This window comes from Lontra canadensis, unplaced genomic scaffold (assembly GCF_010015895.1).
Source record: "Lontra canadensis isolate GAN:19392208 unplaced genomic scaffold, GSC_riverotter_1.0 scaffold22, whole genome shotgun sequence".
Classification (NCBI taxonomy): domain Eukaryota; kingdom Metazoa; phylum Chordata; class Mammalia; order Carnivora; family Mustelidae; genus Lontra; species Lontra canadensis.
This window is the reverse complement of record NW_022631016.1, coordinates 14,473,327-14,617,505: the sequence shown is the minus strand read 5'-3', so window position 1 is coordinate 14,617,505 and position 144,179 is coordinate 14,473,327. Positions and strand designations below refer to the sequence as shown.

At 34.0% G+C, this 144,179-nt stretch overlaps 1 protein-coding gene across 1 annotated transcript; it reads left to right on the top strand.

The window, feature by feature from the left end:
• Positions 1-104,890: 104,890 nt before the first annotated feature.
• LOC116870269 (nucleophosmin-like) lies at positions 104,891-106,128 on the top strand. Its single transcript, XM_032861900.1, has one exon. It carries the CDS (start codon positions 104,928-104,930, stop codon positions 105,810-105,812), a length of 885 nt encoding a protein of 294 aa, XP_032717791.1. The 5' UTR covers positions 104,891-104,927; the 3' UTR covers positions 105,813-106,128.
• The last annotated feature ends 38,051 nt before the right edge of the window (positions 106,129-144,179 follow it).

Genomic DNA, 144,179 nt, shown 5'->3' with positions numbered 1-144,179 from the left:
TTTCTAGAGAGACAGAGAGTGCACGTGATGCGGGGAGGGCCAGAGGGAGACAGGGAGAGAGAATCTTAAGCAGACTCCATGTCCATTGTGGAGCCTGACATGGGACTCTAGACCCCAGACAATGGTCCTGAGATCATGACTTGAGCCAAAATCAAAACTCAGACGCTTAACTGGCTGAGCTACCCACACCCCCCTGGAGTTTGTGTTTTGTCAATCAATTTCAGCCCCACACAGCATCTCTGCCAGTGTATCTCATCCACAGACATCTCATTCTCTACTGGCCAAAGATGGAAAAGATAAAAGGACCCTTGGTGGCAGCTTATTGACAATTGAGTGGCATTTGTAAAAATCCTCAAGATTAAGGCATCCCTGCAATATCTCATTTGGGGGCAGAGCTGGGGAAGAACAAGGTTAGGCTTTTCATAATTTCATTTCTGATTTTCATTTCCTTCTTCTAAAATTTAAAATATGACATTGTGGCAGTCTCTGTTTGTCAGATTTTATTTTTTGTTTATTTTCCTATTTGCTAGATTTTAAATACTAAATTGTACATTATTGACTTTGTCAGTTAGATAATCTTATCAAGGACTAGGGGACTAGCAAATAAATAAATTTCAGTAAATAAACTCCATTTTAAATCTCCAACTGAAAATAAAAACTATTTCTCTTTTTTTAGTGCATTCATTTTCTCATGAATACATATGTAGTTGAACATTTAAATGACATAATATAATGTACTTTTTTAAAATTTAAAATAGGTCTTCATGATCTTTCTAGAATAACATATATAGATACACTTTATTCTTTCTAATGACTTAAGTAGTTTTCTACTTATTGAAGTTACTATCCCCTTGGTAGTCATTTAGGTCATTTCAATTTTTAATAATTGCAAATTAATCATTTTATATTTTTATAAACATTCAATTATTTTTAAAGAACATATGAAAACTTTGGTCAAACATAAACACATTGTAAAACATCATAACTACTATGCAGTTACCTTACAATAATGTTCTTCTAATTTTCATTTTCAGCATAAATAAGTGAATATCCATTTTTCACAACTTTTTCAGAATTATATATTATCCATCTTTATCTTTTGATCATGCAATGGATAAAAAATGGTATCTTCTGTTTTAGTGTCCTTTTACGATTTGCACGAGATTTAAAATAATTTCATATGTTCATTGAAGATTTATATTTTTATTATAAGAACTGCCTGCCCACAATATATTATTAAAACTGGTTATTTTTCTTTTATTGGTTGATCTTTAGGAGATAATTTAAATCTTAAAATAATAAACATTAGACTCTTTTGTATATATTGAGTTTTATCCAATATATTTAATGATATATTAAAATTCAATGTAATCAAATCAAAATCCCAATCTTAAGAATCAACTGCAAATGTTTTAAAAACATGTTGTTTTTTTTTTCATAATATTCTATATGGTAAGATCACACAACGAATATTTAACCTGATTATAACACTCAAAATAGGCTACTATAAATTGAGCACCAAAGATTGATATAATAATGTATGGCAACATTGTCATCACTTTATAGAATTCACATAGATGACTATGCAATTCTAGTTTTTCCTTTTGTAGAGGATATAGATTAGGACATATCACTTAAACTTACTAGGTGCAGTGTAGCTTTGCATTCTATGAAATATCTTTTTTTTGTGTTCTGTAGTGTACTAATCTGCTTATATCAAAAAAATACTACAGACTGAGGGGCTTAAACAACAGACACTTATTTTCTCACAGTTCTGGAGGCTAGACGTATACAGTCAAGGTGCTGGTAAATTCTGTTTCTGAGAGTCTCTTCCTGATTGCTGATGCCTACCTTCTCATCATGTGATCCCATGGCTTTTCTTCTATATCCCTGTAGAGATAGAGAAAGAGGGTTCTCTGGTATCTCTTCTTACAAGGACACTAATCTTACTGGATTAGGGCCCCACCCTTAAATCTTCATTTAACCTTAATTACTTCCTTAAAGGCCTGTTTTCAGATACAGCCTTTGGAGCTTCAACATACAAATTTGGAGGAATAGATAATGAGATCATAATAGAAAGTCTAAGCTAACGTTCAAATGTAATCATAACCTTTTAAGTACAAATTAGTTTTAGATGGTACATACAAAAAATGATCTCTGCCACATCATCCTAGTAACATGAAATGAAAATGACAGACACAAATGGAGAACTGTAGAGGGAAATATCAACATTATGGCTACTCAGAAAAATTTTAAAATACAAAATGTTACCCGAGTCTTTAGTAAACTAACAAAATGTACAAAGAAAAATTAGCTCGAATTTCACGTGTGTATGCTCATTATATTTGTTGCTTTTTACTAAACAGAATCATTTCATACAAAAACAAAAACATTCTTTATTTGTTAAAAATAATTCTTAATCAGATATGTTGAGATATGCATAGTATCCCTGAAGCTTAAGCATGTCTTGCTGTATACAAGGAAGGACTGAACATTTGCAGTAGAGTCAGGACTAGAGAAAACAAGAGATTCTTTTTCTACTTGTTTTTTTTTTTTTTTCTTTTCACAGATGAAAGGAATTTGTCAGACTCTTCTTTCATGCTAGTTTTTAAACTATCAACAAGATCTTCACATATAAGCTGAAGCAAATATGAAGAAGAGACTACACAAGAGGAAATTTTTTTGTTTAAAACTACCTTGTTATTCATTCTGCAATCACTATTCCTTGTAAAGTAGAAGGTGAGAGGAGAGAAGCTATGTGTTTTACCAAGGATATAGGGAGAATGGATACAGAAATATCAAATGACATATTACAAAGCAGATTGCAACCCTCGCAAGATTTGTTTCCATTTTAAAGAAATAGAAGGAAATCATTGCTCAATGACAAAGTAGGCAGTCTACACTAAGAATAAATTCTGAAAAAATAAGAATTCCTGAGAAAACACCAATCCATATTACTACTCGGTTGTGTTTACCATTAGAAAAATATTTAGTGACATGACCTTGAATTTAATTAGTTTCACAAAGAAACCTAGAAGCCCTAGTAGATATTTCACATACAATAATGGATTAAAATCCCTTGAAAATTACTTTGTAGTTAGTAATTTTTTTTACTCAGGTACCTATTGTCTTTCTCCTTCGGTTTCATCTTTATACTCTGCTCTGAGATGCTGGGATTGTTTCCTTGCAAAGTACATTTCTCAGTTCCTGCCCCCATCACAATATCAATAGAAGGCGCTGATGAGAAGGATGAAGAAGGGGAAAAGAAATGACCTCTTCTTTATTATTTGTCCTCCTTTTTCTTTTCTTTCTAGTCAGCGTTGCTCCAAAAGAGAAAGCTGGTTCCAGCCTGCAGTTTCTTTTGCCAGTCCTAGCATCAGTCTCATCACCCTCATAACGCATCAACAACAACAAGAGCTCCATCTTCTTCAGAGATATAAGCACCAACCCCCGGCCCCCGTCAGGCGCTTCTTGTAGGACTCACAGCTTCTTCCATTACCACTTCTTCTATCATGTCTATTTGCTTTTGTTATTGTCTCTAGTTTAGCTTAGTTCTTCCTGTTGTTTTTTTTTTTTCTTTTAGTTCTCCCATTTGTGTAAAACCATTTTGCTCCATGAAATCCCCCCTCTGTAAAACACCTAGTATGATTTCCGCCCTGCATGCATCACGGCTGCCACAGAATCTTCCTGATGAAGGTTGAACGGACCCAGCAGCACATTTTCCCAGACACACACAGACCCAACAATCAGTCAGAGCTAAAGGTGAGATTAGGCACCATATTACCCATGGGAATCCAGGCAAACCTCTTGCTCTGAATGGGAAATTATCAGTGATTTATTCATTTCCAAGTTACTATATGAGCTGAGTAGATGGATTATTTTCTCATTTAGAAATAATATAAAACACTGCAAAAACAATGCAGTATAAAATCTTTATCTAATATTTAGAACTGACAGTTTTCAACACAGGAAGCTGTTCATTGTTATTTGTCAGAAGGTGATTCTCTGTGTCTTACTACCACCTCAGATTATCTTTTCAACAAGGCTTGCATAGCAAACATTCTTGAAAGTTAGAGATAGTGTATCCCTTCTGACGGAGCAGATTTCTTTCCTGACTAGCATCATAAACAAAGATAATGTTTTTCTCCTCAGAGATATTCTCCAATAATAAAATCTTTCTGGAGGAGAAGATGGGCAGTTTTGTTAGCAATCCTCTTATAAAATCAAGGTTTTGTAAGCTCAGGGTTCCTCCAATGTGGCACAAACCCCTGTGTGTGCAGTATTCATCTAAGCCTACATCATGTCAGTCCCATGGAACTAGGGGCAACGGACACACACATGAAGCTCATGTTGCCTATAATGTGATGAATTATAAACTAAGTCCTTATGGATTCATTGTCTCCTTAATGAATTTATGGAAGACTCGCCAGCCAACCTCACAATTCTAACTGCTACTCGTGCTTAATATATATAAGCACTATACACACACACACATACACACACACTCTCACACACGTATATGTTTAAATTTATATAAACACCTTAATATTTGCATCTGTATCTATTTATATATCTCTCCATTTTTAAGAAAGATATTAAAAAAAAAAGATCTCTATTTAAGAGAGAGAGAGGGAGAGTGAGAGAGAGAACCAGCCTCCCTGCTGAGCAGGGAGCCTGATGTGGGACTCGATCCCAGGACTCTAGGATCATGACTTGAACTGAAGGCAGATGCTTAAACCACTGAGCCACCCAGGTGTCCTTATATCTCTCCATTTTTAACTAAAACAAGATACACTTTGGATACATTTCATAAAGTAATACTATTTTGACTAAATATACATTACAAACCTTAGGGGATAATTATTTTATCATGACTAAAGATAATTCTAGTGTTTTATTCCTTTAGTTGTTTTTTGGTTTTTTTTTTTATCTTTTAAGTAGCATCCTTGTCACTTTCACTAAAACGACAAAATTTTTTAAAGGAGGAGATAATCCACTGGGATAGAGTTGAAGATAACAAGATTTTATATGATTTATATGATCATGACCTTCCTTTGGCTTAATCCACATTTAGATATGTAAGGTTATTCTTGGAGGATAGAGGATATTCCAGAATATCTGATGTGAACTTTGTTATGCAAATTGGTGTCTTTTGATTGTGTCCTCTGATAATTTTTTCATCCTTTGAGAAGGTCCCCATTCTGGTATTGCTGTTGTGTATCTTTGTTGTGTTGGCCTTTTTATGTATCTCTAGAATCTTCCTTGGTTTACCAAGGTCTGTTTTCACTATCAATATGAAACAATTGTCAGAATTAATAAAATGTTTGCAAATTTCCATTGTACTTATATTTCTCAGTATATTCTGCCTAATTTGTATTTTTCTGTTAGATACTCTTTCAACATACTTTTTGTTTCTAATTTATGAATTTACCTCTTCTTATAACTTTGATTAGCATTGTCTTAATGACATTGACTTTTAATACATAAAATATGTTCACTAGCCTATTTTCAGTTCTTGGTCCATTTATACTAATATCTGACTCCTGGAAATTTCCCTTTCTATTGAGGTAGAATCCGTTGTATTATTATCTTTATAATAGCCCAGTATATCTGTAAGTTAGAGAAAGAAGAGAGAGTCCTCAAATCTGCTGTTTTCTCTATACTGACATTGAATTTTCTAGTCTGAAATTCTTTGTCTAATACTCTAAGTATCATTCACACATCACTGTATCAGATGCTGCTAGTTCTTTATATCCTTACTTTATATGTAAAGTAAATCATTTTTTTAAAGATTTTATTTATTTATTTGACAGATAGAGATCACAAGTAGGCAGAGAGGCAGGCAGAGAGAGAGAGAGGAGGAAGCAGGCTCCCCGCTGAGCAGACAGCCTGATGCGGGGCTCGATCCCAGGAACCTGGGACCATGATCTGAGCTGAAGGCAGAGGCTTAACCCACTGAGCCACCCAGGTGCCCCCAGAGTAAAGTAAATCTTGTGTCATGTAGCTCAGTATGGATACCTGTTATCACAACAAATGCACTCAGTTTCTAAAAATACATATTTTCTGCTTCTTCAGTTACTATAATTCTCCTTTGCTTCCAAATCACCTTGATTTATTCCTTGCATTAGTTCTTGCATTGATTCTTTGTGTAATCTCTGGATTGATGCATTTTTATGGCATGTTTATTTCTATCTTATTTTATTTTTAATTTTTTTCATATTTACTTCTTTTACTGTACTAATGTTCACATATCTACCTCACTGTGGATTCCATTTATATTTAGAGTGGCCTAATACGTAGACAAGGAGGTGTATTGAAAGAAATAGATTACCTAAAATCAAAACCATTGGCATATTACTCTTGACTTCACACTATGTATTTCAACATGTTTTATTCTCTTTTTTCTTCCTTTAGTCTCATTTTTATAATCTAAGACATTTTAGTATTGACCGAGTTGATATTAAATGATTCTGCATATAGCTATTATATTTGTGTTTCCTTTTCTTTCTAAACTTTTCCTGTCCTCACTTATTTGTTCTATAACTATTACTTTAAAGTTGTGCATTTCTCAGTCTTTTCTTGTCCAGCTTGTAGATTTTCAAACAGAGCTATAGATGCCTGATGTCTGCTCTTATACAAAGGCAGGTATGGTGAGAATTCATCTACAGAAAATTGATATTTTGTCTTAAGGTAACATATTTTAGAAACATAAAATCATACTTTTTAAAGCAGTTTGCTTGATTTTCTGAAATAAAATTGAGAAATTTAAACCAAACCTGAGCCAGCTGGGTCAAGGAGTTAAATTCATCTCTAAAATAAAAAATAGCAAAGCTATAGAAAATGAATGAGTAGAAAAAAGAGTCTATTGATTTAAAAGTCAGAGATTAGAAATTCACTTTAAAATATCTGAAAATAGTTAAACATACAGAAATTAATCCACAAATATGTTTCATAGACTAGAAGCCTGAACAAAGAAGGGCCCTAAAATTCTGAGAAATAGTTTGAAACTCACCTGCAGAAAGTCTCATGTTTAAAGGGTTGTGAGAAATAAAATGTTCATCAAAAGATAAAGAGCGATAATGCATTTTCTTTATATATCCATAAAAATGACAGGAAACATAAAATTTTAAATAGGATATGAAAGTCAAAAAGCTGTTTACAGTATAACAATGCCTATAAAATATTTAAACAAAATATTTCAAGGATGAGTTCTATATACATTTTAAGGGGCAAATAAAAAGTTTGGGGTACCAGAAATGTCTTTAGAAATACTAGTAAAATATTTTAGGATAATAGTAAGATCTTGGACAGAGGCCAACTATGCCAACTTCACTTGCCAAGAGGGTTTTCCAAAACTTTTCTATAGATCATGTTATCTCTACCTACTTAGGGTAATCTAAACCATTTGCAGTAAAATTTTAAGATCCTGCATTATTAGCTGGTTTAAACAAATAATAAGTGAAAAAAATTTCTACTTTGACCATTTTAAATTTCTTCAAATGATGTGTTGTACTGCAGCAATTTTTGATTATTTCTGTAGTTGCTGGTAGTTCTCCTGATATTGACCTTTTGAAATTATTGAAAAATAAAGCAAAATAAATCTTCCTCCTGGAAATTCTAAACAGTCTTCTATTTTCAAGTGACCTTATTCAATGCTTGATCCTCTCACCTTTCCTGCGACCAGAAGTCAGGGCTTTCTACTCAGCAGAAAGCAGATCATTTATTTTCTTAGCAGGAGACCTCCCCCATGTTATTAATGATTCATATAGGTCATATTTACAAGGGGCAAGTGTTTCCAAGTTTGTTCTATCATAAAGCAGTAACTTCCATTTTATATAACTATTGTGCTAGAACTTTTTATCTAAAGCAATCAAGAATAAAAATTTAAGTTCTATTACTTTATTTACTGGATGACAAAGGAACGAAGGAAGAAAACAAAGAAAAACAAAAGAAATAGAATCCTGAAAACAATGTGTGGAAGTCAAGAATCGATGAAGTTCTCACAGAAAATCAGGGAAGATTTTTTTTCGGCTTTATTGATTTATAATTGACAAATAAAATTGTAAGATATTTAAAGTACACATTGTGATGGTTTGATAATAATATACATTATGAAAGGCTTTCCACTATTGAATTAATTAGCACATTTGTCACTTCACATGTTTACTTTTCATGTTGTTTTGTGTGTGAGAGAGAAAGAGAACACTGAGGTTACACATTTACACATTTCAGTTATATAATAGTGTTAACTCTATTTGCCACAGACCTTATTTATCTCATAACTGAAAGTTTGGACCCTTTCATCAATATTTTCTTATTTTCACTCTCCCCCACAAAGTCCCTGATAACTGTATTTTTTGTTTTTCCTGATAACTGTTTTTATACAGTATTTCTAGGAATTTGACTTACTTACATGCTTACATACTTATCTATAACAGATAAGTGATACCATGCAATATCTGTCTTTGTCTTGTTTATTTCACTTAGCAAAATGCCTTCCAGGCTCATTCATATTGTCATGAATAACAGGACTTCCTTCTTTTTTAAAGCTGATGGATATTGAATTGTGTGTATATATACATCTGATATATGTATTTCACATTTTCTTCATCCATTCATTCATCCAAGACACAGAGTTTGCTTCCATACCTGGGCTATTGTGAATTAATCCTGTAATGAATATTGGAATGCATGTATCTCTTTAAAATAGCCTCATTATTTATTTATTTATTTAGGATATGTACTTCAAGTGGAATTGCTGGAACATATTGTCGTTCCAATTTAATTTCTTGAGTAATCTCCAAGCTGTTCACCGTAACAGCTATACAAATTTACATTCCCACCAGCAAGGAAAAGCCCCTTTTCTCCACATTTCTCCAACATTGGTTACCTCTTTTCTTTTTGAAGGTAATCATTCTAACAGGTATGAAGAGATATCTCATTGTGGTTATAGTTTGCATTTCCTTCATGATTAGAAGATGTTAACTATCTCTTATGCATATGTTGGTGTCTTCTTTGGGAAAAAAAATGTGTGTATTCTGTTCTTTTCCCCATTTTTTAGTCAGGTTTTTTTTGTTGTTCTTGTTATTTGTTTTGTTTTGTTCATTTGTTTGCTATTGAGTTGTAGGAGTTCTTTATATATTTTGGATATTAACTATAATCAGATATGCGGTTTGCAAATATTTTCTTCCATTACATAGGTTTTCTTTCCATTTTGTTGACGGTTTCCTTTGATGAGATTTTAGTTTGATATAGTCACGTTTGTTTTGTTTTGTTACCTTTGGTTTTGGTGTCAAATCCAAAAAATTTTTGCCAAGACTGATACAAGGAGTTTTTCTCTTTTCTTCTAGGAGTTTTATTGTTTGGATCTTGTATTGATTTTAAGTTGATTTTTGTCTATGGTAAAGGAGAGGGGTTGAATTTCATTCTTCTGCATGTGGCTGTCCAGTTTTCCCAGCACCATTCACTCAAGAGACTATCTTTTCTCCTTTTCATATTCTTGGCTCCTTTGTTATAAATCTATTGAACATATAAGCATAGGTACATTTCTGACCTCACTATTCTGTTCGATTGATCTATGTTTTTATGTCATTACCATGTTGTTTTGATTACTATAGCTTTGTAACGTAATTTGAAATCAGAAAGTATTAAGCCTCCTGTTTTGTTCTTTCTCAAAATTGCTTTGGATATTTGAAGACTTTGTAATTCCATAAAGATTTTATGATTGTTTTATTCTAATTGCCATGGATTTTGGCAGAAATTACAGTGAATCTACAGAACTTTTTAGGTAGAATGGTCATGTAATAATATTAATTCTTACAATCTGTAATTGCATGCAACCTTTCCATTTTTTTGTATCTCCTTCAATTTCTTTCATTAATGTCTTACAATTTTCAGTGTGTAGGTTTTTCACATCCTTGGATAAATATATTCAGAAGTATTTTATTATTTTTAATGCTACTGTAAATGGGATTTTTAAAAATTTATCTTTCTGGTAGTATATTTTCACTGTATAGAAACACAGCTGATTTTTGTATTTTAATTTTGAATCCTATAGCTTTACTAAATTCATTGATGAGTTCTAACAGGTGTTTCGTTCACTTCGCAGGAAACATCTAGAAGTTATGAGTTTCAACCCATATGTATGGAGTTTAGCTATGGTGAGGTTTATGGAGAGAATGTGTTTCAGTATTTTCTAATCCATTTTGATGTGGGTATTTTCTCATTTACCCAAAATGTAGCAATCATTCAGCTGGTTTCTGTATTTCTTCCAGAAGCAGTTGCTCTGTGTATAGATGTACATTGTGTGCTCTGTAGCAGGAAGGGAGTTCAGGACCTCCTGTATTACCTTCATGGTCAATGCCCTCAATATAACTTAGGAAGATTTTAACATGCTTGACCAATCAGATTAAAGATTCAAAGTTGGTATCAACCATTACAAAGAGCAATATGACTACATACATCAATAATTTCTTATTTTTTTCTTTAATTTGTATCATTTCTTCCCTTTCTGGCATGTTAAAGACATTTAATTCAACCACTAATATGTATATTTCCAAAGATTTTTCATTACTGATTAGACTTTAGTTTCACTTAGTGTGCACATTACTTAAAATAAAATTAATTTCCCATTGCATACTTCATTTTCAAAAATATTTTTTTTCTTTTTTTTACTTTTCTTTTCTTTTCTTTTCTCAGTGTTCCAAGATTCATTGTTTATGCATCACACCCAGTGCTCCATGGAATAGGTGCCCTCCTTAATACCCACCACCAAGCTCACCTAACCCCCAACCCACCTCCCCTCCAAAACCCTCAGTTTGTAAACTCTTTATAAATGTTTTATATTTCTTTCACTTTTTTCTAACTTCTTTTGCCTAAGGTAAGCAAATTGCGTAAACAAGTATGAATGTGTCAACAGCTATTGTAATGCTCAGAATTTTACACAAATTAAAAATATGGATTTTAATCATTCTGCTTATTCCAAATTCCTGGGAATTCTAAGTAATGCTGTACTATCTATGCTTGTATTATAGATTTCATATTGTTGCATTTATTTAGGGACTCTTGATTCTCAAAACTCTCTTTGTTAAGTAAATCATATATGTATCCTTAATTTTAATATATAGTGACAAATTAAGTAAAGACTACAGTAATTATATTTGTCAGTGTTTTCACTGGTCAGCAAATGTAGACCATTGCTTTTTTGTATTGATTTGTTTTTTTTTTTTTTTTGGAGTGGTAGCCTTTCTGAGGTTCATCTACCTACTCTGTTCTTCATTGTTTTTGCTCTTATTTGGCCATAGCAGACTCCTAACTAGCAGGCATTCTTCCTGAGAGAACATTTGACTACTACTATAGCTTGTTATTTTCTGGTTTTGGATTTACTGTTCCTGTGTCTCCCACCTTTGTCAGACCAACATCTATCAATGTCTTATAGCAAACATTTTATCATAAACCATGATAGTATTCTACACATTTTTCTGTCCACAGAATTTTTGTTATAGGGAACTAATTAATTCTATGGAAAAATGCTCATGGGATCCATTGAATTTGTTGTGTACTCTGTCATAGAGAAGCAGTAGCTTTTACATTATATAGAAATAACCTCTAGAAAATGGAAGATAATACCTTATAAGTTTGGGTGCTGTCTAATGGGATGCAATGTATGCTGCAAACCAATAAAAAATATGATGTGTCTTTTGCAATAGCTGTAATACATACACCTGGGGATTAATTAGAAATAAGCCAATGTTGAAGGAAATTTTTTAATTCTAAAAATAGAGCAATATTAAATCATATTTTTAAAAAAATATTCAAAATTATTAAGTTGCATCAGTAAGCTTGCAAATACTGTTAGTGGTTTAAAGAGTATATAGGATCTGCTTTAGTATTTGTACAGAAATATTTAAAATAGTATTTTCTATTTTACTGATATTAAAAGGAACCACCTGATCTTAAAAGGAACCTCCTGATTGAGAAAGCTGAGACAAAAAAGGAATTACATAGAGTAAAATAAAATACTCAAAGATACAGTGGTATAACAGACAATTATATATATATAATTTACATATATATATATAATTCAACTGAGAGACCCTTTATGAGTTAAATAATATATATTTTTTAAAGATTTTATTTGTTTATTTGACAGACAGAGATCACAAGTAGGCAGAGAGGCAGGCAGAGAGAGGGGGAAGCAGGCTCCCTGCTGAGTAGAGAGCCGGATGCGGGGCTCGATCCCAGAACCCTGAGATCATGACCTGAGCCGAAGGCAGAGGCCTAACACACTGAGCCACCCAAGTGCCCCTAAATAATACATTTTAATGTATTCTAATATCATAAGTTTTAAAACATTTCATGTGCATACATTATTTTAATACTAAACCTAAAAATTTTATCATTTTTTGACAGATTACTTATGCATTTACACTTTATAAATATCATTTATTTTCTATAACAGTGTAACTGACAGTTTAAAAACTCTTTTCTTGAGATAAATTAGTTAATTAAAACAATAGAGGGGCACCTGGGTGGCTCAGTGGGTTAAAGCCTCTGCCTTCGGCTCAGGTCATGATCCCAGGGTCCTGGGATCGAGCCCCGCATTGGACTCTCTGCTCAGCAGGGAGCCTGCTTCCTCCTCTCTCTCTGCCTGCCTCTCTGCCTAGTTGTGATTTCTCTCTGTCAAATAAATAAAAATATTTAAAAAAAGAAAAACAATAGGGATATTCCATGTGAAAGAACCCAGATACGTTTTCAGCTAATTTTGTGTTGTTATTGTTGTCACAAAAATACTTTAGACTTTCAGTCCAAGAAGGTATAATTCGTGATTCTATATGCGATGTGTATTTCAAATGAGAATACAACAAGCTGTGACCCTTCACACTGCAGAACAACCAGTTTATAGCATGTTTGTCTAATAATTAATCTATTTTATCACCTAATCCTTTTGTAAACAATACTGTTTTGTCATAATCCGTTAACTCAAATGGTTCTTCTTAAGAGGGTGGTGGGTATTATTATTTTGTTAATTGCCAGACTGTCACAGCAATAAGACCTTTTGGCTCGGGCTATTAATTACGGAGACAATTTTTTGTTTCCTTAAAAATATCTTTATGAACATAACTTTTTTTTTAAAAATGGATATGATATGCTCAAAATAGTATTGCAATGTTCTCTATGTGCGTATATCCTAACCAGTGAACATACGTGAAGAACATCCTGACATGTTAACTATTGCTGCTAGCAGATCATTAGAGAATGTAATCACAGAGACAGAACTTGCCAGGGTATGTGGTGATGTTCAAGTCTATATAAGCTCAATTATTGACTGTAATTGAGCACCTGCCAAAGGCTTGATAATTCTATCCAATATTTGAGAATGACTGTGTAAAGGACAAATCAGGTCTCCATTCTCTTAGCATCCCCAAGTATTAAATCTCTCTATTAGATCATCTAAAGGAAAAGCACCTGCACAAATAATTTCATTCTCCAGAAAAAATGTCTTCACTGGGTTTCAATTTAACTTTGTTCGTTCAGTCATTATTGAATCCATGAGAGTCAGTCATTTTTAACAGTATATCTGTGTCAATTTAAGAACTAAATTTGAGGATAATACTATGTCATCCAGAGACCAATACATAAAACTCACAATCTCATTAATGTTTCTTTGAAAGATTCAGGGAAAAATTGTGTTTTCAGATAGATTGTATGTTTTATTTTGTCAGATCATGAAAATTTCTTATAGCTATGTGATGTTCTATGGTTTACAAAGTGTATTCAAAACACATTTTCATTTATTCTCCACTATAACCTAGTGAGGTAGAAAGGTCAGATATCGCTATCCCGATTTACATAAAAGCAAAATACGAGCAAATAAAAAAGTGAGACACCGAGAGTTAATGTGACTTTCTCTGTTATAAGTATCTGAATTAGAATTAGATTTCAAATATTTTATTATGCCATATTTCCACTTTCAGATATATTTTCTATCTTTTATAACTGTGAGGTAAGGCAAACTTACTACCAAAATTACTTAACTTACTACAAATAGCTAAATATGTATCTTCTACATATAATTTATGTGTTCCATTTTTAACATCAACCATTAAATTTTAAGTTACTTTAAATTATCAAATATTCAATATGTTTATAAACATACTGGATTTAGAAATCTGATCAAAGAGAGAAAAACTAAGTATACAAATATGTGTATCATAGCTTAATTTAACCAACACTTTTCTTAAATGCATATCATTGGTAATCACTTCTTATGAAACCCCCTTGGTTTCTTCCCAATTACAAATTGAAGAGTATGAGTAAAATATATCTGCACAAAGAATATTTTTGTAATTGAGGCAGAAAAGGTAAACAAAATCATTTTCTGTAACATATAACAAGGCTTTCCAGACTTCTTTAAAAACAAACTTTGAATGTGATTACAAATTTAATTGATATTACACCTTGAATGTCTCATTCAAGTTCACTGAATATATAAATTATATTTTAATATATAATTATATAAACCCAGAGTTTCATTAAATATATAAATTATAAGGTCTCGCCTGCAGGATCCAGCTTAAGCAATGTGGGAGGTCCTAACTGACAAGTCCTCTATAGTTGGAAAGTCCTAGTTAAGTTCCTCAGTGATTCTTATTATCTAGGAAGTTAGTATATTGTGCTGAGTTATGGCAAGTACAGTGAGGGCCAGACCAGCATTACCACTGTAAGCAGCCACAGTTTGCTTGCCTGCTTTCTAGGGTTTCTTTCCAACCACAAGACAAATGAAGAGAGAAAGCAAAAACAGACACACCCACAATTATATATGGCCACATGAATTATTAAGAACACTGAATCTTGGGGCTCCCGGGTGGCTCAGTTGGTTAAACATCTACCTTCGGCTCAGGTTGTGATCCCAGAGTCCTGGGGATTGAGCCCCATGTGGGGCGCCTGGCTCAGTGGGGAGCCTTGCTTTTTTCTCTCCCTTCCATGCTTGTGCTCACTCTCTCTCTTTCAAATAAATAAATAAATAAAATCTTAAAAAAAAAAAACAAAAAAACCCTCTGAATCTTACTAGAGTCTACAAGAGAATGCAAGAAGCTGAAAATTCTTTCTTTCCTCTCAAGTATATAGACTTATTTCACATGGATAGACAAATGATTGCTAGATAAATAAATAGATGTATATATAGAAAATCTTATTTCCCTATACTATTCATAGAGACAAAAATCCTTTCAAACATATCTTCTTATTATCCTTCATATAGAGCTAAAAATACCACATTTGATACTCCCACCTCCCAACCTTGTGAACATTTCCTTCTTTTGCATATGGTTTTTCTCAAGATGTCTTTAGCCATAAGGATGATATCCTATCTCCATAGCAACAGGAAGTAAAGTATTTACAGTATAGATTTGACCTGATACTAGTCCTACCTTATCTGATTCCCATAATTTTGATAACATTTACTATTGTTATTTTGGTGTATGGGGAGATGAGGGGAAATAAGGTTATCCTTTCTTCCTCCAAATGCTTTTCCCCTCATGGACTTTTTCTTTCTTTCTTTCTTTCTTGGAGAGTTTTACCTGAATTTAAAGATTTAATTTTATTTTAGTTCTCAAACTTAGTGTTTTTTTTTTTTTTTTCCCCTGCCTTACTATTGATTTCTCATCTAAGCAATACTTTGCACTCCACAAATGCAAAGACATGAGCTGTGAAACAGAGCAGGAAACAGAATAATATGGAGGTGCCAGGGAAGTGGAAAACTCTGTGCCTGGGTCTCACTCAGGCAAGCTTTGTGTTACTAGCTGGTGAAAATATTAAATTCCCTTAGGGTCGTGCCTAGAATCTGGGTATAAACTAGTTCTGTTTCATTATCCCTGTATTTCTAGTTGCTTTTAGAAACAACAAAACAAAACAATGAAAAGGAAAGCTGTGAGATTACGTCAGGGTGCTAATGGAAGCACAAAAGCTTATTGCCAAAATCCTAAGAAAAGTAGGTAAGGGTCTGATCCAATAAAATGTTAGCAAATGAAAAGAAATAAGAAGGACTGTAAATGATTGAAAACAAATCTGATTTTACTTGTGGCTTGGTAAAGGAGAGCCAAGTTACTTTGAAGTGAGTTTAGCAAATATCAACCAACAGAATGTCAAGGACTATATACATACAGAGCTCTAGTAGGGCAGATTGTAATTTTTTTTTGATAAGTGATTAATTACAGGCTTTACATTACTCTGAACAGTTCAAAAGAGTCTGTGATTGTTTATGTAAATTTCTAGTACATGTGGAGTCATTTACCATACAAGCATGTACGCTGCATATTTAGGAAGATTTTACTTTAAAACTCATTTGATACAACCTGATGGGATTTAGAAATCAAATCTACAAGCAACAGTCCAGGGCTTTAAAGCCTTTGCAGAGCCAGAGAAACTTAAAGGAGGGCAAACACCAAAATCCCTAAGATGATCCTCTAGTCACAGGACTGAAACAATAAGGAAGAGTTTAACTAAAAACAGATAATTTTAAATAGGAATCACTTAGAACATGTCTATGTAATGTTTCCACAGAAGACAATAGGGGGTGACCAAATTTCCAACTGAAATCTTTGTGTTTGGAATCTAAATCAGAACCAAAGGTCATCAGGTTGCCTTCCTAAGGAATTAGAGTATAATTTATCTTCTGCATTTGTGTCATTTTTTACTGCTTCAGTATTTTTCATGATTTCTTTTTTCTTTCCACATTATATATGGTGTGTGTGTGTGTGTGTGTGTGTGTATATATACATATATATATGTATATATTTTTTTAATTTTCAATTAGGTTTATAAGCTGGCACGTCAAAAACAGCAGCATTTCCGTGCTGAGGAAAGAAACTAGCCTGGACTTTAGCTGAATTTCACAAATGCACATGATTCTCCTTTTTTTACTCTGGGAAATACATGAGAAGGAAAGACACATTATTTAAAGTGTAGCAATTGTGGATTTTGTATTAGATTTCTTGGGCTGCCGTAACAAATCACCACAAACAGTCTGACTTAAAACAAGAGAAATGTATTGTCTCATAGTTCTAGAGGCTAGAAATACAAAATCAAGATATTGGCAGGGTCATACTTTTTCCAAAGGCTTTGGGGAGGATTCTTCCTTGTCTCTTGCTGGCTTCTGGTAGTTGTCGGCAATCTTTGGCATTATTTAGCTTACAGATAATCAATCTGTACCTCAATCTTGACATGCTCCCCCTCTGTGTCTGTGTCTTTACACGCAAATATTTCTTTTTTTATAAGGACACCAATCATTGGATTAGAGCTCACCCTAAAGTAATCCTCTTAACTTGATTATGTTTGCAAAGACGCCATTTCCAGATAAGGGCAAATTCACAGGAATGTGGTGTTAGAACTTCAAGTTATCTTTTTGGCGGTGGAGTGTACAACTCACAACCAGCAGTATAGATTGAAAAACATGATGTGAGGTGGCAAGAAATACAATATAATGGGAGTTTCATGTTTTGTTCTATTTTAGTCACTATCCTCTCTTAAATACAGCCTACTAGAATCCTTAGTCACCTGAATCTGTATGGTTGTCCATTTCCCAACTGCCTGACACAGAATTAGTCATAAATTTCATTCAGATCAATCCAACTTTTGTGTAATGGTAAAAACAATAAACAATCAAGATGATTTAGAGTATCTTTTCTTCAGTTTTCAGCCTATAAATAAAATATTTCACAGTGTTGGAAGAGAAACATGTAAGCGAAAGTGTTTGAGGTCATTGGTAGGGTCCGTGATCAAAGGAACGAGACTGATATAAAGCAAAAATCAAACAAAGCTTTATTTTACGCCAAGCATCAAAAATCAAACTGACCAGTCAGGGCTGTCTCTTACGAAAAGATGACGACGATTCTGACAAGGTCACTCCCAAGAAGGCCGCTCGAGATGAGGCTGCTCCGCAGATGAGGCCGCTCCCCGGTCGGAGCCGCTCCCAAGAAGAGGCCACTCCCAAGAAGGCCGCTGCTGGTGAGGCCGCTCCCCGGACAGGGCCGCTCCCAACGACAAAGAGGCGATGACGACAGTGACGATGACGAGGACGACAACACCGATGACACAGACTCTGCTCCCCATGACGCCACTCTGACAAGGCTGCTCCAGTGAGGACGCTCTGGAGGAACCTTTTTCCTGACGGTGCTGCTCCCGCAGGGCCGCTCACCGAGGAGCCCTCTTCCCAGATGAAGCCGCTCCCCTAATGACACAGCTCCCGCGAGGCAGAGGCTCAGGGTTCCCGGTGAGGCTGCTGCCATCTAGGCCGTTCCCCACGGCGCCGCTGCCGAGGGTCACGCTGTGTGGGTGGGGCAGCTGGCGTCGGGGCTGCTGGTGTCTCGGTGCCACAGGCGTCAGGGTGCTGACAGCGCGGGACCGCTGGCGGCTCGGGGCCGCTGGCGTCAGGGCAGCCGGCAGCGCTTATAGCTCTTACAAGAGCTGTTACAGCTCTTCTTTTGCTCCCGCTGACTCTTCTCTCTGCTGCTGCTTCTTCTTCCTTCTTCTCCCTTCGACAGCCTCGCAGACCAAACTTTATGGGGGTGGTTGAGCCCCGCCCCTACACAGGCGGCCAATTGAATCCCAATTAACCCCAGTGGATATAAACACGCCCCATTGATTGGACGTCTCCACTTGGCCTGCCCCGCCCCTACATCCGGGGTCCACAAGCCAGTTCCTCTGGGAGGGACAGGCCCTTACAGTCATATTCTCAAAACAAGCAAAAACCTCTGTCGACATTAAGGGAGAATGGGACAAGAGGCAATTCTATAATGGCGACGTAAGTAACTCTGAAAATATATCCATCCAAAAAAGCCATAAGACTACTGGCAAAATATATCAAAATATATCAAAATCAACTTTTTTTTCAGAATCTGGAAGCTAATTTTCTTTCTGTTAATTTTCTGTTTGCAAAAATTCAATAAGTATGTATTTAAGAAAAATGAGTGAATTCCTCTCCAGTGAGAGTCCTATTAACTTACCTTATCCCATACCCTTTCCCCAGCTTCACAATAACTTTGGAAACAGTGGCCTGCATAGGCTACTGCACACCAGTATCCTATAGCCATTGGTGGAAGTAAAGCAGGTTTAGAGCTCCTCAAGACTCATCTCCGAGATTTAATATTTGACTCATGAGTGAGTTCCCTGGATGCACCATTCACAGAGCTTGTCCTCATTTGACTATACCTAGAGATTTTTCAGTTGGCAAAGTCCTATCTCCAAGGCAGTAGTTGAAAACTATGAAAGACATTTGTATACTATCAAGTTGTTAGAGGCGTAAATACCAAAGAAGCTAGATAGAGACTTTAAAAGGAAAATGTAGGGAATGAGATATTCATGGGGGGTGGGGTGGGGCATGAAAAGTTCTGTATATTAATAGAAACTGGAAAGGCCAGGTACATACATGGGGCCAAACAACTGGTTAGGAAAGATCTTAAAATGTTCCAGTTGGCCTGAAGACTCTTCATGAGGATAAGAAATAATTGTATACTACAGACCATTAAGGCACGACCCAACAAATACACAGGGAACCTCTGGAAAACAGGGTTCAAGACATTAAAGGAAGTCTCTGTTCAATCAGTTATGGAACACTAAGCTGAACACTGACTTCAGTGGCTGCAAATGTCAAAAATACAGATTTTAGGAGGGGGGAGTCAAGATGGCGGAGAAGTAGCAGGCTGAGACTACTTCAGGTAGCGGGAGATCAGCTAGATAGCTTATCTAAAGATTGCAAACACCTACAAATCCAACGGGAGATCGAAGAGAAGAAGAACAGCAATTCTAGAAACAGAAAATCAACCACTTTCTGAAAGGTAGGACGGGTGGAGAAGTGAATCCAAAGCGATGGGAAGATAGACCGCGGGGGGAGGGGCCGGCTCCCAGCAAGTGGCGGAGCCACAGAGCACAAAATCAGGACTTTTAAAAGTCTGTTCCACTGAGGGACATCGCTCCAGAGGCTTAACTGGGGTGAAGCCCACGCGGGGTCAGCGTGGCCTCACGTCCCGCAGGGTCACAGAAGGATGGGGGTGTCTGAGTGTCACAGAGCTTACAGGTATTAGAACGGGGAAACCGGCTACAGAGACAGAGCTGAGGAGTGAGCTCTCAGCTCAGGGTTACCTTGAACCGGTCGCAGGCTGGGTGAGCTCGGAGCACGGCCAGAGGCCAGGGTGATGGGAGTAATTGGGCACTGTTCTCTGAGGGCGCACTGAGGAGTGGGGCCCCGGGCTCTCGGTTCCTCCGGGCCGGAGACTGGGCGGCCGCCATCTTCATTCCCATCCACTGGACTCTACGGAAAGCGCTCAGGGAACAAAAGCTCCCGAAAGCAAACCTGAGCGGATTACTCAGCCTGGTCCCTGGTAAGGGCGGTGCAACTCCGCCTGGGGCAAAGACACTTGAGAATCACTACAACAGGCCCCTCCCCCAGAAAATCAACAAGAAATCCAGCCAGGACCAAGTTCACCTACCAAGGAGTGCAGCTTCAATACCAAGGAGAGCAGCGGAATTCCAGAGGAGGAGAAAGCAAAGCACAGAACTCATGGCTTTCTCCCCATGATTCATTAGCCTTGCAGTTAATTTAATTTTTTTTCCTTTTTCAATATTTTTTCTCTTCTTCTGCTAAACTTTTTTACCTTTTACACTTTTATTTTTTAACGTTTTTTAACTAGTTTATCTAATATATATATATATATATGTATATATATATATACATATATATAAATATATATTCCTTTTTATATTTTTTTCTTTATTGGTTTTCTATTTTTTTTTTCTTTCTGAACCTTTTTATCCCCTTTCTCCCCCCCTCACAATTTGGGATCTCTTCTGATTTGGCTAAAGCATATTTTCCTGGGGTTGTTGCCACCCTTTTAGTATTTTACTTGCTCCTTCATATACTCTTATCTGGACAAAATGACAAGGCAGAAAAATTCACTACAAAAAAAAAGAACAAGAGGCATACCAAAGGCTAGGGACCTAATCAATACAGACATTGGTAATATGTCAGATCTAGAGTTCAGAATGATGATTCTCAAGGTTCTAGCCGGGCTCGAAAAAGGCATGGAAGATATTAGAGAAACCCTCTCAGGAGATATAAAAGCCCTTTCTGGAGAAATAAAAGAACTACAATCTAACCAAGTTGAAATCAAAAAAGCTATTAATGTGGTGCAATCAAAATTGGAGGCTCTCACTGCTAGGACAAATGAGGCAGAAGAAAGAATTAGCGATATAGAAGACCAAATGACAGAGAATAAAGAAGCTGAGCAAAAGAGGGAGAGACAGCTACTGGACCATGAGGGGAGAATTCGAGAGATAAGTGACACCATAAGACGAAACAACATTAGAATAATTGGGATTCCAGAAGAAGAAGAAAGAGAGAGGGGAACAGAAGGTATATTGGAGAGAATTATTGGAGAGAATTTCCCCAATATGGCAAAGGGAACAAAGAAAATCCAGGAGGTTCAGAGAAACCCCCTCAAGATCAATAAGAATAGATCCACACCCCATCACCAAATAGTCAAATTTACAAGTCTTAGTGACAAAGAGAAAATCCTGAAAGCAGCCTGGGAAAAGAAGTCTGTCACATACAATGGTAAAAATATTAGATTGGCAGCAGACTTATCCACAGAGACCTGGCAGGCCAGAAAGAGCTGGCATGATATATTCAGAGCACTAAATGAGAAAAACATGCAGCCGAGAATATTATATCCAGCTAGGCTATCACTGAAAATAGAAGGAGAGATTAAAAGCTTCCAGGACAAACAAAAACTGAAAGAATTTGCAAACACCAAACCAGCTCTACAGGAAATATTGAAAGGGGTCCTCTAAGCAAAGAGAGACCCTAAAACTAGTAGATCAGAAAGAAACAGAGACAATATACAATAACAGACACCTTACAGGCAATACAATGGCACTAAAATCATATCTCTCAATGCTTACCCTGAATGTTAATGGGCTAAATGCCCCAATCAAAAGACACAGGGTATCAGAATGGATAAAAAAACAAAACCCATCTATATGTTGCCTACAAGAAACTCATCTTAAGCCCAAAGACACCTCCAGATTTAAAGTGAGGGGGTGGAAAAGAATTTACCATGCTAATGGACATCAGAAGAAAGCAGGAGTGGCAATCCTTATATCAGATCAATTAGATTTTAAGCCAAAGACTATAGTAAGAGATGAGGAAGGACACTATATCATACTCAAAGGATCTGTCCAATAAGAAGATCTAACAATTTTAAATATCTATGCCCCTAATGTGGGAGCAGCCAAATATATAAACCAATTAATAACACAATCAACAAAACACATCAACAATAATACAATAATAGTAAGGGACGTTAACACTACCCTCACTGAAATGGACAGATCATTCAAGCAAAAGATCAACAAGGGAATAAAGGCCTTAAATGACACACTGGACCAGATGGACATCACAGATAAATTCAGAACATTTCATCCCAAAGCAACAGAATACACATTCTTCTCTAATGCACATGGAACATTCTCCAGAATAGATCACATTATCGGTCCTAAATCAGGTCTCAACCGTTATCAAAAGATTGGAATCATTCCCTGCAAATTTTCAGACCACAATGCTCTGAAGCTAGAACTCAATCACAAGAGGAAATTTGGAAAGAACCCAGATACATGGAGACTAAACAGCATCCTTCTAAAGAATGAATGGGTCAACCAGGGAATTAAAGAAGAATTGAAAAATTCATGGAAACAAATGATAATGAAAACACAACGGTTCAAAATCTGTGGGACACAACAAAGGCAGTCCTGAGAGGAAAATATATAGCGGTACAGCCTTTCTCAAGAAACAAGAAAGGTCTCAGGTACACAACCTAACCCTACACCTAAAGGAGCTGGAGAAAGAACAAGAAAGAAACCCTAAACCCAGCAGGAGAAGAGAAATCATAAAGATCAGAGCAGAAATCAGTGAAATTGAAACCAAAAAAACAATAGAACAAATCAACGAAACTAGGAGCTGGTTCTTTGAAAGAATTAATCAGATTGATAAACCCCTGGCCAGACTTATCAAAAAGAAAAGAGAAAGGACCCAAATAAATAAAATCATGAATGAAAGAGGAGAGATCACAACTAACACCAAAGAAATACAGACAATTATAAGAACATACTATGAGCAACTCTACGCCAACAAACTTGACAATCTGGAAGAAATGGATGCATTCCTAGAGACATATAAACTACCGCAACTGAACCAGGAAGAAATAGAAAGCCTGAACAGAACCATAATCAGTAAGGAGATTGAAACAGTCATCAAAAATCTCCAAACAAACAAAAGCCCAGGGCCAGACGGCTTCCCGGGGGAATTCTACTAAACATTTAAAGAAGAACTAATTCCTATTCTCCTGAAACTGTTCCAAAAAATAGAAATGGAAGGAAAACTTCCCAACTCCTATTATGAGGCCAGCATTACCTTGATCCCAAAACCAGACAAGGATCCCATCAAAAAAGAGAACTACAGACCAATATCCTTGACGAACACAGATGCAAAAATTCTCACCAAAATACTAGCCAATAGGATTCAACAGTACATGAAAAGGATTATTCACCACGACCAAGTGGGATTTATTCCAGGGCTGCAAGGTTGGTTCAACATCCGCAAATCAATCAATGTGATACAACACATTAATAAAAGAAAGAACAAGAACCTTATGATACTCTCAATAGATGCTGAAAAAGCATTTGACAAAGTACAGCATCCCTTCCTGATCAAAACTCTTCAAAGTGTAAGGATAGAGGGCACATTCCTCAATATTATCAAAGCCATCTATGAAAAACCCACCGCAAATATAATTCTCAATGGAGAAAAACTGAAAGCTTTTCCGCTAAGGTCAGGAACATGGCAGGGATGTCCATTATCACCACTGCTATTCAACATAGTACTAGAAGTCCTAGCCTCAGCAATCAGACAACAAAAGGAAATTAAAGGCATCCAAATCGGCAAAGAAGAAGTCAAACTATCACTCTTCGCAGATGATATGATACTATATGTGGAAAACCCAAAAGACTCCACTCCAAAACTGCTAGATCTTGTACAGGTATTCAGTAAAGTATCAGGATATAAAATCAATGCACAGAAATCAGTTGCATTTCTCTACACCAACAACAAGACAGAAGAAAGAGAAATTAAGGAGTCCATCCCATTTACAATTGCACCCAAAACTATAAGATACCTAGGAATAAACCTAACCAAAGAGACTAAGAATCTATACACAGAAAACTATAAAGTACTCATGAAAGAAATTGAGGAAGACACAAAGAAATGGAAAAATGTTCCATGCTCCTGGATAGGAAGAATAAATATCGTGAAAATGTCTATGCTACCTAAAGCAATCTACACATTTAATGCAATTCCTATCAAAGTACCATCCATTTTTTTTTCAAAGAAATGGAACAAATAGTCCTAAAATTTATATGGAACCAGAAAAGACCTCGAATAGCCAAAGGAATATTGAAAAAGAAAGCCAAAGTTGGTGGCATCACAATTCCGGACTTCAATCTCTATTACAAAGCTGTCATCATCAAGACAACATGGTACTGGCACAAAAACAGACACATAGATTAATGGAACAGAATAGAGAGCCCAGAAATAGACCCTCAACTCTATGGTCAACTAATCTTCGACAAAGCAGGAAAGAATGTCCAATGGAAAAAAGACAGCCTCTCCAATAAATGGTGTTGGGAAAATTGGACAGCCACATGCAGAAAAATGAAATTGGATCATTTCCTTACACCACACACGAAAATAGACTCAAAATGGATGAAGGACCTCAATGTGAGAAAGGAATCCATCAAAATCCTTGAGGAGAACACAGGCAGCAACCTCTTCAACCTCAGCCACAGCAACATCTTCCTAGGAACATCGCCAAAGGCAAGGGAAGCAAGGGCAAAAGTGAACTATTGGGATTTCATCAAGATCAAAAGCTTTTTCACAGCAAAGGAAACAGTTAACAAAACCAAAAGACAACTGACAGAATGGGAGAAGATATTTGCAAACGACATATCAGATAAAGGCCTGTGTCCAAAATCTATAAAGAACTTAGCAAACTCAACACTCAAAGAACAAATAATCCAGTCAAGAAATGGGCAGAAGACATGAACAGACATTTCTGCAAAGAAGACATCCAGATGGCCAACAGACACATGAAAAAGTGCTCCATATCATTTAGCATCAGGGAAATACAAGTCAAAACCACAATGTGATACCACCTCACACCAGTCAGAATGGCTAAAATTAACAAGTCAGGAAATGACAGATGCTGGCGAGGATGCAGAGAAAGGGGAACCCTCCTACACTGTTGGTGGGAATGCAAACTGGTGCAACCACTCCGGAAAACAGCATGGAGGTTCCTCAAAATGTTGAAAATAGAGCTACCCTATGACCGAGCAATTGCACTGCTGGGTATTTACCCTAAAGATACAAACGTAGTGATCCGAAGGGGCACGTGCACCCGAATGTTTATAGCAGCAATGTCTACAATAGCCAAACTATGGAAAGAACCTAGATGTCCTTCAACAGACGAATGGATAAAGAAGATGTGGTATATATACACAATGGAATACTATGCAGCCATTAAAAGAAATGAAATCTTGCCATTTGCAACGACGTGGATGGAACTAGAGGGAATCATGCTTAGCGAAATAAGTGAATCGGAGAAAGATAGCTACCATATGATCTCCCTAATATGAGAGAGTGGAGATGCAACATGGGGGGTTAAGGGGGTAGGAGAAGAGTAAATGAAACAAGATGGGATTGGGAGGGAGACAAACCATAAGTGACTCTTAATCTCACAAAACAAACTGAGGGTTGCTGGGGGGAGGGGAGTTGGGAGGGGGGTGGGGTTATGGTCATTGAGGAGGGTATGTGCTATGGTGAGTGCTGTGAAGTGTGTAAACCTTATGATTCACAGACCTGTACCCCTGGGGAGAAAAATATATGTTTATAAAAAATAAAAAATTTAAAATTAAAAAAAAGTACAGATTTTAGAGAATTAGTCTAACAAAGTCACTAAACAAACACAAAGCAAAACAGCTAACTTCAAAGAGGAGAATATATTTCCCTAATTTATTTATAATGTTTGATTTTCGGTTTTAAAAAACAAGACACAAAAAAGAAACAGGGAAGTATAACAATACATAGGAAAAAAAAAGGCAGTTAGCAACTGACCCTCAGGGAACCCAGAATTTGAACTAATTCTACAAGGACATTAAAGCAACAATTATAAATATTTCAAATTTCTAAACAAAATCATGTCTCATCAAATGAAAAAGCAACATCTCACCAAATGAAGAATATCAATAAATATCTATCACGTAAAAATAAGCACATAGATCTCTGGAAGGTGAAAAACATAACAACAAGTGGAAAATTCAACATATGGTCTCAATACCAAATTTGAATTGACAGAAGAAAGAATCCATAAAGTTGAAGATGTTTCAAGTGAAAGATCTAGTATGAGGAACACAACAAAAAGTGAATAGAGTGTTAGATACCTGTGGACCACCACCAAATAGGCCAACATACACCCAGAGGAACTCTCTAAATTAACGAGAGAAAACACACACACACACACACACACACACACACACACACACACACACACAGAAATATTTGAGAAAGTAATGGCTAAAAATTGTCCATATTTAAATTAAAAAAAAAATAAGCCCACAAGAATTTCAATAAACTTAAAGTAGGAAAAACTCAAAAGATTCACAACTAAACATGTCTTATCCAAACTGTCAAAAATAAGTGCAAATAGAGAATCTTGAAAAAGCAACAAAAGTCACTCATCATGTACAAAGGATCCTCAGTAAGATTAGTACTTGATAGCTCATCAGAAATCATAAGGGCCAGAAAACAGTGGGATGTCATAAAGTACTAAAAGAAAAGGCGGTCAACAAAGAATTCCATATCCATTAAAATATCTTTCAAAAATAGAATATAAATTAAGACATTCCAAGGTAAGTAAGAACAGAGAGGATTTGTTGCTGCCGGGCCTTCCATACAAGAAATAGTAAAGGGAATTATTCAAGTGAATATGAAAGAACATTAGATGTTGACTTTGTTCCACACAAAGAAATAAAGATGATCAGGAACAGTAACTCAGTAAATAGATATGTAAATATACAGTATAAGTGGCATTGTTTGTAATTCTTTCTTCTCCTGACTTACAAACAACTGAATACAGGAATGATTATACATATTGTTGATGGGCTTACTGTCTATAAAAATGTAATTTGCATGACACTAACACAATGGGGGAGGGAAGGAGCTCTATCGGAATAAAAATTGTGTATACTAGAGAAATTAAATGTTACGATTTCAAACTAAAACACTTTATGTTATGATGTTAATTGAACTTCCCCAGCCAGGGACATCATCAAGAGAACTATGATTAATATATTACAAAAAAACAAAAAATTGAATTTTCTACAAACATTAGCTATGTAGCACAATTCACCAGTGGGGGAGTAGATGAGCAAAAAAAGACCTAAGTCCAAAGACAGGCTTCCTCTGAAGCCTCTTGATGGTGATCATTCCCTTCCTCTTCCACCTATGGGTAGCCCAAGATACTTGTTGGGTTTTAGCAGCATAATTCTATACCCTGCTTCCATTTTAACATAACCATCTTCCCTCTGATTCTGTGTGTCTGCTGTCTTCACATGGACTTCTCCTCTCTGGATCTTCATTTTCTCTTGTTTTCATGACAATAGTCATATTGGACTAGGGCTCTCAACCAAATAAAATATGACCTCATCTTAACCAATTATGTCTGCAAAGCCTTATTTCCAAATAAAGTCATATTTATACCTGTGATAGTACTTCAACATGCCTTTTTGGAGGGCAGAACTAAATCCACAAGGATAGCCAAAATAATCTTAGAAAAAGAAAAAGAAAGTTGGAATCCTTACACTTTCAGATTTCAGTTGTGACTACTAAATGATACAAGTCAGAATAGTTTGGCATCAGCCTATGTATATATATATAAAAAAGATCTGAAAGTCTCAAAATAAAGCCTTGCATTTATGAATTGCTTTTTGTTAAGGGTGCCAAAGAATATAATGGCAGAAAGAATCAAGTGTTTTGTTTGTTTGTTTGTTTGTTTTCCACAAATAGTGCTGGGAAAATTGCATACCCACATGCAAAAAGCACTGTTAACAATAGCTAAAATGAAAAATATCCACGTATCAGTCAACTAAAAGTTAATTAAAAACGTGGCTTAGCCATATGGTAGAATCACTTAGTAATAAAAAAGGAATGAAGTTCTGGCTCTCACTACATGTATAAAGCCTGAGAATTTTATGCTAAGTGAAAAAGAGCTAGGTACAAAAAAAAAAACAAATATTGTATGACTCCACTTACATGAAATGTCTAGACTAGATAAAATAAAGAAGTCCTTGACAGAAACTGGGTGGAGGAGGGAATTAGGAAAGAATGCTAATGAATGCGGGATTTCTTTTTGTGATGAAAAGTCAATCATTTTACCAATAGAAAAATAATCTTTGTTGGTTTTCATATATATACACACACACACATACACACACACACACACACAACACACACATCTGTATATATATGTATATATATATATACATATATATACCTTTTAAATACTTGATGTTTAAAGTTGGTATTTGAATTGAAATTGCAGTGATTGCTGTGATTTTGATAAATGCTTTTGTTTATCCCATCAATGAGCAGGCACTTGTACTTTTACCGTAATTATATTATTTTGTTACTGCATTTTCATCTTAAATTTTGCATTAAAATTAATAGTGTACTATGGCAAACTTTGTATGTGAAAAGTTATTGTGAGCCTTTGCTCTGAAATATAATTATGTTATCAAGTTGAAAGAAACCCTTGGAACCAAAGTAACAACCATTTTGTTAGTTAATATAACTGTTTTTGTTTTTGTTTTTGTTTTTGTTTTTTAAGATTTCTTATTTGTTTGAGAGAGAGAGAGAAGAGTGGATGAGCTGGAGGGAGGGGCAGAGGGAGAGGGAGAGGGAGAAGCAGGCTGCTTGCTAAGTGTGGAGCCCCATGTGGGTCTCGATCCCAAGACCCTGAGATCATGGCCTGAGTGGAAGGCAGACCCTTAACAAATTGAACCACCGAGATGCCCCTAGTTAATATAACTTTAATTCTTAAAGAAATGTTAATCAGATATAACTTGGAATTTTATTTTCTATATGTCCGAAAATGTAATAGGGATAACATATTGATATGCAATAATTAAAAACAAGTGAATTCTCAATTTATTGTCATAATTCTATCAAATGGGTTGTAAAATCATTATTCATTTATTTGAAGTTTCTTTCTTACTACTATCTTTAAACAAGTTTATTAGATACATAAAATTAATTGTTTGTGTTCAATGGCAGTAGTAATTTTTAAACACTTATTTTTATTTATTTATCTTACATTAAGGAGCCATATGACTAATTTCACAGTCCTTCTCATAGAAATATGTCTGTTTTGCTTTGCAAAATAAAGCAGATGTCATGGGTGTCAAAACTCCTTATCACAGAAAGGCATTGTCGTAAGCAGCTTTTGTTACAGGTATTTAAAGAACAGCACATAGAACACAAAAATAATAATATAAATTGTTACATAATTTACATCAAATATAATTTAATGTGGAGGTTTGGCTAAATGTCTTATAGGGGATTCTGGTAAGCAATGAATTCATAAATTACAAAGAATAATTTATTTCTAAATTAATTAAAAAATTAAAAATAATAAAAATAAATATAAATAAAATAAAAAAGAATTAAAAAATTATTTCTAAAGATCTTAAATATATGGACCTATTTATGAACAACAGCTTTAGTTCAGAGAAACATGTAATTTTCACTGGCCTTCTCTTGTTCTACTCAGACTTTTCCCAAAATGTTAGATTGGTCCCATGACTTATGTGCCATTAGCATTAGGTGAATATACTTTTAATACGAATCCATGACAGAGATGTGAAAATAATACAAAATGTAGTTTCAATCAAGTTATTAAGGCTCACAAGACAAAAACTTTTATTTACACTATTTTTTTTAAACAGAGTAGAAAAACATTTTCTTTGAAACCTATTACTGCCAATAAATGTGGCTGCCATTATCCGAACCTTATCCTATACCAAAACTGTGTGGCTCTGAAGTTTTCATACAGTATAAAACCTCCATTCTGTAATACTTACACTGAATTGTCTCAGTACAGTTTTTTTCTGGATGTATCTAAGCATTTTTTTTAAATAAAACAAGCAGTATGATCACAGGTGATTTAGATGATGTTATTTGTCCAAAGCAAAATGACAAAGAGGAAAGTAACTCAAACTTCCACCCTCACCAGGACCTGCTATTTATATTTTGAGACTCCACACAAAATGAAATTTGTTTAAAAATCTGGCAAAAACTGTTCATAAGGGTAGTATCCATATAAAACATCTTCTGTCTTCCATGACCTTTCTCACCCTCAACTTGCCACAATGTTTTAATTTGCTATGTAATATTGTCCTAACTTTAAAAAAAATGTAAATTATTAGCATGCATTTTACCAATTATCATTATAGTATGGGATGCCATCTTTTAGTGCAAATATCAGAGCACTTAGTTCATATATGGAATCACCCAAATTACACAGTTTATATTTCTTGGCTCATTTATCAATGGCATCTCAATCTGGCTAGATGAAACAATCACAAGCTAGATTTAGAAGGTTGAAGGACGAACACACTCTCTTGGGGCACAAGACAAGCCAAAGGAAGGTTTGCTTGAGCTTGGGAACATTTGTGGGGTGACTGCAAACTCACACAGAGACTCAGGACACTCTCTCACTGACTCTCTCATAGGACAAGCTTAGACCTGATGTGTGACCCATTGTGTTCTAGCTGGGGCATGGAAGCCAAGTATCGTTCTTTCTTATAGATCCTCTCTGTCCCCACCCCACTGTGGCTGGGCAACCTCAAGGATATTGCAACCACCTGATCCTGATCCTGCCCATACAAATGAGAGTAGAAAAAGAGGGGTTTCTTGGTGGTTGCAGGGACAGGAAGGGGGAGGGCAGACAGGGACAGTACTTCAAAGAGAGAGGGAAGAGGTAGACAACCCATCCAGGTAGATGAAGAGGTAACAAGAAGAATGACCATGGGTTGAGTTGAAGTTTTAAGACCCTGAAACATGCTCTATTATCACAATGGACATCATTTAGGAAACACAAATACAACATAAAATTAAAAATTGAAAGTCAGTGACTGAAAAGTATTAAATCCCAACTATGTAACACTTCTGGTTCCATGTGGCTATGCTATTCACTCGTACAAAACCAGACCTGACCTTGGCATTGTGAAATTAAGAGTGTGTTAGAAGAAACCAACCATCATTGTAGTTTATTACAGAGGTGAATAGTGAAAGAGGAAACATACACGCCTAGAAGTAAGTTTTGAAGGTGTCATGATTTATAAGTCTTTAGAATTGCACAGCTCGACACTATGTTAGAGAGAATGCGTTCTGTGTTTGTCCACAGTGTCTGGTTATTGGACAAGATGAAAGCTAAAACAAATGAAACAAGGTCCAAAATGCCCTATGCAAAGTCCTCCGTGACAAAACATTAAAAGCAGAATATTTATACAAAATTGGCAAACACCTAAAAACCCAGAGTTTTTCGGGAGAAAAATTGAAAACAAAGTTATTGATAGATTTGTTAACTATAAGTGTGCTGTCATTATTATTACTTCAAATAACATCACAAATTCATTTTCATGAAGTTTGAATATATTGTATATTATATATTTATAAAAAATATATACATACACCATTTTCACATATTTTATGTTATTTATATAAAATTAAACCAAGCTCATCTGTGTCACCTAATACTCAGATAAAAAAACAAACAAAACAGGCTTCTAATTCCTAGAATACACACACAAACCTGTGTCTGTTGATGTGTATATGATACAAAAGTCATATACATATTCTCATCTGATATACCTTCCTATAAATAATTTGCAGAGTAGGGGTGCCTGGGTGGCTCAATCGTTAAACGTCTGCCTTCGGCTCAGGTCATGACCAGCAGCCTGGGATCAAGCCCCCACTGGGTTCCCTGCTAGGTGGAAAGCCTGTTTTGCCCTCCCACTCCCCTGCTCATGTTCCACTCTCATTGTCTCTGTCTCACTGTCAAATAAATAAATAAAATCTTTAAAAGAATAATAATTAGCAGTTAAATAAAAATTTCATCCCCTTCTTGTAACTTTTAATAAGTAAGTTATTCATTCCACTCATAAGAAAAGTTTACATTCATAACTACCTCTTCTTCAGGTAGAAAAACCAACTCCTAAAATCTTAAATGAAGTGCCAGAATTGAATCTTAGAAATTCTGACTTTCAATCCAAGAAGACTTATTAAGTACTTTGTGTATATTATCATTATAAAAAAGTAAATACAAACTCTATAAACATGACATTTTCATAAAAGATTACCTTATGGAAAGAAATATTTTGGGGGGAAAGTAGTATTAAACACTCACCTACCTTACAGGTGAGTCCTACTTGTTGATATGTAATGGTCTTGAGATTCTGGAGTCATTTCATGAAGATATTTTCATTCTATGAGTATTTGAGCTTTTTCATAACATAGATATTTCTGAAAAGACACAAACATATTAGTGGACTATAACATTTGGATCTAACTTAATGTCTTTAAGTGGCAATGAGAGCAGAAGAGAAGGGGATTTTATAAACTGAAGGTTAGGTTTTGGTGTGAATTATAAGATAATGCCTACTTTTGGGAACATATCAAATATATACAGTATGGCACCACCATCTGTCCCAGATGACCTCCATCTGCCTGGTTAAGTCATTAGTATGTTCTGTAACTGCCAAATGTTAATGTTTTCCCAATACATGGCTGACCTATTGGAAGGAATTCTAACCTCACTGGGTACTGCCTTGAAATCAAGGTTTGTCAAGAAAATCAATCAAACAAACAAACAAACAAAAAAACACTTTTCAAGCATTTATTATCAAAATCATATTAATTTAACTATATTCAATTTCTTTCCCAGAGTAACTTTGTAAATTATTAGTACAGTGTACAAATGGCTGGAGTGTGGGTACTGGCCATAGAAGGACCCAGTTATCATTTACAAATTATTGAGAATGTTGTAATTCCTTATTTTCTGTTAAAAGTATATAATTTTAATGCAGATTAATTAGAAGACTCAAAAGTATAATAAAGAAAACTTAAGGGCACATAATATAATATACTGTTACTTGAATGTAACTATTATAAACACAATATTTTCCTATACATACTGTTTTTCTATGTATATTCAGAAATATTTTCAGATAACTAGGGTTAAATAAAATAATTTATTAAATTATCAGCACAATGGTTGTCAATGTAGGATATCAAAAACTATGGGAAATAAATTGAGATCGATGTAAATTTTTGATTAAATTTGCCATGATTTCAGGAAATTTTAAGAGTTGTTCTCTTACTTGGGTACTATTCTAAATTGTACAGAGAAATACAAGGGGTATTTATGAGTATTCAGAACTACTGATAATTAACCAGGTATGAATTCTCCACCTTACAGTATAATTTATATTTCATTTTCTAATTTTATTTTAAAATTATGTCAGTTACATGTCATACAACAAAAACGATCTACCTGCATGTTCCTGGTATCCAAAGAACATGCAAATTAACAACACCTTTATTAATTCCTAGGTATTGTGATTCACATTTACTTTAGCTTCTTTATGGATACATGAATTTCCACACTCCAGCTCAGGAATGAATAACTCTCAGTGGTTTCAGATCCTGTCTTTGTGCTTTTTTCCCCAGTATTTGAGGTTGGTTCTCAGTTCAATTTCAGTTCTTTTAATCCCATTGCTAATCCTCTTTGAAGCAAAAGCCTAAAAGTACAGTGGATCATAGCTGGAATCTGCTACAGTCAAATGAAAATGTAGATGAAGATTTTTTTTTTTAATGTTCCAGTCAAATGGGAATTCAAATGAAGATATGCAACAATGTAACTTAGGAAGAATATGGACTTGCCTAAATTGTCAGAACCAAAGTCATGCCACAAACGAAACCAAGTACCATGTGCTTGCTTATGAACTTTGGTGTTAACGAGTAGTTAAGTGGAAATAACACATATTTATATAGATAGCAGGTGCTAACAGTGCACACTGCTGAACATAACTCAGGCAGACAAACTATTATATTTTGACATTCAATAAAATGGTATCTGAGCCATACCTTCTAATGTATGCCATTATTTAGGTAGGAATGGAGGCACCATTACACATGTCATGCTTCCAAGCAATCTGTATACAACTATGTGACAGGGAATTCATTGCTAATGCAACAGATGTGAATGATAACAGGACACGCTTGTGGAGAAAGTAGCACTGAACACATGGGCTCTGATATTAATAAATCCAGTTTCATCAAACCTCTATGCCATGTCAGTTATATGTTTGGAATCCAAATATTCTCTAACATGTAATAAATATCAAAACTCCCTTATGTTGGAAAAAAGCGTTATTGGTTGGATTTGTTGTTGTTGTTGTTGTTTTAGAAAAAGTGATGATCTGGATCTAAGTTCCAGGATTTCAGTTATATTAAGTTAAAAGACTCACAAAAGGAACATCAAATGAAGTGAACTGTGAGGATTTTGTGGCTGAGGAGAGCCTGCCCATGCCTGGAGGAGTAGTGGAACAATACAATCTGGACTCTTTTTTTTTTTTTTTTTTTTTAAAGATTTTATTTATTTATTTGACAGAGAGAGATCACAAATAGGCAGAGAGGCAGGCAGAGAGAGAGGAAGGGAAGCAGGCTTCCTGCTGAGCAGAGAGCCCGATGTGGGACTCGATCCCAGAACCCTGAGATCATGACCTGAGCCGAAGGCAGCAGCTTAACCCACTGAGCCACCCAGGCGCCCACAATCTGGACTCTTAATTAGAGTCTTCTAAAGTGTAAATGTCAAATGTTGATAACTTACTAAAATTCTTCAAACGCAGTACCAATCTAACAGCAGTGGCCTGCCCCTTAGCTACAGGTTTCATTAGACTTTCATTAGAATTTTACATAGTTAATTTATATATTCAATATTCAATACAATAAATTGTGTATTCAATTACCAGAGTCATAATAGCAACTGGATATGGGGATTTATATCACTTTTCCATAATTTGAGACCTTGCTTTTCTTGTTTTATTGCTTAAGAAGCTTCCTATATTGTGCCATGACTACAGTCTCTATTTTCCAGCATTCAGCATTCTACCTGCTATAGTCTTGTCATTGCCCATTAGCAGAGAGTAGTGGTCTTCACTGAAGCCATCCTGAGCTAGACTGGATTTAATTCCTGATTGTGTTCCCCCAGTCCCACACAAGAATGATTTCTCTGATTCTCTTGGGAGAGTCCGTAAATTACCTCAATACCCTTGAAAACATTTATTTTTATTTAACACCCTTAAAATAATGTCTTCTCAAGGCATTATTTCATAACTAAGAATCTTAAGGCTGAAAACTTTCCAACTGTGTGTGTGTGTGTGTGTGTGTGTGTGTGGTATGTGTGTGTGTGTGTGTGTATGCAGTTGCCTTGGTTCTCTGTTTACTTTCAAGCCAAGCAATAAGAAATTAATCTTCTAAGCAATGTTTTTGTATACCATCCATTAAAAATACTCACGGAATGGTGGAAGCTGTGGGCACAGTACACTGGCATATTACAAAAATATAATCTATATGTCATGTCAATAGTCCATATATATTTATGAAATGTTATAATAAAGCAGTATGTAAGCAACATTTTTCAGTTCATTTCCTAGTGAACTGTCAAAGTTATAGAATGAAAAGTCAATGTCCCTCTAAAAAGGGGAGAATTCTGAGACTTTATGCTATCCGGCTTGTAAATTTTCATTTTCAGATGCTTTCCTACGCATTATTAGAAGAGCCTCACTCAGTGACTATATTGCATAGACCTCACCTTATAGTGTAATGATATAACAACATCCCCAGATATAAATCCACAGAAAATTATGCAAAAATAAACTCTAAAATGTTTTCCCAAAACTGAAGGAATATCATTTGCACTTTCACTACATTTTTAAAAGACTTGTTTATTTATTTGAGAGAGAAAGAGAACATAAATGGGGGAAGGAGCATAGGAAGAGAATCTTAAAACACATTCTCAACTGAGCAAGGAGCCTGACATGGGGATGAATCTCAAGAACCATGAAATCATAACCTAGATGAAACCAACAACAGACACTTAACTGACTGAGCCACCCAGGTGCCCTTACTTTCACTACATTTAATTGGTTGTTAAGTAACTCTAAAGTATAGAGAATTCAAGCATTTATTTAAAATAATGGAAAACAAATTTACATTTATTGAATAGATATTCTTTGTTAGACAGTAATGGCCAGGCTGAGCAGACAAAATTATACAAAACCTACTGTGTTCCTCCAAAGAATGAGCAGTTAATTAACTGAGGGAACCTTCCAACAATGTTGACTGGAATGTAAATTCCACAGGGACCGTGGAAAAGAGTATGGAGGTTCTCCCAAAATTAAAACTAGAAATTCTATAGGATCTAATAATTCCACTACTGAATATTGCCCAAAGAAAACTAAAACACTAATTCAAAAAGATACATGCACCCTTATGTATACTGCAGCATTATTTATAATAGTCAATATATGGAAGCAGCCCAAATGTCCATTGATAGAAAAAGAAGATATCCACATAATACATTATATCCATGTAATACATTATATCCACATAATAGAATATTACTCAGCTATGATAAAGGTTATCTTGCCATTTGTGACAACATGAACACACCTAGAGGATATTATGCCAAGTAAAATTAATCTGATGAAGACAAAATGTAGAATCTAAAGTTAAACAAAACAGATAAATAAAAAAGCAGAATCAGACTTATGTGTACCAAGAACAAACTGATGGTTGTCAGAAGGGAGGTGGGCATGGGTTTGGGCAAGATGGATGAAAAGAATGGGAGATACAGGCTTCCTGTTATGGAATAAGTCACAGGAATAAAAGGTACAACATAGGGAGTAGTCAAGGGTATTGTAATAGTGTTGCACGGTGACAGATGGTAGTTACACATCTGGTGAGAAAAGCATATTAATGTATAGACTTATTGAATCATTATGTTATACACCTGAAACTAATGTAATGTTATATCAACTGTACTGAAATTAAGAAAAAGAATAGAGACAGGGAGTTAAAGAAACAGACATTGAGTGAGAGCAAGAAAGAGTGAAAAAGGGAGAGAGAGTTTGGGTGTGTGTGCACGTGTGCGTCAGATGTCTACCCATAGGTAAATGCTTGAGGAGCAGATTGGAGTGTTTTAGGAAAAAAGGACTGGAAAATGGATAGATATAATTCATAAAATTTATTACATTGATCCTGCGAGTTCTATGCAAGAGTCAGTAATTTGTTTTAAAGGGCCATATAGTAAGTATAAATTTTTGTTTTAGTGGGCTGCAACTCTTCTTTTTCAACTCAAGCAATGATAAAAAACAGGCACACTTCCTTGGGTGTCTCCTATGTAACCACTCTCCTCCCCAACCTGTGACAAGCACTGATATATGTTCTCCATCCCTACAGGTTTATCTTCTGCAGAATACCATGTAAATATGGGTCCAACATTTCATTTTGCAAAGACATTTAAGATGCATCCGTATTGCTATATGGACAGATAATTTATTCCTTTGATTTTAGTGTAGTATTCCATTGGTCCAGTGTATCACAGTTTACCTTTCCATATGCAGAAAACATTCTTGTGTTTTTTAGTTTCTGGTGATAATGATTAAACTGCTGTAAGCATATACAGGATTTTGTGTGAACCTGTTTTCCCGTGACTTTAGTAAATACTTCGTAGTTGCTTAGTCAAGGGATAAATACATATTCAACTTCAAAATAATCTCTGAAAATGTTTTACAAAGTAGCTGTTTCATTCATTGGGCATTACCAGAAGTAATAAATGAGAATTTCTGTTGCCCTATTCCTCGTCATTGACTGTGGTCAGGTTGTTTTGTTTTTCCTTTTGTTTTTGTTTTTCAGCTATTTGCATAAATGCATAGTGGTAGCACATTGTGGTTTTGATTTGTATTTTTTTTAAAGATTTTATTTATTTATTTATTTGACAGAGAGAAATCACAAGTAGGCAGAGAGGCAGGCAGAGAGAGAGAGAGAGAGGGAGAAGCAGTCTCCCTGCTGAGCAGAGAGCCTGATGTGGGACTCGATCCCAGGACCCTGAGATCATGACCTGAGCCGAAGGTAGAGGCTTAACCCACTGAGCCACCCAGGCGCCCTTGATTTGTATTTTCCTCAAGACTAATGATGTCAAGCAACTTTTTATATGCTTAATTACTAAAAACTAATAATTTCCCTTATTTGCCAAAGTGCTTGCTCATTTTTTTTTTTTTGGTCATTTTTAAAAAATTGGGTTGTTTTCTAATTGTTGAGTCATAAAGTTTTAAATTGTTAGAAACTTAAAGATTTAGTGCTTTAGTCTATAAAATAAAAATATAAATAGAAAACACACAAATGAGGAGATAAATAAGTTTCTATAAAGTGCCTTACACATAAAACATGTTCAGGGTACATTATCTGTTGCTATTGATGTTCCATTCAGGGGAAACAGGTACGCCTTTTCATGTATATACGTATACATGTGTATATACATGTACATACATATAATAACATATATAAAATATACAACATATATAACATATATATGTATATGTATATACATATATATGTAATTCAGCATACATATATATGCACACATACAAAATTCTCTTTTTAACAGATGTATGATAAACAGAGCTGTGAAATTTAAGTTTTAAAGAGCTCATCATAAATCATGAGTTTTTCTTAAGACAACAAACTCAATGTATTATAAATACACATAGTTTGGTCATCTGTTCTTCAACAAAAAGCAAAAAATGCTAGAAACATATTGTTGGAGATTAAGTTACCTGAAATGTAATGTTGATTTTAGAGGGCTAGTATTACAACCTTTACTTCAACTATCAGAAAAGACATATTGGAACCACCTTCTTTTTTTTTTGGTAAACAGATAAGCATTTTTCTTTTTCATGATCCACCTGGTAGAAAGAAATATAAAATTATGAGATAGATTTAATTATAAAGACAAGTGTACTTTTACCCTTGAAGAGCTGTTCTCTTAATATATTATTCTCTTTTTGTCTCAAAACTAAAACTTTTTATAATAAGACACTTCCTTCTGTCCATTTGACTGTATCCTATCAATGGGAAAATGGGCAATTTGTTTCTCATATGAGTATGATGATCTATCTTTAGTGCCCTGTTTTCTGCCCTGTGGAGATGAACACATTTTGTGACTGAAGAATGATGGAGATTCCTTAAGCAGTGACTGATATTAACACTTGTTTCTCCTGTCTCCCCAACAATGCAGAAATAATAGAGTGGAATTGAATGGCCCTACTTAACTCCAGGGTATAATCTATGGGATTGCTACACAAAGATCCAGGTCATTTATCTTTATATGGTATTCTCTATCAATTTGTAGTATATTAACTCTCATTTTATGGTAAGAATTTTATTCCATTATTAAAAAAATGTTTTAGAGATAAAATTGTATGAAATGTTTGAGTCATTTACATATGGATAGAGGATATAAAATTTTATTTCCAAATACTCTTAGGACATAAACATTTCCAATAAGAGGACAATTTTATACAAACTCTACAAAATGAATTGAAGTTCTAAGAACTCATTTAAACTGGTAAGATAATGTAGATAAAAATGCATTTTGAGAATGCACAGGTGTTCACTTATACTTTACTTCAGTTATGCCTCTTGTATTTTCTTCATTCATTCATAAATTCATGTATTCATTCCAAAATGCTTTCATTCTTTCACTTTAAAATTCCTATAATGAAAAAAAAGTGCCTATAATGAATCCATTAAGAGTGAGAAATTTTGTAGAAAAGTGAGTAGAGTCAATGATGACATAAATAGATCATTTGATTCAACTGAAAAAAACCATGGTAACAGTAGTTGCTTTACATTGTATAAAACCTAAAAAAAAAAAAAGTTTGGGATTTTACAAAATTCCAACTGTTTTTAAGATTTATTTATTCATTTTAGAGAAAGAGAGAAAGGTGGGAGGAGAGAGAGAGAGAAACAGAGATGGGGAGAGGCAGAGGGAGAGGGAGAGAGAATCCTAAACTGACTCCATGCTGAGCAGGAGCCTGATATGGGACTGGATCCCATGACCTTGAGACCATGATCTAAACTGAAAACAAGAGTTGGCTGTTTAACTGACTGCACCACCCAAGCACCCCTTGAACTGTTTTTAAAATGGACATAAATTTGATGTATGTGTCTATCCAATTTCTTTCCCCTGAATATGTTTAGGTTTTAAATCAAATGATTTCTTAAAGAAAAATGTTGGCAACAAAAAATTTTAAAAGTCCAATATTCACATTTGAGAGAAGAAAGAAGAAACCTAAGGAAATTAAATTCTATCCTCCCAAAACTCAATGTATGAAATTCCATGTTTGAACGTAGGTCCCATAATTTCCAATTCAGTTACATAATAAATGCTCATTATTATTAACATGTTACTTTTCAATTTTTCTCATATGCTTAAATTACCCCCTCTGTTACTTTAGAATATAGGATATTCAAATTTTTGTTCATTTAATAACACAGAATTTATGTGTGTTTAAGTTAGAACTGGGTTTATTTATGCTCAATTTACCCTGATATTAAAAATCAATTAACAAATTATTTGGAGGGAAATTTATTTAGAGTAAGAATTTGTAAAAGGCAGAAGTAATTAAAAAATTACAAGAGATCTTTAACTTGCCTTTGTATGTTCATTTTTCCCCCAAGAACTTTTCAAGCTATAAACAATTTAGAGGTAGTTTTTATAGAGAGGCAATTTATCTCATAGGAATTAATATTAATAAATAATATTTGTTTCTTCTAAAATTACATCTAATTAAAAAAAAAAACTCTCTGACCTACTAATGACACGTTAAATATTTTGCTTGATGTACATCTTTAGGTCTTTGAGGCTCCAGAATAATGCAAATAAAATTATCTTCTCAATATTTTATAAGGAGGGCTACTTCACAAGTTTTATTATCTTTGTTCCATTTTTTATATCAACATCTTAACTGTGATAATTATACGAGGCATATTAACACCAGGTATGTTCTTTGTTGTTGAATTCTGAACCATTCAAAATAAACATGGAAGGAAGGCATAGTGAAATCAGAATGTGAGCTTCATAGTTCATGGATTTGTTGGCCTTTGTGCTTAGCAACAGGATCTTTTTTCACTGTTTCTCAGCATGCAGCAGCCATATTAAGTCAGTTACATATGGAGCAGAGACTTTATTGCTAAATTTATAACATGGCAGAAGGCAGATCAGAGCTCATGCTCACTGAAGATTGAGACATCCTAAACAGGAAAAAGAAGGGGGGTGCATAATATCGACAATCATGTAAGGAAAAAGTGAAGGGGGGATAGGACTTATATGCTAAGAGATAGTTAGATGTTTTTTTCTATATGGAGTTTTTTAAAGAAATTGCTTCTCTGCCACAGCGACTCTGAGCTAATAAGAATTATTGACGAGAAGGCTATTAGAAACTTGAGTATTGAGCAGGGGTACTGCTCCCATGTGACACAGGAGTGAATCTTTTATGAGAATTATTAGAATATTTTTATAAATTATGTCTCCCAAAATTTTAGAGTCTGGAGCTACTCTTATGGGCCTCAGTTTTGAAAAAATGACCTCAAATTATTTTATTTAATTAAGAAATGTAAATGGTAACATTTTTTCCTCATCAGACACAAGTATTTTTCTTTCAGAAGAAGAAAAAATGAAAACGTCAAGAATAAATTCTCTAAAGTTACTTACCAGCAGCAACCAGTGAATATTGACTAAAATATTTAGATATGGGTAATAACAATTTAATATGCAAACTAAATAACTATATTAAAATTATCATCCTTATGTCTTCATAAATAAACATTCTAAATTATCTTCTGAGAATTTATTTTATACATTCTCCAACTTCCTATTTTCCTCAAATTTTCAGAAGACATTCAGGGATATCACATTATTAGTTAAAAAATGTTTTAACTACTCAAATTAAAAATACAATTGAATGAGTAGAGTTTCATGAACAATTTTTGATCAATTGAACGAACATTTTTTGATAAATTGGACTATTTTTACACATAAATGTTTTCACATAATGTCTTCTGGATAGTGCTGTGTTTTGGGTTTTTTTAAATGACATGAAATATTTGGGTGAAATGGTCCCAGTGATACCAATTATTCAATAGTAAACAATTCTGAAATGATTTTGGTGAATCACATACACTCTGATGACTATATCAGGAGGCTTGTGAAAGCAGAGTTATCAGAATGAGAAGCATTTTGATTGCTGAGGAGAGTATAGAAACATTAAGGTGCATAACCCACCATCAAAGATTTATGAGTAAGAGATTTATATTCATTTTGTTTTAATTAGAGCAAATAACTTGCCTGTGGGATGTCTACACTCAGAATGAGTTTGACATCACAACATAGTTCATGTTCTCTAAGGAAAAATTAAAGAAAAGGAAAGGAGTTTCTTGCTGAGGCTTGGAATTACAAACAAAAAGAGCCCAATTTACTTTGAGTTCTCAGTAGCATATTTAGGTCTCCAGGGCCTATCAGACCTCACCATTTCTGCATTCTAAGAAGAAAAGATTATGGTTCAAAAGTTCATGTCTGTATTGCTTTTGCAATTTTTCTTTAGATGTGTAGGTGTAAAATTCATTTAAAATAAAAATTTTTAAAAAGAAAGTTTACGTTTGTCATCTACTGAAGTGAACTGCTAAACAGAAGACACTAAGATGTGGAACATAATTGTACAAAGTAAAGACTCATCAAGCACATCAGATCTTTGCTAAATTCACTTATTAAATGGATGTCATGGAAGAATTATTTTTGTTTTAAATTCTCTAAAAAGCAAAATAGCTTTTGGATATAGGAACATTTAGTCCTTGCTATATAAACCAAATTAAATATTATGAATATAGATAATGTATTTTGTCCATGCATATCTTAAATGAACCTGTCTGTATTATTCATATAATCAATATTGAATTATTTTAAGATAAATAAATCTTTTCTTGGTTTTTATTCTGTCAATACAAGAGAAGATAAAAGTTGGATGACAGTAAACCTGAACTAAAAGAATTACAGAATAAGGTGAATTGCAACTTTTGCCCAAACATTAAAAAAAAAAAAAAATCAATAGCAATTACCTGTCACTGGCATTTACTTCTTCAAGGTCCTAACTTGGTACAAAATTTAGACATAAAGCTTACATTTATCCTCTTAGGTGCTATCAACATGTTTCCTAATTTCACTTAAACATCTTTTACTGTAAAATTACGCATTGTCCTACCACAGATAGAATGTTCACTAACATATGTTCCCCTGTATGTCTTTCTCTCTCTTTCTTTTTTTTTTTCCTTTCTTTCTTTCCTTCTTTCTTTCTTTCTTTCTTTCTTTTTTCAACTTAAGTCTTCTCTGGAGGCTGAGTTCCAGTATTTGGCTTTCAGAAATGTTCACCTATAGTAATTTCAAAGATTTTATCAGAAAAGACAGAGAGGTCTATGGCCATACCACCCTGAACGCGCCCAATCTCGTCTGATCTCGGAAGCTAAGCAGGGTTGGGCCTGGTTAGTACTTGGTTGGGAGAAAAGACAGAGAGGGGTGCCTGGGTACCACAGGCAATTGAGCACCCCACTCCTTGTTTCAGCTCAGGTCCTGATCTCAGGGTCCTGAGAATGACACACACCCCCACCCCACCATGGGCTCTGTGCAGTCTGTTTTAACCCACTGAGCCCCCAGGCACCCCTGGGCAGTCGGCTTGAGATTCTCTCTCTCCTTCTGTTTCTTCTGTTCCTCCAGATCAGGTTTGCTCTCTCTCTCTAAAATAAATAAAATCTTTTAAAAAGAAAAACTAAGACATAATTTTGACTACTAAAATTCTCTTTATGGTTATATTTATATATATTTATTTATATATAAGGGAGAGCCAAGATGAAACTTGAAAAAAAATAAGCTTTCACCTAAGAGCATGGTAAAGTTTAAAACTTTGTCCATTCTAACTCTATGACCTCGGGAATGCCAATTTTATAACTTCTTAGTTTACAGGTTTCTTTATTACACAATGAACATAACAATAATAACTACCTCATAAATTCTTTTTTTTTTTTTTCTGAAGATGTGAAACACTGGAAACAGTGCCTGACATAGAGTAACTAGTACATGTGTTAGTTTTCATTATTATTATTTATTCATATTTTTCTTGCTTAAATTATATAATGGTGTTTCATTTTCTTCACAATGTTATAGGGCATATATCCAGATACGATTCACAACAAATGCTGAAGTAAATAACTATAGATTCAACCTCACATTTTATGAATTCAATTTTGAAATAATTTTCTGTACTCAATGGGTTAAGCTAAGTCACTTCCTATTTTAATTTGGTTATGAGTCTCCTGCCTTATTTCTTAGATATTATCATTTATTCACTTTCATCTTGTCTTCGTGATGATTCTTGCATATTTTGCAAAACAGTAAATTTGTACCATATTCTTGCTCAAAATAGTTCACTGAATTATCAGATTAAATTTAAAATTTAGTAACGACATACAGGTTTTCAAACTCCTATCTGATGAATGCTCTTAGATATATCCCCTATCGATCAGAAAAATCCCCTGAATTTTTCACCAGAGTTTATTATATCCTTCAGTCTGTGTTTCTACTGCTCTCTCTATATTTCTGTAATAGCGATTGTGCTACATATTCTGATTTAACTATTATAATTACCCATTCCACTGGACTCTAAACATATCCATCTTTGTATCTTCAGCTAATAGTAAGTAGGTAGGTAAGAATACAGTTCTCTAAAACCATGGTTAGTTTGACTTTGTGGTGACAATTATGCTTTCATGAACTTCAAAGTTCAAAATAAGGAGTTTGAGAAAAATGAGTAGAATAAATTATTAAAACAATAAAATTTTGGTGAAATCCTATTTTTATTACCTTGAAAACTTTGTTTTTTAATATGAAAGACTTTGAGCAACTGGGGTAATGTCTGGTCATGGATCTCACAGTAAGATAAGATTTTTATATTTCTAGAATTAGTTCACTTTTTAAAGGAAAAAAAATTCATTAAATAGTGACTGAACTGCAATTTTTTTTTTATTTTCCACTCAAGATATTTTAATAAAATATTCCCTTCCATGTGATAATTTTTAAATAGATATTTCCATGCATTGGATTTTTCTATTTTATAAATTTTTAACTAATATTACCTTTTTATTATGGTAAAATAGATAGCATAAAATTTGCCATCTTAATTTTTTAAATTTAGATTTAATCAATTATCATATAATGTATTCTTATTTTCAGAAGTAGAGTTCAGTGATTCATCAGTCTTATATAATACTCAGTGTTCATATAACTCATCAAGTGCCCTCATTAATGTTCATCACCCAGTTAGCCTATCTCCCCCCACCCTCCCCTCCAGCAACCCTCAGTTTGTTTCCTATGATTAAGAGTCTCTTATGGTTTGTCTCCCTCTCTGATTTTGTCTTCGTGTATTTTTTCCTCACTTACCCTATGATCCTCTGTTTTGTTCCTTAAATTCCACATATGAGTGAGATCATATGTTAATTGTCTTTCTCTGATTGACTTATTTTGCTTAGCATAATATGCTCTAGTTCCATCCATGTCATCTATGTCATTGCAAATGGTAAGATTTCTTTTTTTATGTCTGAATAGTATTCTACTGTGTGTGTATGTATACACACACACACACACGAGATAATGAAATATATCATATATATAGGATATATCTCATATCTTCTTTATCCATTCATCTGTTGATGGACATCTGGGCTCTTTCCATAGTTTGGCTATTGTGAGCATTGCTGCTATAAATATTGGGGTGCAGGTCCCCATTGAGATAACAACATTTGTATTTTTGTGGTAGATATCCAGTAATGCAATTGCTGGGTTTTAGGGTAGCTTTATTTTCAACTTTTTGAGGATCCTCCATACTGTTTTCCAGACTGGCTGTACCAGCTTGCATTCCAACCAACACTGTAAGACAGTTCCCCTCTCTCCACATCCTCGCCAACATCTGTCATTTGGCCATTTGGATGTCTCCTTTGGAGAAATGTCTGTGCATGTCTTCTGTCCATTTTATGAGTGGATTATTGTTCTTTGGGTGTTGAGTTTGATAAGTTCTTTACAGATTTTTGTATACTAACTCTTTATCTGATATGTTATTTTCAAATATCTTCTCCCATTCTTTTGGTTGTCTTTTGGTATTGTCCACTGTTTCCTTTGCTGTCCAAAAGCTTTTTATCTTGGTAAAGTCCCAATAGTTCATTTTGCCTTTTTTTCCCTGGTCTTTGGAGACATGTCTAGCAAGAAGTCACTGTGGCTGAAGTCGAAGTTGCTGCCTGTGTTTTCCTCTAGGATTTTGTTGTATTTCTTGTTTCACTTTAGGTCTTTCATCCAGATTTATTTTTTGTGTATGGTGTAAGGATATAGTCCAGTTTCATTCTTCTGCTGGTGGCTGCCCATTTTCCCAACACCATTTGTTGAAGAAAATCTTCTTTCCATGCTTAATGGTTTTTGAGTGAGGAGTTTCACAATGTTACTTTTGAACCAAGTTTAAACAATTTTATCATAAAATGAATGTTAAATACATTTAATAACATATTTTGTTTAATGTATTATTCTGGATTCATTTTCATTATTGACACATACATTAAAAATACATACTTTAGAAATACTGCAATCAAACTGAGTTTATACAGAAGTTTACAGGATAATTTCATTTCTCTGAACAAAAGCATTACCTAATAAGCAGAGTATTATATTTTTAAAACACAAAGAACTGAATATGAACATAAATACAAGAAGCTTTATTTTTTCTAAAAAAAAAAGGCACATAGAAAGGTATAATAGATTGGGAAATTGTAGCATTTGTACTTCCATTTTGAAATTGTGACTTTGATAGCCTCCATGCCATTACTTATATGAGATCAGTATTTTAAATATCTGATTCAGTTCTTATCACTTTACTTTCTATCTGTAAATCTCAAAATTGTGTAACACTTTAGGAGACAGTAAGTACTTCTCTATTTAAAGTTTAAAAAAATTTTAAAAAATTATGTTTCCAATCGTGTTCAGCACAGTTGAAATTATGGTTGACAAATTCAGTGACTTTTAGTTAATTAGGTGGACTAGAAATCACATTTGGAAATAGTCTAAAGACATCTTCCACAAATGTCAGAATAGCCTACAGCAGTAGCAATTTGCTTAAAGATTTGTTTGAGCTTCGAGACAGGCACTGATTAAGTGGTATCCAGAATAATGGTCCTTTAAAGGCGTCTATTTTCCGATCCCTGGCAACTGAATACCTTACATTAAATGCAAAGGGGATTTTGTAGATGTTTTTAAAGTTATTAAGGTTTCTTTTTTCCTTAAATTCAATTAGCCAACATATAGTACATCATTAATTTTAGATGTAAAGTTCAATAATTCATCAGTTGTGTATAATACCCAGTGCTCATCACACCACGTGCCCTCCATAATGCCTGTTGAGTTTAAAATAGGTAGATTATCCTGGATTATATGAGTGGGAATTTAGTCATATGAATACTTTCTCTGAAAATTTTCTCTGTTGAAGGCAAAAAGTGCAGCAGAAGAGTAGTCAGAGATATTCAAATCATAAAAGAGTCTCAACATGCCAAGAAACTTGAAGCATGAGAGAGGTCTAACATGTGGCATGTGAAATGTAGTGGTCTGTACGCAAACACTATAGACAGCCAAAATCTCCAGCAGCTAGGGGGAGCCCACAACTGACATCTGGCAAGGAAATAGAAATTCATTTTTCACAGTAGCAAATAACTAGATTAGGCCAAAAACCTGAATAAACTTGGAAGGAGATTCTGCCCAGAGCCTGATGATAAGAACCCACCACCAATACTTTAATTTCAGCCTTGAGAAACCTGGAGCAGAGAAGCGTGCAAGGCAACCTGACTCCTCACCTATGAGAATGTGAGCTAGTAAGTGGGTGTTGTGTTAAACTGCTAACATTGTGGACATGTTTTTATGGTAGCAAGAGAAAACTAAAACAGAACACTGTGGGGATTTTCAACAATCTGCTTAACTTCCACATGCCCCGTTCCACTCAACACTGTGATGGGAAAAATGCAAACATATATGAAACACAATTTTTATCTGAGCAAAAGGAAATATATAGAGCTGATAGATTTCTTGGCAGTTGGACAGAATATAGTATATATCATAAAATACTATTTTATTATAATTATTGAAGTATGGTGCTCCCCTTTATTTACAGAAGGGAGAGTCAAAAATCCAGGCACATTTGTGCATTTTTTTTCATCCAAATACCTCCATCTCTTTCTATGAGATAGTTGCAAGCAGGACTTCTATCCACAGAAAACTTATTGAACAACTAGCCGAAGGAAGACAATTGTCCTGGAGCGGTGTTCATGAACTAGTAAGCTGAGATCTCATAGATTGGACCTCGTGGACTGATAGTTTTATAAGTGTATTAGTTTACTCAATTGAAAATTAAATTAAAAGAATTTTGTCCATGGCTACATTTGACCAAAAATGAAGAGTGACTTTACTTTTTATAGAATCAGGTGTTTCTTATCAATGACCTGTACCCCTAACCTCTACGACACTAACAAATCAGATTTCAAGTGCTATAATATCATCTGAAGGTAGACTCTGTTAAGTATGCACACTAAAAACTATAAGTCAAATACTAAAATAACAAAACAAAAATTTAGATCTAATATCCAACAAAGAAAAAAATGGAATCAACATGAGAAAAGAAAAAAAAAAGTAAAAATATGCACAATAAGAATCATATGCCATACAGAAAATGGTGAGATGTTTGAGATGTTCAACTTAAACCCAACAATGTAAGTAATACAACTAAGTGGAAGTGTTAAAAACATGCACTTACATGTCAGGGATTTTCAGACTTGATAAAAGAGCAAAGACCCAATGTACCCTACCCAGGAGAGATGCATGTTAACTGTAAAGATATAAATATGTTAACAATAAAAGCATACTCTGCTAACACTAGTGAAAAAAAGGCTGAAATGCTGTAACACTATCAGATAATGTGGGTTTCAAAAATTATAACCAGAGTTAATTGAATTCATTTCTTAATCACAAAGAGGTCAAATAATTAAGACATCATAACATTCTTAAATGTTGGTATACCTAATAAAAAATCTTCAAAATATGTAAAGCAAAATTTGACAGAACTGCAAGGAAAATGGACTTTTAACTAAATAAACATTCAACAGATTTCAATGCCCTTCTCTAAAAAAAGAGAGATAAATTTAGTACAAATATTGAAGACCTGAATAGTACTACTAACAAACCTGACATAGTTGATATTTATAGAACACTCTATCAACGGTGACAAAATACACATTATATTCTTGAATGAAGTAACATTTCTCAAGATATACTGTATTCTGGGACAAAAATATCAATCTCCATATGCTTATAAGAGTATTATTCATATAAAAGTCTGTATTGATGAAATTAAATTAGAGATAAATAGCAAAAAAAAAAAAAAGAAAAAAACAATTCAAAATCTCCAAATAATCTGAAACAAACTTTGACACTTCTAAATAACCAATGGGTCAAGAAAAAATTCAAAAGATATTATAAAGGATTTGGAACCAGATAAATTTGAAACTGTAACATATAAAATTTTCTAGTATGCTGCTAAAACAGCACTAAACATGAAATTCATACCACTGAATGCTTACGTTAGAAAAGAAGAAAGATACTAAAATCAGTGACCTCAGTTTTCCCCTTAAAGAAACTATAAAACAAAGAACAAATTAGGCCTAAAATGAAAAGATAAAATGAAATAATAAAGATGAGAGTAGTAATCAGTGAAGCAGAATACAGACTTAACAGATAATCAATGAACCCAAAAGCTAGTTCTTTAAGAAGATCAAGAAAATAGATAAACTTCTAGCCAGATTGTTCAGAAAAGAGAATAGATATGTATCACCAATGTAAGGACTTAAAGAGAGAGCCTTGTCATATATGATTCTGAAAGTCAAATGATAATAAGGAAATATAAACAACTTTATATCAATGAATTTTAACTTAAAAAATGAAAAACATCCCTTGAAATACAAAACTTAACAAATCTCAGAAGAAAGATATAATGTGAATAGTTATAATTATTAAACAAATAGAATTTGTAAATTAAAAGTGTCCCACAAAAAATTACAGGCACACAGAATAAATTCTGCTAAACACTGAAGGAAGAGATATTACCAGCCCTAAACAAAATCTTTCAAAAGATTTAAGAAGTAGGATTGCTCCCAATTCATTACATGAGGTTACCATTCCCCTGATACTAAAACCAGAAAAAGATGCCATACAGAATAAAAATATCCCACATTAACATTAACAACAACAACAAAAATCTAAACAAACCATTAGCAAATAGAATTCAATATAAAAGGAATAATACATCATGATCAAATGGTGTTTATTCCAAGACAAGTTTGGAAAATCAATGTAATTCACCATATTAAAACACTAAAGGAAAAAAAAAATCATCTCTACAGGTAGAGAAATTTATTACATCTAATAACATATGTTTTTATATTTTAAAGCCAGTTTGAATGGATGTTACTCTTCTTGCTAATCAAAAGTATTCTCATACAGATTTTGGCACCAGAAAATGGAGAATGGTAAGAGAAGCTGAAATGTGAAATTCTGAGGGTGGAGAATCAAGCGACTGGAAGTTAAGATGCTATGTTTTCTGTCCAAAAACTTGGTGACACTTGTTTTGCACATACGAGAGTTAGCCCCCTAGACACAGAGCAATAAATAAGTCACTATAGTTGTGCAACTCCTCTTTCATATAGCTATGAAAGATAATAAACAGTGAGAGAAGACCTTTCCTAAAAGGTAGAACCAATGTCCACCATGTTGGACAATTTGATATATCATCTGTTTTGCCCTATTTGTTTTTTTAATGTTTTTATTATCATGACTCTTTATAATTGAAAATATCACTGGTAGATAAATGTTTTCAAATATGATTCTGTATGAGTTAGAATTTAACCAAATTCTTGTCCATGAATCATAAAGGAATGTCTTTGGTAAATTTTTGTGGAAAGTTTGTGGTCTCCATAGAAAGAATTATAGAAAAGAATGATTTATCATGTCTTTTGCCTTTTAATCATCATGTTTAGGTGACAGTAAGAAATTTAGGTTTCTATCAATTTTCAGATTTCTAGCAACATATGAATAATTTTCATATTGATATTAATAGAAAAGGGGAAAAATTAAGCTAGATCCAAAGGTATCATTACCCCCAACGGATCAATTACTGATGATTCCTGCCTCCCCCCACTAAATTGCTTATAAGAAAACTCACATAATCATCCTTATATCAGACATTGTTTGCAAACAAATATATCCTGACAGTGTTTGATAAACACATACACTAATGGTGATAGAACACATCACTATAAACTTTTCTGTTTGACAGAAAGTAATAAAAAAAGTAAAAAAATCTCACTCTTCAATAAATTTTTAGTCTAGAAATCTTTCCTGGGGTAGTCATTTCAACTAAAAACAAGTATTTATGCCAAAATATTTGTTACATAATTACTTATAATATTGCAAACTCACAAAAATAATAATCATTTACAGTAAGCTGTTGCTGTAAAGACAGATCCATAAAATTAATGTTTTCCAGCCTACAAAAAAATGTATTTGAAGTTTACTTAGCTCAAGGATATACTTAAAGTTTAGTAAAAAATATAAGATAATTTGTTTATATGGGTTTATATATTGTGCTTAAAATAGAGAAAGATTTTGAAAATACAGAAGTACAAAGCTGATCATTGTTTTGGATAATGGAATTATAGAGTTTCCAATTCTTTTAAAAATTCTATACTCATTTTTTACAATGAGAAAATGTTTCATTATGGAAAAGTAATACACCTAGTATTATTATAATGAGCTTGAATATGAGTCATAGACAGAAAAGTTATAGGAAGTATATTTCTCACCATTGCATGTTGAATTTCATTAAGCACTGTGTCCTAACGTATGATTCATAAGGTAAAAAATGATGCATTAAAATACACTACTTCTATTTCTCATCTCCAATATTTAAATTTTATTTTATATGAAATATAATTTTTCCTGTTGCATATTATAAGATAAATTACTTATTTGGATGGATCACAAGATGAATTTCTGGTTGTGACCAAAATTGATTTGTTATTCTTTGGATATATTATCAAAAGCATATGAAAGGTTAAAAGTGAGAGTTAGAATGTGTATTTTTTAACATTGGTTACATTTAGATCTTCCGATAATGGAAAATAGATAATCTGGCTACTGTATATGTGATTAAATTACATTTGCAGGCACTTTAATAGACTAACATTAAATTTAGGCAATTCAAAATCCCAAGCAGAGTTGGGGGTTTATTTTAAATTTTATTTTAACTTACGAATTGTTATCACCTAGTCTTCATTTCCTACAAACGTAAGTCTCCCAGGGCATTCCTCTCACTAACCAAAGTTGGTATCAATTTTTTCATTCAGCCAACATTTGAGATTCATAAGTTCTTTTGATAAACACTTTGCACAGCTCAATTGAATTAAATCGCATTAGGGAAACATGGGCCGAGTTAGATTTGACTTGTCTACCTAGCACTTAAAAACAACCCGAAGGGAATGCAAAACCCCTGCATATGGCTCAAATATAGTTAGGAACCAAGGTTACATGTAAATGAGAATGCATAGGCAGCTCTGCCATCTGTCTGCAAAGTCCTTCCTGATTTGCTTGTCGAAAATGTTACAGGTTTAGTTAAAGCAGGCAGCACCAGGGGGAAAACCCAAGAAGACAGCTGCCTCCTCTCTGTAACAGAACAAGGCAACACTCGCTAATAGGAGTTGGTCTCTGTCTAACCTAATCACAGAAATCTCAAATGGTATCTCAGCAGTCTATCTATCACTGATACAGCTGAATCCTTAAAAATTTTTCTATGCACCAGTAATAACTAGTCCTTTTACTCTATTCAAATGAGATTTTTTTCCCTTTTATAGATCACAGGCAACTTCCAATAAAAAAAAAAGAAAAAAAAAGAAAAGAAAGGAAAAGAAAAGAAAAGAAATTTCAGGTTCATTTAGCTTTGGGTTACAACAGTAAAATATTGCACAACACACATGGAGTTATATAGATAGATAGATAGATAGATAGAGATATAGATATACAAGAAATGTCCTGTTTCTACTATAGAAATTGAAGTCACTTCAAATTTAGTATAAGTAACTTAGACTATATATTATAACTTAAATCAGTTTATATTCCAAGATGATGGAAGAAGTGAAGCCATCCACCTCAGCCATACATTCAGGTTGTATATGTTACTAGTCATACTATAAGATTCATCATGTAAATACAAAAAGTTATATCAGCTTTTTTGTTAACTTGGGCTACTGAATATGCTACCTGTATATGAACTGAGAAATGTTTCTCTCACCATTGAGCAAAACTTAATGTTTAATGGCAAAGCACCACTGTTTTCAATAGTTTTTTCATTGCTTATGTCACTTATAAAAATACAGGCACCTAGTTTGTTTCTCTTAATACAGGTCATCAACCCAAATAAAAGCATTTCACAAATAAAAAGGGCTATCAGCTAATACTTGTCTTTAGGGAAAATTATTTAACATATGTCATCTCATCTGCAAAATGGGGAAAATAGGACCAATCTTGCAATGTTGCTAATACTAAATATATGACAATAAAGTTTCTGGCATATAGGAAGTTGCCAGTAAATGGCATTGTTTATTCATGCATTCATCAAATAAATTTTGACTTCCTATTATGGAATATGTATAGTTACATTCTGAGTAGTTAATATTACTAACAAATGAACATATCCATTTTTGAGTTATTTTCCTAGTATATCAAACAATCAATTTGCTGAAAAGAAGACCATAATATGCCATAGTTCAAATAACATATTATCATGGATTGTTAAAATAGCAATGTGTCTAGCACATAAAATGTAGATGAGTCATGTGATCTATGTTAATCCCTGTTAAATTTTATTTTAAACATAAAAATTTTTAGATATTATAAACATATTTATTGAAATATTTTTCTGTGTATATGCTTACATTAATGAGTGATATTTAACATAAAAATTTTATTTAATTCAGAGATAAAGAACTTGGTTTCCCTTATACTATAATGTGAAGGATCCTAGAAAATCTACCCAAAGTCACCTCCAGTGCCTATTATTAATGGCAAAACTCCTACCTTTATTAATTTGTACAACTATTTTACTGTCTTTTTTTAAAGAATAAACAATTCTACTTTAAGTTATTTAGCTGCTCCCGTTTTCTCCCTACACAATATTTATTTACTGTTATCTTTCTTCCCAGAAAAATGCTGATTTTGTTTTGTTTGCTACCTTCCACCACAGAAGGTGATCCTTTCTCAATCTCCAGGAACATAACCTGACAGGTTTATGACCATCATGGCACTCCCATATTTATTATCATTCATTGAATTTGGGGGGGGGAAGCATGACTCATTATGATTAATAATGAGATATGAGGGAAAGGCTTCTATATGTTTTTCTGGGAAATGTGTCCTTTATCCTAGCCTATGAAACAAATCCAAGAATAAACAACCCTTCTTCTTTATGTAGGTATTATTTACTCTGAATGTAAAACCTGGAAAAACTTGAAGAAATGCCTTTTGCTCTAGGTTGAAGCTACAATATAAAAGACAAAAGAAACAAGAAGAGGCTGAACCTGAGGATATTTAGATCCTTCCTAATATCTGGGGATCCTATTACATTAAATAATATAAGATCCTTATATTATAATCAGGAGAGTACAATCTTCTTTTATTTGCTGTCAAGGTTATCCCAACTGTTAATTGTTACCCAAGAAAAAAATCAGTTTTCTCATTTCTTTTTGAGAATATGACGTTATTGACATTGAGGAAATTGGGAAACTGGGAATAGTAGATTAAAAAGGATATATGGTAGCAGCAAAGAAATATCAAGTCACATCCCTCACAGTTTCCTGTAACACATGCCCAGGAGGCAACACTGAATTTCAAATAGGTTGTTCTCAGAGCTAACATCAAAGCCCAGGTATTCCTCTAAACCTTTTTCTTAACAGGATTTATAAAGTTAAATAGAAATTTAAAATTTTTCTAACACTAATCTAATAATCTAATTTGCATAGGTCTAAATTTGTATGTGTTAGAATTTAAATGTAGATCTTGAAGTTTTACATCTTCTCAGAGACTATCACAGTGTATTATGTAACATATTACAGAACAAAATTCTTATATAAAGTCCTTAAAATCAAGTTATCTACTTTGTTAATGACCAGATTTCTATCCTAAATGTTAGAAGCATTTAGTCCCTGATTTTAAATCTTTATCTTTTTTTTTTTACATCCTTACAATATCAGGTTTCATATCTGCAATTTCCAGGAAAACAAATGTGATTAAAACTAGGTTAGAAACAAAAGTAGAAGAACTCTGTGAAATCACTCTATTTTAAGACTTCAGAAGGCCTACATCAATGTCACTTTTTCACTAAATTTACAAATTTCCTAAGAACTTGGTAACAGGCACTTTTAGATTGGTTACCCCTAATTCACTCATAACCCATTCCTCTACTGAAAAAATGGTCACCCTCTTGGACCCCATGGAGTTTCTTGTGCAATAGCATTCATGACTAATAAAGTATTTAAGGAGTTGATGTTTGGATTTTTTTAAGAGTATTATTATAGACCTAGGGTTTTGATGTTTGCCCTTCTCTTTTGTTCTTTCCTATCTCCTTGGAACACAGATTGAAAGCCTTTATTAGAGACAAAAATTTTTGAAATCATAGCTGTTATACATCAAATTTAGTGTTTATTATTTTTAAAATTACACAAGAGTTCATGACTATATTGTAATTAAATGACAAACATTCATTTACAGACATATAAGTTCTCCTTTCTTTCATTGGAGACAGAATATTTCCTACCTAATTGTTCCTATCCCATCACAAACCAATGTTGACAGCAGGACAAGTGTCAATTTTATCATGATAGAATTGGAATGAGGGGATGTAACTCAGTATGATGTCCAAATGGACTTTCTATCTTAATCTCAGAATAAGACTTACTAATTCAGTCACATATTCTACTAGTCACAAATAAGATTCCCCATATGGAGAAGAAGTCTAGCCAAGTGACAGAAGCCATGATGAAGACAAGACAAACTTGTTCTCCCTGTGACTGGATTTGCTCCTAAAAGGAAGTAGGCAGGGCTAGGCTACCCATGCCCAGTTAGTCTTTCTGGTAGGACTAAATACACAAAGGATATGAAACCTTCGACTCTAAGCCTTCACTATCATCCTGGCAGATCAGACAGTGGACAGTAAAGTCAGTGGGTCCTTACAGAAAATCTGTCCTTACAGTGGGTCCTTACAGAAAAACAGGAAGGTGTTCTATTTTTAACATATAAAAATACTACTGATGATATGGATTTATGTGTTAGATATTTTATCACTTTAAAAATTATTTTAAACATGAATTTGATTATCTTTCTTTAAACCAGTTTAATTTACATTAAAAAATTGCTTTTTCCCCTGCTTATATTTATATATATATATTTCTTCCTTCATTTTAAAATGTATGTTGGTGAATTGTAGCTGTGATGATTGATGTCAATTGCTAACATTCAAATTGCAAGACACTTAAAGTACATATGACTGCAGGTAAAAAGACAATGCATATGACCAGTATTGAGAAAAATGTGCCATTTGGCTGCAGAACACAGCAATAGAAATCAGATAAATCCATAAATCAACATAATTATAACAGAGACCCTAGACTTTTCATGAAACTTGAAGAATAGTTTCTAAAGATCTCATGTAATGGACATAACAAAAAATAACTGAAGTGATATTTATAATGATAAACAAAGGACAATTTTGCCTTCTAGCTACCTAAATATTTCATAGCAGGAACCCTTACAAGTCTTAGAGGGGTCCCAAATTGAGGCTATAACCCAACCTCTTACACAGGCTCCCTGTTACTACATCCTTGGCTGGGAACAGCCATTGAAAAGCCTGGCTTCCATAAAAACTTGGAGATGGAATTCAGAGCACAGACCTGATTGAGAACTCTGTGAGGCACATGTTTTTTCCCATCATGCATCAATAAAGAAAAGATACAGCACTGACATACAACTGAAAAGGTATTAAAAATTAAGAAATATGCTTTTGAAATTAGAATAAGAAGTGTACTGCTAACGTAGAAACAAAAACAAGGGTAAAAATGTCAATTGATACTTGGACTAGATTAAAATTATTACTTACACCAAGTAATATAACATAAATTGGAAAGCTATGTGAAAAAATTCATATTTTCTGGAAAGCCAGGATATCTTAAGTTCTTTACATTCATTTCATGAATTTGATATTGAAGTATGCTACAAATTCATTCAAGTAATGCAGTCATTACCTGGTGGGAATTAGACATCATGGATCTTTCTACCAGAATACCTCAAAGACGTTTTTCGTGTAGAGTTAGTGAATTGAAAATATCACTCCTCATCAATCATGGATCGACAGCTTTCTTCAGAGTTAGCAGATTTGTCAGTAACCTGGATATTCAAGTTACTGACTTGGGTTATGTCTTCTTGGCTCTAAACTTTTATGTCCCCAGGTAATAAAACACCTCTGATTTTGTGTTTGTGTGTGTACACACGTCTTGCACTTGTTTATTTTGTTTTTGATCCTTGATGTTTGGAATTCCCTGGAGTAGAGGTAGAGAAAAAAATAAAAACTATTTCCTCCATGACCTACCAGAAATAAGGATAAAGTTCTCCAAATAGTTTACTCAGTCCTTATAGATGAAAGTAAAGAGGCTGCAAAACTGCTAAACACACCTCAGAAACAAACACGCAAATACAGCAAAAAGTAGCAAAAGCTATAGAGGGTTAGCATTGTTCTTTTGCTTTATCATTTCTATTTTTTTAATTTATTTTAATGAATGCTGCAGGAAGCAGCTATTTTAAACTGTGATCCTTAACTCGTAGAATGCTGTAGAACTAATGTAAAAGATGTATGCAAAAAATACCTAAAGTGATATTTGTCATGATAAAAAAGGGCATTTTGCTTCCCAGCTATCTAAATATTTTATAGCAAGAGCCCTTAAAAGTCTTAGAAGGGTCAAATGTGTTTGATTTATTATTTCCACTTGAGATACTACCTTATGAGTATGAGCCAAAAAATTGAAAATCCATTTTTCAAAAAAAAAAAAAATGTTGGATTTTGTTTGACTGGAAAAGAATATGGTAGATGGTTGAAAGGGCAGAAACTTTTACTTAGCCAATATAACTTATTCTCTTCCACAGAAATTGGATTGTTAAATATAATTACAAGACCGAAGGTCCTGTACCATTTCTGAGTGTGAGAATAAAGATGTTCTCTCCTAATGTGATTTCCCTATATTAGTTCCATAATTTATCTCATAACTTTCATTTTACCAATTAGGAAAATAAATCAGGTAAAAGAAATTAAATAACAATCAAGATTATATGGCTAATAACAGCAATGACATGTGACTTGGAAGTTCTGTTTGAAAGGCTATGCTTTCTGCTATTCTTTTCTTTTCTTTTCTTTATTTATTATTTTGACTGCAGAGATCACAAGTAGGCAGAAAGGCAGGCAGAGAGAGAGAGAGAGAGAGTGGAGGAAGCAAGCTCCCTGCTGAGCAAGGAGCCCGACACAGGACTAGATTCCAGGACCCCGGGATCACGACCCAAGCCAAAGGCCAAGGCCCAACCCACTGAGCCACCCAGGCACCCCTGCTTTCTGCTACTCTAATACTGCTTCCTCAATTTAAACTAGTCAAGTAATTAAAGTAAAAAAATGAATTATGTAATATAAGTATTACTGTAAAACAATATAAAAATAAAAAATTAAATAAGTGAATCTTTCACCCATGTTTTATAATATTTTTACTGACATTTAAAGCAGAAATAAGTTCTAAAAAATGCTCATTAAAGATATTTTTACAATTTTGGAAGAAAAAGTATTTTTGGAAAACATTCTATTTATACAAGGAGTTCATTTAACATTATTATTTAATTAAATTCTATTTCATTTTATCAATATTCTTTTATATCTAAGACTAAAAATTAATAGCTTGAATGCCCATTTGATTAACTGTTTACTGACCTTGGGTCAGTATCTCTACTGGGCTTTATTATTTTCCACATAAGACCCAATTCCATGGTGTACTAATTTGAACAAATCTATGCAAAATACTAATTAGGTGTACTAGTGAATGCAAAAATGGTAAAAATTCTCTGTAGCTGAAGATCAGCGTTTCTGCCTTTGACAAGTCTATGCTTTCTTGTAACATGGTCTCTTCATCATAGTTTACTTAACCCCCCAAAATAAAGTAATTATTCTTAGCCTACTCCAACCTATTTTCTCTTTATCTGATTAAGACTAATTATTGCCTAGACACTGATCTATTCATAGAAAAATATTCTTTGGAAAACTGGAAATGAGATAGGAAGTTTTGTAAAGGGTACTACCATACAAAATACTACACTTGAATCAGTACAGAATACTAAAGGGGCTATCCGTACCTATAACAAATGTACAAAAAATTTTGCTTCTGTATAAAAACCTTTGTCATAGTCAACTGACAATATAGAAGTAACAATTACTTATTTGAATTTTAAAATAATAATAAATTATAACTTTTGTAATGAGAGACAAGATTGACACATTTTAAAAGTGAAGGGTTCTGTGTATTCTTTTATATTTTATGGTTAGGACTTTGACTTCCTATATAAAATTCAAATGGCAGTCTTTGTTTTAACTGCACCTATTTAAATGTACATTTCATAACCTATGAATTATTTTCATTATCTCATTCTTAGGTGAGTGGAGTGCCTTTCTTGCTTTCTTTCCTCCTGACTTCTTTAAATTTTTAACCATCATTTCTTCTTTTCTCATTTCTTTTCTCTTCCTTCCCTTCCAGTTTTTCTTTCTTATTCTACTTGTTTGCTTTCTCTTTTGTATTATTTTTGTATTATTAATTTTTTTGATAAATAATCTTGATAAATAAGAAATCTTAAAATTCTATACTAAATTTAATATGACAAATTGGATGAAAGAATAGTTAATATATTGTTATAATCTTAGGACATGAAAATATCACTCTATGTGAATGGGAAAAAATACAATATGAAATTATTCTATCATTGGAGATGCTCATATGTGCATTTCATTTTTAAAATACCCTCAAAAATGTTAGCAACATTTCAAAATTATAAAAAAAGTAATCACATGATTTGTATTCCCCTGTTGCCAAGTGCTGTTGAGCACTTTTTCATGTGTTTATTGGACATTTGGATGTCTTCTTTGCAGAAATCAAAACCACAGTGAGATATCACCTCATACCAGCCAGAACTGCTAAAATTAACAAGTCAGGAAATGACAGATGTTGGTGAGGATGTGGAGAAAGGGGAACCTTCCCACACTGTTGGTGAGAATGAAAGCTGGTGCAGCCACTCTGGAAAACAGTATGGTGGTTCCTCAAAAAGTTGAAAATAGAGCTACCCTATGACACAGCAATTGCACTACTGAATATTTAAAGATACAAATGTAGTGATCCGAAGGGGCACATACACCTGAATGTTTATTGCAGCAATGTCCATAATATCCAAACTATGGAAGAACCTAGATGCCCATCCACAGATAAATGGATAAAGAAGATGTGGTATATATATATATATATATATATATATTATACTGCCATCAATACCCCCGAAATCTTGCCATTTGCAATGACATGGATGGAACTAGAGGGTATTATGCTAAGTGAACTAAGTCAATCAAAGACAATTATCATATGATCTCTCTGATATGAGAAATTTGAGAAGCAGGCAGGAGGTAGTGGGGGATAGGGAGAGAAAAAATGAAACAAGGTAGGACCAGGAAGACAAACCATAAGTGACTCTTAATCTCAGGAAACAAACTGAGGGTTGCTGGGGTGGAGCAGGGGGAGAGGGATTGTATAAGATTGATGATTCACAGACCTGTGCCCCTGAAGCAAATAATACATTGTATTTTAATGTATTTAATTATAATGCATTATATGTTAACAAAAAAAAATCATATGAATTCCTCTCCCAATAGAATCCTAAAATTTAATTGGATTTAAACCTTTATAAATTTTATTTTCCTTAAGAAAGATGATATTTTTTCTTAGTGTTATTTTGAGTTTAGGTTTTTACTAATATTATTTTTAAAAGCTTATTATGGTTTCACTCAGAAAGCACTCCAGAACCATGATTGATTGATTTTATAACTTTTTTTTCTTCAGTGTATTAGAAGTGCTAACCAAAGTTGGAACTACAAAAGCATATTTTTAATGAGAAAAATCTTATTAGCTACTCAGAAAAAAAATGACATGAGTGGAAAAAAAATGAGTCAGATCTAGAAATACAAATAAATGAAAATCAATGTTTATATGGAAAGGAAAAAATAAGGATATAAGGAGTTTAATTAAATGAGTTCTATCCTTTGAAATATGATTTTCCCATATCAGTGATATTTTCTGAATCATTCCCCAAGTGGCTAATTTTTAACTTATTTTTCTACAAGAATGAAACACAAAATCATTAATTCACATAAACATTTGTTTTAAATGTTGCCATTAAAATGTCACATTATTACAAAGCTGAGGTCAAATTTTGTCTTTTCAATTCTTACTTTCCTTAAATTGTAATTTAAGTTGGTTGACCTACAATATTATATTAGTTTCAGTGTACATCATAGTGATTTGACAGTTTTATACACTACACAATCTTCATCATATATGTAGTTACCATCTGTCACCCCACATTATCATAATATTATTGACTATGTTCCCATGTGGTACTTAACTCATATTTTCTTATGTTTAAGAATCAAGATGTGCTATGGTCTTAATGTTTGTCTCCTCCCAAAATTTATGTGTTGAGATTCTAATGCTCATTGAGTTGGTATTGATAGGTAGACATTTTCAAAGAAAATTTGGTCATGAAGATGGAGTCATCATGAACAAGATGAATGTCATTTCATTTTATTATTTTATTTTATTTTATAAGATTTTATTTATTTGGCAGAGAGAGAGACACAGCAAGAGAAGGAACACAAGCAAGGGGAGTGGGAGAGGGAGAATCAGGCTTCCAGCCGAGCAGTGAACCCCGATGTGGGGTTCAATCCCAGGACTCTGGGATCATGACCTGAGCCAAAGGCAGACACTCAATGACTGAGTGAGCCACCCAGGCACCCAAGACTGGTGCCCTTTTAAGGGAAACCCCATAGAGTTTCCTAACTCTTTCACCATGTGAGGATATAGGGAGAAATTGTTGGCTATGAACAGAAAAAAAGACCCTCACCAGAATGAGACTGCTGGCACCTTGATCTCATACTTTCTGGCCTCCAAAACCTTGAGAAATCAATTTCTGAAGTTTACAAGTGAACATCAGAAACATTGCAGTGTTTTGTTGGAGTAGTCTGAGAAGAATAAGACAACATGAATGAATAGTGCCTTTTCTGAACTATCAGAGGGGGAAAAAAAAAAAACCTCATCATTCATGAGGAGTTGGATAGAAGACTAAGAATGAGGTTTGATGAGATCAAAACCAAGATCCAAAAGGAGGTATTCAAAATACCTGGTATATCTAAGGAAATTTACCATTCATTAAAAGAAGAAAAGAATACAACCCACCATGAGGAGAATGTCAATCTATCAGAATGGATGCAGAAATGACATTAATGATAAAACTAGTAGTTATCACAACTGTATTCCCTATGTTCAGGAAGCTAGAGAAAATACTTAAAGTGTTAAGAAGAAATATAGAACTTATTTTTAAAAATGCAAAACATGGGACACCTGGGTGGCTCAGTCAGTTGAACAGCTGCCTTGGGTTCAGGTCATGATCTTAGGGTCCTAGGATTGAGCCCCACATTCGACTTCCTGCTCAGTGGGGAGCCTGCTTCTCCCTCTGCCCACCACTCCTCCTATTTGTGCTCACTTGCTCTCTCTCTCTGACAAATAAAAAAAATTTTAAAAAGAATTTAAAAATAATAAAAATGCAAAACATTTCTAGAGATAAAATCTTTGTGTCTGAGATGAAACAGAAACTGGTTGGGATTAATGCCCGAATAGACAAGACAGAAGAAAAGATATTTGAACCTGAAGGATAGACATAGAAACTAACCAAAATGATAAACATGGGGGGTGGAACCAGAGCCACAGGGTGCTATGGAAAAACTTCCGGTGACAGCAATCACATGCAAGTACATACACTTTATAGCCCCAAAGGAGATAAGAAATAACAGAAAAATATTTGAAGAAATAATGGCCAACATTTTTTCCATAACTAATAACAAATATAGACCCACTTATATAAGAATCTCAACAAACCCCATGCACAAGAATCATAAGGAAAACTATACAAAGACACAAATTAATCAAATTTTTAAGACAGGTAATAAAGTGAAAAGCATAAAAGCCAGAGAGAATGGTATGTATTATACACTGGAAAAAACATAAACATGTTAACAAATTTCTCAAAAATTATGCAAACCAGAAGAGAATGGAGAAAATTATTTAAAGTACTGAAAGTAACAAAGCTATCAACCTAGAATTCTTTACCCAGCAAAAATTGCTTTCCTATATGAAAATGAATAAAGACTTTCTTATACACTTAAAAACTAACAGAATGTACCAATGTAGGCTTGTTCTACAAGAAATGTGAAAGAGAATTCTTGAAGCATACAAAAAACCATAGTAGATGTAATTCTGGGCCTAACTAAATACATGAAAAGCACTGAAAATATTAACTATATAGGTAATTAAAGGACTTCCCTTATTTAAATTTCTTCAGAAAACAATTAACTATTATTCAAGCAAAAGTAATAATGTATTTTGAGGTTTATAATATATAAGAAGTGAAATTTCAAACAAAATTAGCACAAAGGCCTAGAAGAAAACATTGGAAATATATTGCAATAAGGTTTTTTAGCATGCATGGGATGTGTGTAAAGTGATATATTACTTGTAAGTAGACTATGTTAAAAAATTTTACTATAATGCCAAAGTAATCATTAAAGCAACACAACTTTTATATATAATAAGTTAACACAACAAATATATGTAATAAAAATGTACTATCCAAAAAGATGCAAGAAAAAAAAAAAGAGGGAACAGAGAAAATATAAATGGGGGAAGTAGAAAATGAACAGCAAGATAATATATTAAATTTTTCAAAAAGCACATTAGCTGTAAACAGTAAAAATAATTCAATTAAAACTCCACGGTAACCAGTTTATATAAAAATTCAATATCCAATCTATACTGCTCTGGGGAGCCAGTTAGCACTTTTAACCATTTGCGTATCCTCAACTTTCAAGGTTTGGGCTACCCCTTCATCTGGACCACTTCTCAGGATAGCTTTCGCATGTGTCCTAAAAAGTGAGATAACACAGTCAAAGTCTATACTACACCTGATCTTCCTCAAAATAAAGAATAGGCTTGCTTACTACTTGCTGGGAATTTGGAAGTTTCCCTAAGCCCAGGATTCTCTTCCTCTAGAGAACCTGCCAGTGTCTCCTGTCCCTAAGTCACCCTGTGAGATTTAGTGCTCAGGAAACCAGTACAGCAATGCTGATGCTCCTGTTACTACTACTGCTGTGAGTAATAAGCCATTTCTCTCAGATGTACCAGACTCATGTCCTCTGTTGGAATTCATGGAAGTAAGGCAGCCTAACTCGTTAGCTTATAGAATTATTACAGTGGCACTTGTTCTGCTTCTAGCTCCCACATTTACCCCACTAGATCAAACTTAAGGTAAAAATCTCAGCCCTGTTTAGAAGCAATCTACTTTAACCTTCTCTCCTTTCATACAACACAGAAGCAATCTACTTTAAAAATAAATACACAAGTGAGTTGAAATAAAAATGATTTAAAACTATATTCCATATTAATCCTAATAAAAAATATTAGTGACTAAATTAGTTTTGTGATATAGGCTTTTGAGCAAAGATATTACCAGGGTCATTTCATAATGCTAACAAGGTCAGTCCAGTAAAATTTCCCAAAGATTCTAAACACCCATGCACTTAACATCAGAGCTGCAAAATATATTAAGCAAAAGCTGATACAACTGCAAAAAGAAATAGGCAGATCCACAATTATGGTCAGAGGTTTCAATGACACTTTCTTGCTATTAAAAAAAAAAAGGCGGGGGGGAGCCTGGGCGGCTCAGTGGGTTAAAGCCTCTGCTTTCAGCTCAGGTCGTGATCTCAGGGTCCTGGGATCGAGCCCCACATTGGGCTCTCTGCTCAACAGGGAGCCTGCTTCCTCCTCTCTCTCTGCCTGCCTTTCTGCCTACCTGTCATCTCTGTCAAATAAATAAATAAAATCTTAGAAAAAAAAAAAGGAAAGTCAGTAAGGGTATAAGAAACTTGAATATTATCCAATAATTGATTCAATTGATGCTTCTAGTATACACCATATAAGGACAGCAGTAAACACATTGTTTTTAATTGTACAAAAATATTTACCAAGATAGATCTTATTATAATTAATACAAATTTAAGGATTCAAGTATTAAGTAGGATATTCCCCAAAGATATTGGAATTAAACTAGAAATCTAACTGATGACCTGGAAAATATCCAAATACATGTAAACTTAATCTTATACTTTAAAATAATGTGAGTCTAAGAAACATTCAAGAGGGAAATTAGAAAGATTTGTTTTCTGAAGAAACATAACATACCATTTCAATTTGTAGAATGCATCTATAAATATAGGGACTTTTCCAATAGTAACTATATCGACTAAGAAGAAATGTTTCAAATCATTAACTTCAGATTCTATCCTAAGTAACTAGAAAAAGAAGAGCATTTTAAATTAAAAGTAAACAAAAGAAAGGAAATGATAAAAGTCAGAGCATGAGTTAATGAAATAGAAAACAATAAAACAATAAAAAAAATGTAGTCAATAATGGGTTCTTGACAAAATCAACAAAGTTTATGAACTAATAGCTGGATTGATCAAGGGGAAAAAAAAAGAAACAAAACAGAAATTTCCAATATTGGAAATGGCAAGAAAACATTACTGCTGATTCTACAGATTAATAAATATTAGTGTATTATGAACAAACTTATGGCAATAAATTAGAAAATTTAGGTAAAACAGATAAATTCTTTAAAGGATATAAAGTCATTACAGCTTACTAAAGAATCACTGAATGTCTTTATATTTAATAAAGAGATACATAAAACCGGAAAGATGCCAATCTTCTACCTCCCACAAGAGAACAGCTGGATAAACTGAAAATAATGACTTTTCTTGAAACTCTCAAGGAACTGAGGTCATGGGGCAAACAACTATTCAGAAATATTGAGTGACACAGAAAGCCTTCCAGAGAAACTGGGCTGGAGTATTTGTTTACCTGAGACAGACATGACCAAATGATTTATACATAAGAATAAGCTAGAATATTTTAACAATTTCTTAAAGGCTGTGAGAGAGTGTAAAACCATAAGGGCATCAGACATACTTAAATTTACACCATTTGAAAGATTTTCTCCCAAAATATCACCAGACACTCACAGGGAAGATCAGTATGAGCCCTGAGAACACATCCCTCAAGGTGATGGTCTGGATACTAGAAAAGCAACCTCTGCCCAAAATGTACCCACAACCTTCACTCTTAAATCTTCTAAGGATTAAAAGTTCTTATCCAAATTTGTGGTGTGCAAACTTGTCTAGAAATCCGTGAACAATACAAGAAGGAAAGATAAGCTATAGACAAAAATCTTCCCAGACCTTTCTTCTATCATCTGCAGGAACAAAGGCTTCAAGACGCCAGCCTGAGGGCATTGAAGCCTCCAGATGAAATGCAGCTCTTACAGTCACCTTGATTTTAGCCAGTGAAATGCACATCACACTTCTGACCTCAAGACTATCATATGATAAACTTATATTGTTCTATGTCACTGGATTTGTGGAAATTCCTTAAAGCATCAATAGAAAATAAATAGGGCTGTCATTCTAATATTTTACACAAATCCTCTTGAAAATCATGCACTATCAACCCCTTTAGGAAAATCTAATCATGTTTCAACATTTTCAGTGCTTACTTAGAAAATTCACCACTAATACAAATGCTAATCTCTGTAATATTTTTGTCACTGTCTGTAATTCTCTTCCATATATGTTTATTTTTTTCTCATACACAACAGTAAAATTTACTTTTTTGATCCTAAGATTAAGCTTCAGTTCCAACATCTATTCCTTATTAACTGAAAATAGCATGAAGTATGTCTGTTTAAACTCCCATAGCATATACCATTTGTACTATTCAATTCATTGTGTCATATATTAGTAAAATTGCCACTTTCTCTTTGTATTTGTTTTATAAATGTAGGGACATTAAAATTTGTCTGCAGTATAAGTGCAATTCCCAGTTTGCATTTTGAATTTATTTTCCTGGATACATTTTGTTTCTGTAGTTTGACCCGAGTTTTTGACCCGAGTTTTTTTCTGTTTATTTTTTAAAATTTAACAACAGCTTTAAAACAAACAAACAAAAAACATTAAGCTGCATCTTTAATTATAATATACAAAGGTGTCTCTGAAAAGTCTCATAAGAGAAGCTCTCTCTAAATTCAGTTGTATAAAGAGAATAGATTCCCTTTATCATGATGGTCAGTTTTTTTACCTTACTTATATGATTAAAGAGTTCTGATAAATTCTTGATAAAGAAAAAGAAAGGCCAGTGTTGGTAAAAACAATGTATGGCAATAAAAAACAGTATAATCAACAGCCAGAGAAAAAGATTGGTTTGGGGAGGCAAGTTAAAATTTAAAAATAGACCAGAAGTTAATCTAATCAACCATTCCACAGAATCAGGAGAATAGTTTTATGTTGGTGAAAGTGGGCTGTTTTTGCCTACAGACAGGAAGAGTGAAAGGATGACTATGAGAAGGTGGAAATACAATTTAAGGCCCCATTGAGGTTAGGTCTTATAAATACGAACTATTACAATGTGAACTTACCAGAGTCACAAAACAAAGGACACTTCTTTTTCAGGTACCTAGATCCCAAAAGACTTCATCTTAGGCCTTGCTGGTCATAGCACAAAACATAAAAGTGTTCAAGCTTAATCTTACAGCTCCAGCTTAAAGCTTTGCAGAAGAAACCTCTGAAAACTTCAAAATTGTCAAACTGCTAGTTTTTTTTTTTTAAGATTTTATTTATTTATTGGACAGATAGAGATCACAAGTAGGTAGAGAGGCAGGCAGAGAGAGAGGAGGAAGCAGGCTCCCAGCTGAGCAGAGAGCCCGATGTGGGGCTGGATCCCAGGACCCTGGGATCATGACCTGAGCCGAAGGCAGAGGCTTAACCCACTGAGCCACCCAGGTGCCCCAAACTACTAGTTTTTAATGAAAAAATAAAAACTCATCAAACATTTCTTTATGGTAGGTCTATCTATCTATCTATCATCAGTCATCTATCTCTATCATCATCTATCTATCCATCTAAATATAAAAGTTAACTGAGTTTACCTTGAGAAAGTTTATCATTGTGTATCACCATCAACTGCATTCATGAAAAGATAAGTATTAAAATGGGAATGAAGCTGTGAGATTAGAAGAGCACCCCCCATAACAGAAACCTGTGATGCCAGAAATTGAGTTGGGTCCCCATTGGGCTAAACACCAATTTCATGGAAGGTGAGTCTTTCTGTGTTTTGGGTTGTTTGTTATCATTAAATAGGTATTGTTTAGGGATCCAGTTTCTTGGTTCATTTATCATCATCATCTCAAGTAGATTATGGCTAATGATGGGTAAATATGCAGTAGTGTATTGGATTTGTGAGGATGTTTATTTGTCTGTTGAACATGAAGTTTTGTTAATACAGTCATTTTTCAACCTCCCCAAGTTGTGGTGATTTATATTCACATAGATTAAAAAAAGTGGAAATTAATTTCATGCCATCAATTTGTTTTTCCACTAAGTAATTTGGGATACTAGATGTTGGTTTAAAATGTAAGAAGAAAATTAACTCCCAGCAAATTTACCCATTCAGTTGGACTTTATTTTTCCATTAAAGAAAGAACTTTTGAGTATACATAAATCATTAATTTTGCATTAAAAATAATATAAAAGCCTGGTTATTACAATTGCTTCTAACCCATATATATATATATATATATATATATGTAATTATGAAATACATGTCATTTTGCCTTATTTTGTTACTCATAGCAGCGGATATTCTTTTATAGATGATTTTGTCAACAAGTGCATTTGTAAAACTTCATGCTATATATCAGGGTAGATTCTTTAAAGGTTTTTAAAAACCATTGGTTCAAAATAACAGAATTCTGTTTATAGTGTGACTAATTTCTCACTATACAAAGGAGTTCTGATATTTATTCTATTCTTCAAATTAGCAATACAAGTTCATTAGGAAATAGAATATTGATTTGATGTTTAGCCTTTCTCTATCCATGTCAGTCTTCTCTGAAAAAGTTGTTTAAATTAATATGTTTTTCACTTATTTATGCACTATTTTATCAGTATTATCCAAATATAGAAGAAACTTACCAAAATATACCTGTAAAAGCAAAAAGTATACATCAGACATATGGAAAGGATCAGAAATATAATTATATGTCCTCTTTTGTAAGGATGTTGTATATTATTATTACCACTTTACCAGGGAAGGGTTTTGGGTTCCTGGAAGATGAGAAAATAATCAAGGATCAATTAAACAGCTGTCAAACAAATATGGTGCTCTCTCAGATCATGACTGGATTCTCTACATGTGTTCATTGCCATAAGTGTTGATTACAACCATACGTAAATACATTAATTCTTGATGTCTTCACTGATATTTTGGAAGCTTAAAATTTTTCATAGGACAATGGTGTATATATATTGTATATGGACATTTTCCAAGAAGAAAATGTTTACATTTACAAACTGCTCTCCTTTTTTTTAATATCTCTAACTCTAGACATTGAAGAAAGTTATGAGGTCATATTTCATAATCTAACTTTCAGAAAGACAAATCTCAATGCCATATCCTTTCAGCTATTTGGTAAGAATTTTCAGTATTGGAGAAGCCACTTTATAGGAGACATTCTCAGTACCATTATGCTATGCATTGTATCCTGTTTCCAATAACTTCATGTACATTACTATTCTGGTTACCTTTTTTGGGTTGAATTCTACATGATTCAAAGGTATTGCTTGGCACTTAGTTAAGTGGATACACATTCCTATTATCTTTTTTAAAATTCTAGACACAAGGCCTTCATTAATATAACCAGAAACATCATCACCTCCTAAAATCACATCCTAATCCTCTCAATAATTGGATCTATCTCTTTGAATCATAAATCTGTCACCAATTATATTCTCTACTTCTATCATATAAGTTCACGTTGCATTTCCTTAAGTATGACACACAGGATATTCCCCTTACTGTGTGCCCACCAAGTCTATAAAAGAGTAAGTTACATTCTGTGTTCTTATCACCCCTAAAAGGAGAGCCCCAAACCCTCTGTGTGGAGCTTCTAAATGTAAATTTGAGATCTGGTGAATAAGAGAACTGGTTATTGCCATGTTGAAAGGAAGAAATGTGGGAAACCAGAAGATAAATGTGAATTTTGGGAATTGTTCATTTCTGGAGTTAAACAAATTAATTTGGGAAGAGAAAGTACCCTTTGGAAAGAGTGAAGCTAGGGGGAAAAAAGACTAAAAAGTGTCTCCAGACAGAAACTGAAAAACAAGTTAGTATCAATAAATCAGAAGACTGACTCTCCTCCCCAAACACAGCATATAATTTGTTATGAAAACTGTATGCTAATGTGGCAACTGATGAAAACAATCTGGAACTAAGAAACCAAATAAACCTCTCATTCTTTCTCCACGTATGATTGTCTTATATTGCAGGTCTGTGAAAACAAATAATCATGAATACAAAAAAAAAAAAAATCAAACAAAACCTCATATTCATTCAAAGTTAATGCAATAACATAGAATATGAGAATCAAAAACTTTTAGGAAAAAAAAGTACTCTATAACACAGTCTAATTAGAAGAAAAATCTAATTCAACATTACAATATGAATTAAATATAACACCAAACTAACATAAACGGGGGGGTGCAAAATTCAAAAACTAAAACAAAACAAAAAACCCTTACATCAAAACTGTAAAAAAGATATGGACAATGATTTTATTTTATGCAGAGCCCTTGGGAGAGGTAATGGCAGGAATAGATGAGGCTACATTTCCAAAATGCATAGACAGCTGTCTGGACTTTTGACCTGGTGTGGCAAATTAATTGTGAGCATAACTTATATTGCCATGTTCAAGAAGATGTTTCAAGAGCTAAACTATAGACCTCCATGCTCTATTCTGTCCCATGCCTTAATGAGTAGTCATGTGTCAACCAGACATTTTCTTGATATTCTTGGCTCTGAAATGGAAGTGGATTTTTCTCTTCACACTATATTCCTTTGTTTCTTTAATGCTATATCATAACTTCACATTTTTAGTCCCATTTGTATTAATTATTAATAATTTTAATTTTTGTGTCACTTGTTTTAACTTTCCCACATATTCAAGTGATCACATCTTCCTTGATTACTTATTTGTCTTGAGGAAATTTAGCTGAATATTCTTTAACACCTCCTACTTCTTCTGACTTCCGTTTCTTCCCTGATCTTCAATTTTACTTGGAAGATGTATTGGCGTGCTAGAGGGGCCATACAAAATACCAGAGACTGGGTGTCTTAACCAACAGAAATGTATGTTCTCACGGTCCTGGAGTCTAGAAGTTCCAGCTCAAGACAAGCATTCTCTCCCTGGCTTGTAGATAGTCATCCCTGCACTAGATTCTCACCTGAACTTTCCTCTGTGCCTCTGTGGACACTTCCCACAGATGGGCTTTCTGGGGTCTCTTGGAAGAACACTAAGCCTATCAGATGAAGACTCCACTCTAATGACCTCATTTCACCTTCATTACCTCCTTAGAGGTCCCATCTCCAAACACAGCCACAAGGAGGGTAGTAATTTTGACAGAGGATTTTGAGAAGACACAAACATGTAGGTCATAGCAGAAGACTTGGCAGCACTTCAGGCCACCATTTTGTATTCTGAGGTGCAAAGGTGCTAGATCATTTAGGACGCTGGGTGACATAAGCTTAGGCGAGGGCTTTTTTTTTGTTTTCGGAGACCCTGTGTTGGGATCTACTCCACTAATCCAGCAGTTTATTTCATTCTTTGGAATTTCATCTTGTATATTCCTCTTAATCTTCATCCAAATGAGCATATATGTCAGGCTGTTAAGAGGGTATTTTTTGGAAATATTTGTAAATATCCTCTACCAATGAATTACTAGACATGCAGACCTTTTTAATGTATCTAAATTACAAGAAGGTTTATATTTTAAATAATTGCCTATATAGCCTTGGAAGATCTTGTATCCAATATTTGATCAATGCATACCATTTGGAGAATCCTTTTAAAACTCTTAGTATGTAATATATTTTTAAATGGTGGTAACTATTGAAATTAAACAATCAAAACCTTCCATAAACATCCAAAATTTAAAACAAAATAATAACAAGAAAATTTAAATTACTTCATTTTACCATCTGTTTGCATTCATGTTTAATGTGCCAAATCATAATTTGCAGACAGAAATTGTTTTTCAAGCTACATAATTGAACTTTAAAACAGAAAGACCTCATTTATAAAATACTAGTGCTGACTTAGATGTTATTGGAAGTACAATTTCAGATGTTGAGAAGAGGGATAGAAGATTTTGGTAAGGAATATATCACAAATAGCATCTCAGCAAGGGTTACCTAATTTTTTAAACCTGAAAATAAAGTACTATTTTGTCATCCCAATGTCAATTTCTCAACTGGTCTTAATATTCCTTATGAGCATCAGAGAATCTCTTATGGAAATTATTAGATAAAAAGAAATTTTGCTAGTAGTAGTCTAAAGGATTAATCCAAATTATATTTATTTGTAAAAAAATAGATGTGTTTTAATGGCAAATGAATATAAAATATATTGAGTCCATGAAGATAAATAGAAGACCCATGATCACAGCCCTCACCTTTTTTTGTTACTTTTAAATATCTTGAGAGCAGTTATTTTGTGCTTTGCCTTTAAATTTTATCTCAGGAAGTTCCTTTCCTAGGCTGCATTTATTTATTTGTTTTTTTGTTTGTTTATTTATTTATTTATTTATTTTAGTTTGGATAGCCTAATTCTGGATTACCTTCAGAGAAAATGTGTGATGTGGGAGGGAGAAATCTTTAAGCATAGAGGTCAATGGCTGTGTTGAAGTCAGTTAGAACATCCCGACTCACAGTAATATAGCTCTATTTCATGGAACATTTATTATTACAACAACTAAATATGGTACTGCTTTATCTTGGCAAAAGTGATGGAATGCCTCCTGTAAATATTAATAACTTCACCATCTTCATTTTGTACGTATGTTTCCCTTGATATGTTTGAATTTATCAAAACTATTTTTAGAACTAGCATCCCACAGTGGGAGGCATATATTTAATGTGGATTCTGAGTCAAATTACTACAAAAACATTTTCAGATCCCTAAACATTTTATAAGAGATATCTCAAGACACCACATATCATTTTGAGTTTCTACAAAGTGTTTCCTTTGCCTGACTGTAAATATCTGAACTTGAGGATGGTTTCTTACATGTGCATTTGCATTGATGAGTGCAATGACATATGCAAATAATAATATGTTTATTTTATTTTATTACTCTCTATTGGAGAAAATAAAAAGCAGGGTACTGATTTCTACAAATCCATACAAATTTAGAGATAATCAGCACATATCCTGTTACTATAGTTATAATGAAACTGAAGCCTTTATGGATTACTTTTCAATACATTCCTTATGTGTCTTCTAAAACAAAGAATTATCAATTTCTTCAAGTTTTTATTATATCTGAACGTATTTACTATTTATTTGCATACACACACCCCACATGGCATACATTAAATATAGATGATAGACATATAGATTATTGGAAAAATGGTATTTATCTAAATTCACAATCCAAAACCAAGAAAGTAGACAGGAAGAACAAATGTTTAATACTATTATGTACATTATACATAACTTATTCTTATTTACAAATTATATGGCATTATAAGCAGAAAATATTTCATGTCCTTTTTTTATTTTTCAAGTGAACTGAGATTATTTTAATACATTTATACAAAGTATACGCCATAAATGTTTGAAATGACTGTGCATTTTATTTAGTGTATCAAGTATGTTTGCTTGGTAATTAGTATATTCTATTTAATATTCATTATTTATTTTAGTTTGTTTTTGACTATTTGCTCTGTTCTTTAGGAAATTTGCTAATAGTTTCATATAATTATACAAATTTATAAATTTCTTGATATCTTTCTAAAAATGTTTGCTTTATAATTATTGCTTGTGTTATTAGATTCAAACTAATCTATAGCTATTATAGTTTCTAGAGTGCAATTTCACTAAAACATTTTTCAGCAAGATGTTTCTGGTTTACATATCTGAAAATTTTCTGCTCTCTTATTTTTGACCATAGCTACAAATGAATGTCTATTTAAAATTGCTATTCTTTTACTTTGAGAGTTAATTCATTGTCTTTTAGTATTCTATGGTGTTGATTAAAGACATGGTTTTAATATGTTTATTATTGATTACCAGTGATTGACTTCTATTGCTTTCTGAAAGCTGTTTGGGTCTTTGTTTTGTTGTTAGTAAAACTCTGAAGTTTAAGTGATTTCTAATGTTGGTCACTTAATTTCTAAATTTATTCTGTTGGGCACTCAATATTACAAGTACTATTCTAGATTGTAATAGGACATAAATATATATTATGTGATATATTATGTGATATTTTATGTTATTTATATTATATACATCTTTTTAAAAGAAGAGCATCAAGATTAGATTAGTCCCACTGGATATTCAAATTTACAAGAGTGCTGTGTTATTTTAAAAGTATGGCACTTACATAAGAACACAACAAACAAGAAAAAGCACCCAACAGAAAGTCCAGAAATTAAATATAAATATATTAGTAAGTTATAAAATATGAATATAAAAGCAGAGATTTTATTACCACAAAGAGATTTCAACAGTCTAGTAGCCATCTGAAAGAATATTCAAATCAATGTAGACACTGCCTTTTCCTTTTTCCTGCTTTGTCAAAGATTAATTGCCCATATAGTTGTGGGTTCATTTCTTGTTTTTTATTCTGCTCTATTGCTCTATGTGTCTATTTTTGTGTCATTACAATACAATACTGTCTTGATCACTACAGCTGTATAAAATGACCTGAAGTCCGAAATTGTGATGCTTTCAGCTTTGCTTTTTTTTTTTTTTTTCTTCAAGGTTGTTTTGGCAATTTGGAGTATTTTGTGGTTCCATACAAATTTTAGGATCCTATGTTCTTGTTGTGTAAAAAATGTTGTTGGCTTTTTGATAAATATTGCTTTAAGTGTGTAGATTGCTTTGGGTAGTATAAACATTTTATCAATATTTGTTCTTCCAATCAGTGAGCATAGAAAATTTTTCCATTTCTTTGTGTCATCTTCAATTTGTGTCATCTTCTGTGTCATCTTTCACCAGTGTCTTATAGTTTTCAAAGTCCAAGTCTTTCACCCCTTTGGTTATGTTTATTTGTTCCTTACAAAGAGAGAAGGAAGAAAAGAAAGTAAGAGGGAGAAAAAACAATATTATTAGTAAGTTCACCTTGGAGATGAGGGAGAGTGGGTAGGAGTAGTAAGTCAAAGATGCAGCCATCAATTCTTTTCTCCTGTGTGAGAATGCTGCTCCTCATCCAAATGTGGAGTATAAATCCCTTCCTTTGATCCATGACTTTCCTTAATTGGTGGAATGTGGAGGAGTTAAGATGTTTTGGAGCTTACAATAATTGGTCATAAGAAACTTTGGAGTTTCCTTTCACTAGTCTTGAAATTCTTCCTCTTTAGATACTTCTTAAGGAAAACCATCACTATGATGTGAGAAGCCCAAGACATATGTAAGTGATTATATAGGTTCTTCAGTTGGAAACCCCAGCTGAATTGCTGAAAGCTAGCATCTAGTGCCAGGTCTCTGAGTGATCTCTTTTGGATATTAGGTCTAGTTCGTCTTTCATATGACTATAGACACAGCCAATGTCTTACTGCTACAACCTTATGATAGACTTTTAGTGAACAGTGTCCATCTGAGCCCAGACATAATAATAAATTGCTGATTTAGGCCAGTAAGTTATCAATAACAAAAGCACAATTTGAAACTAGAAGTGAGATATCACCTTAACAACCTAAAATGTGTGATATTACTTTAGGGTCTTAGAACATGTGACCTCAAGAGACTATGACCTTACCAAGTGCCAGCCACACCAATTCAACACATGACAGATTGATAGGAATCTAAGCTAGGTTTTCTTGAATCAAGATGGGATAACGCAACAGAGCCATTTTATTTGACAAAATATTTAAAACTAAATGTATGGGGATTAGGTGATTGTGGCATAGGAAATCAAAGATGCAGAAGAGTAACATATAGAGAGACGGGAGTAGAGACTTACTATTTGTAAAAGTGACCATAAAAAGGTAAAGGAAATGCATATATTACAGACAAAATGGAAACATTTCATAAATCAAGCAAAATTGGTAATAAATATTTAGCCCATTTTCAAATTTATAAAATGTCTACTGCAAGAATAAAAGTAGAGACATTCTTATAGCACACTATGTACAGGGAGGGGCATGTGTAATAACTCTTGAAACTCTAGTCTTGCATACATTTACAAAATATTAACTAGTAACATAAATTGTAAAAGATAAATGATTAGGTTACTTAACCCTGTATAAGTGAGACTCTGTATAGCTAAGTAGTGGCTTCTGATTATGATATTGCCCAAGCTCACAAAGAGGAGCATAATATGTACACCATGACATTCTTTGCCCTCTGTGAATGATCCAGTGATAGAATTATCTGATTCACAGGGGCAGCTGGGTGGCTAAGTCAGTTAAGGTTTCCACTCTTGATTTCAGCTCAGGTTATGACCTCAGTGTCTTGAGATGGAGCCTAGTGTCAGTCTCTGTGCTGACCATGGAGTCTGCTTAAAATCCCCTCTCTCCCTCTCTCTCTGTCCCTCTATGCTCATGCTCTCTCTTTAAAAAAAGAAGAATTATCTGACCACAGGGAGCCGGTTTCTCTAAAAGAAATTTGAAACTGAAAATAGCAAGGAAGCCTACAGAAACAGAAAAATACCGGAGCTAAACTTAATAGCTGCTGTCTGAAGGTAAAATTTTCTGCAGATATTCTGTACATTCAAGCTCTTGTCATTGAATTGTGGAACTTCAGCATCTCTTTCAATTTGAGCAGATATTATACTGTGTTTTCTGTAATATGTGTGTAAAATAATGTTCTACTTTCACTTTTATTCTGTACCTCAGAATTATTATTTGCAGAAGAGTGTTCTATACTTTAAAGCGTTATTAAAGTTTACTTTTCTTATTCACATTAGGATTCTCATTATAAGTATAACTTCATAGAATCCAAGGCACAATTTTTAATAGTGATTTATGGTCTATTATACTCCGGAGAATCATATTGAAAAAGTTTTTTATTCATAAGGATAATGTACATACACATTTCATTTCAAATATCTGAACTATAGTTATTAGTCACAGATGCATACTACTTTTGAATAATCTCAGGTATAAATACAATTAAGCCTGGAATTGTATAATGTTTTAAAAAAAGATGATGCCTCCAAATATAGGACATTTACTTTAATTGAAGATAATAAAAAAGAATGGATGAAGAAAAAGGAAGTTTACAGGAAGGAATTCACTCTCACAGCTGAATTATTGTAATATTAGGATTTTTTTCTTTTTTGATGCAGATTTCAATTCATCAAAAAGTTGTGAATTATTTCAATAGGTCACGATTGCCATTTATGTTTTGGTATTTTCAAATATCAGTTTCATTATCAAAAGTTTTGAACATATAAAATATGAGAAAAACAGTATAATGTAGCCAAATTGTCCATATTTAATAATTAGGATTCTACTATAATTATTTCCCCTCACTCTTTTTGGTTTTTTTCCTTAGTTGATGTAACTTAAAGGAAAAACCTGTTTCATCTGTCAACATTTCCTTAGACATTTCTAAAAATCAAGAATTTTTCATACCTACATATGATTCAACTATCTCACCTAAAAATTACCAATAATTCCTTCATATAATTTATTAACCTACATTGTATTCAAATTCTTCTGATTTTACAGTATAGATGAATTGTTTTAATTAAGAATAAAACAAAAGAGTTTCCTGTCTTGCCTTTAGGTCTTTTATCCATTTTGAATTAATTTTGTGAGTCGTGTAAGGAAGTGGTCCAGTTTCATTCTTCAAGTTGCTGTCCAGTTTTCCCAACATCATCTGTTGAAGAGACTGTCTTTTTCACATTGGATATTCTTTCTTGCTTGGTGAAAGTTTAATTGCTCATATAGGTATGGATTCATTTCTGGGTTTTTTATTCTAGTCCACTGATCTCCATGTCTGTTTTTGTGTCATTACTATATGGTCTTAATCACTGTAGCTTTGTAATATAACTTGAAGTCTGGAAATGTGAGACAGGAAACCCTCAAAATCCTAGAGGAGAGCACAGTCAGTAACCTCTTAACTAGATATGTCTCCTGAAACAAGGGACACTAAAGCAAAAATAAACTATTGGAACCTCATCAAGTTCAAAAGCTTCTGCACAGCAAAAGAAACAATAAAACTAAAAGGCAACCTATGGAAAGGAAGAAGATATCTGCAAATGACAATAAAGGGTTAATAAGCACAATTAAAAAAAAAAAACTTATAAAATTCAACACTCAAAAAACAAATAATCCAGTTAAAAAATGGGTAGAAATCAATCAGGTGAAACTAGTTAATCAGAGCCTAACCTTCTGGGGTATTATCAGAATCTAGCTTGCTTGGGAAAAATACCCAACTCCTATCTGTTCTAGCTCTCTAATGGGAGAAGGGAAAGAGTCAACTCCAGCCCACTGTAGCTATCCTATCATACATAAGCAGGAATTAAATAGTAACACTTATGAAGTTCAGAGACATATACTCACTAAAGATTGAAAAGCAATCATGGGCATATAGAATGCTCCCCATCCACCATAAAACAACGATATTGGAATTATCAGACCGGGAATTTAAAATAACTATGACAGTATCCTAAGAGTTCTAATGGATAAAGTAAACAGCATGCAAAAACAGATGGCTGATGTCAGCAGAGATGTGGAAATCCTAAGAAAGAACCAAAGAGAAATATTAGAGATCAAAACCACTGTAACAGAAATGAATAATGTATTTGATGAGTTAATTAGCTGATGGATGCAGAAAACATCACCCAGTTATATGTTGTCTACAAGAAACTCACCTTTAATACAAAGAAACATATAGATTAAAAGTAAGATAATGGAGGAAAATATACCACACCAACCCTAATTTAAAAAAAAAAGAAGTTATAATTTATTCAGACAGCATAGATTTCAAAGTAAGAGAAGTTATAAGGGACAAAGAAGAGCATAATAAATGATAAAGATGCTAATTGTCCAAGAAGACAATAATTCTTTTTTTAAATTAATTAATTAATTTATTTATTTTTTATAAACATATAATATATTTTTATCTCCAGGGGTACAGGTCTGTGAATCACCAGGTTTACACACTTCACAGCATTCACCATAGCACATACCCTCCCCAATGTCCATAACCCCACCCCCCTTCTCCCAACTCCCCTCCCCCCAGCAACCCTCAGTTTGTTTTGTGAGATTAAGAGTCACTTATGGTTTGGAAGACAATAATTCTTAATGTGTATGCACCTAGTAACAGAATATCTAACTATGTTTGACCCAAAGTGATAGAAATTCAAGGAGTAATAGACACTCCGCTGTCAGAGGTGGAGACTTCATTTTTTTGGGGGGGTGGGGTGGAGACTTGAATGCTCTACTTTCAGAAGTGGGCTGTTTCAGAAGGCAGAAAATTAATAAGGACATATTTGAATTCAACAACACCATCAATCAACTGGATATGATTGATATCTATAGAGGATTTCATCCAATACCACCAAAATACACACTCTTCTAAAACTCACATGGAATATTCACCAAAATAGAACACATTCTGGGCCATAAAACAGACCTTAACAAATTTGAAGGAAAAAAAAAAAAAAAAAACAGAAACCATACAATAACTCTTCTCAGACCATATTGGAATGAAACTAGAAATTGAAGACAGAGATATTACTGGAAAGTCCCAAAATACATGGAGATTAAAAATAATACTTCTAAGTAACACATGGTTTGAAGAAGAAATCTCAAGATAAATTTAAAAAATATTTTTAATTAAATGAAAAGGAGAGCATAACATCAAAATTTGTAGGATATAACAAAAGTAGGCTTAAAGGGAAATATATAGGATTGAAAACATGTATTAGAAAAGAAGTATCTTAAATTCAATAATCTATGTTTCCGCCTTAGAAACAAAGAAGGAGGAGGAGGAAGGGGAAGATGATGTCAATGAAGAAGAAGGGGAGGAGAAAGATGAGGGGGAGGAGAAGAATGAAGGGGAGGGGGAGGAAGAGGAAGTGGAAGAGGAAGAGGAAGAAGACCGGGAGCAGGAGGAGGAGAAGAAAAAGAAGAGGAGGAAGGAGAAAAAGGGGAGGAGGAGGAAGAGAAAATTAAATCCAAACTAAATGGAATAAAAAATAAAAAGAATTAGAGCAGATGTCAATGAAATTGAAAACAGGAAATCAACAGAGAAAATCAACAAAATCAAGACCTGGTTCTTTGAAAAGAGCAATAATATCGAAAAACCCCTAGCAACATAGCAGTTAGAATATTAGGGAAAAAAAATCAAATACTTGTACATTAATCATCAGAGAAATGCACATCAAAGCCACTTTTTCTTGTTCATTATTGTATAACTAACACCAAGCTTCTTCTGCCTTCTACCACTTAGTTGTCCAAAAACATAACACTTGCTGTTTCATTTGAAAAGCCAAGAACACTAGCAAGCTATTGCAGTCATTTTCAAATACCTTGAACACTTCCAACACAATCAGCTCTTTCTGGATTCCTCTTTGTTACAATAACATCAATTTTCATCTCAGGTCCTTTGGAATATTGTGTATTTCAAAATTTCCTCTACAGAGTTCTGCTTGACTTCAATCTTTGTCTCTCCACACTTTCTGATTGCCTGAAGTAGGAGATAGTGGAGCTCTTCCTAATTTTATTACTACCTAAGACATTTTCATGTAGCTTTCAGCCAGCTTTGCTGGGACTGGCACTGACTACTTGGAGGTATGTTTTGGAGAAAAGGATCTAATCTTTAGCCGAGAGTTTAATACTATTAATACTATTAATTCTCAAAATGCAACCATTGTTTCATTAATACTTTAATACTATTAATTCTCAAAATGCAACCATTGTAATTGCCACCATTGAAGACATCTTCCCCAGCCTGTATGGCATATGCAACCCTGCATTTCTAGAACAAGATTTGCATGCCTCTAACTTTAGTATTTCATTCCATTCTTGAGTATGTCTGATGTCTGATAGTTGTAAGCAATGTGAAAGCACAGATCATATTTTATTCATTTGAACTAAAGAGATAAATATTGCAGGAAAAATGTCTTCCAGACAGATGGAATATCACAAAGGCCCTGAGACATAAAAATATTTGGCAATCTAAAAAATGAAATGTCTGGTGGCACTGATGCAAATTAAGCAAGAAAGAGATATATTTGGAAACCTAAAGTTAGGCAAGCATTCTTACAAGGGACAACATTCAGAAGGATGGGTTTTATTCTAATTTCAACTGAGAACCATTGAAAAATACTTAACAGTGAGTTTGAAGTTCCACACTTTTTAAAGAACATTTTTTAACTGGGTAAGAAATGCATGTGGGTATGTGCAAAAAACAAACATTACAGTCTTCAGTGAAAAGATGTTTATTGCCTGAATATCACATGTAGAAATATAGATGAACAAGTATGGACACATTGGTGCTAAATTATGAGATTATAACTGACCAAAACTAATAAATTAGGTACAGTCTAAATAAAAGATATAAACCAAGTTAACCATTATTTCTACCTAAGGGAAAATGATGGTAATTTTCTCAAACAGTGACTAGGGGCAGTGGAGATACAGAGAATAAAACAAAAGTTCACATTTTGTTTTAAAATTGTGACTTCAAGGGGTGCCTGGGTGGCTCAGTGTATTAGGCGTCTGCCTTCAGCTCAGGCTCAGGTCATGATCCCAAAGTCCTGGGATTTAGCCCTACTTGGGCTCTCTGCTCATCAGGGAGCCTGCTTCTCCCTCTCCCTCTGCCCTTCGTGCACCTCCCACCTCATGCTGTCTCTCCTGTGTGTTCTTTGTCTCTCACTCTCTCTCTCTCTCAAATAAATCAATAAAATCTTAAAAAAATAAAAATAAAATAATTTTTTAAAAAATTTGAGTTCAAGGAAATGGGGTGCCCTCAGAAGAGAGCCATTTATTTATTTTTTTCTATTTTTAAGAATGGAATTAAATCCTTAATTACATTTAAATATTTCTTAAATTTATGGCATCAAAACATATGATATTCCAATTCCCAAAATTGAATAAAGTCTATAATAATATCTTGCATAAACTCAGTTCAAGACAGATGACTTGTGTGCCAAAAAGTTAATTAGAGGAGTTGTGATAAGAAATTCAACTGCCAGCAGGACAAAATATATGCCTCCTGGGGTCAGCATGTTTTCTCTCTAGAGAGAACACTAAATGACATGTCAAATTATAATCCACAGATTTCATGGTAAACGGAGATTCCAGGGGTAATTAAAGTGTAATCAGACCAAAACAGGAATATAATTGCCGCTCGTCTTTGATATACCTAGTCCTTGAGTCAATCAAAAAGAAGTAGCTGGATAGGAGGAAAATCATAAAGTGAGGGTGGCAGTTATTAAATTTTCTTTATTACTTAAAACACTAACTTAAATATTATTATATTTTATCCTTGCTATTTCAAAATAAAAGGTACATTACCTATCAGCCATTCATCCTTTCATGAAGCAAAAGTTAAAAGGAAAACTATTGCCTGGAGCTTTGATTCATCATAATAAGCATCCAAGCCTACTGTACATTTTTTCTAATCTGCAAGATAAGCGTGGGTTTCTTTTCAGAGTCACATTATAATTCTACTTGCTCTAATAGTATGTGAATAATGAAGGCTTCTCTCTTTGAGTGGGAACTGATTAATTGGTTGAAAATATAGGAACAAAGTTGAACGGTCTTTATTTGAGAACTTAATGATTACATGGTTTCTTTTCAGTAATGAAACCTTTCTTTTCTCAGGGAGAATAAAATGTTATATAAACAGAAACCTGAGGATCCATACGAACAATCACAACAAGATGGTACAAAGACGAAAAATATTAATTACTGTGATTCCAGTTCTAATGGAAGAGATGGAGATTCTTGAAAACAGTAGAAAGAAGCTACTATAAGGACCCATTTTACTACACATCATAAAATAGAGGGTCCCCGACTTAAGGTGACTTGATTTATGATTTTTCAAGTTTATAAGGGAACAAGAGTACTATGCATTTGATAGAAACCATTCTTTGAATTTTCAGTTTTGATCTTTCCCCAATACATACTGACCTCTCCATGTGCAGTCCAGTGCTGTCTCATGGTGCTGGGCAAGGGGCAGCCGGTCAGCTCCCAGTGAGCCACACAATCATGAGGGTCAGCAAACAATACACTGACAAGCATTCAACCACTCTTTTTCACTTTCAGTACTGTAGTCAATAAATTACGAGATGGGGAACATTTTATTGTAAAATAGGCTGTTAGATGATTGTGCCTAACTGTAGGCTAATGGAAGTGTCCTGAGCACATATAAGTTAGGCTAGACTGAGCAATAACAGTGGGTAGATTAGTGGTATTCAATTTTCAATCTACTCTATTTTCAACTCACGATTTGTTTATGGGGATATAACCCCATCGTAAGTTAAGGAAGATCTAAGATTTCAAGTCAGACTTTTTTGAACGCTTGCTGTGTTTTGTTTTGTTCGCAGAGGGTTTATATGAGTGCATAAGATAAAAAGTAGAGCTGTGTACTAGAACTAAAGTTGGGTCACATAAATTCATACTGTTTTTCATTAGTTCCTAATTATCTCCTGTGCATTAGTCATCCATCTTTAATTAAACTGCAACATTATTGAGAATAAGAACCAAATCTAATACTTCTTTTTAAATTTCTTTAGTAGCCAGCCTGTGTAGAAATCCAAGTAATAACTTGTTTATCTATTAGTCAAAATATATTTGTGTATAAATGTTCCAAGGTACTAGACTATTACATAATACACGTATCTGATATTATGGTTCTGTGATACTCTGTCTCAATCCACTTCATGAATTCGTTTTTTGAAAAAATAATTGGTTTATACTCTAGCGTGGAATCTTCCCTGGTTGCATTTCCATTTTAACCACCCTAATCGGAATACAAAAGTTTGTTTACCACAGAGTAATTGCAGGTGTCAGGTAGGCAATAAATATATAAGGGATACAAAGTCTCATCTCTTAAAGGTTTGAAATGTGTATGTTTCTTTCCATAAACAATTCTAACCTAAATTTATATGTGTGGAAACACAACACCCATATTAGTAATTTCAAATTGAATTAAACATAACATTTTAAAACATCAGATGAAGATAAATACTCCTTCCCCATTGCACATTTTAGGATAATTATCTCCAAGTTTCTTGATGGTTCACATTGCTATATTTATCGTTTTCCTTTACTTATTTATTTGCAATCTACAAACAGTGGACTCAACGTAAAACTTAACAACCATTCCTTAAACAAAACGAAAGTTAAGTTTAATTTGCAAATGAAGACTGAAATCAGAGTTTAAATTTTTTTTTTTTATGGAAAAATAAAAGGAGTTGGTGAAAAGGTGTAACCCGCTAAATCGGCAAGAACAAAAGATTTGTTTTTGTAAGAGACAGAAAATTTATCTCTGCCTTTATGTGTAAATGACCCACGATGGCTACCACAAAGGAGAAAAGGAAGTATGGTTTTCTGTGCTGCTGCTCAAGTCTTGGACTGACAGTTTTAACAAGCCTCGGATATAAGCAAAGTTTCTTTTTCATTTCTCTAAATCAACTTTCCGAGGTATTTCACTGAATCTTTGCTCTCCATACTCATTGTTTTAGTTTTCTATTATTGCCACAACTAATTACCGTACATTGAGCAGCTTCAAACAACACCTATTTATTGTCCCACAATTTTGTGGGTCAGAAATCTGGTGTCAGTGGATCCTGGGCACTTATTTGAGATCCCTTGGGGACAGCCCAGTTCCAGTCTCATTGAGGTGATTGGTAGAAATTCCACTTCATGGGGTTGTCAGACTGAGGCTTTTGGAAAGGAATCATTCTTAACTTCTAGATGGCACCTGCATCCCCTGGTTGGTTCACATTCAAGAGAATCCATGGCTGGTCAGTTCCATCTCATGTTTTCTCTCTCAGACCGATTCCTCTGTTTTCCCTCACTGCTTTTACAGGCCCTCCTGTTGTCTTTGGGCTCATTTGGATGTTCCCAGATAATCTCCCCCTTTTTAATGTCGTCCAATTCTATCTTTTCATCTTCAAAATCCCTTCACAACAGTCTGTAGAGTTGTGTTTGACTGAATAGCCAGAAATCAGGAATCGTGGGGCATCTTTAGAATTAAGCCTCCCCTTGCCATTCAAGGGCCTAGTTAGCCAGAGAGATTCCTTCCGGCTAAACAGTGATTTTGTTGTTTATGCAGTAAAACTTAAACTGACCCTGTCCCTCCCCCACCCCCGCCCCAGGGAATTTACCAGTCCCAGGTAACAAAGCCCAAATACAAGGACGGGTCAGGCCAGGTGGAGACATCCAATCAGTGGGGCACGCATACTGTCTCCCTAGCTACCAAGGAGTGTGGGTCCTTCATTTTGGGTGCCAATTCTGACCAAGGTGATAGACTAGTTCAAATAGCTACTATGGGGTGAATTGTAATTCAATTGGCCACCTGTGTGTGACCTAGCATGACTGTGTAGCTTTCTCTGTGTGTTACAATCTCATTGGCCACCTGTGTGTGGCCAGGCTCAACCCCATGGCCTTTGCTCTATAAAAGTTAGTCTGTAAAGCAGGGAGGGGTCACCTCTTTGTAAGAGACAGCCCTGAATGGTCGGTTTGATTCTCGATGCTTGGCGTGAAATAAAGCTTTGCTTGACCTTTGCTTTGTATCAATTCTCTCTCCTTTGATCACGGACCTATCATTGGGGGACCTTTCAGCCACACACACAAAATCCTCATATTTAAAAGTAAAGTTTTCTCACAGGACTTCCTATTAGTTCTTGCTTGAAATCTGAGAAACATATCAAAATTTACCTGCTTCATACTTTCACCCAAGTAAGAAATACCAACTTTAGACTACATAAAGTACTAATCCAGTGAAGAATAAAGACATACCAGTCTATTGGTGGTAATTAAGAAGCCCACACTGACGTGGAGTGTCAGCCACTACCAGCAGAAGTGAACCAATCATGTTCATTTTTTTTCTGAAATCTGTATCCATGCCACCACTTCGATAGCTGTAGATCAGTCCTGGCAGGAGTATGTATATCTTTGCAGAGGTGACCTGCCCACACATCACTGCAAATTGCAATATATCATGTTATGTAGTCCCAAGTATGCCTTTTGCTAGTTGGGAACACTAAATATCCCCACTTGGAGATGCTCTCAGACAGACCAGAGGTACATATCTCAATGTGCACACACTGGTTAAGTGACCTTCAGCCTTTAAATCTGTAAAATTATTTCACGGTTTTGTTTGTTTGTTTGTTTGTTCAATCATTCAACAAATACTAATGATTTCCATATATCATGTGATATACTAGATCTGGGAATAATATGGTGGAGATTACATATTTGTATTAATCCAAAAAGTGTTTAATGTACATTTTACAGAAATTGGAACTGAATAAACCACTAAAAGTTAGTGATATTGATTTTGTGTATTTGGACCTGCTTAACAACTTAAAGAAGTTTGAGAAAACTTTCTTGAGAGAAACACTTCTATGTGTATGTGTCAAACTTCATATATATGATTTTGAAAAACCCATGGGGTATTACACACTTATATTCATGGACTCACTTTTATTCATGCAATGCATATGGAATTTTGGAATTTTACTGGGAAAAAGTGGAAACAAGATAACTCTTCATTTTCAAAGGCATATTAGGGAGAACTAATAGGGAATATACTAAGAACAGAATGTATTTGATATCACTGAGTTATTGGACATAGGTGCAGAAAAATGCATCACATAAATAGTAGCTACATCAAAGTAATCTCATACATGGCTTTGTGAATTAAAGTGGTGAATTCACTTAATACTTAAAGTATTAAGTTCACTTTTGGGTTCAGATTTTTAAAATTGTGGTTTTATCCTTTGTGTAGTATTATAAGAAAGACCTGGAACTTCCTTTCATTTTAGAGGGAATTTACCCTAAGAAAGCCTAGGGAATGAACTGTATAAGTTTCTCTAAACCTTAGGGAGGAAGGTTCCTTTTTTCCATTAAAGTTATTTCCCTTGTGTTGATTTTTTGCTACTCATTTATTCCAACAACTGTTAAGTTCTAAAGAGAAATTCATGTAGTATTAGAGCTATGTTAACTGAGAGTCTTCAAAATATTTAAATGATGCATTTTAAGTGGCCTAAAGCTTCTTAACTCTTAAATCTTTCCTTTATAAAACAGCCAGAGTTTTCATTGCTTTTAATAAGCCTGGAGCAGAGAATATAAACTTTATTTTAAAATTGTTTTTGGAACTCTAAAGATAAATACACAACAGATTTTTTTTAATAATAAAGGAAAATCAAGAATTTATCCTTAGGCAAATTAACAGTCTAATAAATTCCTCATTTTCAGTTTCTTCAGAATGACTATTTGAAAACCAAATATTGTTCCATTAATATAGACAAGGCCAATTTTCTCAATATAAATTTAATTTTGTTAAGAAAAACTCAATATGAAAGGCATATTTTAATTTGCATTTTTATTTTAAGAACAAGTAAGTTTAATTTTTTTAAATAAAATTAAAGATATCTTAACAGATGAATATATATTTATATTATTCATTAATATGTTTGCCCTCCAATTTTATAAATGTACTATGAAACTATATTATGTTACTTTTAAGGATTATTTTTTCATCTATTCATTAATTCATAGTTTTAATTATTATTTCATTGCAGTAAGTATTTAAAAATTATTAGTTTTATCTGAAATTAAATATAAACAGACAAAAACCTTAACTTAGACTATCTGGAAATAACAACAATTACTATTTTGAGGCTCTTTGTTCTAATCTCATAGCATATGCATAAAAAGTAGTTTTAATGACATTTATTTAAGCTATATATTTCTGTTTCTAAGCTCACATTAGTAAGAAAATGCCACAAAAATATTTGAATGACTTAATAGAGATAGAAAGCATAATTTTCATAAAATTAGCCAAGACATAGGTATCATAAAATAGCAAAAAAAAAAATCATAGAAAATATTCATTTTAAAAGGAAATATAATCAACAAGATTTTCAATATTCATCTGTGTCACTGACAGCCCAAGAGATTGACTTAAATAAGGTAAAACCAAGCTCTTCTTTGTGGTCATGTAATCTACACATTACATGAGTTACACATTACACTACACATTATGAGAGTTATAGCTTTGATTCAGTATGTTTTTATGAGGAAGTAAACTCTAATTTTAAAACATAACTCCTTTGTAATAATCAAAGAGACTAAAAAACTGAGACTTTGAGCTTATACTGTGATTGGGCAGGAGTTGGGGGACCCTTGGAAGGAAATGAATATATTTTATAGATGGGAGAGACATGAATTATTGGGGGTCAGTTTTAATGAGGACTCTCTGGCTAACTTTTTTGAATACATTCTTTTTCAATTTCTAGATCTGTGAGATTAAAAAGGTGAATTATCAGCCCTACTCAGACCCAACCTATAATGATAGGAAATGTATACCTCACTGCTATAGAAATTCTAATTCAAAAAGTGGAAATGGAAGATATTTTTATAGACTTTCCATGGGAATTCTGAAATTCTACCCAGCAAATGTTGGACATTCCTTAAGTTTTAGCCTTGGAATATTTATTTTTTTCTTGAAGGTCCCAAACATGGCCTATAGACTTAGTACAATTTCAATCATAATCCTGGAAGGCTTTTTCTTTTATAATTTGACAACCTGATTCAAAGATGAACATGGAATACAGGATGGTAACAGCACAACAATCTTTTAAAGGAAATACACATATGGAAAGCACGCAGCATATGTTTTAAGACATTATAAAGATAGTGGGAAATTTAAGTAAGGATTAATAAATAGATCAACGGAATACATCAGAGGATCTAGGAATAGAACTCCATCACATGGTTAATCCACTCACACGTTTCCTCTCTGTTGAGGAAACACCATCAAAAAGCTGCTGAATCATCTAAATATACAGTTGACTGTTTTAGTAGCTTCAGTACAGCAGATCTAAATTACTTTTCTTATATGTCTTTTCTGATGAAGTTACTCATGATACATAGTTACTATGAAACATGATACACAATTTTAATGCATATTTCAGCAAAAAAAGAGTAAGCAAAAAGTATTGGATCCACAAAGTAGGGATCCAACAAAAAAGAAGAGCAGTAGATTGTTAATTTATCAAAAGTCACTGCAGGTAGAGTTCTGATTAGAGTAAGGCTGGGAGAAAATTCCCTCAAGGAAACAGATAAAAAATATGTTTGGCCATTTAAAAGACAGAATCAAGGGGAGCTATACAGATGTAGTGGAAGAATGGAAAAACTAACTGTATGTTTGAATATACCAGAGCAATTGAAAATACAGAGCAAATACCAATTCTAAAAAAACAAAACAAAACAAAAAACAAAAAACTACAGGAACATTTATTTTTAAAGATTTTATTTATTTATTTGATAGACAGAGATCACAAGTAGGCAGAGAGGCAGGCAGAGAGAGAGAGAGAGGAGGAAGCAGGCTCCCTGCTGAGCAGAGAGCCCCATGTGGGGCTCGATCCCAGGACCCTGGGATCATGACCTGAACCGAAGGCAGAGGCTTTAACCCACTGAGCCACCCAGGTGCCCTTACAGGAACATTTTTTGATTAAAAGGAAATATAATTATAATTGTACCATCTGACTCAACAATAAAAGTTATGACAGCTTGTGTTGATTAAACTCAGTTAAGGTGTAGATATGTATTTTTATATATCAAACTTTTATATTAGAAAATAAGTTCTAAGTTCTAGACAAATATCAGTCTGAAAAAAAGTCTCATCTTTGTCTTTCATTACTCTCTATATACTTTACACTATTTTATTACTTCTTAGTGCTTCTAACTCCATGGTGTCATATTATAGTTTGCATTGATTGTTCATAAATGATTGGTCATATATCAATCATGATTGATCATAAATCTCAAGGAGATCATTCTGAAAATGACCTAAGAATTCCAAAGTGTTTCTTTAATTCTCTATTCCATTCTTACAATGACAATATTAATTCTCCTCCACTTTCCTCAAATATTAGAATCTCCACTTCTACTACCATTATGAAACACATATTCATTCTCAACTGGTATTTCAGAAAAATTCAGTAATTTAATATTTTAATGGTTACATATTTCAAATACTAAACTTAATGCCAAAAATTTTTATTTTATATTCTCTTTGTTAACAAGAGAGCATCTATCTCTCATGTGCATTAAACACAGATTATCTCATCTATACATTGAAGTCCAAATCATTCTCAAATTTACATTATCAAAAACATCTTTTCTCCTTTGTGTCAATTTAACTTTGTCCCATTCAAGTAATAATTTCTATCAAACTTAAAAAATAGTTTTATCCATTAGAAATAAAGCAATTTCTAGGGCCCTATTTTCCGTTCCAGGATATTGTTCCATATATCATTTGGTTATATTTCCCATGATCAAACTTTTTGAAAGGTTTTTCAAACCCACTATGTTCGCTTTCTGACTTCTCATTTGCTACACTCCCAACTGGTTCTGACTTCACTCTGCTGAAAAGTCTCTAAGGTCATTCCATCAAAGCCATGTCATACATCATCATCAAGGATCATGGGTGTCATCATTGATGACAATGAATATCAGCTCTTATTTTACTGGGCCTCTCACCAGCATTTAGCATTGATAACTACACCCTCTTTAAACTTTTTGTCCCCTAGATCTCTGTATTTCAAATAATTAATGTTTTTGTTTTTGTTTTTCCTATTATCTCTCCAAACATTTTCTCTTTCCTCATTGAAGTTCTTCAATACTGGCCTTAGCCCCTACTGTCTTCTCAAGTTATTTTCTCTCCCACAGGAACTCCTCTATACTCAAAGATTCCATTACCACTTATATGCAAATGAATCTGTAATGATTCTTAAAGCCAGAAACCCTTTGCACTTCAGATCCATCTCTGCGGTTCATCTCATTCTTAATTATACAAAACTATTTCATACAATGCTTAATCAAATCTAAACTCATTTTAATCTAAACTCAGTTTAGATTTGATTGGTCTCCTACAAATGCAGTCAGTTTCTAATACTGTCTTTTTCATTGAGCCATGCTAACATCTATCTTGCTTTTGAAACAAACAACCTAAGCTTCATCCTTGACAATTTTTTTCACTTTTCCCAAATACTTACCTTTAACCAGGTATCTTCACATGTGATTCCTAAAATCTCTCTTAAAATATACACTTCTTTAGAGGAAACTTCAGTAAATATGGCAACACAACAACCCTGTTGTTAGTTCCCACATCCCTGTATCTAGCTCTCAACACAATTACAGTTTGAAATTGTAAGAAAATTCCATGTTGATGCCACTCTTGCACGTGATGTTATGCTTCCTGTATCTACCTTTGCTCACCACTATAAATGCCATTCCAATAAAATTGTCTGAAAAGTAGAATAATGTGAATATATGTATAAGGAACTTATTTGAACCACCCCCTGTATAAATTGAAAAAATGAACCAACAAATGTGTCAACCAAGTGCCCCTATTGCAACCAAGTGGTTTTGACCACTTTACTCTGCTGAAATGACATAATATCAAACCCGTGATTTCTAAGAGCATTATGTACAAAGTAAGTTTAAACTTGTCTTGGCTTCTCAGCAGCATTGGATCTAGATATCTATACTTCCTTTTGTAAATTATCTCTTCTCTTGATTTTAATAACTTACAAATACTTGTTTTGAAAAAATAGATCAGCTAAGTTAGGAGGACACCAATTTACTGTGTATTTTAAGGATACTAATTTTTTTTAAAGTAGGTCCTATTGGGGCATCTGGGTGGCTCAGTGGGTTAAAGCCTCTTCCTTCAGCTCAGGTCATGATCCCAGGGTCCTGGGATCGAGTCCTACATTGGGCTCTCTGCTCGGCAGGGAGCCTGCTTCCTCCTCTCTGCCTGCCTCTCTGCCTACTTGTGGTCTCTATCAAATAAATAAATAAAATCTTAAAAAAAAAAAAAGTAGGTCCTATTAATTTTGCAAATACTGTGGATAGGTGTAAGAAATATCAGTTAAACAGAATGAGTGATCATTAAATATTTTAATATTATCACAGGTACTATTTATCTCCCAAATCTAGTAGAAATCCAACCAATTTGGTAAACAGAATTTCAGTTTTTCTCTTTAGTCTTACAAGTTAGAATATAAGAAAATTATTCTACACCTGACCTATATCCTTTATAAAGCCTTCATGTTCTCAGTCACAGGCTCGATTCATATGTCTAGTAAGAAGAATAAATAGTAGGATGAAGTGACTTCATATCTTTTAATCCATTTCAATTTAGAAATAATGCTAACCTATAATCTGCTTAGTTACACAATCTATGTGAGCAAATTTTAGGGATTCGTGTTATAGTACACACATATTCTTTAGTTCACATCTTTCAATATGAAACATATGAACTGAATAAATATGTGCAAGTACAATATCACTGCACTAAATTAGGGCAGAAAGGCAGTGGAAGGTCATATTTCTCTGTAAGTCATTGAGCAAAACATTTGAGCCATGCAGAGTACAAAATCTTTTGTTAAGGCTGATTAGGTTGCAGATTATAAAATGCCCTAATAGTTCCAACAAATTAGAGCCACCTTTCTCAGGAGAAAGTGACTAATAATATTTTGCAGCTGAGTTAAACAAAATAAATGTCTTAGAACTTGGCCAGAGGCTGAGATTTTAATTAGTTATTAAGGTGCTCAGGTTAATGTAAATCAGATTTGCCTTTTCTAGCTAAAGAATCTAGATTGACAGTAGCATTAAATCTTGAATAAACACCGATCTGCCAGTGCTTGCAAAAGCTTGACCTGAAAAAAATGAAAAAGAAAAAAATATATTAATAGAGCATTTTTTGTTAATTACCAAGCTTTTTCTTTGTATAACTTAATCAGAGATGTACCTGTTCAAAATAGATATGTAAATACTGATAATTAAATGAAATATTTTAAAAACTGCTTGTTAGAGTTAAGTGATTACTCTTGCCTTTTCTTTGTTTCTTTGCTCTTTCTTTTTCTGTTAATTTCCCTTCTTAATGACCCAAAACAAGTTTCCTGACAGTATTCCTAAATAAAACCATCCCTCCTCACAAATTAAAATATATTGTAATTCTTTGATTAAGAAAAACAATCTACCCTTTCTAACATTTCTAATTAAAAGCATTTAATTTTCAGTACCTACCTACCCTCCTGCCTTTATAAATACATGCATGTATTTGTTAAAATTTAAAAACACGTAATGTTTAATGGACCTTTTTCCTTCTTTTTCTCCTTAACGCTTACTTTCCTTTTATGTTCTCCCTCTACAAATACCAAGACATTCTATCTATTAATTTATCTACTCCTCATGCAGTAGTGTATCTACAATGGGCATACATATGACAGATGGGGAAATCAAGGGACAGAGTCATTTCAAGGACACAAATTTATCATTGAAAATGACAGCTTTTTAGGATGACTGCATAATGGTTATGCAGAATCAGAAAACTGGATCTAATTACTGACTAATAATTAAACTTTAGGGTCACCTGGATTGCTCAGTCACTTGGGTGTCTGAATCTTGGACTCTGCTCAGGTCATGATCTCAGAGTTTTAAGATCAAACCCCACGTGGGCTCTGCACTCAGCAAGGAGTCTGCTTGAGATTCTCACTCTCCCTCTGCCTCTGCTCCCTCTGCCCTTTCTCCACTCATTCTCTCTTTCTTTCTTTCTTTCTCAAATAATAAATAAATAAATCTTTTTAAAAGGGGCATTAGGTTTTCTTAGTATTTGTGTATGAATTTTAAAGATTAGTACTGAAAAAATTCCTGATAATTTAGCAGGAGTGCTGCAAAAGTGTTCCTTGTTTTCCTAAATAACTCATGAAATACAAGATTATTAAAGTTTCCTTGTTTTGCTTACTGATGTTAAATAGTAAAAAGGGGAAAGCAAAATGTCAAGCCTTTGTACATTCAACTACTTATTCCTTTGTCAGAACATACCCTGGGGGAGAGAGGGAAGCATACCCAGAGAGGAATTTTTTGTGGAGAGAAGACTGGGAGGAGGTGACTCCCTAAAGAGAAACTAAGGGAGTTCCAGTGATGGGAGACTAATATTCAAGGTGAGTTTCCTGAAAATGACAGAATTCATCAGAAGCCTTTCCTATTTCAAAATGTTATTTATTGTAGGGGTGCCTGGGTGGCTCAGTGGGTTAAAGCCTCTGCCTTTGGCTTAGGTAATGTTCCCAGCATCCTGGGATGGAGCCCCACATCGGCCTCTCTGCTCAGCAGGGAGCCTGCTTCCTCCTCTCTCTCTCTCTGCCTGCCTCTCCATCTACTTGTGATCTCTGTCAAATAAATAAATAAAATCTTTAAAAAAATGTTATTTATTGTAACAATTAGTTTCTGATTGCTGTACATTCTGTGGTGATCTGAGATTTGTACCGACTAGTAATATATATTTGAAGGGAAGAAATGTTGAAATGAATAAAATACATGTATATATAAAATAGAAATAAAATAAAATACGAAACTTTCTTTGTAAAGACTGTGCAATATTTCCACAAATAATGGTGCATCTGTTCTGAGAGAAGAAATTACAGAGCAGAAGAGCTGTTTTCGTTTATGTTTGAAAAGGATGACAGTGGTTCCTGGATTGAGCACTGGAGATGGCAAAATTAGAGGCAGAGAAACTAAGGATGATGTTGACAGGTAAGAAACAGTGGTGGACACAAGAGCTAGTCATACTGTGGATCTATTCTGAAGATAAGGCTAATTGGGATTCTTGTTGCATTCAACACATGGTGTGGGAGAGACAGGATTTGAGGAAAATTCAAGTCTGTTGGCCCATACCAATAGAATGACAGAGTTTCTTTGAACACATTTTTATGTGTCTTTTTATAAAATATGGAAGATTGCACTAAAAGTAGATTTTGAAGGGGTGATTGAAGTATGGAAAGGTCATCAATGCAAACTGGGGCATATTAATTTGAGATTGCCTATTGGATGTTCAAGTAGAAATGCTGAATATTTAGTTAAATATATGAGCCTGGAATTTCAAATAATGGTCTGGACCCATGCTCTTGTTTTAGACACCTCTGCATTTCCATGATACTTAAAGCCATGGGATATGATTTAGTAATTGTGGGATGAACATGGATCAAGAACAAAAATGATTCCAAACAAAGTAGAAGCATTTCAAAGGTAAGTGATTTGAGATATGATGATGAACTCATAAATAAAGAAGGGACTTCAAGGGAGAGATGAGAGAGGACAGAGGGTGTGTTGTTCCAGAAATAAAGAACAGTTTCTGGAAGGAGTATGTGATCAGTGCTGCAGGGAAATCAAGTAGGAAGTGAATTAAAAATTTCTATTGGTTTTTCCAAGTGAAAGTTATTTGTGACATTGGCAATCATGTTTTCTTTTATCATAGTGTTAGGGTGACAACTTGATTGTGATTGGTTCAAGTGACAATGAAGTATAATACAACAGATATTTATGCCCTTATCTTTAAAAAAGAATGATAATAATAACTTCTTCATAGAGTTTTTAAGGGTTAAATTAGATGATTTTCATAAATTGCTAAACACAGTGCCAGATACATAGTAAATAATTTATCAAGAATATGTTTAAGTGGGCGCCTGGGTGGCTCAGTGGGTAGAAGCCTTTGCCTTCAGCTCAGGTCATGATTGCAGGGTCCTGGGATCGAGCCCCACATCTGGCTCTCTGCTAGGCAGGGAGCCTGCTTCCTCCTTCCTCTCTCTGCCTGCCTCTCCGCCTAATTGTGATCTCTGTCTGTCCAATAAATAAATAAAATCTTAAAAAAAAAAGAATATGTTTAAGTCTTTATCATAGTTATTTTCATTATTTTTAATGGACTTGCATTAAAATAAAGAAGGAGTAGTCAGGACTGTGCCATAATATCTAAGTTTTAAAAAAATGTATAGTATTTTAGTTATTGTATTTTTAATTATTTTAAAGACTTTATTTATTTGACAAAGAGAAAGAGAGCAGAGGGAGCAGCAGAGAGAGAGGGAGAAGCAGGCTTTCCTCTGACCAGGGAGCCCAATGTGGAACTTACTGGAATTTTAAAAGATATGCTAAAATAGCTTGAATCAGAGAGCAAAGGTTGAGGTCCATTCCTTGCCTTTTTCAGAGTTGCATGTACTTTCAAATGGAGTATACTAGGTACACAAAGTGTACTTTACGGTCTGTAGTTTTATAGTTGGTGAAGGATGGAACTGGAAACATTTTGTAATTTAGGTGGAGTTAGTGTAAGTCAGTTTATCTGAATAAGGTTTGTCTCTGAGTTTCATCAAATACACAGGAATGGCAAGCACCCATACCAAACTGGATATTTTTATTTGCATTTATCTAAAGTCTTAACTGTTAAAGCAGAGACTGAAGGTGAGGTGTTCTGCACACTATGTTCTTATGTCCCTCTTTCTCCGAGCTTTCTATATCTCTGTTACAGTCTGGTTTTTTTACCTGTTTCTCACTTCTGTGTCAGCAAATCCACGAATATAATAAAAAAGAAGAAAAATATTTGAATGAATATTTTGCCACATTAGCATCTTTGACTGGAAATGAAAACTATCCCTTGGTGTAAAGAGCTTTCACTACCACACGAGGCAGCACCCTAACAACGATAAGACTGTATCTATGCAAGAAACATGCTTCTCAGTTTGAACTCAATAATGAAATGTATGTAATTATAGGGTAATTAAAAATGCATACCGTCACGGACTTCTGCTCTTGGATAACAGATATGAAGTCCGCATTTTAGACTAGACTCTGATTGCTGTGACATTGTTAGAAAAGGAAAAATTAGTCTGAATTTTAAAAAAAGCAAAAACAGAAAAATCAGAGTCACAATCAGAAGTTTCAAGATGATTATCCTAATATTCATAGTACATTCATTTGCATGTTGATGAGACAGATCTTATATCAATGTATTTATTCAGCAAACCCTTGCTGCCACTCACTCTGCTATAGTGCCAAGCCCACAGTGATGAAAATCCAGTCCCTTCTCAGAAAGCTCTTAGCATCACAGAAAAGAGATGTTTACAATGGAATACACATAATGGAGTACTAATTAATGAACCAACAGTCTTGACAGAACAGGGAAAAGTCTATAAATCTACTTAATATTTAAAAAATTAACATATGCTCAGATACACACAACTGTACACACACACATACACACACACTATGGGGAAGATTTTTATAATCAGGATTTACTTACTGGTTGATTATTCATGGTAAATAAAGTAAAGAAGTTTCAGTAACCCTAGTGTTACAAATTGGACACCTCAGTATATTAAGAAACAGCATATGCAAGAATAATTTGGAAATGAATAGCAATTTATCCCCTAGCCTTCATTAAAATTCAAGTTTTTATTTAAATGACTTTACAAGTAAAAATTAAAGTGATGAAATTTAAGTACCAAATAGTTAATTATACTTTATCACAAAATTTTTTTTAAAATACTGCATTTTCCATTATTTCCATATATTGTCCAAACAAAATATTGTAAGACTAATGAAGTGTTTTAGGCATTTATTTTGCCTATCAATTAGTAAATAATATTTAAGCTGTATTATTTATGTGAGGCTTCTGAAGTCTGCTCATTGGAATCAATTTACCCTGACATAATTTTATTTAGTTATGCATTTATGGTTTCTCCATGGTTTGATAGCTCATTTCTTCTTAGCACTCCATCGTCTGGATGTACCCGTTTATATAGCCATTCATTTACTGAAGGACACCTTTGTAGCCTCGAAGTTTGGGCATTTATTAACAAAGCTGCTGTAAGCATCTGCGTGCAAGTTTGGGTGTGGACATTAATTTTCAACTCCTTTGGGTAAACACCTAGGAACACGATTGTGGGTCATAGGGTATGAGTATCTTTAGCTTTGTAATTAAATACCAAACTGTCTTCCAAATTGTACGGTTTTGCAATCGCACCAACAATGTGTAAGAGATGCTGTTGCTTCACCCTGCACTAGCATTTGTTGGTGTCACTGGTCTGAATATCAGCCACTGAGATTGGTGGGTAAAGGGTGTCCTCATTTTAATCTGCATTGATGTATGTTGCCCTGAATCTTCTCATATGCTTATTTGACATCTCTATGTCTTCCTTCAAGTGCCTTTTAAGGTCTGTATATATTGTAATTGAGTTGTTTGTTCCCTTAAAGTTAAGTTTTAAGAGTTTTTCATGTCTTTTGAATAACAGTCCTATATCAAATATGTCTTTTGCAAAGATACTTTCCTGGCCAGTGATTTATTTTCTAATTCTCTTGATATTGTCTTTCTCTGAATAGTTTTGAATTTTAATAGAGTTCAGCTCATCAATTATTTCTTTCATATACTATGCCTCCATATTTTATCTAAAAAGTCATCACCCTTCTAGGGTCACCTAGATTTTCTCTTTTGTTATCTTCCAGAAATTTTATATTTGTATTTTATATTTTGTGTATAATCCATTTGAGTTTTGTTGTTGTTGTTGTTTGTTTGTTTGTTTGTTTTGTCAAGGGTGTAAGATTGAGGTCTAGATTCTTTTTTTTTTTCCATGTAGATATCCAGTTGTTCCAGCACCATTTGTTTAAGAGAATATCTTTTCGCCACTATATTGCCATAGATCCTTGGTTAAGTATCAGTTGGTTAAATTTATATCAGTCTATTTTGAGGTTACATTTTCCATTTATCTATATGCTTATTCTTCTGCTAACACCACACTATCTTGATTACTGTAACTTTATAAAAGTCTAAAAGTCAAGGAGTGTCAGTTCAACTTTGTTCTTCTCCTTCAATGTTGTGCTGGCTATTCTGGGTCTTTTGTCTCTCCATATAAAGTTTACAATGTTTTTCTGTTAGTTTTTCTTTTTTGTTTGTTTGTTTTTAAAGAGAGGGAGGGAAGGACAGAGAGAGAAAGAGAGAATCTGAAGCAGGCTCCGTGTTCAGTGTACGGCCCAAGGCAAGGCTTGATCTCACAGCCCTGAGATCATGACCTGAGCTGAAATCAAGAGTCAGACACTTAACCAACTGAGACACCAGTTTGTCAGTTTGTCAATATCTAATATCAATAAAATAATTTTCTTGGAAAGTATACATCTTTTTTATGATTTTTTAGAATTTTGAAATTTATTTAAGAGAGAAAGAGAGAGAGAACTAGAGTGAGGAGAGGAGCAGAGGGAGAGGGACAAATAGACTCCACGCAGAGTGCAGAGACTGACATGGGGCTCTACCTCAGGACACTGAGATTACTACCTTAGCTGAAGCAAGGACTTGATGTTTAACTGACTGCGCCACCCAGCCACTCTGAAAAAATACATTTTTAATACTTGTTTTCCTCAATTTTGCCCTCTGACTTCTGTAAAATAAGAGTATGTTTTTCTTTCATAGATATCAATTTTTTTCCTATGATAAAGATTGTATTTAAATTTACGGAGAAAAAAATGATTGTTTCCTTGCTCCATTGTAGGATAGTTGCTAGAAAATATTCTTCACTATGAAAAGGTTTTATTTTATTACAAATTTTTTCTTGGCTCCTTTCTGTATAGATGCTACAAATGTTCCCTTATTGGTTGAGATAGGTTCTCCATGAAACAGCTAAGTACAGCATGTTCCCTTTTGTAGTACTGGGGTGAAGGTTGTTTTCCTTACCAGCTTGTCACAGTACACAAAACCCTCTTGTTTCTGTTATTCTACTCATGTATTAATTTCTCCTCATATCTCTTACTTGTGTTTGCATTTGCCCATTCTCACCAGAATGTTGGCTCTTGAATGTGAATCCCAGGTCTCATTGCCTTAATCCTTTTTTATTTTTCTTTATGTGTTTCAGAGGCATATGCTAGTTTTTCTTTTCTTTTTTTTTTTTTTAATGAAGGTGATTGATTAAATAAATGTTTTAGGTTACATAAGAAAAGGATAATTACCAAAAAATGTATTTGAAGAAATTTCAAAATAATTGTTCTTTTTAGAAAAGTATGGTATTTCTGTAATTGCCTTGTATACAGGGTTGTATGTCAAGAAAAAGAGAAGAGTGCCTTGGTAAATATGTAAATTTTTGTTTGAAGTACTAGCAATAGTTTTTAGTTAACGTTTTTTGCCATAAACATGCTGATCTTGCTGGTTATTCCTGATGTTGAGCAGAAGGCAGATGTGAAGCAATGAGAAGAAAGACCATTCCTAAAATAGTTTTTACATTACATAACTGGGAACCAAAGCATGAGTCTTAGCTACAGAAGTCATAAAGCATTTTATTTTCACCTTGCCAAAGTGATAGTGAGAAAGCTAATAGCCTTTAATAGCCTTTTGAAGAGCAGGGTTGATTCATTTATGCAGTGTTGAAGGTAAAAAGTTTAAGAAAACATGGTGTTTAAACTGTCATTTCCAAATCCTTTTCTTTGTTCATTTGAAAAGCAGATGCAACTTGTCAAGTTGACATAACTGAAAGGTGTTTCCCTGGGGATGCCATGATTTCCTGTCTCCTGGGTCACATATTAGAAGATGAAAATGTTTTCTCTTTGAAATGCCTTTGTGGTTTTTAAATTCAAGTGACATCAACTGCAAATAGCCCAAAGCAAAGCTAGCTTTGATTGTTCCTTTGCCTTGAATGATCTAGTCACTTTGGAAAAGACAACTTACATCAAGGGGAAAATGCTTAAAAATGAAATATGGAAGGAAAAGTAATATTTTAAACAATACCGATTTAGTTCCTGGGATAATGATCAGCCCACTAACTGCCTTGGGATTACTATTTCATTTTGACTTTCAAAGTATCTATTATGTTGAAACACATTATTATGTACCCGGGACACAGGTACAAGAGCACCTGGCTCCGGGGTCCCAGACAGACCATGCTGAGGCACTGGCTGCTGACAAAACCCAAAGACAGAGAAACAAGTGGTGGGGAAACAAGAAAGAGATTTATATCACTGAGGTCAAGAAGGCAGTGGAGTAATGTCTCGAAGACTGTCTCCAAAGTGCTGATTATATAAGGAAAATGAAGGACAAGGGTTGGTGGGCAGGCAGATGGGCAGGCAGTAAGGATCAGGCCAATCATTGTCTTGAGGTCAATCATGTGGAGTTTTGCTGGCATCAGGCTGTAATATTGCTTGAGGGGGTAATTTCCATCCCCATCAGGGGATGCTTTGCCCGCAGGGTCTTCTGCCAGAGTTAAGAGAGAAGCTGGAAGGATTTAATCAATAGAAAGTACAGAATGAGGTCAAAATGGAGGCAGTTGGAGTCCTCCTGCTATTATTGTTGCTATCATTATTGTTGTTTGGAGTCTAAGGTCCAGAGCATGAAGTCATTGTCTCACTGCAACATTCTTACAGATGACAAAACTAGCAATTGGCAAACATAAGTAATGTTTCTTCCTGCTATTTTCTTTTTAAGTCATGGACTTCATCGGTTTTAAACCATGCTCAGTTCACCACACCATTATTTCCCAGAACAAGGTTTCAGAACCAGAATCACAGCAATGTTCCAAGCACTAGAATTATAATAGTTCTACAACTTCAATCCCTCTTGGGTCATACAAAGGATGAGGGAGCCGATGGTCAGCTGAAGAGAATGCATAAACTGACACGCTGCAACCTCCTCCCACCCACTACTCCTGGGTGGGATACCTGTGACCTACCTTCAGGAATCTCCCAACTATCTTAATGTTAAAGCCTTGTTAGAGGGAAGACAACTTTAGCTTGATAAGCCAGTGCTCCAGTATCCTGAGAGTCTTCTTTAACGTATGAAAACCCTATGAAAGCTCCCTTTTCCTTACATCCCCCAACTGTCAAGTATGTCCTCAGCCACACAACCTCACAAGCCTCACAACCCCAGCTTTCTGCCTACAGGTCCTGCTCCTTGCTTTAATAAAACCACCATTTTGCACCAGAGACATCTCAAGAATTCTTTCTTGGTCCTCGGCTCTCGACTCCATGCCACTGAACCTCACCTATATTCCAAAACCACCCCCAAAGAACCATTTCATATCAAAGGCAGTGAGAAATAGAGGAAAGGGGGAAAGACTGCGTTAGTTTAACTCATAATTCTTCAATTTTATCTGACCACCTACCTCATTTTTTTTTTCCCTACACAAATCTGTCATAATCCAATATGGCCAGTCTCTTTCAAATCCACTTTGGTAAACCTTGGAATACACCATATTAAAAAGAAGTGAATCTTAGAAGGAAGACCTCAAAAATATATATTATATGTATATATATGTATATATATATACATATATATATACATATATGTATGTATTTTACTATTTACCTGGTTGACTCTCATTATTAACTAATAATCCTCTACTACTTTAGGAGGACTGACCTTGAATTGTACAGTATATAGCTTTATTACTATGATAGTAAACAAGAAGAGTTTTAGTGGGATCAGTTAGGATTTTTGATAACCTATAACTGAGTAAGGGACAAGTAGGCTAGGTAGGGAGAGATAGATAGGGGAATGGTGGTCAGGTTTACAGGTTTACAAATATGCAGAGGTATTAAGGAAACAGAGGTAAGGCAACAAAGCAGACCACCCATCCCTAACTGTCTTTTTTTTTATGACAGTCACCTGTGACCAACCAGACCCTAAAAAGAGATAAACCATTAAAGATGTTATCACCAGTCCTTACTCAAACTGAGTAAGGGAAAGGTGGGGCTAGCTAGGGAGAGATAGATAGGGGGTTCTGTGATCAGGCTCACAGAAATTCCAAAAATGTGGAGATGTGGAAAAACCAGATATAAGGTAACAAAGAGGATCACCCTGCCCTGGGTGTGTGGGTGGGTGTCTTTTTTTATGATATCACCTGTGACCAACAAAGAATAACCCGACCCTAAAAAAGAAGTATGCCGCTGAAGGTGTTATCACTAGTCCTTGCTCAGTGGTGACACCAACAGAGATGTTAAAGGAATTTAAGTTCCTGGGTTAGTTTTCTATAAAGGACTAACCCTAAAGGTCCTCAGTGGCAGCCCTGTTGGGACCCTTCTCACTCTCAAGAGCTTTTTCTGTATCTTCACTTAATAAACTTCTATCACTCTGCTCACTTTTGTCCACAAGATTCAATTCTTGGAATTTGTGAGATAGGAGCCTCACTCTACAGCTTCATAACCATATGCAAGCATACATTTGTGTTTCCACTGGACATTTATTTGTTTATAATTAAGAAACCTTCCATATAAAAAGAAAGAAATCTTGCATATATATTTTTAAAAAATGTATACATGTATACATAAGGAAAATAGTTTTAATGTTCCACAATGCTTATTCAATGGGGATAGAAAACTTTTTTCCTATTTCATGATGCTAGAAGTAGAATTTATATTTTGCCTGTTCTTACTGAGAATATAGCTTTTGGGGCTTCTCATTAATGTTGATATTTTATAGCATCTGCCTACACACTTTGCAGTTGCATGTAGAACACAAATTGGATCAACTCATTTGTACATTTTTTATTAAGTACTTGCCTGGGGAAAGTACTCCACCAGCTTGCCTGGCAATTGCTCTGTGACAAACAGCTGAATCATTTTACTTTATCTTAGATGAGCCATACTCACTTTCATAATCTGCTTCATTTGCTACTGTCAAGTCATCTATGCTACTGATTGGGAGTTCTACCTCCTCATAAATACCAATTTGATATTATTTAAACCTCTCTCTTACTATAGGAATTAACACACCATTAAAATGATCTTAATTCAAATTAAATTTATTTTATGCTTAAAATTTATTAATGCAAATCAAAATAGGTATTATGTAACATCTTATTAAAAAGTGTACATATAGCCTGGTGTGATTCCGTCCTGCGCGGCTGTTCTGTGAACAGCAGTCGTTTATCTCCGTCCGCCTTCTCTCCACCTAAGTGCGAGCCACCACCCCATGGAAGATTCGATGGATATGGACATGAGCCCCCTGAGGCCCCAGAACTATCTTTTCGGTTGTGAACTAAAGGCTGACAAGGATTATCACTTTAAGGTGGATAATGATGAAAATGAGCACCAGTTATCTTTAAGAACGGTCAGTTTAGGAGCTGGTGCAAAGGATGAATTGCACATTGTTGAAGCAGAGGCAATGAATTACGAAGGCAGTCCAATTAAAGTCACACTGGCAACTTTGAAAATGTCTGTACAGCCAACGGTTTCCCTTGGGGGCTTTGAAATAACACCACCTGTGGTCTTACGGTTGAAATGTGGTTCAGGGCCTGTGCATATTAGTGGACAGCACTTAGTAGCTGTAGAGGAAGATGCAGAGTCAGAAGATGAAGAGGAAGAGGATGTGAAACTCCTTAGTATATCTGGAAAGCGTTCTGCCCCTGGAAGTGGTAACAAGGTTCCTCAGAAAAAAGTAAAACTTGCTGCTGATGAAGATGATGATGAAGATGACGATGATGACGATGATGACGAAGATGATGATGATGATGATTTTGATGATGAGGAAGCGGAAGAAAAGGCTCCAGTAAAGAAATCTGTACGAGATACTCCAGCCAAAAATGCACAGAAATCGAACCAGAATGGAAAAGACTCAAAACCATCAACACCAAGAACAAAAGGTCAAGAATCTTTCAAAAAACAGGAAAAGACTCCCAAGACACCGAAAGGACCTAGTTCTGTAGAAGACATTAAAGCAAAAATGCAAGCAAGTATAGAAAAAGGTGGTTCTCTTCCCAAAGTGGAAGCCAAGTTCATCAATTATGTGAAGAATTGCTTCCGGATGACTGACCAAGAGGCTATTCAAGATCTCTGGCAGTGGAGGAAGTCTCTTTAAGAAAATAGTTTAAACAGTTTGTTAAAATTTTCCGTCTTATTTCATTTCTGTAACAGTTGATATCTGGCTGTCCTTTTTATAATGCAGAGTGAGAACTTTCCCTACCGTGTCTGATAAATGTTGTTCAGGTTCCATTGCCAAGAATGTGTTGTCCAAAATGCCTGTTTAGTTTTTAAAGATGGAACTCCACCCTTTGCTTGGTTTTAAGTATGTATGGAATGTTATGATAGGACATAGTAGTAGTGGTGGTCAGACAAATGGAAATGGTGGGGAGACAAAAATATACATGTGAAATAAACTCAGTATTTTAATAAAGTAAAAAAAAAAAAAAAAAAAAAAAAAAAAAAAAAGTGTACATATATTATTTATATTGCATTGACAAGGAAATTACAAACATTTGTGTACTACCCTCTTAAATTCAAGAGATAAGTTACTAAATGCTAAGGCTAAAATGTGTTCTAAGAGATTAACGGTTTGATTAAATCATTCAAATCTTATTGCTTAATGGAGGAGACAAATAAAAAACTGCAACATGCTGTGATACAAACTAAAAAAAGTTTAAGGAACAAAATATTAAGAAAGCACGAAGAGGGGAAAAAACATGAAGGAAACACACATCAGCTGTGGAGAAGAAAACATGGGAGCTTTCCTGAAGCTATGGAGAAAGGGAAAAGGAGGAGATGGACTTTTAAGTGCTAAAAGGTCAATCAGTATTAGTCTGGTAAGAACACTTTACTCCCAAGTAGAGTCTATTCAATGTTCAGAGATCAGAAAGAACTTGCCAAGGTTGCTTAGAGAACTACAAGGAATTGAGTGTGCGTGGACATAAGTGTGTGGCCAGGTGGAATGATAGGTAGGTTTAGGAGAAGTGGCTGGAGAGGTTGAGAAAACTCTGATTATCCATTATCCATATTGTTAGGCTTTAGAGTTTAAGTTTATTATAAAGTATTGGAAATGCATGATGTAGTTAAAACATAGAATGACTTGTTCAGTAAGCAACTGAGCATAAAGATCTGTCTCAAGAAAAAGATCTAAGCACATGATTGATTTTCAGGATCCATCATGGATGAAATTGAGCCTATGGTATAGACAAATAGAAGAAAACTGGGAGAACTTTGGCAGTACTTAAGAAAATTTGAAAGAAAGAGTCAAAAGATTTCAGTGTGAATGGGGATTGTTAGGGAATTCAGGGAAAGACCATTTTCCAAAGTGCTGTGACAAACAGTCCTCATCACATCATCGTTCTTCCTTGTGAACCAAACCTGCCATGTGTTCACATATCACAATAGCAGCAGATTCTGGAATGCCTCTCCCAGCTCCAAGGGATAATCTGAATTTACTGGATTTCAAACAGTATTAGTTGATCTCGTTTGTGATAGATTATATGCAGGTAAGCCATTAAAGTTACATGAGTTCCACTAGGCTTTAGTTACTACAAAAACACTATCTTTATAAAAGTGATGGGCTGCACACACCTCTTGGTGTCATTGCTTCCTTTCTTCCTATTTTAGAGACTCTTGGGTTGAGAGGTAATGTCTAGAGCACTGACTCTATATCTTGTTACAACAGATAGATAGATGCACAAGGAAGTCTGCTTAGATGAGTACTTTGATGAGTACTAACGTGGTGTCTGGAGGAGACTTCCTCCAGATTTATTTTTACATATGAAAATTTAATGCCTTTGCTGTGTAAGTCATTGTCGTGTGTGTGTAGGGGGGTGTGTGGGTGTGAGTGTGTGCGCACGCATGTGAGCGTGTGTATGAGAGAGAAGGAGAAGAAGATAGAGCAAGGGAGAGTGAAACTTGTCTGGCTTGTGTCCAGATTTATCAATGAGACATTGATAGAATTGTCAGAAGTGCAAATCTGATAAAAGACTAAAGTGATGCCTGAAATATAACCACAAAATCCAACTTCAAAATGAATACTAGGAAAATATAATTAAAAAGAAAAACCCCAACTTAGAAAACCTCTCCATCAAAATAGCAGAGAAAGAAACTGGCTTTATTATTGAATAAGCATGAACCAGAATGATTCACATCGCAGATTACACTTAATAAATTGCAAAGAAAGAAAGAAATCTCACCTTTCTGTGTAACAAAGTAGATAAATCCATCACGTGAAATTTCTCAATATGAACAATAATTAGTCTTCAATTAAGATTACTTAACAGAACAATTTGTCACACATAGTTCATCTTAGATTCACCTGGTAATTAAGATGATCATTGGCATTAATTAATTGGCTTTATACAATGGAAAAACAAACAACCTCATTATGGTTGCCCCTTTAAAAAACCAAGATGGTGGAAACATCCTATATTCTGGGATATTTATACACTATCATTTGCCCTACTTATGTATGAGCTTGAATACATTGAGAAAAGAGAAGGAGATTCCACTTTTTAAAAGACATTTAAAATTGTAGCCACTATACATCTTTTCTTCCCATTAGGATGATGTTTCTATTATCTTCACTATATTCTTATTACCTGAACTAAAGCTGACATTTAGTGTGGCTCTAAATTCACTACCACATGCTAAGATACTTTATCAAATAAATATTGCTATATAGTTTTGAAATCTTTGGAAGGGAAAGATTTATCTTCAGTATTAGGACTATTCCAAAAATTGCTGAATGTAAATTAGTATTATAACCCAACATCCTGGCTGAAACTATTCTGTAAAAGTCATGGCCTTACTAGTAAATTCCCATTAAGTCTAAATCTAATTGAAGACAATTCATTCATTACCTTTTTTCTCAGTTACTATATTCACTTTCACTTTGTTCAAGGTATGTTTTTATTCATGTTGTATTCTGGAGAAAATGTGATGTTGTTCTTCCTGCTGGCAATGAGGACCATACCACTGGTGATGATAGGTTGCATAAAACAAAATCTTTCATCCCCTGCTCCACTGGGGTAAAAAAAGTAGCAGACCAAATCACAGACTTAATAATCAGTGTCCAAAAGTCATTGAAAATTCAATGTGTGAAAGCTGAGAAAACATAAGAAAAGAACCTAACATATGGGTTGGAGAACCACAAAATTTTGGATTCCTCATTCTCTTCTATACCTTTAAGACTGTTAAAATGACTTACTTCTTCAAAGTGCTAGAACATCCCCAATACTGAAAAGCAATACTCTTCCCCACAAGACAAAAGGGTTCGCTATCTGTTCCTATCCATTATCTCTAAACCTAGAATTGAGTTACACCATAACTCAACTGGAAAGAAAGAGTGTTTATCCATAGTAGCTGCCTGACCTAATCAATCTGTAAGGACAAGAACCAGGAAAAAAGATGGGGGACTAAATTTCAAATTTTTTTCCTCCTAATCAAGAGGATCATAATTTGAACATAAAATTTGATAGGAATGAGTTTATTGATTAAAAGTATCACTTTATTTTTTTATTTCTTTTTTATTGTATTAATAGAGAGAGAGAGACAGAGCATGCACAGGACAGGGGGTTGGAGGCAGAGGTAGAGGGAGAGAGAGAATTTTAAGCAGGCTGAAAGCCCAGTGCAGAGCCCAGTGAGGGGCTCAGTCTCACAAACCTGAGGTCATAACATGACTAAAATCAAGAGTCGGATTCTTAACAGACAGCCACCCAGATGCCCCAGAAGCATCACTTTAGATACAGAATTTGATATCTTGACAAGGTACCCACTCACTATCTGGTTGATTCTTAGAATCATGGAAAAAATCATGGCCATGCTGAGTGAAGTTGAAATGCTCACATTATCATGGCAGATACTGAAGTAAAAGATTAAACAAACCATAGGAAAGTGTAAGTACTCGACTGGATCTACCAGGGGTGCAGTATTTGTCTTACACGTATAATATCATAATATACTTGTATCATATAATGCCTACCATGAAGAAAGCAGCACAATGTAGGCCTCTCCAAGTTCCAGAGACAGCATAATCTGCAACTAGGAATCAGTTATTAGGCAAAGTGACTCAAAAGGCCCCCAGCTTTGGGTGCACCCCAGAGGAGCAAAGCACTCTATGGGAGAGGCGGGCTGCAAGGCAAGCAGCCTTGTCACAGGATCATACAAATGAGCATCATCTATGATGTTGGAGGTATCAGTGGGTATATTGGACATACAGTGTTTGGACAAATGAAAGAGTGAATCACAACTCTTTCTCTTGTTTCCTTGGAAAAATGTGATGCCTCGGCAGTGGAGAATAGTATGCCTGTTGACAAATCTTAGCTTGTAAGGGGGTGCTAGTAGAGACAGAACATTTGATCTCAGATCACCAAGTGATTAGAATTGCCTATCATCAGCAGATTCCTCTTAGTACCATAAAGTCATTCATGGTGGGAATGTTACATCAGGGATCAAGCATGTCACAAGCAAGGTCTTTGGGAAGATAGTCCAAATCCTCATGACCTCCATGGTGGCACTACTGATGGCCTTCCAGTACGTGCAATATCTGTATGGGGGATATTATAAAATCATGAGGTATGAGATACATTAATTTAAAAATGTCTCTTCAATATCTGGCTGCAAGTTAAAAATGAATGACAGATATACTATACCTACACTCATGAGAGACCTTGAAAGACAGTGGTGAGGGAAAATTGACTCTATTAGTGGAATTGGAAGCAGTCACTTTGTGGATAAAGATATGGCTTGATATTAAAGATATAATAGCAAATCATATGATTTAATGGCATCTTTTTGGTGTGCATAAAGATATGACTTGATATTAAAATGTATACAGATTTATGGGTAGTGGGAAATGACCTGGCCAGCTGGTGCAGAGCATTTGAGGTAGAGGACTGGAAGATGGGAGACAAAGATGTGTGAGTTCCAGGTATGTGGATAGATATATGGGGAGTGGGAAAAAATGTCTAAAGATCTCCATGTTACATGTTAATGCCTTCAGAGAGAATCCACACACCAGAGGTACTAAAAATAAATCAAGTAAATACATTGATGCATCCAATTACATCATCCAGCCCAGTGCTGGACTGATGAACATGGTGGCAAACATGAAGACTAGATATGAGTCCCAGAACTCTGATGCTCACTTAGCAAGGATGACTGAGGCAGTGCCATTCTGAGTGGTTCAATCTGCCAATGACCAAATCAAAAAAAGCACACAAAACGGAACCACTCCTCTAGAAGATGAACTACCCATCTGATGGTGAGTTAATTAAATTGGGTTACTTCCAGTCTAAAAAGGCCAACAGTTTGGGGCGCCTGGGTGGCTCAGTGGGTTAAAGCCTCTGCCTTCGGCTCGGGTTGTGATCTCAGGGTCCTGGGATCAAGCCCCGCATCTGGCTCTCTGCTCAGCGGGGAGCCTGCTTCTCTCTCTCTCTCTCTCTGCCTGCCTCTCTGCCTACTTGTGATGTCTGTCTGTCAAATAAATAAATAAAATCTTTAAAAAAAAATTAAAAGGCCAACAGTTTACTTACAGGCTTAGACCTACAGTCATACTATGATATTACCATTCTTATCTGTAGGTTAAAAAATTTAAAGATAGTTTTCTCCAGAACTATGAGGTTTCATGGGAGCCAAGAGAGGTTAGTTATTATTTACATGATTGTGTTTAAGTCTCTCATCTTGTATTTGTTTTCTACTTATCCCTTCTTCTGGATTTCATTCTACTGTATAAGATAAATTCCTTCTCCTAATATAATTTTTTTCAGGAATAAAAGAACCCTTGGGTCTCTTCACTTCCATGAAAGTGTTCTCATTTTCTGTAAGTTAGCTTATTTAATTTGTATTTTAGCTCTCTCAGATTTTTTAAAGTGTAATTTCAGTACTCCACCCATATATTTTGGTTATTTGAATGACAGCAATGGTCCTTTGTGATTTTTCTGTCTGTAAACCAGAAATGTAACTGACATATGTTTACTGAACCTATAAAAATGCAAGCACACCAACCAAATGCACTTTGTATAATATATAATCTTTTTAAAACGTATTTGTTGATAAGACCAAATAATATAATCATTATTGTTTCTTTTACATTGAAGTTGTTTTATAATCTATGTTAATAATCAAGAATTTTTTTCACCTGAAGTCAGCTGGAGAAAGAACAATTTAATGAATGATTCATTTCCATTTTGAGAAATATACGCTGTTAAATTCAGAACTCGACTAGATTAATGGTTTCTTTCCCCTTATATTTATTAGCAACGCTTATGTATTAGTTTTTGTCACCATGAAAATGTTAAAAAAAATTAGGGAAATTTTAAAAACCCACAAACTCAGAGACATCTGATGTATTTACCAACTGCCTAGGATTTGGCTGGATGATTTCATCTTGGCTTGGTTCTTTCCTGTGCTGAGGGGTTGGCTGTGTTTGGACTGATCTAGTGTTATCTTGGCTGGTATTTAATCCATATCCATATTCAAATTTTGTCAACTGCTCCAAAAGTATCCTTCTAGCTATTTACTTTTCCCAAGTTAAGTATCACTGGGGTCATGCATTCATTTCATTGTCATATCTCTGTAGTATCCTTTAATTTGCAAAGTTTTCTAAACTTTGTTTTTCTTCACTTTGACATTTTGTAGTGTTGGCATATGGAAAAGCACAGGCGATCATTCTGTCAAATATGTCTAAATATTTTAGTTTTTCCTTATTTTAGCCATGATCAGATTTAGCTTATGCAGCTTTGACTGGAACACCGCAGAAAATGTTTTCTTCTTGGTACATTATTATAGGAGGTAACTGATCTCACTTCATGCCAACAATGGTGATGCCCAGGCTGATCACTTGTGTAAAGGGTGCCCACCAGTAAGTCTCCCTCCAAAATGAATCTACTATTTTGCTTTGTGTCATTAACTAGTAAGTTGTAGAGAAGATTCTTGAAATTCTGTAAATAATTTATTCTGATGGAACTCTTTTTAAACGAAAAATTACCAAACAAATCTGTCCAAAGACATGAAGACTAAGAAAAAGCAAATATTGGGTAATATATTGAGGATCTCACTCTATATAGTAGAAGCTGATGCTACCGGGAATTGCTAAAAGCTTAAGAAGTTTTGCTGAAGTTATTAGTCCAAAGATTGGAAGACTAGAATATTTATACCTTTCCTCATACACTGAAATGGTTGAGAGATACCCTCAAAAGTGTTCATCTGGGGCTGTGGCTCCTGTGAGCAAGTATGGTGAATTCCCAAAGCAGACAGAAATATAATTGTCTGAGGTGAGTCCATGAGTATGTTCTGACAGCATGCACAGACGCAGCTGCATTCAGCAGCAGGCCAAGGAGGAAAGACACATGCATCAAAAGCATCTGCCACAGAGCTAGCTTGTTCGTGATGGAAAATAACACCAGATCTCTCTCATGAATGTCCTAATTTTAGGGACATCACATCCCTTTTTTTTTTTTTTTTTTTACCTGCATACAGTGGTCACTTTTGCAAAGGTCAGAGATTAAGGTGTTTTAGTAGGGTTTGGTCTGTGTAACTTCTGGGAAAGGGAAGAAGCTCTTGTCACCTATTTGGAGAGTCAGTGCTAGAGCAGTCTTTTTTATTTCAGTGTGTATCAAGATGCAAAATGTTATTCTCTCTGCCACACACATTGTGCACCTTGTGCACACTTATTCATACTGGGTTAGGAAAAGATGCTAATTTTATCTCTAGAACAATTATATACCTTCTCTGAAAGTAGGAAAGCACCCTGAACACCGAACATGTGAGAATCCCCAAGTAGCATTTGTCTTAGTGACTATTTCATGATGCAGTGAAGTTAATTGACCCGTTGCAGTTTCTTCCAGCCTCACTGAGGTGCATGGGTATGGAGGAGCAGATTTTGAGGAGTTGAATTTACTACAATTTGACATTGGCCAGGAAAGCAGGTCTCAGATCAAAAAGGAGAAGGAGTAACAAAAGAAAATATTATTAGAAATGGTTAAATACCATCATATTAGAATGGCATTCCATGGGGTCTAATATGGAGGGAAGATAGGATGAAATTGTTGCCAGCCACAGAGGAGAGGGGATATAGGGAGATACTGATTAAATGGTATGATGTTCCCATTATGGAAGATAAATAAGTTCTGAAGATCTAGAGTCACAACAATGTGACTATAATTAACCATACTGGATTGTATACTTGAAATTTGCTAAAAGGGAAGATTTTAAGGGTTCTTATCCCAACCCCCCCAAAAAAGCAAATTTTAACTATGCAAGGTGATGAATATGTTAATGAGCTTGATATTGGTGATTATTTTACATTGTATATATACATAAAAATGTCAACTTATACACATTAAATATATACTTTTTATTTTCAATTATACCTCAATAAAGCTAGAAAAAAACTTTGTATACTATCTCATCTGTAAGGGTAACATGGTATAGAAGAAATCACACCATACGTGTGTCAAGTGAAATGGGTTTGCTTCCTGATCCTGTCCAGAATCAGTAATGATCCATGAGCTATCCCCTTAAACACTTTGAGACTTAATGTAGTCATCTGAATTATCCAACAGAATTGACATTGCTTTCAAAACCCATTAAGTAATGTTATGAAATCTTGAGTTTTGATTAAATAGCTGGTAGCAATAAATTCTGATAAAGCAAACAGCTTTTAACATTCTGGAACTGGTCTGATGCTTAGATGTGCTTACAGGGTAGGGTTCAGTGTTATTACAAACTGGTGTGAGGCTCACAGCTAGACCATGTCATTATCCTGGTGAACATAAACAATCTCACAGAACATCTCAAGATCAGGTCAACCCTGAATGAATGATAAAGTTAGACAAAACAAGGTCACTGTGCAACCCATGAGGTATCAAACTTCCAGTTCTGCTAAAATAAATGAGAGCTTCTTCTTTACTAGTTTGCCCTTCCTATAGCTAATAATTACTGAGCTACTCGGTCTTAAAATTATCCCTTTTCCTGACAGTATCCAACCATGAGCAAAACCTGCCTTCCTTGGACCATCACAAGAATTACCCAAAGTTAATCATATAATGGGCTTTTCTAACATTTTGTTACTGAAAGGCCCCACTGGATTTCTAGGCTGTGTATTTTTCTTTCCTGCAAACAGTAATAAATTCAACTTCTCTGACTATAGGTGTCCTCCTGGTAGCCTTTGGTTGGAGGTCTTTGATAACTGGTATTTTTCCAATTTAAACAATCCCAATGCTTTACAGTGAATGCTATTTGAAATCAAAATTAGTAGCTATATAAGTTCTTTTCTAGAATTCTTTTCATTCACAAGATTAATGAGAATCGGAAATAGTCATAATATTCTGCATTCACATCTATTTCTCTTTAAATATTTACTTTATGACATTTCATGGAAATAGGAGTTTGGGAGGAATGTTTATGTAAGACTTAGTATACGCTTTAAATCATATCACCATTAGGTCTTGATCCACAGGCCACATTGATTATGCTAATAAATCATCTAAATTATATCAATTTATGTCAGAAAATAATTTGACTTAATATTTTACTCAGCTTATAATAATAGTTGTAAATGTATTGATCTTGAAATGTTTAAAGCATATTTTTCTTTTTCTTCTTTATAAAATTATTCTAAATGGTAAATTATATTGTTTGAATTCCAAACTATTTGAATGTTGCTTCAGATTCTAGACTGTGAAAAGTATTTTTTTTGAAGATTTTATTTATTTATTTGTCAGAGAGAGAAAAGAGATCATGAGGACAAGTAGGGGGAGTGGCTCCCCACTGAGCAGGGAGTCCAGTGCAGGACTTAATCCTAAGGACCTTGGGATCATGACCTGAGCCAAAGGCAGTCATTTACCCAACCGATCCACACAGGCATCCCAGAAAATATTATTTTTGTGGTTGTATTGTTTCATTATGGAAAACTAGCTGGATGTATCAGGTGGTTTCTCTTATATACTTTGGTATGTTACATGCTAATTATTTAGTTTGAGTTATATAAGAGTTTTTTTGTTAATATGGGCAAAATTAAATTTGGCCAATTTCATTTTTGCTCATGGCCAACTGAAGATATCTCAAAGATGATTTGGTGTATCTTCAATAGAGATCATTAATGCATCTTTAAAATTTCATCTTTAATCCATATAAGAATATTTTGACACTTGATTTTCCTTGAATAATCAGTTTCACAATTCTTGTATTACATAAGTCGTGTTTTCTAAACTGATTATGTAGAGATTAGAGACCACTGCTTCTATAAACAAAACAGATGCATTAGATATATGTGCCATGTCTGGTCACATTGATTTGCTTTTGGCATGAAAACTCATGAACTTATCCTGGAGTTCTTATTTTAAGGAAACATAAAATAAAACAATGACAAGCAAATGTCCTTTCAAAAAGCTTGAAAAGTGACACAAACGTCACTCAGCTAGCAACTGGCATGCCTGAAACTAGAAATGAAATGTATATATATATAATTATATGAAATGTATATATATATAATTACACATAATTACACATTTCATTTCTAGTTTTTATATATATATATATATATATATTTAGAGAACAATTATTTGGCAGTAACAGATGGAGCTGTTAGGGAGCAAAGTCATAGCAAGTCATAGCAAAACTGAGATGAAATCCCATATGTAAGCACACTAAACAACTTTCATATCTTGGACATAAACCAAAGAATAGAAAATACAAGCATGAGTCACTGTGTTTGATGTGGAACAAAAGGCCCAGTTAAATGAATGAGACATGTTTCTATTTAGTGCTTAAGAGTCAAATAAGATAATTCACCTTCTTTGACTGTTGAATGAAATAAAAATATAAAACTTATACAGATAAATATGTATATTTTATTCAATGGTCAAAGAAGATGTATCATATCATTCTACCTTGCACACTACATGTTTTATTCATTTAAGTCATATATATGTATACATATTATATATGTAAATTATATATAGTGTTTATGATATAAGGAGAATAATGTTGCAACTAAATTTTCTACAAATGCAGATGACCAGTCAAGAAATAATGAAAAGTCTTCCTTTCATTCAAAATTTAAATTATCCCTCCCCTTGTAAACTGGTACATCCAACATAAGGAAATATCTTCTTATGTAAATTTGAAGACTCTTTTTTTTTTTTTTAAGTTGAAGACTCTTTAATTCTATGGCTCATATGAGTTTCAAAATAAAATAATCCTTCTATAATAATAGAAGAATATTATGTATGGTACCTAAATATTTAGTATTTAAATTCTTACCTTTATTTTTTAAACTTTAAATTTTTCCTGCTCTCAATATTTTTTGTTTTCTTTATATTTTGTTTAGATCAGTTATCATGTCCATGATAAATAGTAATCTCATGAACCACCATGTTATACCCTCACTGAAATATTTCAATGTTTTTAACTATCCAATTTGGTTGCAATTTAGTTTTTTTTCAAGTGCTGAGATTCATTATATATTACCAAATATAGATTTTTGTCTCTAAGACAAAAATTCTTAGAAAAGGATTTTGACTCCTACGGAAATCTTAATTAAGATTTTGTGTTAAAGATGAGCATCCATCAAGTTAAAAATATATTTTTTTAAAAGGATACTTAGAAAAAAGAAGTAGAGGTTAATTTAGGAGCAGTAACCTGAGCCCATGTCCAAGGGAAATTCATCAGGCAAGTCTCACTTCCGGAGTTTTCTTTCCCTCGCTCATCTCATGGCTCTAGATATGACACTTTTGCCTGTAGGCTCCTGTCCTCCATATTCAGAATAGATACCACTGGAGAACAATTACAACTGCTGTGTTTGTGTGTCTGTGTGTGTCTTCAGGTTTCTTTGCTACACTTATTTTCTTTCTACTCCTGAATCCTCCAGTCTCTCACCTTGTAATTTCATTCTTGCGATTCTAAATTCAAATTATGCAGGAGGAAGATGCCATTGGTTCTTTCCAGAATATGGATTGGTAAGGGTCCTTTAACAAAACCAAACAAAATAAAACATTGACCCATTATCTTCAATAGGAACATGGTTTTGCATAACTATTCTAATGAGATCACAGGCTGGGCAAGAACAAGCCCATACTGTGGTTACTATATAATGCATTATCCAAGACAAAAAGTAACAGATGAAACTACCTCTTCTCTTGTCTCTTTGCCCACATTGAGTTTTATCATTTAAAACAGACTTTTTAAAAAAATCTTTTCATACTGAATGAGTTCAATAATGTGTATATTTTGAGATTCATATGCTGTTTCTTTATGAATCACTGTCTAACATTATTTCTATAGTTTTTGGAAAGAGTTTTTATTTATTCTTTTCCATCCATACATTTCTACATTATTTTTTTTCCTTTATAGCTACATTTTAGAATCCTCCTTAACCTTCATTTTTTAAACATGTGGTCTAGATTATTTTTTAATATATATGTAAATAGAGCTACTTGTGTTATTTTATACTAAGTATCTGCTATTCTAAAGTTATTTTCATAGACTTATTTCCTGATCATTTCAACACATATAGAAAATTCTTTTAGAAGAAAGCATTATCTATTGCTGCATAACAAATTGCCACAAACGTAGTGCTTAAAACAATGCATATTTATTTCCTCTCAGTCTCTGTTGGTCAAGAGTTTTGACATGGCATAGCTGAGATCTCTGCCTTAGAATCTTTCACAAGGCTGAAATGGAGGTGCCAACCTCCATTTTGAATTCTCATCTGAAAACTTAACTGGAGACTTCTAAATTCATGTGGCTGTTGCCAGAATTTAATTCATCAAACATTATTGAACCGGTTTTCTTTGCTTTTATTTCCCTGACAAGTAGTTCTCTAAATGTATGTTTTATCAAAGCATACACACTGAAAGAACGATAGAAAGAGTTTACTTGCAAGACAGAAGCTATAATCTTTTATAACCCAATCACGGAAGAGATACCTAATTACACTGGTTATATTCTATTAGTTAAAAGCAAGTCACTAGGCCATCCCAAATTTAAAGAGGTGGTATTAGATAAGAGCACAGCAACAGGAGAGGCCATCTTAGAAACGGTCTATGTCAGACAATGTTCAATAACAATGTTAATTTATACTTCATATTGTATCCATTGAAAGTTGAGAGAGAACTATATCTCTGTTAATTTCAGTGTCTTGATAGTACCAGATAGTTTTAGTGTTCTCAGAGTTCAAAATTATACTTATTTAAAACTTGTTTGTAATTAAAATTCTTTTTTTTTTTTAATTTTATTTATTTGAGAGAGAGAGATGACAAGAGACAGAACATGGTTGGGGGAGTGGTGGAGGGGGACCAAAGCAGGATCCCCACTGAGAAGAGAGCCTGACATGGGACTGATCCCAGGACCCTGGGATCATGACCTGAGGTGAAGACAGATACCCAACCAACTGAGCCACCTAGGTGCCATGATAATTAAAATCTCATATATACTTGGAAGAAATATTTGCAAATCATCTATCTATAAGAGATTAATATCCAGAATATATAAGGGACTTCTACAATTCAACAGAAAACCACAATCCAAATTAAAAAAAAAAAAAAAAAAGAAGAGAAGTCTTCAAGACTTTTCTCCAAAGAAGATATATGGTCAATAACATGATAATATTGTAAAGGATTTAACTTGATTTTTTTTTTGTTTTATTGAGGTAAAATTGACAAATAAAAATTATATGTATTTAAGGTGAATATTTTGATGTTTTTATATATGCATATGTTATGAAATAATCACCACAATTAAGCTAATACTGTATCTATTAGTTCATATATGTAATATTTTGGCAAACTCATCATGGAAATTGTATGACTTTAGAGAGTCTATTGATAGTGTAATTTTCTTTGATTTTCTTTGATTTTCTTTGATAAACACCAAAGTGTTTATTTATAAAATCATAAAATTTCCCTAAAAAATATGGCATAAGGTTTGTTACATACATTTTCAAAAGATATTGCAGATGTTTAGAGGAATGATAAAATTCAAGTTTTTAAGTTGAAAAGGAATTTTGATATTGTCTTGTTCAAACATATTCTGCTTTTAAGAATGTTTGGCAGTAGTAGCTGGAGTATTATAAATCTATGCAAACTTCACCATAATTATTTTTTATAAATACATGTCTTAATTATTAAATTGAAGGTGCTTTATTTTTTTAAGATTTTGTTTATTTATTTGACAGAGAGAGAGAGAGAGAGAGCACAAACATGGGGGAGGGGAGGGGGAGAAGGAGAAGCAGACTCCCTGCTGAGTATGGAAACTGATGTGGTATCTCAGGACCCTGAGATCATGACCAGTGCTGATGGAAGATGTTTAATTGACTGAGCCACCCAGGCACCCCTAAGTTGAAGATACTTTAGTTCATATTCACCTTTATGGTCTCACTGCCAAGCAAAGAGTTGGCTACACATTAAGTAATCAAAGAATACTTGCTTAAATAAATCAGACTCATCTTGTCCTGTGGAACTTTTGAATATTACTTTTTCTGTCTTTGAAATATTATAAAAATTATTTTCTTCTTCTTTTTTTATTTAGCATTCAAAAACACCTAGTGGATGTCTTCCTAGACATGAAATAAGCATTGAGTATACAGAGAAGACCAAGAAACATATGATCTCTGGCATATATAGATAATGACATTTTTTTATTAGATAAATTTGACATGTAACATTGTGTAAATTTGAGGCAATTATATTTTAATATGATTGCCATTATAGTGACATTTACTACACTACATAATTATAAAATAAGATCTGTGTGACTTATTCACTATTTCTTACACATGCACTTTATTGTCCTCAGTTAAGTGTATCAGAATCTCTTGATTTTAAAGCATTCTTTATTGAATTTGTTTCTCACCAACTTTACTATAGATTTATTTAAAAAAACACTTACATGCACACTGTTTGCAAAATATAATCTTTTTCCAAAACACTAAAGTAAAAAAAAAAAATACTTGATTTTGTTACATTGGGAAAATTTATTACACCATATGTGTAAACATCATATTAAAAAAGTCTCCACACAATGATTGATATAAGAAAAAAAAAAACTCTGTAAGAAATCCCACATAATTAATATCACATGTAAATTGAAAGAGAAATGGTTACTAACTATAAACCATGGGTCATTTAACTATTATTTGTGGGATTTGCCAAACAGAAATTCATGGTTCCATTAAATATATAGTAACTATATATTAGAAAAACTATAAAGTGTCCTTGCTGCTTCCACATTTGTTGATGTATATCAGCTAACATTAGAATGGCAAACCTATAAGACAATTGGGAGTCTAAACATGAAGATGTAAAATTGGAAGGGATTGTTATTATACCAGGCTATAATTAGTATAGTAATTGTTTTTGCTAGAAGCATTTTTTTCCAATCATTATAGCATTTTTGACAAAGTACTAATAACAATATTCAATTAGCTACACAAAGTGTAACTCAATGCATTTATGTTGTGGAAATGTGTTATATAAAGTGCAGAGATAGTTCAGGAAGATATTAACTGAGTTTTGAGATGTAATTGGCTGGTGCTTAAACTGTTCAGTGAAGTGGTCTTACATGCTCTGGAGCAGAGCCATTGTAGAACATTCCAACTATTACTTTCAATTTAGACCATCAGCTTTGGTCCATTTACTGAGTGGTGAAATCAGAGCAATTGATTCTTCTGAATCTCTGCCAGTTATACCCCATATAGTTCATCCAAACCATGTGCATTCAGCTGAGTGTTATTTTTGGACTTCAACAAGAATTGCTCTACCATCAACTGAATAGGCATAGATTTAGAATGAGGTTCATAATTTGAAGGGCTGAAATTGCTCACCCAGGTAACAAGTGACCCTTCGGTAAATTACAGACAGAATCCTAATCTAATAAAGCCCATTAGGGTATGTAACACCTCATAACAAGGTCATTTTCCAGTCTTGTATTACTTCTCATACAAGCATTATTTGCGGATGTGAGTGGTGTATTTTCAGTAACAAATAATTTTACAAGTCCTTATCAATTTATGATCCATCTAATTAATAACTGTGGTATATTTTATATATAGTACAAGTGTACACTAAGTTTATTATAATCGTATCTTGTTAAGTAATTATAATCTGTGGTATGGTTTACAAATGACTTGAGAAGGGCTGCTGAGATATATATATATATATATCTATATCTATATATATATATATGATCTCTATTATAATTTAAACTCTATATACCATAGTACTTACTTTTTCCTTTGAGAACTAGATGAGTATTAAAAAATTTACCTCATTTTCAGAAGAATTTGAGTTATTTTAAACATTTTCACTCTAATAATCTGACAGTTTTTTCAATACAATATATAAGTACATTAAAACCACACACATATATATGCATTTACTATACACTTGCATATACATGTGCATTTATTAAATAAATACAAGATCAGAGGAAAAGCAAAGAATGCAATACTGAAGCTAACTTATTTGTAGCCTACCAACTATTAGTCTCTGGCATTAATATTCTATTTATTTTTAGAATATTTTCATACCTTAATAGTACAATTTTGCATATATTTGAGAATGCAGAAAATGTGTACATATGCTTAGTGATATAATTTTTTTAAATGTAGGAAATGGGTAACATAAAGCCCATCCTAAGGAATCCTAAGCAAAATTGATTCAATCAGTTGCTTAATTAAAAAAAAACAAAAACAAACATGTATTGGACCTTTACAAATCACTAGGTCAGGTTCTCAGAGCCAGATGTGTTACTCTGAATAAGACAAAAAAGCATCCCTAAGGATTTACAGGATAACACAATAGAATTTCTTTCTTTCTTTATTTCTCTCTCTTTCTCTTTCTTTGTTTGTTTCTTCCTTTTTTCTTTCTTTCATTCATTTATTTATTTTAAATTTATTATTATTGGTATTTTTGTATTTTGTTAAAGAACACTTACCATGAGATCGTTCCTCAACAAATTTTGGACAATACAGTATTGATCAACGTAACTACTAGAATGTGTTAATTTTACAAAATTCAGTTGTACACAACTGAAATTTTATATCCACTGAAAACAGTTCATTCCCCTCTTCCCCAGCCCCTGGCATCCACCATTGCACTCTCTATTGAACTATTTTAGGTATTTCATATACATGGAATCACACAGTGTCCTTTTGTGACTGGCTTATTTTACGTAGTATCATGTCCTCCAGGTTCCTCTATGTTGTCATATATATGCCAGGGTTTCCTTTTATTCTGAGGTTGAACGATGTTCATTATGTATTCCATATTTTTTTTTCAGCCATTCATCTGTTGATGGGCAATTAGGTTGCTTCCCTACATTTTATTATGTTAATACAGTAGCACGAAGCATCTATGAAAGAAATAAGACTCCTTCTTGCATGGATGACAAAAAAAACGTAGACATCTCCCCAATACTTATAACAATCCTCTTATGCCTCCTCAATCTCTGCCACAAGGTCCTTTATCTCAGAAGTCCTGGAACTCTTACCCTCTGCAACTACATAAGTATTTATTTCATATGGTACCATAGCATCTATTTCTCCCCCTTGAGCACTGTTGCATTCTTTGTCTCCCCATTTACCATTCGGGTAAAAGGTTCAGGGTCAGGTCTGAAGGCCACATCCTGGCAAGTGTGGATTGGACCTTAGCATCAGCAGCTCCAGTCTGAGTCCAGGTCTCAGATTTCGCTGGTGCATTTCCTGGTTCCTCTTTCAAAGAAAAGCCAAGTCTTTCCTGTTCATCATGGGTTTGGGAAGGGAATTTGAAATCCCTCAATTCATTGTTTGCTGTTACATTTCAGAAGGAGTTTAATCATCATTGGCTCAAATACTTTTTATATAAAAATATGACTAATTTAATTACTCTTAATCATGTACTCGTTTGAGGTAATCCCTGAAGAAATTATAATAATAGTAATAATATTAGCTAATATTTACTGAACATTACTTATGTGCCATGAAAATGTAAAGATCTATTAAATTATCTCCCCAATGAAGTAATTGAGGAACAGAGGTTTTCTTTATTTCCTAAAGTGACAGAACAAGTACATTTTGGAACTGTTGCAAATTCAGAGACTCCTGATTCCTAAGTCTAAGTTTTTCTTTGTTTAATATATGATATCATGTTAAAGTAGTATTCATTAATTCTCATCTTACTTGGTAATGGGTTTTGAGTTTTCACCAACTACTGGGATGATCATATTATTTATTGTTTTTTTAATCTATTAATATGAACTACACTAATGGATTTTCCAAAATGGAGAAGAGGGAAGAGAGATTGAGAGAGAGAGAGACAAAGGGAGAAAATGAATGCAAATAAAGATCTTCTATACCAGGTCAATTCTCAATAAATATAGAAGAAATGATAGAGTAGGAAATAAAAAGTTGGGATTTTCAATGAAGTAATTGATTCTGACAAAGATCCTTAATTCATGCTAAAGTGACTGGTGAAAGTTTAATGGGGCAGAGGATCTAGAGGTCTAGAGGTCCATAGCATTCATACCAATTAACACTTCTTATTTATCAAAGAAACTAAGTACTTTTACAACAAAGAGTTTTCACAGAAACATATAAATCAAGTGGAATGACAATCTTTAGCCATTGATTCATACAGCAGAAATTAAACAACCTAAGCTCTGCAACCCCCCCAACAAAAAAACTTAAGTTGAATAAAATCAAGGGGAAGCAATTAGATAAGTCCCAGTAATGTAAGCAACCAGTAAACAAATAGCCTGATTACTCAAATATGTTGATGATGTGAAACACGAAACAAGGAGAGGAAAGTTAATATTACCATATTGATGATAAATAATTGATCTATAGTAATGGTATCATGGTTATGAAGGACAATGCTACTGTTTGTAGAAATTGCATGCTGTAATAGTTTGGGGGAAAAGGTTAAAATTATTGCAACTTACTTTTAAATCATTTAGAGTATAAAACCTTCATCTGTATGTATGTGGAGAGAGAGAGAAAGAGAAGACAAATGAAGAAATATATTAACAGGTGAACAGTATATCAGAAAGTACTGTATAATCCTTTCAAATTTTCTATACGGTTAACTGGTTCATGATATGTTGAAATAAAAAAGTTAAAAGCACTCTCCATTCAATATTTAATATTCTTCAGACACTTTGTGCTCAGGCTAACTTGAAAAGTACAAGTTGTGTCAAGGTGCAGTTAATAAGGACCAACAACAAAGGGAAAAAAACAATCATTGAAGGTCTCTCTCTTTTAGATGTGATAATATTTTAATAAATCTTCAATAAATGTTATATAAAACCATATGTTTAGATCGATGTTTAAAATTATCCTAATAGTTTGCATCTCTCCTTTCTCCTTTATATCATTTGCCTTAAGGATTTTTTTTCTCCTTTGATGAAATGGATTTTTCCCCTCTCCTTTTCCTGTCTTCACATGAATTTGAATTCAGATATTTTTCAGAAAAGTTTTAGTAAATTGATTTGTCACTACCAGTAACTATGTGTTAAACTAAAACTTACAGAAAACATTTCCTGTCATACAATGGCATTAATGAAGCTCTGAAAGTGGTCTATTTTTAGTCCTCTTTATAGAATGTTAGCTTTCTATCACACTTTAGTGGCTTTCGTGGAGGGTGGGATTTTGTTAGAAGTCAGGCAGAGAAAAAAGCTTCATAGAATTTGCGTTTGTACAATCTGATCTTAAGTATTATTATGCTCAGGGAATATGTATTAATGTGTATGTGCCATAAAATATACCTTTTAAGGAAATACAATGAAGGAAATACATACATAAAATATACCTTTTCAGGAAATACAATGAACATTTTTTCGGTTCTATATTTATCATCATGCACTTTTACATGGAAACTAAATGTTACGGATAGAAAACTGACAGACTGCTTCCAAATCATAGGTGAAAGAGTCATAGAGAGAAGGACCTTTAACTTCTTAAAATTAATGAGTTGGCAGACATTTTATGTTAAACATGTTACTTGTAATCTAGGTAATTAAAAAACTGATTAGTTATGGAAAAACTATCTTTCATCACTGTATAAAAATATAGATAAGGGGAATTTAATATTTACAAAGAATGGTGCATCTAGGAAGCACTGAAAATGAGTAGAATGAAAGCTATTTATGTATCAGTTTTCTATTGCTGACTAATAAATCACCAACTTAGAATCTTAAAACAATTCAAATTTATTTACAGGGTTTCTAGGAGAGATTCCAGGCATTGGTTAGCTTGATTCTCTTTTTAAGGTCTCACCAAGATTAAATCAAGGAATCCAATGAGGGCTGGAACTTCATTTTGGGCTCAGGACCTTTTCCAAGTTTCTATGGCTGTTTGTAAATTTATTTCCTTGCATGCAATTGTGGAATGTCTAGTCTAGTTGTGTCTTCAAGGCCAGCAGCAAACTCGTAAGGTCTTATCTTGTTTAAGGACTCACCTGATCAGGTCAGGTCCACCTGGATAGCCTCCATTTTGATTAACTTAAAAGTCTATTTCCCAGTAACCTAATCACAAGGATGATATTCTGTGATATCCACCTGTCTTTCTGTACTCAGTGGAAAGGAAACTGCACAAGACATACACACCAGGAGCAAAGTGTTTGGGGACAGCTTTGGAATCCTGCCTAACCCAACTGGTATTAGAAAACCTGAGCTCAACTGGTGACTTTTATTACCAACATTTACCTTCAGAAAATAAATAAAGAAGTCCCTTGAATGTGTTAATTATAAGGTGAACAATTATAAGGTGAACAAGAAGATAATGCTCTAAATATTTCAGTTTCCCATGAAAGCTGTATGATCCACTTAAACTCTCAAGGACTTGAGTGTTCTTTCTAAGCACTGGACCATGACTTGGTGAATAGACTTGGTCACCATATTCAGTGAGCTAATAATTTGGAAAAAAAATTTATTATGAATAATTTATAACCTATAACTGTTCAATATCAATCTTAATACCTCCACACATATTAAAAGTTTTTCTATGTATCAACTTTAAGAGACTCCAGGTAAAATGAGAGTCTAAAAATCACGGAGTTCAGCAACCACTCATAGTAATAGGAACTATCTAAGTTATGTTTAATTTTATATACGAAGATTGAAGTAAATATCACAAGACTGTTTAATGATAGAAAAGGGGGGAAAAAATCAGCCCATGTCTTAGAGAGATATGGTTAAAAATTCCTCCAAAGAGTAAATGGTTAAGAAACCAACTAGAACATTGGTAAATTGGACACATATGAAGCATGAAGGCAATGATTTAGTGTCACCTGAAATCAAATAAATAAAAAATATAAGGTTTTTTGTTGTTGTTTTTTGTTTTTTGTCTTACAGAGAGAGAGAGAGAGAGAGAGAGCAAATGTGCTGGGGTGGAGGCAGAGCAAAGTGGAGGGAGAGAGAGAATCTTAAGCAGGCTCCATGTACAGTGCCAAGGCTGACCTGGGGCTAAATCTCACAACCCTGAATTGAAACCAAGAGTCAGATACTTAACCAACTGAGCCACCCAGGTGCCCCAAAATGGACTTTTTATAATGTCATATTTCCAAGGGCTTTGGACAAAAACTTGAAATTGTCTTTGACTCCTCTTTTTCTCCATCTCATTTGCTCAGAACATTTCAAAATGCATCCAGGATCACCTATATATCATTGCCTCCACTTTTAATACTCATAATAGCCACCAATACCATGGCCCTGACTAGCATAACTTATCTGCCTCCTAACTTATCTCCTTGTTTTTATTCCCGCACCTTTTCTTTTTTTTTTCTCTGAATTATTTGATATAAGTCAAGTTGTCTCACATGTTTGCTCAAAGCCATCCAGAGAATTTCCACCTCATTGTGAGCAAAATCCTACCATGTACCATAGTTCCTCTTATCACTTGAACTGATTTACTACTCATTTCCAAACTGAACACATTTTTGCTACATCAGCTGGCTACCCTGCTGTTCCTATAAAAGATGATCTCTAGTCTTAGAGAGACCACATTTTCTATTCTTTTTCTGGAATGCCCATTCTCCAGATATCAACATGGCTTCCTCTCTGAAGAAGAAAAAATAAATATATTAAGATGGCTACATGATGAGATTATATAGCCATTAAAATTTTGTTTTGAAGATTCTATAATAATAATGGGAATCCAAAGAAAATCAAAATGATATAACATTTTAAAAAAAGAATTCCAAATTCCATAATCAACATGAAAATGGTTTCTTTGTCTTTCTTTTTCCAAATACTTCTTGAAAGGAACTGCAAATATCCAAAGTTTAGTATTAAATGATTATTTTCTTAGTGGATCTATAGTGAGTATATTTTTCTTCTTTAGAATGGCAAAATTATGAAAATTTTGTGGAGGAAAACAGATATAGTAAGCCTTTAATTAAAGTAAAAATAGAGATCTATGCTATTCAGGTCAAAGTAAAAAAAAAAAAAAGTAAAACTACATCCAAGTAAACAATATACAATTAGAAGACACATCTCTAGAACACCTGTGAATATTACGAACAGGCAAAAATTCCTCATTCATCATGTTTTTGAAAACATGGATGCAGTTCCCCGGCAACATTCCTCTGTTTTACATGGTCAAAGATCTCAATAAATTAAACAAGGCACAGAGTTGTGGTTTAGATGTATGCAATTATGTCTCACAAGTGGAAATTCCTCACTGAAGTTAGAGGGAGTGAAAAAAGGGGATAAAAGGACACTAGTGGGAGGAAAACTAAAAAAACAAAACACAAAAACCTAAAAATTTTTTTAAAAATTAATAAAATACTAGACAAACGAGCTATGAGTGAATAAATGTGTTCAGCTATACCAGTTGAAATAGAATGAAGGTAAATGTCTCTGGAACTTGAAAAACCCCAAACCAGCTCTGTCTTTGATTTCACCAGTGGATATGTTGCCTAGAAAGCAAGGAATAAAATAGATAAAAAGTAATTATGTCCAAAATTATAAAGGCTTTGCAATCAGGTCCATACTTCTGATAAAACTGAATATGAATACCAATGAAAGAAGGTGTGTCCTGTTGACTTGACTAGGGAAAAAAAAAAAAGAGCCAGTTATTTTACCAGCAAATGAATTTATTTGTGAGTAGTAGAGAATTGCAATTTTGAACAAGCAAACTATGACAAACCATAGGCAAGTCTAGAACAAAGGAAAGGAGCTTGCTTTTTTGGAGGAAAAGAATAGTGAGAAGCTGTTTCCAGGAATTCAGGTGGTGGTGGCTTCACATTGGCTGAGTGTGGTGGCTTTTCATTGACTGAGCTATTGCTGGACAAGGAGAAATTCTCCCTTCTTCCTGTTGAGGTGTGTAAACTAACTGACCACCTGTTTGGGGTGTGAGTGGTAGAGTGTGAGAGCTCCCATGTCAGAGCTTCCTAGCTCCATTTTTGATGAGGTTTCCTTTACTTTCAATTTTCCTTTTTTTGCTTAAAATCTTTCCTTAAAAGCATCACAGATCAAGAGCCAGTTTATTTTGGTATTTAGTGGTTACATCCCTTGGTTCCAGAAAGGACCTTTCTTGGTTGTAATGATTCACATGGGAAAGAAAGTACACAGACCGAAAACCATTGAGGTCACAATTGAGTAAGAAGAAGAAAGGGCCTAAAATCCAAGAGTTCCTTAGTTTGTGGCTCTGTCACTCTAATTTATGCTTCTGTGATCACATCATCTTCTCCTTTTCTCTGTTTTTCTCTCTGTCTCTTATAAGGACAATTGCTTTTGGATTTAGGGCCCACCTAGATAATCCAGGATGGTCACCTCTTCTTAAGATCCTTAACTTGCATCTGCAATGACCTTTTTTCCAAATAAGGTAATATTCATAGGTTCCAGGAATTAGAGTATAGCTACATCATTTTGGAGGCTACTATTCAGCCAACTATAGGGACTAACTCAAAATTTTCACTGGCCAAGTACAATAATACAGGGGATTGTTGAATATCCCTATCTGTAAGACCAAGTCTGATACTCAATGGTATGCATTGGTATGGACATCCTGGTCAACAATCTTCAGCATCTCTGATTAGCATTCATTCTGACTTGGTCAGTTTCTGTTGCATCTTTTAACACATTGAACTCAAGGGCTATGACATTACTCATATAATATATTTTGAACTTTTGACCGACCTTCTCAACTTACTTTCTGCTTTATTCATCTACTTTTTTATCCTAGGAATCTGAAAAATGTATGAGCAATGTCAATGTATTATCTAGCCATTTCAATCCCTTTTCAAGTTCTCCAAAAGAAAGTTTTAACAAGAGACCAGAGAAAGAAGAAAGATCACTTCTTTCCATTTTAGAGGTAAGTGCATGCTCTCTCTCTCTCTTTCTCATCTATCTATCTTTCTCTGCCTTTGAAGTACTCTGGACTGACTCTATTCTTTGACTGACAGCTATGGCTTCTGTCCATTGGCCTGTGCCTCAAAGCTCTTGTGTTCTCATAAAACAGGGCATTTGCAGAGTCCATGTTACAGGGGTACTATAGGAACTTTTGTGGTTGCCTGACATCCTACTCTTGCCTTTAGGGAGAGAACTTGTTTCCAACTCTCCTAATATTACCACATTTATATTAACTATCTTTCTTGGTACAATTCCAACTGAAACAGAATATCACAAAAATGGGAAAGAAGTCCTATTCTCTAAAAAGAGAAGAATCTAATGATAAACTTATAAAACAACCTTACATATGAACCAGAATCTTTTAAAAATCAAAGTACGTATTAGGGAAACATTACATTTCTTTAATAGCTCAAAAATAAGTTTTAAGAAATGTAAGAGGCTCAGTATCAAGGAATACCAGGAAGAGTAGAAAATGAGAATGAGACCTGGGTCATGAAACAGAGTCTACTTAGGAATTATTTAAACCTCCAAATTCAATCTCTGTATTTAGAAGTCAGAAATTCTGGGAAATAGTAGATTCCTATTTCTTAGTGGTTTTAGATACCTACCCGTACCTTTATAAAGAAGGATCTTAGAAAAATTTTCCATAAAGAATCTGGGAAATCCCAGGAAAAAAATTCCATATACTTATAATGCTATTAAAAAAAAAAAGAAAAAGAAAATCCAGGGATCCCATCTACCTGGTCACTCTTCAGTGAAACACACACACACACACACACTTTTTTCAATTGACCTTTTATTACTTGAATTTAAGAGTATAAATTCAGGGATATCATATGTTTGAGGAAAGGCTTTAATATTAGAACCAAAAGAGATAAACAAAATGGTCTAAGAGGGTCTGGGGAACTGGAGGAAATGGGCAATCCAGGGATAAAAAAGAAAATTTTTAAAGAGAAAACATGTAATATCCTCAAAGAGTTAAGAGAAAATATTCAAGTCAGACAACTAGAACAATATATGAGATACAGAGAAATAAGAAAGATCTCAAAATATGTATTTATGTTTTTATGATATGGAGGATGAATTTAGGAAACTTCTCAGAAAATATAGTAAAAATGAATAAGCAGGGACTCCTGGGTTAAACCTCTACCTTTGGCTCAGGTCATGATTCCAGGGTCCTGGGATCAAGCCCTGCATCAGGCTCTCTGCTCTGCAGGGAGCCTGCTTTCTCCCCCTCTCTCCCTGCCTGCCTCTCTGCCTACTTGTGATCTCTCTCTCTCTCTCTGTTAAATAAATGGATAAAATCTTAAAAAAAAAAAAATGATTAAGCAGAACATACAAAAAAAAAAAAAAGACAAAATAAGGGATCTATTAGAATGCCCAATATCAAAACAGTGGAGGTTGTAAAATGAGAAACCAAATAATACAAAATGGAGAACATTTTCAGACACAGAATACAGGACAAATTCAATATTGAAAAGCAGAATTTTGCAGATTAAAAGTGCCCACTATTTACCAGGTACAATGAATGAAAGAATGGTTAACTAAAGATATGTTACTAACATTTTTTTAAAGATTTATTTGCTTATTTGACAAAGAGAGGCAGAGAGGGCAGGAGCAGAGGGGAGGGGCAGATAGAAAGGGAGAAACAGGCTCCCCACTGATCAGGGAGCATGATGTGAGACTTCATTCCAGGACCCTGAGATCATGACCTGAGCCAAAGGCAGATGTGTAACCCACTGAGCCACTCATATGCACCATGACTAACATTTCTTAATGAAAAAAGAGAGAAGTCCTCTGATCTTATGTGTGAGTGGGGAAACAAATGGCTCAAATATATAGGATCAATCATTAAAATGGAATCAGATGTATAAATTGTAAATAGAAAGTCAGGGGGAAAAATGAGCGAAACCTTCAAACTTCTAAGGAAAACATCTAGAAAAATCTAGACTTCCATATCCAAACTATCCATCCAATAAAAGTTTGAAACAAAGTTACTTTCAAACATATAGATTCTCAAAAATTTGCCTCCACTTCCTTCTTAAGAAGCTTCTGGAAGAAGGAAAAAAATGAAAGACATTAGATTCAGGACATAGGAAATAAATAACTTTGGAAATGGAAAGAATGGGGAGTCCTTATGTGAGCATTTTATAATAGTCCTGGGGAGACATTAGTCCAGAGTTAGAGCTCTGTGAAAACAAATTAAACTAATGGACTATCTTGGTGTTTGAGGCTCTTAAGACACATCTTGATGTTTGTAGATCTGTTGGGATATTTGAGGAAATTTTAAAATAAGAACATAACAAAAAAACTGTATGAAAAGCAAATTTTAAACTTCAAGCAAAGTTTTTCTTTTAAAGGAAAATTTTTTAAGTTGCATAGGAAAGGACACTTTCTGGATTAGTTATGAATGATATTTATACATTCATAAAAATTGAATCATTGATGATTAATCAAAGATGAAGTACAATAATGCTAGTGGAATAAGGAAAGGGACTGGGAAAATATTACATAGTCAGTTCTTCATTGACTAAATATTACGTAGTCAGTTCTTCACTGACTATCATAGTAAATCAATTGATTAAAAAATTGCTGAAAATCAATAAATTATGAAGAGGTCATAAAACATACATTTAAATAATGGGGTGAAGAAAAAAATTATGTGTGGAAATAATTTCTTCAAAGAAGCAGGGCTGCAAAGTCAAATGTGGTCAGTTAAGACGTGGCTATTTTTGTAACTCCTTAATATCATTGAATGTTTATGGCATGTGAATTTGTTAATTTGATTAAAATTTGGAAATAACACTATATTTAGGATAAATATGGGAAAATTATTTTAGAAAGGCCATTAGTTGGTTAGTATTTTAAATAGCATAAATATGTTTGTCATCATGCTACAAACTTTGTAGATAGGATAAATAAGTCGAACAAAGAGTTACATTTTTATTAGCCCCAAAGGTAATCTTTCTTGATTGTGGTCTGCTCTTTTTATATCTATCTGTTGTTTTTCTTACACTGTATCTATAGCCCTATTTATCACCAAACAATGCAAAATTCACACATAAAGAGAAACAATCACCAGCCTGTCTTCAGCATAATAGTTTTGTAGATTTGAAAGGATGTAGAATTCAATTAGTTCAGGAAACTGATTGTAAAGAGAAAATCTGAGGCCAAGACAACTAAAGTGGCAAGACTAAGGATATATAGCTAGTACTGAGAACACTTTTGAGCATGTAGTGGAAAGATTTTTATTTACTTAATATTGTTTATTAGTAAACAATTCTTGTTGAAATTATCATATAAGCATGATGAGTAAATATGCTTATAATTATGATATCAAATTAGCTCCTACACACAAAAATTTATTTAAGAGAGAGATAGGGAGAGAGGGTGCACAAGCAGTGGGAGTGGCCAGCAGAGGGAGAAGCAGACTCCCCACTGAGCAAGGAGTCTGCCATGGGACTCTATCCCAGCACCTTGGGATCATGATTTGAGCCCAAGGCAGATGTTTAACCGACTGACCACCCAAGTATCCCTGAAATCATTTTTAATATATGGTAGTATTCTACATAAGGTAGATACAATATACTCAGAATCTGTATTGGTAATAGTAACACTATGAAAACATTTATTGATTATCTCATTCCATCATTCTAAGAGATTTCTATTATTTAATTTATGACATTCACATATAGCAAAGAATTAGGAAAAAACTCATTGATACTTCTTGTGGTTATCACAGAGCTGTGATTAAAAAAAAAGTTTTTATGTGAGGAAAAGATATGTTAAATAGCTTGACTGTAGTCATCACTGATTATGTATATTTACATCAAATCATCATGTACAACATCAATTCAATTTTTATTTAAAAATAAGAAGTTAATTTCATTTTTTAAATTATTTACAGGAACTAAAATTGGAGAGAAGACATTATTTTATAACAGCATTTTCAGGGACAGGACTAGCAATTACTTTACATGCTCTAATCATTTAACACTCTGATTCTATAAAATCTTGAAAATACAATTTGGTCTTCAGTTGTTAAAATCATATAACAACTCTAGTAGACTCTATTACAACTTTAACCAGGTATCAGTTTGGACTTCACTCATGTCTGAAAAATCAGGGGGATGGAGTTCAGTGTGCTTTATTGTTTTCTTTCTTCCTACTTTATTTATACTTTCCTTAAGCCTCCTAATTAAAATACTCAAGATTTTATTAATACTTACCTTTATATCAATGAACTATAATCCCCACCCCAAACACACATTTAAAATGTGAAGCTAAGATCAAAACTAAATGTTTGTTCTCCATTGTGTATTTCCCAAACTACATACATTACATTGACATACATTACAACACACTTATTAATTGGAATAAATATGACTATGGCAATATTACAAAAACCATGATAGCAAATTCCAAATTCATTCTCTTTTTCATTCATTCCTTCCCTGTCCAAGTGTCAGAAGAGAAAGTTTCCCTAATATTGACTAAGAAAACATTTTCTGGTGTACCAATGGAGACCTTGAAGGCCCTTTCAGTGGGCTTGATCTTTAAATTGCTCTCTATGCTGCCATAAGTACCTCATTTGTCCTCCTTGACGGAGTCCCATTGAGCACTGCTGTCCTATCTCCAGTCTCTTGCATATATCAAACATCCTATTTTTCACCTGGGGCATCAGCTAACTTTTTACCAAAGTTTTTTTTCACCACTGCTTCTTCCTTCCATAATCTTTATGTAGCCACTTGAACACCAAGCTAGCCAAAAACAAAACAAAACAAAACAAAACAAAAAAAACAAAAACAAAAACAAAAAACAAAAACGATTTGAAAAGATAACATGAACGATGAATCAGATGACTGAGTTTGGGGATTCTGAAGTTTGATAGTCCTTGTTTCTTATCCTCCTAGTGATTCATGTACAGTTAAATAGTCCACATTTCCATCAGCTCTCCCAGTTTCATTGTGCTCTCTCTCCATACCCTTGATCCTCATGTAAGCCTACGCGAGTTGTAATTCAGATCAGCCAGTGCAAAGAGAAGAGAAACTGGAGGTCTGAGGTAATTAACCACACCTGCATGGAGGCTAAATCACCTTCTGTCTATTCTATCATTTCTTCAAATTTGTGTGTCTTATTTATTGAGGTCAAAGTACTCAATTACTGTGTACCTAAATACACAATGTTTTGACTCCATTAAGGAAGGAAGAACTGATGCATGGGAATAAATTCCACTCTCCCTGAGTGTTTACTGTTCTCAAAATATGCAAGGGAGACAAATGAATGCTACTGTGCTCCTCCAGGTCCTGAGGGATAAAACAAACTGCATTTCTATCTCTCCAAATACTGCTGATCTTAAGGGATAATGTTTATATTATACCCATGCCACAATCCTTTTCTAAATTCACGAGTGAAAAATGCTGCTTTCTTTCCTTCTTCTCACATGCCAAGTTGTATCATAGCAATTAGATGGTATCATAATAATCAATTTAATCAACTTCCAAATGACTATAATGAGACTAATGCATTTAGCAGAAAGGTATACCTTCATAATTGAGAACTCTAAAATTGCCTTTTCACTGAGTTATGCTTTTTAAATGCACTTTTTTTCCCCATTCCAATTTATTCTATGGTCACAAGACTAACGTTAGTAAAAAAAAATTTTAAATAAATAAATAAATCTTACCATTTCAGAGATCTACTTAAACTCTCCCAAACCTCCTCATTTCTTAAAGATCAAAATCCAAGTTGTTTTTCTGGCATGTGAGTCACCTGAAAATAGTGTGTAATTACTCTGTAGAGCCCCTGCTCATAGCAATCTAGATATCTTTAATGACAATGGGAAATGAAGCCAGGGAAGCCACAAGGAAGACAGAGTGGCCTTTACATTTCCACTTATACTCTGTATGCCTGTCTCTGAAATAATAGCCATTGTGCCATTCAAAAATTAGTTTGAACATAACCTTTAACATGGGTGATCCTAATCCTCAATCTACCTGCTGACATTAGCTGGTAATTGCTGAAACTCCACCTCATAGGTTAGAATAGCTACATGAATCTGAGGTGCCATTTCTTGATTTTAAAGCTACCTTTGGGTCAAATGTATTTAATAGCTTCACCTTTCAATAAGACTTTTTTTTTTCTTTCTCTCATAGACTAAGTAACAGGGCTGACCTTATTCACGTAATAAAATGTCATCCTGTCACATAAGCTTGCAAACATTCCAAAACAAGCTCATTAGCAAATAATGATGCCAAAAGAGTAACTTTTTTAATGTCAGTAAATACATTTTACATCTTTCTGATAATTTGTGAAAAACAGTGTAATCATCAGAGTTCTACCTTTCTCTGTAGAGAAAGCAAAGAATTTGCAAAAACTTTAAAAGTTGTATTTAAAACATAAAGCAAATCAATGATTCTTCTTTCTCCCAGTATGAAATATTTCTTAATGAGATTCTAAACCTTAAGTGACCTATTTATATGACTCTGCTTGCTGCAGAGTACAAGAATGAAAGGTGATAAAAATTTCAGTAATATAACCTCCAATTCAAATGGTAAATATATCTCCAAAGTACCTCAGAAGTATTGCTCACTAATCAAATTTACACACACATGCACACACCATACAGTAGAAATGTTAAATAAAAAAAAAAAATCACCATTGTCCAAATACTATATATTCTGTATGGTATTGACTTTGAAAGTAGCGTGGCCACGTTGACGAGAAATTGCTGAAATACAGTAGGGTAATAGTCCAGTTTGACAAGTTTCCCAAATACCTACACTGAGTTATCCAGTTTCTTAAGTTGCTAGCAAGTAGAAATTGACACTTTAAAGATTATTTTTATTAAAATACTTTCAATGCCATCCTGATCAAAAGTCCACCAGCATTTTTCAAAGTGCTGGATCAAACAATCCTAAAATGTATATAGAACCAGAAAAGACCCTGAATTGCTAAGGAAATGTTGAATAAAGAAAACAACTGGGGGCATTATGTTGCCTGCTTTCAAGCTTTACTACAAAGCTGTGATCACCAATATAGCATGGTACTGGCACAAAAACAGACACATAGACCAGTGGAATGGAGTAGTGAGTCCAGATATGGACCTACAAATCTATGGTCAAATAATCTTCAACAAAGCAGGAAAAAATATCCAGGGGAAAAAAGACAGTCTCTTCAATAAATGGTGCTGGGAAAATTGGACAGCTATGTATAGAAGAATGAAACTTGACCATTCTCTTATGCCGTACACAAAAATAAACTTGAAATGGATAAAAATTCCTGCCTCAAGGTGAGGCAGGAATCTATCAAAATCCTAGAGGGGAACATAGGCAGTAACCTCTTTGACATCAGCCACAGCAACTTCTTTCAAGACACATCTCCAAAGGCAAAGGAAACAAAAGCAAAAATGAACTTCTGGAACTTCATCAAGGTAAAAACCTTGTGCACAGCAAAGGAAACAGTCAACAAAACAGAGGCAACCTATAGAATGGGAGAAGATATTCACAAATGACACTACAGACAAAAGGTTGTTATCCAAGATCTATAAAGAGCTCCTCAAACTCAACACTCCAAAAACAGATAATCACATCAAAAAATGGGCAGAAGACATGAACAGACATGTCTCCAAAGAAGACATACAAATGGCTAACAGATGAAAAAATGTTCATCCTCAGCCATCAGGGAGATTCAAATCAAAACCACATTAAGATACTGCCTTACACCAGTTAGAATGGTTAGAATTAATAAGGCAGTAAATAAGTATTGGAGAGGATTTGGAGAAAGGGGAACCCTCTCACACTGTTGGTGGGAATGAAAGTTGGTGCAGCCACTTTGAAAAACAGTGTGGAGATTCCTTAAGAAATTAAAAACAGAGCTACCCTGTGACCTGGCAATTGCACTAATGGGTATTTATCCCAAAGATATAGACGTAGTGAAAAGAAGGGCCATCTGTAACCCATATGTTCATAGCAGCAGTGGCCACAGTTGCCAAATTGTGGAAAGAGCCAAGATGTCCTTTAACAGATGAATGGATAAAGAAGATATGGTCCACATATACAATGGAATATTATGCTTCCATCAGAAAGGATGAATACCCAACTTTTGTGTCAACATGGATGGGACTGAAGAGATTGAAAAAAGTAAGTGAAAAAAGTCAAGCAGAGAGAGTCAATTATTATATGGTTTCACTTACTTGTGGAGCACAAGGAATAACATGGAGGACATTAGGAGAAGGAAAGAAAAAGTGAATTGGGGGAAATAGAAGGGGGAGACAAACCATCAGAGACTGTGGACTCTGAGAAACAAACTGAGAGTTTTGGAGGGGAGAGGGATGGTGGGATAGGTGAGCCTGGTGGTGTGTATTAAGGAGGGCATGTATTACCTGGAACACTGGGTGTGGTGCATAAGCAATGAATGTTGGAACACTGAAGAAGTAAAGTAAAATCTTAAAAAAATCAAATAAATAAATAAAATCCTAAAAAATAAATAAATAAATGCAAAATGAAAATTTTACACAAAAAAGAGAAGTAAATATAATTTTAAAATAATATGATGCAATAACTATTTTAAGTCTTTCTCAATTACTCAGTACTTTAGTAATATTTGAGAATTATTTGCTATGAATTAACTAGAGATAGAGACTGGATAAAGCAATGCCATAAATGTAAATCGCACAATATAGACGAGAAGGCACAGAAGGAAGGAAAGGAAGGGAAAAAAAAATAAGGATTTTAACATTCTAAACTGAGATAATGCAAAATGTCCATTATTTCCATTTATATTAGGGATCAATATTTTTTTTCTTAAGTTTTTAAATAGAGTGTGAAAAATAATAAACCATTCCAGGGAGAGTAATACATATAAAGACAATAGGGAGCATTTGGTACATCTGCCAAATAATACACTGTTTTGTCTTTCATTTCTTTTTCAAATACACCGTGTTATAAGTCCTTTTGGAATACATCGTATATTTGGATGCATGCTAGGAGGCATATTTGACATTATCTCAACTTTATAAATGATTGCTCTAAGACTTTATAAGAATACAAGACCTGTGTAAAATTTATAGATTTAAAGTGATAGGATTAGAACAAAGTCCTTGTATAATAATAGTCTTCATGTGCTTTTACAGCTACAGGGGCCCCAAGCAGAGGTAGATGATTATGACTTACATAAAAATTCCATGTGTCTCCACTCTTTCCCCCATTTGCTAGCAACTTCCTTATACTCTGCAGCCTAAGATTCTATATATTCTAAAAATCTCCTAGTTGAACTAAAAGAGGAGAGAATATTAACAAATGATAATTACTTGATTTTTCATTGAATCAAATGGAAAATCAAAATGAAATCTGTGGACTCTAATGTGGCATGCCATGTGCAAGATATGAGTTATGAATATGTATGAAACATATGAATTATGAATATAAATGGCTGTTGAACAATCAGCTTTAAGATAATTATCCTACAATGTGGTAATCAAAACAGTATGTCACAGGCATAAAAAGTAGACATATAGGTCAATGGAACAGAATCAAGAACTCAGAAACAAATTCTCATATAAACATTAGTATTTGAACCAAGAATATTTAATGGCAAAAAGAAAGTCTCTTCAGTGAATGATATTGAGAAAAATGCATGTATAAATAAATAAATAAATAAATAAATAGGACTACATCAAACTAAAAAGCATCTGCACAGCTAAAACAAAATGAAAAGACAACCTAAGGAATGGGAGAAATCATATTTCTGATAAGTTGTCATACAACTCAATAGCAAGCTATTAACATCAGATTTAAAAATGGGAAGAGTAACTGAATAGACATTTCTCAAAGGAAGACATAAAATGGTTAACAGGTACATGAAAATATGCTCAACATCATGATCAGGGGAATGCAAATCAAAATCACAGTGAGTTATCACCTCATATCTGTTTATTTATTTATTGTTTCTATCATTAGAAACAATAGACAAGTGTTGGTGATGTGGAATAAAGGAAACCCTTGTGTACTGTTGGAGGGAATGTAAACTGGTCAGCCAATTTGAGAAACAGTATGGAGTTTTCTCAAACAGTTTAAAAAAGTACTATCAGCATTCCATTGTTAGGTAGATGTTCAAAGGATCTTGAAGATATATCTACATTCCCATGTTTATTGCAGCATTATTCCAACAGCCAATAGAGGGAAACAACCTCAGTGATCATCTATGGATGAATAGATAAAGAATTGTGATATATATATATACATATATATATATACACATATACAAAACAGAATATTTTTCACAGATGGAAAAGGATATCCAGCCATTTGAGACAACAAGGAATGACATTGAGGGCATTGTGCTAAGTGAAAGAACTCAGACAAAGGCAAATACAGCATAATATCCCTTATACGTGGGATCTATATACACCAAACTCATAGAAACAGAGTCAAATGGTGGTTGCCAGGGTCTAGAGGACAGAATAAACAAGACACTGTCAGTCAAAGTGTGCCAACTTCCTGCTGTATGATGAACAAGTTCAGGGGATCCAGTGAACAAGATTGTAGTTATATTGTACAATATACAAAACAATACAATATTGTATTATAAATTTGAAAGGCGTTAAAGGTGGATCCCAAATGTTCCTATCACAAAGAATAAATTATAATTATGTGAGGAGATGAAGGTATTAACTAACTCTACTGTGGTAATCACTTCACAACATATAAATGGATCTATTCAACACACTCCACAACAAACACTTACAGAATATTATACGTCAATTATATCTCAATAAAGCTAGAAAATATTTTCTAAAATGTTATTATCTCACAATATTACTACTTAATAATTACACCCATACAATAGTGGACATTGATAGTCATCCCATATTGCCATTTCTGTTATCATTTTCTGAGAGAACGGGGCCAAGTGTAAAGTGTATATTAGGCTCTTCCCTGTGTAAAGTTTGTCACCATTGAAAATATAAAATTAGATCCTTACCTAACTTATTTGACTACAAAATTGACTTTTCTTCAAACTACAGAGTGGAAGGTAAATATTAATTCACAATTTCCATTAGTATAATTTTAATGCCTATTTATTTATCAAAAAAATCCAGATCTTTTTAAAAGAAAAAGAAATACTCACATAAAGGGAAAAATTAATTTTCTAGTAAAGAAGTTAAGACCACAAAAAATAAAAATAAAATGATAATATTTCTTGTCAATAAAAATTTGGTGGGCACTATATCTTTTTGTTTGTACCAATGTCTCACCATCACTTTTGCTGGCTCATAGTATAGTCATGACAATTTCACAGGCTTCTACAGACAGACTGACCATTATTCATATAAAGAACCATAGTTCTTGGGGCGCCTGGGTGGCTCAGTGGGTTAAGCCTCTGCCTTCGGCTCAGGTCATGGTCTCAGGGTCATGGGATCGAGCCCCACATTGGGCTCTCTGCTCAGCAGGGTGCCTGCTTCCCTTCCTCTCTCTCTTTGCCTGTCTCTCTGCCTACTTGTGATCTCTGTCTGTCAAATAACTAAATAAAATCAAGAACCATAGTTCTTTATATTTCACATTAAGATAGTAATGTGAAATATAAAGAACTGTGCTCAGAATACCCTGGATAATTCATTTTTCAAATATGTGTTATTTTGTTTGTCACAAACACAACTTTCCCTTTATAGATTTTTTTAATTCAATTTTTGTTGATTTTTAAAATTTATTTTTAAGAAATTTAATCCTAGAACTTGAGTTTATATCATCATTGGAATTTCAGTGAATACTGTTTTCTATGCTTTACTGTGCAATAAGTCTATGGTATAACTCAAACTGATTATCAACATGTTTCTTTTTAATTATATATCCAAATAATGATAACACGTCCTCCTAAGTAACACTGAGCTTGAATATTATTTAGTTATTACCTAAAAAACACTCTAAGGGAATGTTATTCTCAATACCACTGAGATCTTAACTGTATAGCCAAATGTTTTTTATGTAAAATTATGAAAGATCTACTCATTCTATGGATTCTATCCTGTCATAAAATTATCTTTCCTTGATATTCAAATTCTGATGGCAAGGAAATCTAATAATCAACATTTTAAGAGTGAATGCACCCAACAAACACCCAGCCCATGAAGAAAAGTCATACAGAATCAATTAGATTCTCAAAATATGAGCAAATTAAAGTCAGGCCTGAAAGTTCTACATTTTTTCATGGTCCAGAAAAGTCACCTTAAGCTTAGGAACAGAGATTTCTATGGCTTAAGAGAAGGATATGGATCAGTGAGCTACATAACAATGACAAAAGACAGTGATAAATCTATGCTCTTTGTAGCAATGGGTTTTACTTTGAAATTAAAAGCAAAGTTAAAACAAGAATTTTTATATAAAGTAAAATGTTATACTGAAGATATATTTGTTGCTCTCATAAGTTATCCACAAGTTTAGAAGACATATTTTGAAAACCAACTAACTACTAGGTTTCTCTTCCATTGAATCTTCCAATGATTCTTAAGAACTGGATAATGTGATTACAAGATAATAAATATGAAATATTTATTATCACATGCAAGACACTATCTTACCTGCATTGCCAGAAAATACCACAAACCTGTGACAGAAATTCATTTCCTCACAGTTCTGAAGGCTAGAAATCTTAGGTTAGTTTCCAGAATGATTGGTTGCTGGCGAGGTCCCTCTTTCAAGTTTGTAGGCAGCCACTCTTCTCATGTGTTCACAGACGGCAGGACTCAAGTCTAGCCTTCAAAAAGAAGGAAATCCTGCCCTTTGCAGCAAAATTAATAAACCTAGAAAACATTACCCTCAGTGAAATGAGCCAGACACAGCAGATAAATACCCATGATTCACTTATATGCAGAATCTAAAATAGTCAACTCATAGAAACAAAGAGTAGAATGGTGGTTGCCAGAGGCAGGGAGAAGGGGAAATGAATAGATATTCGTTAAATGATATAAAGTTCAGTTATGCAAGATGAATAAGTTCTGGAGATTTAATGTATAGCAATGTTACTATGCTTAACAATATTGTATTGTATACTTGAAATTTGCTACAAGGGTAAGTCTTGAGGGTTTTCACCCTGTAAAGAAGAAAGAAACAAAATAGTAACATATGAAGTGATGGTTATGTTAATTAGTCTGATTGTTGTGATCATTTCATAAAGTATACATATAGCAAAAAAGTTGTACATGGAAATATATGCAATCCCTATATGTCAATTATACATCAATAAAACTGAAAAAGTTGGTGGTATAAGAATTCGAACTGAGGGGCGCCTGCGTGGCTCAGTAGGTTAAAGCCTCTGCCTTCAGCTCAGGTCATGATCCCAGAGTCCTGGGATTGAGCCCCGAATCGGGCTCTCTGCTCAGCAGGGAGCCTGTTCCCCCCTCCCTTTCTCTCTGCCTGTCTCTCTGCCTGCTTGTGATCTCTGTCTGTCAAATAAATAAATAAATAATCATTAAAAATAAAAGAATTCAAACTGAGATATCCTCTCTCTCTCAGTCTATTGTTTTGGCTTTTCCTAATTACAGCAAAAAATATGCCAGTATAACTGAGTATGTAGAGGAGAACATATGATAGGTGTGATTTTATTCTATTGCAAAATAAAATATTAGGCCATAATGAAGAATTTGTTGACTAAGATAATTCAAACAATGAGGCAGAAGCAAACTAAAATTTATAATTAATTATTCATTACAAACTAAAAGTTTAGTATCATGAATAAGATATTAAGGTATAAATATTTGGTCATATACATGAGTAGAAGATGAGCAATTAATGTATCATAATTAAAAAACAAAATAGCATACTAGAAGTTACATTTAATCCATAAGAAATATCAGTGAGACGTAAGAAAGGACATAGCTTCTATCTGGAGTCTATAGATGCTAATCATCATGAAGGTCACAAAAATATTACACATATATAGACAACTATAGAGATGTGGTCTGAGTTTTTTTATTTAGTTGAATTTTCATTTCCTCCTATCAAGTCTAAATCATATTTGAAAGGAAAATAAATTGTTTGGAAGCAATAATAAGTTTATTGGAAGCAACCCAAAGATTTATATCTTCTCATATTGAAAAAAAAAAAAAAAGGCATTCGTTACATATCTCACCACTTTTTTTTTAGTTTAGGTAACT

Coding starts and splice junctions, on each gene's coding strand:
- LOC116870269 (XM_032861900.1), top strand. CDS start 104,928: ATGGAAGATTCGATGGATATGGACATGAGCCCCCTGAGGCCCCAGAAC.